This window comes from Neovison vison, chromosome X, assembly GCF_020171115.1.
Source record: "Neovison vison isolate M4711 chromosome X, ASM_NN_V1, whole genome shotgun sequence".
Taxonomy (NCBI): domain Eukaryota; kingdom Metazoa; phylum Chordata; class Mammalia; order Carnivora; family Mustelidae; genus Neogale; species Neogale vison.
This window is the reverse complement of record NC_058105.1, coordinates 82,458,323-82,602,501: the sequence shown is the minus strand read 5'-3', so window position 1 is coordinate 82,602,501 and position 144,179 is coordinate 82,458,323. Positions and strand designations below refer to the sequence as shown.

Below are 144,179 nucleotides of genomic sequence, written 5' to 3'. Positions count from 1 at the left end.
CCTATACTTTATGTTAGTGGGATTGTTTGTTATGTTATTTCTTTAAGGGTGGGGACTCAGTTTCTTATTCTCCTCATATTCTCCCAGAGCTGACCCTACTGATTTTTAAAGTTTCTGTAAAATTCCTGGTGTTAAGCTTCATTGACTATAAAAACTCTCAAAGTTAAGCCCCTCTGGTTTATTTTTTTAAAGATTTTATTTATTTATTTGACAGATCACAAGTAGGCAGAGAGGCAGGCAGAGAGAGAGAGGGGGAAGCAGGCTCCCCACTGAGCAGAGAGCCCCGATGCAGGGCTCGATCCCAGGACCTTGGGATCATGACCTGAGCTGAAGGCAGAGGCCCCAACCCACTGAGCCACCCAGGCGCCCCAAGCCCCTCTGTTTTTCAAAGCCAAATGTTATACTGATTTGTCTTCCCAGCTGGGGGTGCCTGGTGTGGGGTCTTCTCCTTTCCCTTCTCTGTACTTGCACTGCTCCTCTTTCCCCTGGTCAGTCTCATAGGTCACTTTGTTTCATGACCAGTTCTGTGCCCTTCCTACTATTTTTGATGTTCTTCCAGTCTTCAGGTTGTGTTCTGAGTTACTTAAACTGATGTGGGTGTTACATAGGTGGATCTGTGGGGTGAGTTAGGTTTAGGATCCTCCTACTCTGCCATCCTCCCCAGAAGTCCTTCCTATACTACTTTAGATTGATCATTTTTAAAAGGAACACATGATATACTCAAGTTCTTGGTAATCTTCCTTCCTGATGTGTTATCACTTAATTTCAGTGTTTTGTTTTTCTTGGAAGTGCACCAACTTTTCTTGCATTGATTTCATGTAAGTTTTCTACTATTGCCTTAACAAATTTATCACAAGTGTAGGGGCTTAAAACAATACCTGCACTGTTTTACCATTGCGTATGTCAGAAATCTGGTTACAGGTCTCACTGGATGAAAATCAGGGTATTGGCAAGCTGCATTCCTTTCTAGAGGGTCTGGGGAAAATTCATGACTTACTCATTTGGTTATTGGCAGAACTCAATTTCTTATTACTGTAAGTCTAGAATTTCTGTTTCCTTGCTAGCCATAAACTGAGGACTGTTCTCGGTTTCAAGAGTTCACCTTCATTCTTTGGTCCATTGCATCTTTTTTCCATCATCAGAGCGAACAACAGATCTCCTTTTACCATAGAATTTCTCTACTTTATTTTTTCTTATTTCTGAGAGATATTTTGGAAATTTATATCACCTAGGATGTATGTATATGTTTGAAAAACATTGCACAAATATATATATATATAATATATATATTTACACTATATGTATACACACACACACTATATATATATATATATATATATATACTAAAAGAATGTGAAGTTATTTTTCTTTTAAAAATAATGGTTATATGACTCAGTTTTGAGGGAAAAAATAGGGAACAAAGGCATTTTTATATTGTTAAAAGACAATTTTTTCTGAAATCACAGAATCTGTGTTCAAATATGATTTCTTCATTTTCTGATTATAAGACCTGAGGCGTTGAACTTTTGAGTCCAATTTTCACTTCTATAAATGAGGATAATGAATACCTGTCACAGTTGATTTATAGGTTATGACTATTAAGTGACATAAATAATTTTTTTAAAAAGCTATGTGCATGTAATGATATATTAAAATGAACCCATTATAATTTTAATTTTGGCAGAGGTCCCAAATTGATGCATCATCTCCTCTAAGCTACCAAAGTCAGCCATGACACCATCACACTTGACCTGCAAAAAAGTGAAAGAAAAAATTTTTCTATTATCCTCAACTGCAAAGATATATAAAATTATTCTCATGGAAATAAGTAAATGAAATAAATAATAAATGAAATAAATAAATAAATAAATAATGAATCCATAGTGTCCTCATGGATAAGAGATGCAAAGATTTTTCTACATATGGAATGTATGTACCCCACACCCTCTAATAAGGATGGGTATTGATGGGGTTTTTAATCCTCATCTCACAATTTTTTTCATCTTTATTGGTGTTTGATTGACAAATAAAATTATAAGATATTTAAATTGTACCTTATGGTGATTTGGTATACATATACATTTTGAAAAGATTTCCACCATCTTGTTAATTAAGACACCCATCACCTCCCATATATTTATTGGGTCGTTTTGGTGAGAACATTTAAGTTCTACTCTCTTAGCAAATTTCAATTATACAGTACATTGTTATCAACTATAATCATCATGTTTTACATTTAATCTTCAGACCTTGTTCATCTTATAGTTCAAAGGTTGTACCCTTTGACCCACCTCTTCCTATTTCCCCCAGTTCCCAATCCCTGGCAACTAATTTTATAATTTTTGTTTCTAGGAGTTTGACTTTTTTTTTTTTTTTTTTTTAGATTCCACATATAAATGACAACAAGCAGTATTTGTCTTTGTCTGGCTTATTTCACTTAGCATAATGCCCTCAAGGTTCATCCACATTGTCAAAATGGCAAAGTTTCCTTCTTTCTCATGACCAAATATTTATATGTATGTGTATTTATGTATCTGTGTATGTATTATGTCTTCTTTAGCCTTTTGACTGATTGACACTTGTTATTTCTGTATCTTGGCTATGATGAATAAAGCTGCAGTGAACACTGGAGTGCAGCTGTCCCTTCAGTATTCTGTTTTCACTACCTTTGGATATGTACCTGTAAGTTTTCATTTTCTTTTCTCTTTTCTTTTTGTCTTTACATCTCTCTCTGACTCAGCTGGGGAAAAAAAATCCTCTGCTTTTAAGGAATTATGCTGTTACTCTGTGTGCAGCCAGGTAATCCAGAATAATCTCCCCCATCTCAAGTCCCTTTTCTTTTTTTTTTTTTTTCAATTTATTTATTTTCAGAAAAACATTATTCATTATTTTTTCACCACACCCAGTGCTCCATGCAAGCCGTGCCCTCTATAATACCCACCACCTGGTACCCCAACCTCCCACCCCCCCCGCCACTTCAAACCCCTCAGACTGTTTTTCAGAGTCCATAGTCTCTCATGGTTCACCTCCCCTTCCAATTTACCCAAATTCCCTACTCCTCTCTAACGCCCCTTGTCCTCCATGCTATTTGTTATGCTCCACAAATAAGTGAAACCATATGATAATTGACTCTCTCTGCTTGACTGATTTCACTCAGCATAATCTCTTCCAGTCCCGTCCATGTTGCTACAAAAGTTGGGTATTCATCCTTTCTGATGGAGGCATAATACTCCATAGTGTATATGGACCACATCTTCCTTATCCATTCATCCGTTGAAGGGCATCTTGGTTCTTTCCATAGTTTGGCGACTGTGGCCATTGCTGCTATAAACATTGGGGTACAGATGGCCCTTCTTTTCACGACATCTGTGTCTTTGGGGTAAATACCCAGGAGTGCAATTGCAGGGTCATAGGGAAGCTCTATTTTTAATTTCTTGAGGAATCTCCACACTGTTCTCCAAAGAGGCTGCACCAACTTGCATTCCCACCAACAGTGGAAGAGGGTTCCCCTTTCTCCACATCCTCTCCAACACATGTTGTTTCCTGTTTTGTTAATTTTGGCCATTCTAACTGGTGTAAGGTGATATCTCAATGTGGTTTTAATTTGAATCTCCCTGAGGGCTAATGATGATGAGCATTTTTTCATGTGTCTGATAGCCATTTGTATGTCTTGATTGGAGAAGTGTCTGTTCATATCTTCTGCCCATTTTTTGATGTGTTTGTCTGTTTCATGTGGGTTGAGTTTGAGGAGTTCATTATAGATCCTGGATATCAACCTTTTGTCTGTACTGTCATTTGCAAATATATTCTCCCATTCCGTGGGTTGCCTCTGTTTTTTTGCCAAGTCCCTTTTCTTAATCACATCATCAAAGTTCTTTTTTCCATGTAAGGAACATAGTAGTTGTAGGTTCTGGGAATTAGGGTGTGGCCATTTTTGGGTAGTCATCATTATGCTTACCTTTGGGTAGTCATCATTCAGCCTTTTCTTGTTGAAGGATGAAGATGGTTGGTGTGCAGATCTACACATCATATGATTTTCCTAGATCAGAGAGATGAAGCTAGATAAGCAAGTTGGAGCTTGAAACTTGTATTCCATGCTAGGTAGGTTTGAAATAAATCTAGGAAATGGAAAGTCATTGAAGATTTTTTTTAAGGAGGGTAGTATATTCACATTCATGTTTTATATAGATTATACTAGTGAGCCTATGGAAAATGGTGTAGAAGGTGTTTGGGGTAAGAAGATCATTTACGATGTTTTTGTAATAATCTTGACAAGTAATGATAAAAGCCTGAAGTCAGTCAGTCATAGTTGGGATGGATCACAGAGGAATGGATTTGAGAAAGTTTAAGGAAATATTACTGATTAGTTGATATAATCAACTAGGGATCAACTAGAAAAACAGAACTAGTAAGAGATATTAAAAATGTTTCGAGGAATTGGCTTATGTGATTGCAGGGACTGACTAGGCAAGTCTGAAATACATAGAACAGTCTCTCAGGAATGCAGACTGAAATTTTTCAGCATGGCCTGAAGCTAGTGTTCAGAGATAAAGTTTCTTCAGGGAAGCCCCATTTTGCTCTTAAGACCTATCAGCTGATTGAATTATTTCCGCCACAATATATGGGATAATTTCCTTTACTTAAGTGATATCACAGACATTAATTACATGTACCAAATGGCTTTACAGCAGCAGCTAGATGAGTGCTTGATTGAATAATTGGGGTATCTAGTCTAGCCAAGTTTACTTATAAAAGACCGTCACTGATCAATGGAGGCCAGTGGGGACGGAATAATAGGGAATGACTCAAGTATCTGGCATGAGTATTAAGTGAGATCACTAATATCGATAGAGAATACAAGAGAAGGAGCAGGTTTTCAACACTTTTAGTAAACTTTTAGTAAAGTTAAATAAAAAAAAAACTTTTAGTAAAGTTTTGATATTGCAAGAAAGGTTTCAACCAGATAAATACATTTAGAAGCCATCAGGTAAAAGTGATAGTTGAACCAGGGGACTAAATTAAATAATCTACAAGAGGACATATATAGGGAAAAGTTATGAGGAGGAAATTCTGAGGACCACCAACATTTAAGAATTATCTAGAAAAAAAATTTAGAAAAATAGGATGAAGAGAGAACCCAGAAGTGTTTGATGCCCAGTTCTAAGAAAAATGTAGTGAACAGCAGCATTATAGATACTAGAAGGTTCAATAAGTTTAGCTCAATGAGAAAAAAAATCCATTAATTTGTGAATTAAGTTCATTAGTGAATTTAGCATGAACAGTTTCAGTGTTGTTAGAACAGAAGCAATACTGCAGTGGGTTGAAGAATGACTAGAAGGGGAGTGTCTGGGTGGCTCAGTCATTAAGTATCTGCCTTTGGCTCGGGTCATGATCCCAGGGTCTTAGGATCAAGGGAGCCTGCTTCTCTGTCTCCCACTCCCCCTGCTTGTGTCCCCTCTTTCGCTGTGTCTTTCTCTGTCAAACAAATAAATTTTAAAAATCTTAAAAAAAAAGAATGACTAGAAGGTGTCAAATTGAAGCCAATATAGATCACCCAGAGATGTGTAGATAAGGAGGAAAGATACAAAGTGAATGATATAAGAAAATGGATAATAATTATAAGAGGATTAAGTGCCAAGGAAGGATGTTAAAAATGGCAGAAACTTGAGAAAGTTTATTGGCAAACAGTAACAAGAAAGGAGGGAGAGGTTGGTGTTCTAGAAGAGAAGAAAATTCCTAATAACTGAGAAAGAAAATAAATAACCCAGTTATTAAACAGGGATGCAATACTAAGGAAAGTCTTGTCTTCTTCTTTGCATGAGAATAAAGTAGTGGCTGTCAATTATGGTAGTATAAACCCAAGGAGATGGTTTGAAAGTTTGTGAGAGGTTTTGTAGACTATCGTAATGATTGGAGAACTTCCTTGCCTATTATGAACAGGGTTTTGTGTCAGGATAGGCTTCACAGAAAAAAAAATAATTTTTCTATATCTCCTGTAACTTTTGATTATCCCATTGGTTGTCTATATAGATAAAAAAAGCCTGTTTGTATTGATCTAAGCCTTGAATCAAACTTCCATTTTATATACAAAGAAGAAAGTTTTTAGTATACAGACTTCTCCAGGAATGTATCTACCATGTAAATCAACATACAACCTTACTTTGTTTTGTTCAGAATGTTACAAAGAATGTTCATCATTTTGGAAAATCATTTTACCTACAAAAATACTGCTCTTGGTTATTTGAAATAATAGTAATAACAGACCTGTACCAGTCAGCATTCATAGCTATTACATTTATAAGCATTCTCTGTATACTTGCCTACATATCTTTTAGTTTTGTCATGCCCCAGCATTTCCATGTTGAAATGCATTTTGATTCATCATAAACTACTTACTTTGTATTTCTCTTTCATGTTATATGTGTCATATATTTGGCATTATGTGTATTTTATTTCAGCATAGTAAAATAGGTATTAAAATGTTTAAGAAATAGGGTCAGATAGACTTGAGAACCACTAGCTTAGAGGAAAGAAGATAGGAATGGGCAAAAATGCTGAAAATTTTCATGTAGACATGCAGGAACTTGTTAGAATAGCTATGCATTATGCTTTATGGTAGAGGTTACCATAGCTCTGGTTGCCAGATTTTTAGCTTTTATCATGACTCTGTAGTATTTAAAATTCTCTCCTCTTTTTCTTTCTATGACGTCCTTCTTCTTCAGTTCTTCTCTTACATATCTGGGCTTCATTTCTGACTCCTTTTCTGAGTACTCCTCTGCCTGGATCTTTAGATTTGGTGATTTCTAAAGCTCCCTGTTTGAATTCTCAGTTCTGCTTGGCAGTCTCACTCATACCTTGATCTAATTAAACATACATATGCAGATGATTCCCAAATCTGTACTGCCAGCACAAGTCTTTATGCCAGGCTTCAGACTCATGAAGCCAACTGCCTGCTGATTTTTTTCTTTGTGGATGCCTTATCAGCACCTCAAACTGAATATAGCCAAAACTGAACTCTTCATTACTCCACCAGCAACACCATAAACCTCTTATTATTTTTGGTACTAATATTCCCAAGGTAAATGACTAGGGCATAATGTTGTATTTCTCCTTTTTTACCTCCACTTTTTAGTCTGATGCAAAATCATAATGATCCTTCCTTCAGAATATCTCATGAATTTGTCTTCTTTTCCATTTCCTAAACTCCATTCCAATATAGTTTAGACTCTTACCATTTCTCCTGATAACGATAGTAATCTAACTAAATCTGCTACCTCCACTACTGCCTGATGACTTTTGGTACAGTTTCTAGAATAAATATCTAACCATATTTTTTTCTACTTAAAACCCTTTAATGACTTTCTATTTCCAATGATAAAGTCTTACTGTGACCTAAAACATTCTCTGTGGTATGTCTCTTACTCAAACTTGTCTGTTACTGCTAATCCCTATACCCTACCCCAAATTTATATAATCCTTTTCTTGTATTTTCTGTTTCACCAGGGTTTTCTTGAACCTACTATGTTTGTCTCCCGTTTGTTTGCACATTTGTTTTCCTCTAATATCTTTATACGCTTTACCTCATGAACTTCATTTTTCAAGTCCTGCTCAGTTGTCTTAACCTTAACAAAATTTTCTTTTATTTCCTGTTATTTGTTCCTAGAGGCAATTACTTCCTCTCTGCTATTTCTCTGCCTGGTATTTATATATTATTGTACATATCATATACAGGCTGGGTAGATGCACATTGATACATATTGAAATCTCAGTATAGCATCTTTCTATCTTGTTGATTAGGAATGTAAAAAATAAAATATGCAACAGAAGTTCATAGGTTTGTTTCTTTTGTATTGCTTATTAATTGATATATAACAAATAGTAAAGCATATAAATCTTAAGTATATAGCTTTGGTAATTTTATACCCGTACTTATATGTTCATGTAACCACCACCTAGATCAAAACATAGAACATTTTAGTAACCCAGAAGATTCACTTGTACCATTTCCAAGTCAGTACCCTTAAGAAGTAACCATTATGGGGCACCTGGGTGGCTCAGTGTGTTAACGCCTCTGCCTTCAGTTCAGGTCATGATCCCAGGGTCCTGGGATGGAGCCCCGCATCGGGCTCTCTGCTCAGCAGGGAGCCTGCTTCCCTCTCACTCTCTGCCTGCCTCTCTGCCTACTTGTGATCTCTGTCAAATAAATACATAAAATCTTTAAAAAAGAAAAAAAGAAGTAACCATTATTCTGACTTCTGTCGCCATCTGTTAGTTTTCCCTGTGCTTCAACTTTATATACATGGAATCACAGAGTATGTGTTCTTTGGTCAGGCAGGTTTGTATAAAAACCTTGGAACGTTGGTGCATTCTAATGTTGTCAATGAGGAAAGAGATTCTGAAAGCCTGTGAGAGGATGTTCCAAGAATGAGGCAAGGCGTCAACCACTCCTGAGTCACAAAAATTAGAAAAGTCTATGAATATTTGGATGGGTGCCCTCATTGCAAAATAAAATGTCGTTACACATATATATTAACAAGAACAAGAAAAAATGAAATCTCAAGAATTTTGAAGAAACTGTAGAGGGAAGAGACCCTTAAAATTTTCTAGGAAAGAAAAGATGTTAATTTGAAACTAAGTCAGTTCTATTCAACCAGCACTTACTGAGAACGTCTGTGTATCAGGCACACAGAGTACTAAACTATGCACCTGCCATTGAAGACTACAGACTCTAGTGCTAGAGACAGAATCATCTTCTAAGGAAGAATTGAATTAAACATACGTTATAAGTGGGAGACACTCAAGAAAGTTGAAGAAGTACATTTCATTTTCAGCCATGATTAATCTGAGATTCCTGTGGAACATTTAAGTGTAGATGTTCTTTAGAATGTCAAAATTATAGATCAGGGATGCAGATTTGGATATTACCAGCATATAGATAGGAATTCAGATTACATAAATAGGAACTGAAGTCATGAGGAGTGTATTCTGTGAGACAAGACAGTGAAAATGGAATTCTGAAGGCTTCAACAACTCCTGAGTCACAAAGGATAGAAAGGAAAGTCTATGACTTTCCTCACTGCAAAATAAAATGTAGCACATATATATTAACAAGACCTGGGGAAAATGAAATCTCAAGAATTTTGAAGAAACTGTAGAGGGTCCTGAAAATGAAACTGCATAACCAAAGATGTAAGGAATGAGTATAGGACATGAAGTGTCCTTAAAAAAAAAAAAAAAAAAGTGCCCTAGGTTACTAAGGGGAAAGAGTATCTCAAGAGGAGGTAATGAACAGTGTCAACAGGTTTTTGTTTTTGTAAAAGACTTTAAACTGTCCATTGGTGTTGGGAATGGAAGGGAGAGAACAATCATTGAATCTGTCAAAGAAGGTCCTTGATTTGGCATGTAAGAAATAAAAAAAAAAATGTAGTGGTTTGAGTGCATGGAAGGAGAGTGGGGAAGTGGTCAAAGAGAGTACAGACTGTTTTCAAGAAACTGAGCTATGATACATAGGAAGAAGGAGAGAGATTTATAATGAAGGAAATATAAGGTTAAATCAAACTTTATTTTGAAGGAAAAGACTTGAGAATATTAAAATATTTATGGGAATGTCAAATAGGAAGCTGAAGGGACAGGAAAAAGTGGTTATAATTAATGGTTTGAGGGAGGTGAGATCAAGTGCAGAGATGGAAGGATATGCCTTAGGAAAGGAGAAAACTAAAGGGAGAAATACTCCACTCTCAGTTATGGGTAGAATATGTAGACATATCAGTAAAGAAATAGCAGATTTACTCACAGATTGAAAGTGAGATAGAGAAGCATTTATCATAGACCTCAAAAGAAAGTGGGGTTAAGGGGCACCTGGGTGGCTCAGTTGGTTAAGCGGCTGCCTTCAGCTCAGCTCATGATTCCAGGGTCCTGGGATCAAGCCCCACAGCAGGCACCCTGCTCAGCAGAGCCTGATTCTCTCTCTCCGTCTGCCTCTCTGCTTAATTGTGTTCTCTCTCTCTGTCAAACAAATAAATAAAATCTTAAAAAAAAAAAGGAGGTGGGGTTAACAGTACTTATATTTTAAACCAAAAGCTGTAATACATGAAGAAGACTACTATATCATAATAAAGGAAATTATCTAACAAGATATAACAATTGTAAATATTTATGTACCCAACATAGGAACATCCAAATATATAATATAGTTAATAATAAACATGATGGAACTCATTAATAATAATGCACTAATATTAAACAACAATAACAGTCCACATTAATCAGTGAATGGATCATCTAAACAGAAAATCAACAAGGAAACAGTGGCTTTGAATGATGCACTGGAACAGAGGGACTTAACAGTTATATTCAGATCATTCTATCCCCAAACTGCAAAATATGCATTCTTGTCAAGTTCACATGGGATATGCTCCACACTCAATCTCATATTAGGTCACAGATCACACCTCAAAAGGTACAAAAAGATTGAGATCAAACCATGTGTATTTTCTGACCATAATGCTATGAAACTTGAAGTCAACCACAAGAAAAAAAAATTAGAAATACCAAAAATACATGGGGTTAAACAGCATTCTGTGAAACAGTGAATGGGTCAATCAGTAAATAAATACAAGGAAATAAATGAAAATGAAACACAATGGTCCAAAATAATTGGAATGTAGCTAAAGCAGTCATAAGAGGAAAGTATATTGTAATGCAGGCCTACTTCAAGAAGCAAGAAAAATCTCAAATAAACTACCTAACTTTATACCTAAAGGAGTTAGAAAAAGAACAAATGAAGCCTAAAGCCAGCAGAAGAATAGAAATAATAAAGATTGAGGGGAAAAAAAATGACATAGAAACTAAACAAACAAACAAAAAACCCCTCAGAACAGATCAATAGATTCAGAATGTGATCCTTTGAAAAAATAAAAAAAATTGATAACCCTCCAGCCAGACTTACCAAAAAGAAAAGACAAAGGACCCAAAATAAAATCATAAATGAGAGACAGAAATAACAAGCAACATTACAGAAATATATACGGTTATAAGATAATATGATGAAAAACTATATGCCAACAAATTGGGCAACATGGAAGAAATGGATAAATTCTTAGAAACATGTAAGCTACTAAAACTGAAACAGGAGGAAATAGAAAACTTGAACAGACTGATAACCAGCAAAGAAATTGAATCGACAATCAAAATTCTCCCGAGAAACAAAGTCAAGGACCAGATGGCTTAACAGGTGAATTCAAGAAAACATTAAAAGAGGAGTTAATATCTATATTTCTAAAACTATTGCAAAAAAAATAGAAATGGAAGTATAACCTAATTTAATTCTGTGAGGCCAGCATTACCCTTATAATAAAACCAGACAGACTCAACTAAAAAAGAGAACTGTATAGGCCAGTACCCTTGATGAACATAGATGCAAAAATTCTCAATAAATTACTAGTTGATCGAATCCAACAATACATTAACAGAATCATCATCATGATCTAGTGGCATTTATTCCTAGGCTGCAAGAGTGGTTCAGCGTTCAAAAATCAATCATGGTGATACATCAAATGAACAAAAGAAAGGACAAAAACCATATGATCCTTCCAACAGATGCAGAAAACTCATTCACAAAGTACAACATCCATTCATGATAAAAACTGTCCACAAAGTAGGGACAGAGGGAATATAGTTCAACATCATAAAAGCCATTTACAAGAGACCCATAGCTAATATCCCCTACAGGGAAAAACTGAGAGTTTTTCCTCTTTGTGCAGAAACAAGACAGGGATGTTCAGCCTCACCATTGTTATTTAACATAGCATTGGAAGTCCTTGCCACAGTAATCAGACAAATAAAAATACAAATTGATAAGGAAGAAGTAAAACTTTCACTATTTGTAGATGATATGATATGCTATATAGAAGACCCAGTGCTCTACCAAAAAACTGGTAGAAGTGATAAATGAATTTATTGAAGTTGCAGGACATAAAATCAACATACAAAAATCTTTTGCATTTTTATACACCACTTATGAAGCAGCAGAAAAAGAAATCAAAGATCAATCCCACTTATAAATCACCAAAAACAATGAGACATGTAGGCATATACATAACCAAATAGGTGAAAGGCCTTTATTCTGAAAACTAAAACTGATTTAAAAAAAAAAAAATTGTAGATGACACGAAGAAGAGGAAAGTCATTCATGCTCATGGATTAGAAGAACAAATATTTTTATAACGTCTACACAAAGCAATCTACATATTTAATGCAAGCTTTATCAAAATACCAACAGAATTTTTCACAGAGCTAGAAAAAAATCATAAAAATTGTATGGAACCACAAAAAATCCCTCAATAGCCAAAGCAACCTTGAAAAAGAAAAAAAAAAAACAGAAACAACAACAACAAAAAAGGCAAACATGGACGCATCACAGTTCTAGACTACAAGTTCTCTTACGAAGGTATAGTGATCAAAACAGTATGGCACTTGCACAAATATAGACACGTAGATCAGTGGAACAGTATAGAAGTCCAAGAAATGAACCTATAAGTATATGGTCAGTTAATCTTTGACAAAGCAGAAAAGACTATCCAATGGGCAAAAGACAGTCTCCTCAAAAATTTGTTTTGGGGAAACAGGACCACAACTTGCAAAATAATGAAAGTAGACCACTTTGTTACACTATACACAAACATAAATTCAAACTGAATGATATATCTACGTGTGAGACAAAAAAAATCCTTAAAATCCTAGAGATGACAGGCAGTAACCTCTTTGTCATTGGCAATAGCAACTTCTTAAATTGTGTCCTGAGGTAAGGGAAACAAAACCAAAAATAAACTATTGGGATTTCACTAAAATAGGAAGCTTCTGTATAGTGAAGTAGGCAATCAATAAAAGTAAAAGGCAACATTCAGAATGGGAGAAGATATTTGCAAATGACATATCTGATAAAACATTAGTATCCAAAATATGTAAAGGAATTATACAAGTCAACAACTAAAAAAAAAAAGTATAATCCATATTAAAATATTGGCAGAAGACAGCAGTACTTTTTTCCAAAGAAGACATAGAGATAACCAACAGACACATGAAAACATGCTTAACATTACTCATTATCAGAGAAATACAAATCAAAACTACAATGAGATATCACCTCACACCAGTCAGAATGGCTAAAATTAGCAACACAAGAAACAACAGGATTTGGAAAGGATGTGGAGAAAGGGCAACCTTCTTGCACTCTTGGTAGGAATGCAAGCTGGTGCAGCCACTGTGGAAAATAGTATGGCATTTCCTCAGAGAGTTACAAATACCAATGCCCTATGTTCCAGCAATGGCATTACTTGGTATTTATCCCAAGAAAAAAAAAACACACACAAAAATACTAATTCAAATGGATACATGTACCATGATATTTACAGAAGCATTATCTACAATAGCCAAATTATGGAAATCTCTCGTGTCCATTGACTTATGGATAGATAATGATGTGTATACAGTAGAATGAAACTTGACCCATCTCTTAAACCACACACAAAGATAAACTCAAAATTGAGGAAAGACCTTAGTGTGAGACAGGAATGCATTAAATTCCTAGAGAACATAGGCAGTAATCTTTTTGACATCAGCCACAGCAACTTCTTTCAAAACACATTTCCAAAGGCAAGAGAAACAAAACAAAAATGAACTTTTGGGACATCATCAAGATCAAACGCTTCTGCACAGCAAAGGAAGCAGTCAACAAAACAACGAGGCAACCCACAGAATGGGAGCAAATATTCGCAAATGACACTACAAAGGGCTGATATCCAAGATCTATAAAGAACTCCTCGGGCGCCTGGGTGGCTCAGTGGGTTAAGCCGCTGCCTTCGGCTCAGGTCATGATCTCAGAGCCCTGGGATCGAGTCCCGCATCGGGCTCTCTGCTCAGCAGGGAGCCTGCTTCCCTCTCTCTCTCTCTGCCTGCCTCTCTGTCTACTTGTGATTTCTCTCTGTCAAATAAATAAATAAAATCTTAAAAAAAAAAAGAACTCCTCAAACTCAGCACCCCAAAAAAACAAATAATCAAGTCAAAAATTGGCCAGAAGACGTGAACAGACACTTCTCCAATGAAGACATACAAATGGCTAACAGACACATGAAAAAATGTTCATCATCATTAGCCATCAGGGAAATTCAAATCAAAACCACATTGAGATACCTCCTTACACCAGTTAGAATGGCAAAAATTGACAAGCAAGAGACAACAAATGTTGGAGAGGTTGTGGAGAAAGGGGAACACCCTTACACTGTTGGTGGGAATGCAAGTTGGTGCAACTATTTTGGAAAACAGTGTGGAGATTCCTCAAAAAGTTAAAAATAGAGCTACCCTATGACCCAGCAAATGCACTACTAGTTATTTACCCCAAAGATACAGATATAGTGAAAAGAAGGGCCACATGCACCCCAGTGTTCATAGTAGCAATGGCCACAATAAACAAACATCTTCAATGGGAGGAATGGATAAATATATGGCATATATATATATATATATATATATATATGAATATTACTCAGCTATCAGAAAGGATGAATACCCAACTTTTGTATTAACATGGATGGAACTGGAGGAGATTATTCTTAGGGAAATAAATCAAGCAGAGAGAGTCAGTTACATGGTTTCATTTATTTGTGGAACATGCACAGAATGCTGGGGCAACCTGGGTGGGATAACTGGAGATTGGGTAGGTTGTGGGAGCTGTCTTGGAGGGATGACTGTGGCTACTATGAGCTAAGGGTTCAGGCCTCACCAAGGCAGGCAGCTGGTTAGATTGCCTGTTCCTGTCTCCATTATCAAGGTGGAAGGGGTACAGTACTTTTTGGAGCTTAAGGAACTGAAGTGGAACATAAAGAATAGCATGGAGGACATTAGGGGAAGGAAGGGAAAAATTAAGGAGTGAGGAATCAGAGGAGGAGACAAACCATGAGAGATTGTGGACTCCAGGAAACAAACTGAGGATTTTAGAAGGGGTGAGGGTGAGGATCAATTAGCCCAGTGATGGGTACCAAGGAGGGCACAGGGTGTTATATGCAAACAATGAATCATGAAACATTACATCAAAAACTAATGATGTATTTTATGGTGACTAACATAACATCATCATCATCATTTTCATCATCATCATAAAAGAAATGGTATATATGTATATAAAGTAGAATATTATTCAGCCATAAAAATGAATGGAATCTTGCTATTTTCAATGCTATGGAGACCTAGAGTATTATGGCAAGTAACATAAGTGAGTCAGATAAAGACATATACCATATGATTCCACTCATATGTGTAATTCAAGAAACAAAGGGGAAAAAAAGGAGATGGGCAAATGAAGAAATAGACCCTTGACTATAGATTACAAACTGATGGTTTTAAGTCGGCATGGGTTAGATAGATAGGTGCTGAGGATTAAGGATTGTACTTGTGCTGAACACCAGGTGTTGTATGGAAGTATTGAATCACTGTATTGTATATCTGAAACTAATACTACACTGTTAGTTAACTAACTCAAATTTAAATAAGAACTTTAAAAGAAGTGTTAAAATATGTTAGTCTTTATAAGAAGATAAAATTTAGGGCAGGATCCAGAATACAACATAGGAAGACCCTGAACTCATTGCCACAGATAGACCAAATCACCTATATATAGATCAATTCCTCCAGAAGAATTGCAGGCTAACTGAACATCTTCTCCACAACAAAGGATAGAGGGACTACATAGATGATGACAGGAGAGAAAGACACAAGGAAACTATGAGAACCCTGTCCTCAATTCTGTGAACAGCAGTTATACCTTGGAGGTATAACACTGACAAGCTTGGAGCAGATTCTCTACCCTAGGTCACAGGGGAAGAACAAACAATCAAACAAACTGGTTTAAAAGAGCAACTAGAATTTAAAAGTTGAAGCCCTTAAGTACCTGCAAAATGCTGGAGGACCTGTAGAATGCTCTCTGGAATGAGAGTGGCTGATGAATACTACTGTTTATGCTCCCTCTCCACCTTGATAGCAAAGATAAAAACAGAATCTGGGCACTCTCACTGGCATGATGTTTTAATTATTCCCCAGATTCCTTGGCCAAACTATCTTTCACCAAAAAACTGTGATTTGAAAGAACAAGTGGGGCACCTGGGTGGGTCAGTCATTAAGCATCTGCCTTCGGCTCAGGTCATGATCCCAGTGTCTCAGGCTCCCTGCTTGGTGGGAAGCCCGATTCTCCCTCTCCCACTTGCCCTGCTTATGTTACCCTCTCTTGCTATGTCTCTGTCAAATAAATACAATCTTTAAAAATAGATAGATAAAAGAACAACTAACATATAAAGAAAACAACCCTAGAAGCACTGTGGGAACAGTGCTGTATTGGAGGGGCTGGTGAGTGCCATTGTTTATGCATCCCCTCCATCTTGATAATGGAGACAGGAACTGGCAATCCAACCAGCTGCCTGCCTTGGTGAGGCCTGAACCCTTAGCTCATAGTAGCTACAGTCATCTCTTCAAGACAGCTCCCACCACCTACCCAATCTCCAGTTATCCCACCCAGGTTGCCCCAGCATTCTGTGCATGAGGACCTTCCTGGCCACTGCTCACTACAGCTCCAGCCATCTCATCAAGGCAACACAGGAGCAAATCACCCCAGGACACCCCAAGTCTACATCCACTTTGGATCCAGGTGCCCTGCCAAAGTACTCTCTCTACTGAATGCACTAAGAACCCCCAGCCTGTACCTGCTGCAGCTCCAGCTGCTCTGCTAAAGCAAATCTGCACAGAATGCCAAGAATCTCCCTGAGAACAGTCCTTTTAGTTTCACCTGTCCTATCAAGAAGCCCTATTTATGTAGTGCCCTGGGACCTTCCAGTCTGCACCCAGTTCGCCTCAAGCCATCCTACCAGGCAGCCCCTAAATGGACTTTCCTGGGTCATCTCACTTGTGCCTTCTACAGTGCCAGCCAGGCAACAAAAGGTGTTAAACTGGCTGAGCCACCCAGGTGCCTGGGTGGCTTAGTCATTAAGTGTCTGCCTTTGGCTCAGGTCATGATCCCTGGGTCCTAGGATTGAGTGCATCATCAGGCTCCCTGCTTAGTGGGAAGCCTGCTTCTCCCTCTCCCACTCCCCCTGCTTGTGTTCCCTCTCTCACTGTGTCTCTGTCAAATTAATAAATAAAATCTTTAAAAGCAAAACAAAACAAAAGCTACTAAACCAAAACTGTCAGCACAAGGGCAGTCCTTCAAGACTAGGAGAAATAGCTGATGCATTTAATTAATGGAAACAAAGTCAAATAAAATGAGGTAATAAAGGAATGAGGAAAGACTGAGGCAAAAGTTTAGAAAATAACTAAATGAAATGGAATTAAATGATCTTTCTAAAAAAAACAATTTAAAGTAATGTCATAAAAATGGTCACTGGACTGGAGAGGAGTGGATGAACTCAGAGTGAACTTCAAAAAAGCAATAGATGCCCTTCAACGGATGAATGGATAAGGAAGATGTGGTCCATATACACTATGGAGTATTATGCCTCCATCAGAAAGGACGAATATCCAACTTTTGTAGCAACATGGACGGGACTGGAAGAGATTATGCTGAGTGAAATCAGTCAAGCAGAGAGAGTCAATTATCATATGGTTTCACTCATTTGTGGAGCATAACCAATAGCATGGAGGACAAGGGGCGTTAGAGAGTAGTAGGGAATTTGGGTAAATTGGAAGGGGAGGTGAACCATGAGAGACTATGGACTCTGAAAAACAGTCTGAGGGGTTTGAAGTGGCGGGGGGGTGGGAGGTTGGGGTACCAGGTGGTGGGTATTATAGAGGGCACAGCTTGCATGGGGCACTGGGTGTGGTGAAAAAATAATGAATACTGTTTTTCTGAAAATAAATAAATTGGGAAAAAAAAATAAAATAAAATCTCTTATTCAAAAAAAAAAAATAAAAAAATAAAACCACATTGAGATATCACCTTACACCAGTTAGAATGGCCAAAATTAACAAAACAGGAAACAACATGTGTTGGAGAGGATGTGGAGAAAGGGGAACCCTCTTACACTGTTGGTGGGAATGCAAGTTGGTGCAGCCTCTTTGGAGAACAGTGTGGAGATTCCTCAAGAAATTAAAAATAGAGCTTCCCTACGACCCTGCAATTGCACTCCTGGGTATTTACCCCAAAGATACAGATGTCGTGAAAAGAAGGGCCATCTGTACCCCAATGTTTATAGCAGCAATGGCCACAGTCGCCAAACTATGGAAAGAACCAAGATGCCCTTCAACGGATGAATGGATAAGGAAGATGTGGTCCATATACACTATGGAGTATTATGCCTCCATCAGAAAGGACGAATATCCAACTTTTGTAGCAACATGGACGGGACTGGAAGAGATTATGCTGAGTGAAATCAGTCAAGCAGAGAGAGTCAATTATCATATGGTTTCACTCATTTGTGGAGCATAACCAATAGCATGGAGGACAAGGGGCGTTAGAGAGTAGTAGGGAATTTGGGTAAATTGGAAGGGGAGGTGAACCATGAGAGACTATGGACTCTGAAAAACAGTCTGAGGGGTTTGAAGTGGCGGGGGGGTGGGAGGTTGGGGTACCAGGTGGTGGGTATTATAGAGGGCACAGCTTGCATGGAGCACTGGGTGTGGTGAAAAAATAATGAATACTGTTTTTCTGAAAATAAATAAATTGGGAAAAAAAAAAAAAAAGAAACACCAGCTATAACCATGCTACCACTTACAGAAACAAGATGGCTCTTATGAACATTTTTCCTTGGTAACCTACAGTTTAGTTTCACTATTGGGCTTCTCATTATCATCTCTATCTGCTATAAGAGGAGGTGTTTATGTTTTTAAAGGAGGTTCCAAAGGATTAATATTGGGTGACAATTTTCCTCAAATATTTCCCAAGTCTTTACTGATGATGGTTTTGGTGGGTATGGAAAATTTTGTAACAGCTATAAACAAGTAGTTATCAATTTGGGTAAAAAAATACTCACATTCAAGGAGAGGTTAGACTTCTCTATGACATCAAATATATTTTTAAAATTTTTTGAAGTATGTCTAAGTTAGAATTTACTAGAATTCTACTTTTGGGGTTGGAAAAGAGACAAATTCTCTCTCATGTATTTAAAATACATATTTTACCCTATTTTGTTCTCAGAGGAGAATATGATGATGTCTGACATTTTCTCATACTACAGTGGCAATATGAAATATTTTAAAATGTTAGCTCATTGAAAATCTTTTTTATTTATTTTTTTTAGATTTAATTTTATTTTTTTCAGTGTTCCAAGATTCATGATTTATGCACCACACCTACTGCTCCATGCAATGAGTGCCCTCCTTGATACCCACCACCAGGCTCACCCAACTTCCCACCCTCCTCCCCTCTAAAACCTTCAGTTTGTTTCTCAGAGTTCACAGTCTCTCATGGTTCATCTCCCCCTCGGATTTCCCCAATTCACTTGCTTGTAGAGCATAAGGAATAACGTGGAGGACATTGGGAGTTGGAGAGGACAATTTTTTTTAATAAAAATTGATTTCACATTCAAAAAAAAAAAAAAAAAAAAAAAAGCAATAGAAAGTATTTAAAAGAACCAATAGGGTGCCTGGGGCAGAGGCCTTTGGCTCAGGTCATGAACTTTAATTTTAAAAAATTAAAATGAGGAAAGATTAAGGGTCCTTCTGAGACAGCATCAAGTCTATTAATATTCTAATTATACAAGTTCCAGAAAGAGAAGTGAGAGAGAAAGGGGCAGAAAACTTATCTGAAGAAATAATGGCTAAAATTTTCCATAATCTGGGGAAAGAAACTGTGATCCAGGTCCGGGAAGCATGTATATCTCTAAATAAGGTGAATGGAAGGATGTCCACACTGAGACACATAATAATTAAAATGTCAATGATTAAAGATAAAGAGAGCAAGGGGAAAAGTAGCAAGGGAAAAATCAACTAGTTACATAAAAGAGAAACACCAGAAGGCTATCAGGCGATTATACAGCAGCAGCTTTGCTCAAGAGAAGGCAGTGACATGATATATTCATAATGCAAGAAGAAAAACCTACAACGAATAATCCCCTACCCAGCAAAGTTACATTCAGAGTGGAAGGAGAGTTTCCCAAACAAAAGCTAATGAAGTTTATCCCCACTGAATCTGTTTTAGAAAAAAATATATATGTGTGTGTGTGTGTATATATATGTGTGTGTGTGTGTGTGTATACACACATGTATATATTTTTTCTAAAGTGCCTTTTTTCTATATATATATATATGTATATAAAGGCACTTCATTATTTATTTTTAAAGTCACTTCATTAACTGGGAAAAGGGAAACATCATAATTAAAAGAAAACAAAGTTATGAGTAAAGGGAAACATACAATGAAAATTAGATTACTCACTTATAAACTAGTGTGAAAGTTAAAAAAACAAAAGCATTGAAATTAATTATATCAAAAAATACTTCAGAGAGTCACCAAATTTAAATACACACACACGTAAAAACTAGAGAGAGGAGAAGTAATGCAGTACTTTTGGAATGTGTCTGAACTTAAGTGACCATTAACATAACATAGATAAGACTACTACAGATTACTACAGATGTGGATCCTGAGAAGATATTAGAGTAGTGGAACCCTAAGCTTACCTTGTTCCATGGATACAACTAGTTAACACTCAAGTGTAAAGTAGAAAACAACCAGTAGACTAAATAAACACTACAGTGAAAGGTAAAGAGGCAACATCAAGCAAAGTAGGAAAGTTGGACACATAGTTTTGGTGCTAAATGGCCCTTAGCCATCTACAGAGGGAGGGAGCCTTGAGCCTTGAAAGGGGAGTGATCCAGACTATCACATCATGGACTCCACACTGGAAAGAATAATTCCTATAACATTTGGCTTTGAAAGCGAGAATGACCAAATTTCATGAGTTCTTAAAACCAGCGGGACTTAAAAGCTTAGAATTTTAAAGATTAGTGGGATTGGATCTGTAAAAACAGGCAGGACAAGAGGAAGTTGTGTCTCTACCCTTAGAGAGCACAACAAACAGACCCTAGAGGACCATCCCAGAAGCAGCTCTTTGAAAAAGAGCTGGGGAATACAGGAGAGAGAGTTATTTACTGAACTTACACCCTGTCATGGAGAGACAGAGATTACTGATGGACTTCTGCAGGAAACAAAGGAGCTAGCAGGTGTCTTCTACTCCCCCATTCCCCAGGATAAATATACTACCACCAGCAGGAATCAATCTGGCACCTACCTAACTTACTTACATCTAGTCCTGTATCTTGCACTGTAATGGACCTGCTCTTCACAGTCACCTTTCCTTCTATCATGTTGCTACAGTTCCTTTAACCAGAAGACCAGTACAGACCTTGTCAACACCATGTCTCCCAAACCACATTTTATATGGGGCTTTTGTCCTTGTGGCAGTGGCAACAGCAGCAGTGGCAGGCCATGTAGAAGCTTGAGGTGCACCTAGACAAAATTGTGTGCTGTGGCAGATTTGCATAGTTTCTGGATGAACCTAGGGTGACCCAAGTTCTGGGAGTGACAGCAGATCTCATTTTGTAAGCATCAGAGTGCACCTTGTTAAAACCGTGTGCCCCACCATGCCCTGGGACCAATTCACAACAGGCAAAGAGAGACTCTGTATATGATTGGACTAAAGGAGAAAGTGGACAGGACACAACTGCAGGGCACATGTAACACACATGAGACAGCCCATGAAGTACCATGTTCTGTGGAATAGGGCCTATGCACTGCAGGGCATTATAACACCTCTTCTTCATAAGGCCATTACCCTCAAAAAGAGAAGACATCTGACTTCCTAACACACACAAACACACAGAGTAAGACAAAATGAGACAGAGGAATATGTCCCAAATTAAAGAACAGGGCAGCACCACAGCAAGAGACCTATGTGAAACAGCTAAAAATAATATGCCTGATAGAGGACTTAAAGTAATGATCATAAAGTTACTCACTGGACTTCAGGAAAGGGTGGAGGACATCAGTGAGACCCTTGATAAAGAGATTAAAAAATAACATCAGAGGTTAAGAGCTCTATAATTTATATATAAAATACAATAAATGGAATTAATAGTGGACTATAGGAAGGAGAGGAACTTATAAGTGACCTAAAGGATAAAGTAATGGAAAGTAATCAAGGTGAAGAGGTTAAAGACAAATACTGCATAATGAGAATAGACATAGGGAACTCAATAACTGCATCAAAAGCAATAGCATTCTCATTATAGGGTTCCCAGAAGAGAAGAGAGAGAAGTGGAGGGTCAAAAACTACTTAAATAATAGTTGAAAACAACCTGAATATGGGGGAAAAACAGAGATCCAGATTTAGAAGGCACAGAAATCCCCCAAGAAACTGAACCCAAGAAGATATATGTCAAGACACATAGTAATAAAAATGGCAAAAAGTAGTGAAAATGAGAGAATTTCAAAAACAACAAAAGAAAGGTAGTTACATACAGGGAAAACCACATAAGGATATCATTGGATTTTACAGCAGAAACTTTGAAGGCCAGAAAGAAGCAGTGTGATATATTCAAAGTGCTGTAAAGTGAAAATCTGCACACATGAATATTCTGTACACCAAAGCTATCATTCAGAATAGAAGGAGTGATAGTTTCTCAGGCAGACAAAGGTAAAGAAGTTTATGACCACTAAATGAGTCCCACAAGAAATATTAAAGGGGACTCTGGAAAGACCATAAGTAAGAGTATGAAAAGTAGTAAACACAAAACCAGTAGTAAGTATATCTGTAAAAATCAAAGGAATCACAGAATACAAGGATGTAAAATGTGACACCATATACCAAAAACATGGAGGGAAGAGGAATAAAGAGTGGGTTCAAACTTAAGCAACCATTGCTTTAATATAGGCTACTATATTCAGAAGATGTCATATACAAACCTATTGGTAACCAGAAATTAAAAAAAAAAAAAAAACAGTAACAGATATAAAGTAATAAAGAGAATGTACTCCAAGTAATATTACTAAAGAAAGGCAATAAACCATGAAAGCTATTAAAGGATCAGAGAACTATAAAAACAATAACAAAAGTGCCACAATGGTAATAAATAATTATCAGTAATTACTTTGAATGTAAATTAGGACTAAATACACCAATCAAAACACTTATGGTGACACAATGGATAAAAAACCTGATACCCATCTATATGCTGCTTAGAAGGGACTCATTTTAGATGAAGAATCCTGCAGATTGAAAGTGAGAGGATGGACAAAGATTTGTCATGATAATGGATGTCAAAAGAAAGCCAAAGTAGGCAGCATATATATTATTAAATATTCACTATATCAGCATATAGATGGGTATTGAGTTTTTTATCCATTTTGTCACCATAAGTGTTTCAATTGGTGTATTTAGTCCTAATTTACATTTGAAGTAATTATTGATAGATAATTATTTATTGCTATGGGGTATTCTCCAGGATAGATCACATACTTATATCAGACAGACTAAATTCGAACCAAAGACTGTAATGAGAGATGAAGAAGGACACTTTATTACAATAAAGTTGTCTACCCAACAAGAAGATCAATCAATTGTAAATATTTATGCCACCAACTTGGGACCATCCAAATATATAAATGAATTAACAACATACATAAAAGACATAATTATTAATAATCCAAAAATAGTAGGGGACTTTAACACCTCACTTATAGCAATGAACAAATGATTGAAACAGGAAATCAAGAAGGAAACATTGGCTTTGAATGACACATTGGATCACTTAACAGATCTATTCAGAACATCTCATCCTAAAGCAGCAGAATACACATTCTTTTTGAGTGCACATGGGCTATTCTCCAGGATAGATCACATACTAGGTCACATATCAGGCCACAAAAGATATAAATAGATGGAAATCATACCATGTGTATTTTCTCACCATAATGTTATGAAACTTGAAGTCAACCACAAGCAAAAATTTGAAAAAATCACAAATACATGGATGTTAAAGAACTAAACAGTGAAACAAATCAACCAGGAAGTAAAAAAAATAAAAACAACATTGGACAATGGTCCAAAGTCATTTGGATGCAGGAGAAGCGGTCTTAACAGGGAAGTATATAGCAATACACCTTATCTTAAGAAGCAAGAAAAATCTCAAACAGTCTAAATTTACACATAAAGGAGCCAGAAAAATAACAAATGAAGCCCAAAGCCAGAAGAGAGGGAATAATAAAGATGAGAGCAGACATAAGTGATAACGAACAAACAAAAAAAAAACCCCAGTAGAATAGAACAAATAAACCAGGAGATGGTTCTTTGAAAATCTCAGTAAAATTGATAACCTCTAACCAGATGCATCAGAGGGAAGAACAAGCATCCAAAGAAATAAAATCACAAATGGAGAGGAGAAATAGTAACCAACACCACAGAAATACAAACAGTTATAAGAGATTATTATGAAAAACTATGCACAAGAAATTGGGCAACACGGAAGAAGTGGATAAAATCCTAGACACATATAAACTGCTGAATCTAGGTTAAGATGGTGGAATAGTAGGAGGATGTTATGCTTCCCTCAACCCTTGAACACAGCAGGCAAATATCAAATCATTCTTAACACCTAGGAAATCAATCTGAGGACTGAGAGAATAAACACAGACAAGAAAAGATTCTTGAAAGCCAAAAGATGAAAAAAATTGTTAGCCTACCAAGGAAGACAGGTAAAGTTTGCAGCAGATCTGTCCACAGAAACATAGCAGGCCAGAAGAGAGTGGCAGGATATGTTCAACATGCTAAATGTGAAAAGTATTCAGCCAAGAATACTTTATACAGCAAAGCTGTCATTCATCATAGAAGGAGAATTAAAGAGTTTCTCAAACAAAAACCAAAGGAATTTGTGATCACTTAACCAGCCCTGCAGGAAATATTAAAGGGGACTCTTTGAGTACGGGATGAAAAAAAGACCAAAAGCAACAAATTAGAAAGGAACAGAGAAAATCTCCAGAAACACCAACTTTACAGGTAACACAATGGCACTAAATTAATATATTTGAATGATCACTCCAAAAGTAAGTGGACTAAATGCTCCAGTCAAAAGGCATAGGGTATTGGAATGGATAAAAAACACGACCCACCTCGATGCTGCCTACAAGAGAGTTGTTTTAGTCATAAATGCACCTACAGATTGAAAGTGAGGAGATAATTATTTATCATGCAAATGGATGTGAAAAGAAAGCCAGAGTTTCAATACTTATATTGGACAAAATAGACTTTAAAACAAAGATTTTAAGAATAGACAAAGAAGGAACCTATGTAGTAATAAAGGGGACATTCCAAAAAGAAAATATAACATGTAAAGATTTGTGCAGCAAACATGGGAGAAGCAAAATACATAAAATGGTTAACAAGAATCTTAAAGGCACTAGTTCATAGTAACACAGTGATAGTTGGGCACTTTAACACTCCATTTACATGAACTGATCATCCCCACAGAAAATCAACAAGGAAACAGTTGTGTTGAATGATACATTGGACCAAGTGGACTTAAATGTACTCAGAACATCTATCCTAAAAGAGTGGAATACACATTCTTTTCAAGTGCACGTGGAACATTCTTCAGACTAGATCACATATTAGACCACAAAGAAAGTTTCAACAAGTTTAACAAGATTGAAGTCATACCGTGCATCTTTTCAGACCACAATGCTATGAAGCTAGGAATCAATGACAAGAAAAACACTGGAAAGAGGGGCACCTGGGTGGCTCAGTGGGTTAAAGCCTCTGCTTTCGGCTCAGGTCATGGTCCCAGGGTTCTGGGATTGAGCCCTGCATCGGGTTCTCTGCTCAGCAGGGAGCCTGCTTCCCTTCCTCTCTCTGCCTGCCTCTCTGCCTACTTGTGATCTATCCGTCAAATAAATAAGTAAAATATTTTAAAAAAAAACACTGGAAAGAATGCAAATACATGGAGGTTAAATAACAGGCTACTAAACAATGAAACCAAGAAATCAAAGATGAAAGAAATACTACATGGAGAGAATTTAAAATGAAAGTACAGTGATCCAATGCTTTTTTGAAGCAGGAAAAGCAGCTCTAAGGGGTAGATTTATAGCAAATAAAGGTTAACCTCAGGAAGCAGGATAAGTATTTATTTAAACAACATAACCTTAACCTAAATGAGCTACAAAAGGAACAACAAACATAACCCCAAACTAGGAGAAGGATGAAAATAATAAGATTGGAGCAGAAATAAATGATATAGAGTAAAAATAATAATAATTTTAAAAGATCAATGAAACCAGGAGCTGGTTCTTTAAAGGAGCAACAAAATTGATAAACCTTTAACCAGACTCATAAAAAAATGAGAGAGATGATTCCAGTAAAATCATGTGTTAAAGAGGAGAAAAACAACTGACTTCACAGAAATACTAAAGACTGTAAGAGACTATTATGTGAAAAGTATATACCAACAAATTGGACAGCCTGGAAGAAATGCATAAATCCTAGAAAGATATAACCAACCAAAACTGACCCGGAAACAAACAGTCCAATTACCAGTAAAGAAATTGAAAACAGTAAACAACAAATCTACAACAGATATCTTCACAGTGAAATTCAAACATTTAAGCAAGAGTTGATACCTATTCCTACAAAACTTTTCGAAAACTTGGAAGTGGAATGAAGACTTCCAAATTCATTCCATGAGACCAGAATTACCCGGATAACAAACCAGGTGAAGACACCACAAAAAAAGAGAACTACTGGCCAAGATCCCTGAAGAACATAAATATAAATCTCTCAATAAAGTCGCAGTAAAATGCTAGCAAACCAAATCCAAGAATTCATTTTAAGAAAAAAATTCAAAAGGATCAAGTAGGATGTATTTCTGGTAGGGGGGGTTCAGTAAACAATGTTATGCATCCTGTCAGTAAGAGCAAGGGTAAAACTGATACAGTAATCTCAAATTTTTATTTATTTATGTATTTGTTTGTTTGTTTGTTTGTTTTGACAGAGAGAGAGAAAAGGAGATCATAAATAGGCCAGCAGAGAGAGGAGGAAGCAAGCTCCCTGCTGAGCAGAGAGCCCAATGTGGGGCTTAATCCCAGGACCCTGATATCATGACCTGAGCCGAAGGCAGAGGTTTAACCCACTGAGCCACACAGGTGCACCAGTACAGTCATTTCAAGAGATGCAGAAAAAGCAATAGAGAAAGTACAACATCCATTCATGACAAATACCTCAACAAAGTAGGTTTAGAGGGAACATACCTGAACATAATCAAGGGTGTATATGAAAAACACAGTTAACATCATATTCAATGAGGAAAAACTGAGAGCTTTTCCTTTATGGTCAGGAACAAGACAAGGATGTCCAGTCTTACCACAGCAATCAGAAAGCAAAAAGAAATAAAAGGCATCAAAATCAATAAGGAAATAGCAACACTTCACTATTTGCAGATGATGTGATACTCTAAATAAAAATAAATAAATAAAAAACATAAAAAACTCCAAGACTCCACCACAAAACTACTAGAATTGATAAATTAATTCAGTGATGTTGCAAGATGTAAAATCATTGTGCAGAAACCTATTACACTATTAGACACTTACTAATAAAGCAGCAGATAGAGAAATTAAGAAAATAATCTTGTTTACAATTGCACCAAAAATAATAAAATACCTAAGAATATAATTAACCAAAGAGGTGAAAGACCTGTATACTGATAACTATAAAACGCTAATGAAAGAAATTGAATGAGAAAGAGAAATGGAAAGACATTCCATGCTATGGATTGGAATAACAAATACTGGTAAATGTCCGTATTATGCAAAGGAGTCTACACATTTAATGTATACCTTATCAAAATACCAGAGCGTTTTTCACAGAAGTATAACAGACAATCCTAAAATTTCTATGGAACCGCAAAAGAACTGGAATGGCCAAGGCAATCTTGGGCGGGGGGTGGGGGTGGGGGTGGGGGCAAACTATGGGTATATAGGTATCCCATTTCGAGATTCCAAGTTATACTACAAAGCTGTAAAATTAAAGCAGTATGGTAGTGCCACAAAAATAGAAACATAGATCAATAGAACAGAATACAAAACCCAGAAATAAACCCACAATTACATGCTCAATTAACTTTCATATTTATTTTTTAATTTTTTAATTTTTTATAAACATATCATGTATTTTTATCCCCAGGGGTACAGGTCTGTGAGTCACCAGGTTTACACACTTCACAGCACTCACCATAGCACATACCCTCCCCAATGTCCATAACCCCATCCCCTTCTCCTGACCCCCCTTCTCCCTGCAACCCTCAGTTTGTTTTGTGAGATTAAGAGTCATTTATGATTTGTCTCCCTCCCGATCCCATCTTGTTTCATTTATTCTTCTCCTACCCCCCTAACCCCCCATGTTGCATCTCCACTTCCTCATATTAGGGAGGTTATATGATAGTTGTCTTTCTCCGATTGACTTATTTCACTAAGCATGATACCGTCTAGTTCCATCCACGTCGTCGCAAATGGCAAGATTTCATTTCTTTTGATGGCTGCATAGTATTCCATTGTGTATATATACCACATCTTCTTGATCCATTCATCTGTTGATGGACATCTAGGTTCTTTCCATAGTTTGGCTATTGTGGACATTGCTACTATAAACATTCAGGTGCACATGCCCCTTTGGATCACTACGTTTGTATCTTTAGGGTAAATACCCAGTAGTGCAATTGCTGGGTTATAGGGTAGTTCTATTTTCAACTTTTTGAGGAACCTCCATGCTGTTTTTCAGAGTGGTTGCACCAGCTTGCATTCCCACCAACAGTGTCGGAGGGTTCCCCTTTCTCCACATCCTCACCAGCATCTGTCATTTCCTGACTTGTTAATTTAACCATTCTGATAGGTGTGAGGTGATACCTCATTGTGGTATTGATTTGTATTTCCCTGATGCTGAGTGATGTGGAGCACATTTTCATGTGTCTGTTGGCCATCTGGATGTCTTCTTTGCAGAAATGTCTGTTCATGTTCTCTGCCCATTTCTTGATTGGATTATTTGTTCCTTGGGTGTTGAGTTTGCTAAGTTCTTTACGAATTTTGGACACTAGCCCTTTATCTGCTATGTTGTTTACAAATATCTTCTTCCATTCTGTCAGTTGTCTTTTGGTTTTGTTAACTGTTTCCTTTGCTGTGCAGAAGCTTTTGAACTTGATGAAATCCCAGTAGTTCATTTTTGACCTTGCTTCCCTTGCCTTTCACGATGTTCCTAGGAAGATGTTGCTGCAGCTGAGGTCGAAGAGGTTGCTGCCTGTGTTCTCCTCAAGGATTTGGATGGATTCCCTTCTCACATTGAGGTCCTTCATCCATTTTTAGTGTATTTTCATGTGTGGTGTTAGGAAATGGTCCAATTTTATTTTTCTGCATATGGCCATCCAATTTTCCCAACACGTTTATTGAAGAGGCTGTCTTTTTTCCATTGGACATTCTTTCCTGCTTTGTTGAAGATTAGTTGACCATAGAGTTGAGGGTCTATTTCTGGGCTCTCTATTCTGTTCCATTGATCTATGTGTCTGTTTTTGTGCCAATACCATGCTGTCTTGATGATGACAGCTTTGTAATAGAGCTTGAAGTCCGGAATTGTGATGCCACCAACTTTGGCTTTCTTTTTCAATATCCCGTTAGCTATTCGAGGTCTTTTCTGGTTCCACATAAATTTTAGGATTATTTGTTCCATTTCTTTGAAAAAATGGATGGGATTTCGATAGGGATTGCATTAAATGTGTAGATTGCTTTAGGTAGCATAGACATTTTCACAATATTTGTTTTTCCAATCCAGGAGCATGGAATATTTTCCCATTTCTTTGTGTCTTACTCAATTTCTTCCATGAGTAGTTTATAGTTTTCTGAGTATAGATTCTTAGCCTCTTTGGTTAGGTTTATTCCTAGGTATCTTGTGCTTTTGGGTGCAATTGTAAATGGGATTGACTCCCTAATTTCTCTTTCTTCTGTCTTGTTGTTGGTGTAGAGAAATGCATCTGATTTCTGTGCATTGATTTTATATCCGGACACTTTACTAAATTCCTGTACAAGCTCTAGCAGATTTGGAATGGAGTCTTTTGGGTTTTCCACATATGGTATCATATCATCTGCAAAGAGTGATAGTTTGACTTATTCTTTGCTGATTTGGATGCCTTTAATTTCTTTTTGTTGTCTGATTGCTGAGGCTAGGACTTTTAGTACTACGTTGAATAGCAGTGGTGATAATGGACATCCCTGCCATGTTCCCAACCTTAGCAGAAAAGCTTTCAGTTTTTCTCCATTGAGAATGATATTTGCAGTGTGTTTTTCATGGATGGCTTTGATAATAGTGAGGTTTTTGCCCTCTATCCCCTACCCTTTGAAGAGTTTTGATCAGGAAGGGATGCTGTACTTTGTCAAATGCTTTTTCAGCATCTGTTGAGAGTATCATATGGTTCTTGTTCTTTCTTTGATTAATGGGTCGTATCACATTGATTGATTTGCGGATGTTGACCCAAACTTGCAGCCCTGGAATAAATCCCACTTGGTCGTGGTGAATAATCCTTTTAATGTACTGTTGAATCCTATTGGCTAGTATTTTGGTGAGAATTTTCGGATTTGTGTTCATTAAGTATATTGGTCTGTATTTCTCTTTTTTGATGGAATCCTTGTCTGGTTTTGGGATCAAGGTGATTCTGGCCTCATAAAATGAGTTTGGAAGTTTTCCTTCCATTTCTATTTTTTGGAACAGTTTCAGGAGAATAGGAATTAGTTCTTCTTTAAATGTTTGGTAGAATTCCCCTGGGAAGCAGTCTGGCCCTGGGCTTTTGTTTGTTTGGAGATTTTTGATGACTGTTTCAATCTCCTTACTGATTATAGGTCTGCTCAGGTTTTGTATTTCTTCCTGGTTCAGTTGTGGTAGTTTATATGTCTCTAGGAATGCATCCATTTCTTCCAGATTGTCAAATTTGTTTGCATAGAGTTGCTCATAGTATGTTCTTATGATTGTGTGTATTTCTTTGGTGTTAGTTGTGCTCTCTCTTCTTTCATTCATGATTTTATGTATTTGGGTCCTTTCTCTTTTCTTTTTGATAAGTCTGGCCAGGGATTTATCAATCTTGTTAATTATTTCAAAGAACCAGCTCCTAGTTTCATTGATTTGTTCTATTCTTTTTTTTTTTTTGGTTTCTATTTCATTGATTTCTGCTCTGATCTTTATGATTTCTCTTCTCCTCCTGGGTTTAGGCTTTCTTTCTTGTTCTTTCTCCAGCTCCTTTAGGTGTAGGGTTAGGTTGTGTATTTGAGACCTTTCTTGTTTCTTGAGAAAGGCTTGTACTGCTTTATATTTTCCTCTCAGGAGGGCCTTTGCTGTGTCCCACAGATTTTGAACTGTTTTGTTTTCATTAACATTTGTTTCCATGACTTTTTTTCAATTCTTCTTTAATTTCCTGGTTGACCCATTCATTCTTTAGAAGAATGCTGTTTAGTCTTTATGTATTTGTGTTCTTTCCAAATGTCCTCTTGTGATTGAGTTCTAGCTTCAGAGCATTGTGGTCTGAAAATATGCAGGGAATGTTCCCAATCTTTTGATACTGGTTGAGATCTGATTTATGACCCAGCATGTGATCTATTCTGGAGAATGTTCCATGTGCACTAGAGAGGAAATGTGTATTCTCTTGCTTTGGGATGGAATGTTCTGAATATATCTGTGATGTCCATCTGGTCAAGTGTGTCATTTAAGGCCTTTATTTCCCTGTTGATCTTTTGCTTGGATGATCTGTCCATTTCAATGAGGGGAGTGTTAATGTCCCCTACTGTTAATGTATTATTGCCAATGTGTTTCTTTGATTTTGTTATTAATTGGTTTATATAGTTGGCTGCTCCCACTTTAGTAGCATAGATATTTAAAATTGTTAGATCTTCTTGTTGGACAGACCCGTTGAGTATGATATAGTGTCCTTCCTCATCTCTTATTATAGTCTTTTGCTTAAAATCTAATTGATCTGATATAAGGATTGCCACCCCAGCTTTCTTCTGATGTCCATTAGCATGGTAAATTGTTTTCCACCCCCTCACTTTAAATCTGGATGTGTCTTCAGGTTTAAAATGAGTTTCTTATAGACAACATATAGATGGGTTTTGTTTTTTTATCCATTCTGATAGCCTGTGTCTTTTGATTGGGGCATTTAGCCCATTAACGTTCAGGGTAACTATTGAGAGATGTGAATTTAGTGCCATTGTATGGCCTTAAGGTGACTATTACTGTATATTTTCTCTGTTCTTTTCTGACCTACTACTTCTGTGCTCTTTGCTTAGAGGACCCCTTTCTATATTTCCTGTAGAGATGGTTTGGTGTTTTCAAATTCTCTCAGTTTTTGTTTGTCCTGGAAATTTTTTTTATCTCTCCTTCTATTTTCAATGAAGCCTAGCTGGATATAGTAATCTTGGCTTCATGTTTTTCTCATTTAGTGCTCTGAATATATCATGCCAGTTCTTTCTGGCCTGCCAGGTCTCTGTGGATAAGTCTGCTGCCAGTCTAATATTTTTACTATTGTATGTTACAGACCTCTTTTCCCGGGCTGCTTTCAGGATTTTCTCTTTGTTGCTAAGACTTTTAAATTCTACTATTAGGTGATGGGGTGTAGACCTATTCTCTTTCATTTTGAGGGGAGTTCTCTGCACCTCCTGGATTTTGATGCTTATTCCCTTTGCATATTAGGGAAATTCTCTACAATAATTCTCTCCAATATACCTTCTGCTCCCCTCTCTCTTTCTTCTTCTAGAATCCCAATTATTCTAATGTTATTTCGTCTTATGGTGTCACTTATCTAATTCTCCCCTCGTGGTCCAGTAGCTGTTTGTCCCTCTTTTGCTCAGCTTCTTTATTCTCTGTCATTTGGTCTTTTATATCACTAATTCTTTCTTCTGCCTCATTTTTCCTAGCAGTGAGAGCCTCTGTTTTTTTATTGCACCTCATTAATAGCTTTTTTTATTTCAACTTGGTTAGGTTTTAGTTCTTTTATTTATCCAGAAAGGGCTTTTATATCTCTGGAGAGGGTTTCTCTAATATCTTCCATGCCTTTTCCGAGCCCAGCTAGAACCTTGAGAATCATCATTCTGAACTCTATATCTGATATATTACCAATGTCTGTATTGATTAGGTCCCTAGCCTTCGGTACTGCCTCTTGTTCTTTTTTTTTGTGGTGAGTTTTTCTGCCTTGTCATTTTGTCCAGATAAGAGTATATCAAGGAGCAAATAAAATACTGAAAGGGTGGCAAAGACCCTAGGAAAATGCACTGTAACCAAATCAGAAGAGACCCCAAATAATTGGAGGGAGAAAGGGGATAAAAAGATGTTCAGAAAAAATAAATTAAAAAAGAAAACAAATTAAAAAAAATACAAAAAAGAAAATACTTATATAGATAAACTAGTTAAGAAACGTTAAAAAAGAAAAGGGTAAAATTTAAAAAAAATTGGGAGAAGAAAAAAATTAAATTAAAAATAAATTAAATTAACCACAAGACTAAAGAATCATGGGGAGAAAGCCATGAGTTCCGTGCTTTGCTTTTACCTCCTCTGGAATTCTGCTGCTCTCCTTGGTAGGTGAACTTTGTCTTGGCTGGATTTCTTGTTGATCTTCTGGGGGAGGGGCCTGTTAGAGTGATTCTCAAGTGTCTTTGCCTGAGGCGTAATTGCACTGCCCTTACCAGGGGCCAGGCTAAGTAATCTCAGGTTTGCTTTCGGGAGCTTTTGTTCCCTGAACACTTACCCTAGAGTTCTGGAGGACGGGAATGAAAATGGTCGCCTCCCAGTCTCTGGCCCGGAGGAGCCGAGAGCTTGGGGCCCCACTCCTCTATGCGCCCTCAGAGAAAAGAGTCCAATCACTCCCGTCTCCCTGGCCTCTGGCCGCCCTCCAAGCTCACCCAGCCTGGAACTCGTTCAAGGTAACCCCGAGCTGAGAGCTCACTCCTCGGCTCTGTCTCTGTAGCCGGCTTCCCTGGTCTAATACCTGCGAGCTCTGCAACTCTCAGACACCCCCAATCCTTCTATGACCCCGCAGGACCTAGGGCCACGCTGGCCCCACGTGGGCTTCACCTCGGTTTAGCCTCTGGAGCTGTGTCCCTCAGTGGAGCAGACTTTTAAGAGTCCTAATTTTGTGCTCTGTTGCTCTGCCGTTTGCTGGGAACCCCCCCCCCCCCCACGGTCTATCTTCCCATTGCTTTGGATTCACTTCTCCGCCGGGCCTACCTTTCAGAAAGTGGTCAATTTTCTGTTTCTAGAATTGCTGTTCTTCTCTTCTATCTCCTGTTGGATTTGTAGATGTTTGCAATGGTTTGATAAGCTATCTAGGTAATCTCCTGCTACCTGATGTAGTCTCAGCCTGCTACTTCTCTGCCATCTTGACTCCTCCTCTCATATTTATTTTTTGATTAAAAATATTTATTTATTTGAAAGAGAGAGTGTAGGAGTGGAGGGAAGGAGCAGAGAAGAGGAAGAAGCAGGTTCCATGCTGAGCAGGGAGCCCAACATGGAGCTTAATCCCAGAATCCCAAGATCGTGACTTGAGCCAAAGGCAGACACTTAGCTGACTCAGCCACCCAGGCACCCCAGTCGATTAAATTTCAATAAAGGAGGCAATAATATGCAATGGGGAGAAGATAGTCTCTTTAACAAATGGTGTTGGGAATACTGGCTAGGTGCCTGCAAAATAATGAAACTGAGCCATTCTCATGCACCATAAACCAAAATGAGCTCATAATGTATTGAGGGCCTAAATAAGAGACCTGAAACCATAACAGTCCTAAAAGAGGACATAGTAGTTTCTTTAACATTGGTCATAGCAGCATCCTTCTGTATATGTTTTTTGAGAGCAAGGGGAAATAAAGGAAATAATCTATTGGGAATATATCAAAATAAAAAGCACAACAAAGGAATAAACCAAAAATACTAAAATTCAGCCTATCGATTGAAGGAGATACTTGCAAATGACATATCTGATAAAGGGGCAATATCCAAAATATACAAAGAGATACTCTTAAGCACCAAAAACCCCCTAAATAATCCAATTAAAAATTGGCAGAAGACATCAACAGACATTTCTCCACAAAGAAGACATCCAGATGGCCAACAGACACATAAAAAGATGCTTATCATCAGTTATCATCAGGGAAATACAAATTAAAAGCACAATGAGATATCACCTCACATCTGTCAGAATGGCTAAAAACAAGAAAAGAAAGAACCTTTTATCAAGTATGTGGAGGAAAGGGAACACTTGTGAACAGTTGGTGGTACAAACAGTTTGGAAAACAGTGTTGTGGTTTCTCAAAAAGTTAAATATAGAACTACTATGAGCCAGCACTCTAACGACTGGGATTTTATACAATTAATGCACATCTATTAATTCAAAGGGATACAGACCCACCCTGTGTTTATAGTAGCATTATTTCCAATAACCAAGATATGGAAGCTGCTCAGGTGTACATCAATTAATGATGGATAAAAAAGAAATGGTGTATGTATATATGATGTAATATTATTCAGTCATAAAAATGAAATTTTCCATTTGTAGCGACATGACTTGAGCTAGACAGTATAATGTTACGCCAAACGAGTCAATCAGAGAAAGACAAATACCATATGATTTCATTCATCTGTCAAATTTAAGGAACAATCAACATAGAGGGAAAAAAGGAGAGAGACAAACCATAAAATAGGCACTTAAGACAACAAAGCCAGGGTTGCTAGAGGGCCAAATGGATGATGGGCATTAATACCCATCCTTAAGGAGGACATGTGTGCTGAACACTGGATGTTGTAAGTGATGAATCACCAAATTCTACACCTGAAACTAATACTAAACTCTATGTTAAATAACTGGAATTTAAATAAAAATTTGAAACAGAACAAAAAGTGTGATATGTTTGTGTGGGAGGATGGGTGAAATAGGTTATGGATATTAAAGAGTATGCTTACCATGATGAAAAAAATAATAAAAAAATAATGTGGCAAAAATAAGAAATAAAAGGCATCCAGTTTGGTAAGTAAGAAGTCACACTCAATATTTGCAGAAGTCTTGATACTATATAATGAAAACTCTAAAGACTTCACCAACAAAGGATTAAAACCAATAAAGTTCAGTGAATTTATAAAATATAAAATTAATATACTGTAGTTCATTGTATTTTTAATGTTTTACCTTGTGGGGGTGTGGATGGGGGAGAGGGAGAGAATCCTCAAGCAGACTCCCTCTTGAGGGTGGAGACCAATATGGGGCTCAATCCATGACCCCGAGACCCTGACCTGAGCTGAAATCAAGAGTCAGATGCTTAACTGACTGAGCTACCCAGGTGCCCCTGTTGTGTTTTTAGACATTATTAAGGCAGAAATACCAGAAAGACAAATTAAGAAAATAATCCCATTTACAATTGCACCAAGAAGAATAATATTCCTAGGAATAAATTTAACCACAGAAGTAAAAAGGATATACTCTGAAAACTAAGATACTGATGAAAAAAATTGAAGACAACACAAATAAATGGAAACCTAGCCAATGTTCATGAATTGGAAGAATTCAGATTGTTAAAATGTTTATACTACTCAAAGCAGTCTAGAGTTTCAGTGAAATATAACAATGGCATTTTTCACAGAACTAGAACAAATAATAGTAAAATTTACATGGAACCACAATAAACCTTGAATAGCGGAAGCAATCTTGAAGAAGAAAAAAGCTGAAGGCATGACACTCCCAGATTTCAAGATAACTAAAATGCTATTGTAATCAAAATACTATGGTACTGGCATAAGAGTAGACCTATAGATCAATTGAAAGGGATAGGGAGGGGCACCTGGGAGACTTAGTCATTTAAGCATCTGCTTTCACCTCAGGTCATGATTTCAGGGCCTTGGGATGGAGCCCTGTATGCTCCCTACTCAGGGGAGTCTGCTTCTCTCTCTTCCTCTGCCCGTCCCTCCTAGTCGTGCTCTTTCTTGACCTCTCTCTCTCTATCTCTCTCTCAAATAAATAAAATCCTTAAAAAAATAAAAGGATAGGGAATCCAGAAATAAAATCACTTATATACATTAAATAATCTATGTTAATAGAGACATAAATATACAATGGGAAATGACAGTCTTCAACAAATGCTATTGGGAAAACTGGACAGCTACATGCATAGTAATGAAACTGTATTACCTTATTATACCATATACAAAATTAAATATAAAATGGTTTAAAGACCCAACATCTGAAAGCTGAAAGCATAAATATCTTCAAAGAAAAGGGGCGGTAATCTGTTTGACATCAGCCTTGACAAAATATTTATTGATGTGTCTCCTCTGACAAAGGAAAGAACAGCCAATATAAACTATGGGGACTCCACCATGATAAGAAGCTTTTGCACAGCAAAGAAAGTTATGAACAAAACAAAAAGTGAACCTATTGAATGGGAGAAGGTATTTGCAAATAATATTATCTGATAAGGGACTAATATCCAAAATCCCTTATAAAAACAGATTTTTAAAAACATGGGCAAAGGATGAAATAGACATTTTTCTAAAGAAGATGTACAGATGGCCAACAGTCACATGAAAAGTTGCTCAACATCACAAATCATCAGGAACTTGCAAATCAAAGCCAAGATGAGAGATCAGCTCACACCCAGCAGAAAAACTAGAATCAAAAAGAAATCACTAATGTTGATGAGATTGTGGAGAAAGGGGAACATTCCCTCATGCACTGTTGGAATGTAAATTGCTCTAACCACTGTGGAAAACAGTATGGAAGATACTTAAAAAATTAAAAATCAAAATACCGTGTGATCCAGTAATTTCAGTACTGGTTGTTGGTTCAAATAAAACAATAACACTGATTTGAAAAGATATATGCATTCCTTTGTTCATCACAGTGTCATATATGATAGTCAAAGCAACCTGGGCTATACCACCAATAGATGAATTATGAAGAGGGGCTGTACATATATACAATGGAATATTCCTTAGTCATAAAAAGAATGGCATCTGACATTTGCAAAGACGCGGATGGACCTATAGGGTATTATGCATAGTAGAGTAATTAAGACAGAAAAACACTATATGATTTCACCTATATGTGGAATGTAAAAAACAAAAACAAATTTGCAAACAAAAGCAGACACAGAAATACATAGAACAAACTGATGGTTTTCAAAGAGGATTTGAGGATAAACACAACAGTTGTAGGGGATTAAAAGGTACAGATTTGCAGTTATAATATAAAAAAGTTACAGGTATAAAAAAAAAGTACATCATACTAACTATAGCCATTGATTTTGTAATAACATTGTTTGTTGACAGATGGTAACTACACTTACCATGGTTAACATTATGTAATGTATACAATTGTTGAATAACTATGTTGTGCACCTGAAACTAATATAATGTATGTTAGCTATATTTTAATAAAGGAAAATAGGGGTGCCTATGTATCGCAGTCAGTTAAGTTTCTGTCTTCAGGTCAGATCATGATCCCAGGGTCCTGGGATCGAGCCCCACATACAGCTCTCTGCTTAGTGGTGAGGTTGCTTCTTCCTCTCCCTCTGCCTACTGCTCTGAGTATTTGTGCTTGCTCTCTTTCAATTAAATAAATAAAATATTTCAATTTTTATTTTTTAAAAGATTTTGTTTATTTGTCAGAGAGAGAGAGAACACAAACAGGGGGAGGGGGAGCAGCAGACAGAGGGATAGGGAGCCTGATGTGGGACTCCATCCTAGGACCCTGGGATCATGACCTGAGCCACAAGCAGATGCTTAAATGACGGCGCCACCAAGGTGCTCCTAAATAAAAGCTTAAAAGAAAAATAAATTTTAAAAAAATGAAAATTTTTCAAAAGTGAAATTTGTAAGCACAAAGAGACAACACCGGTGCGTATACACAGAGAAAAGGCCGTCATCTGGGGACATAGGAAATGACCCATCACCCATCTGCAAACCAAGGATCAAGGCCTCAGAAGAACTCAGACCTGCCCACACCCCCATGTTTGACTTCTGGCTAGAAGTTTCTCTAACTGAGAAACAAATTTCTGCTGTATTTTTTTAAGTGTTAAAGTATATAAAAAATAACCTCTTCGTGAGATGGAAGTCAACAACACATAAACAGGCTATATGAGGAAAACAACAGATAAATAGAAAATGGAAAATATTTATATTCAGTTTGAAAAATGAAAGGATCTAGACTGCCTTGAAACAACAAGTGCTAGAGAAGTAAAAATGACATAATTGGAATTTTCTCAGTGACTCTTATTAAATTGACTGTTATGTTAAATGTAAATGATACCGTTTATTATTAGGAATGGTTTTCTCACACATGGGTAGTATAAGAAAATAATGATGATGAAATATTAGATGTAATTTGCTACAAATTTTTTTCAATAAACAAAGATGTTTATTTAGTAAACCTCTTTTTTTTTGTTTTTTTTTTCCAATTTCCAATTTATTTATTTTCAGAAAAACAGTATTCATTATTTTTTCACCACACCCAGTGCTCCATGCAAGCTGTGCCTTCTATAATACCCACCACCTGGTACCCCAATCTCCCACTCCCCCGCCACTTCAAACCCCTCAGATTGTTTTTCAGAGTCCATAGTCTCTCATGGTTCACCTCCCCTTCCAATTTACCCAAAAGCACATACCCTCCCCAATGTCCATAACCCTACCCACCTTCTCCCAACACCCCTCCCCCCTGCTACAAATTTTTGACATTTGTCTTGGCTCTCCACATAAGATACATTATATTTCATGTTGCATTCATTTTTATTTTTCCAAATTTTTTCATTATTTGGACAAAAATTATATATATTTAAAGTGTGCAAGTGATCTTTGTATACATTATGAAATGATTATTAAAAACATGCTAATTAACAAAATCATTACTTAACATAGTAACATTTTTGTTCATTTACAGATAATGATATAAAGTGTTTTAGAATATTCTAAAAGTTTACTTATTTAAGTTTTCAAGTTATTTTTTACTATTAGTAACTAGAGTCAAGAGTACACCCTATCATTGCACCTCTAGACCTTACAAAACTTATTAAAAAAAACTTGGAGGTAGTGAACATCTTGACATTGCTGATACTACAAGCATTTAATAAACACCATTCCATGCTCTGCTGTAAGACTTGTTGAAATTACTTATAACTGAAATTCTGCAGTATTTCCCATTTATTGTATATCATATGTCAATAAAATTTTATACTCCAAATCATCATTTTATTGAAACTAACATTTTTTTCAGTAAGATATATATTATTCTCTTACATACATATAACATAATTTTTGATTCTATGACTCCATTCACTGTGGGTTATGAACACAACGGGGCTAATATGAAAAATACTACAGAAATTGTGAAAAAATATGTATCTTTGAGAAACAGAAATCATTTGAGTTTTATATGTACTCAGATTTCTAAAAAAAGAGGTATTGATATCTGATATACTAGGTGGAAAATTTATGATAATTTTTCAATAGTTAACTGACTCTTTCTATAGAAACAAAAGATAACATGGGATTAAAAAAAAAAAAAGTTGCCTGGAAAAAAAATCTAAATCAAATTGTTACTAGAGAAAAAAAAATGTTACTAGAGAAAAAAAAATGTTTCCAATAGAAATAATGGTTAACCACATATAAATCCTTACTGAGTTTATAAACATATCTACATAACCATTAACAACACAAAAACATACTTCAATTATATTATATCCAGTTCATACAGAAAAATTCCACAGAAGAAAGTAATGAAAACAAAAACAGCCATAAATACTATGTATACTATAATTGATTCTACAACAGAAAGTAAGCTAAAATGTGTAAGACAATATATACTGAGTAATTAATTTAAAACAATGATCATTACTATGGAATATAAAACAAATCTGTGAACAGGCCTACTAAAACAAAGGCTGTGAATTCGGAGCCTGGCCTGTTTACCCAGATAGATGGGGACTCCCCCCCCTGGAGGAGAGTCAGGGGCCATCCATCCTCCACGGGAGGTGGCCCTGTGTGGGGCCTGCCCCCTGACTTCCTGACTGGGCAATGTCTGGTGGCTTTGCCAAGGGCCCTGGGTGAGAGCAAGGGCCGCCTGCCTGCCCAGAGTCGGGGCTTGTGTGAGTGCTGGGTTCCCCTTTCCAGGGAGTCTCCTGGATGTGGCCCTGTGGGCTGCAGGTGGGGCCAGCCATTTCTTTTGGTGGGGCTTGTCGGGTCAGCCCAAGGTGGGGGTGACCTCAGCCTGTAGCCCCAGGCCTTGGGACGAAGCACAAAAGTGACTTGCGAGCCAGCAAGGTGGGTGGCCGCCAGCTTGTCCAGGAGAGGTCCTGTCCACGTAAAGCCTCAGGCAGAGTCACAGAGGCCGGTTCCTGTGTCCTTTGCCCTTCATTTCTCCCAGGAGCAGGAGCCAAGAAAAATGGGGCAGCACAAAAGGAAGGAAGAAGGCCTGCAGGGTGTGTGTCCTCCTGGGAGGTGGTCATTCGGCCCTGTGTATTTCTTTGGTGGTCCCCTTGGGTCCCCTTGGCTGGTTTGTTTCTCTTTGTCTGGTTCTTCATGCCCAGTTATGGTGTCTAGTGGTGGTGGTAGTGGTAGAGGTGGTCCTGGTGGTGGTGGGTTTTCGCGAGGGTGTTTTTGCCTTGTGGTGGGGGTGGGGGGGGCGGGCCGGTGGGAGGATGGTAGTGGTGAAAAGTCAGGTGGGAGGTGGCCGGGGTTTGTTTAGGTTGTCCTTTTTCTTTGTGCTTTCCCTTTCTTGGTTGGTGTGTGGGTGGGGTGGGGGCTGTGTGTAGGGGTTGAGATGTGTGTGTTGTAGTTGTTGCCGGTTTTGTCCGTTTTGACTTCAGAAGGTGCTGAGGCCCAAGGTCCGGAGGGGGCGGGCTACGGGTTCAGTTGGCATTCCTGGAGCCATACTGCCATCAAGCGGAAATCGTTTCTGTCCCGGGGAAGTGCCTGGGCTCTCCTGCTGAGGAGAGCCCAGGAGCAGGAAGGAGAAGGCTCCAGTGTGTCCCTGTGTGTACGGTGGTGGGGAGGAGGGGGGTTGGCGCTGGGGCCGACCGGAAGCGGTGGGTCCTGTGCATGCACCTGGACACCTGGCTCCTGGTCCTGTCTTCCCCGCTCTGCTGGATCTGAGACTGGAGCTGAGGAAGTCATTCAGAAACCCCGTGGGCAGCCCGAGATGGCTGCCTGGGAACCCCCTACATCTCCCCCCCACAGTCCCCACCCCCCCACCTCCACCCCCCCCCCCACCCTCCCGCTGCTCTGCCCCGGAGCTGCCTGGGACTGCCAAGCACCAGTGGCCCCGAACCCAGGGCCTCTAAACGCCTCCGCTCCCGGGCAGGCCAGGGATGGCCCCAGGCAGGGCACCCTGCTACTCCCCAGAAAGGACAGCAGAGGAAATGTCCGCCTGGTCCCTGTGGACAGTGGTGAGTTGCTTCCCCTGGGCCCACCCCAAAATGGCTGACGGGGAAGCTCCGCCTCCCTGGGCTGTTTGGTCTTGGGGCTGCCTGCTGTGTCCCCAGGGCCCCTAGAGCTCCTGTTTCCTCACTGGGTCCCAGCATCAGGCACACTTCCCTCTAGGCCTCAGAGCCCAGGTCGGGGAAACCCTGGCTTGAGCCGAGCACAGCCCACCCAGCGCATCCCTTCTGACCCCTGTGCCTGGCAGAAGGCGCGGTGCTGCTGCTGGGCTTTTCAGAGACCGTTTCCGCTGGATGGCACTGTGGCTCCAGAAATGACAGTCACCCCTCTCCCTGCCCCCCACTGGGCTTTCTGCCCTCCACTCCGCTGCTCCCCACCTTTGCCGCCTGGCACAGAGAGGGGAACAGCAAGGAGCACCACACAAATCATCCATCCTCCTCCTGCAGCCTCCTCCAGCCTCTGCCTCTCCCCGCCCTCCCCCTCCCTAGGCTGGGCTCCTGGCCAACTTGACCACTTTGTGGCAAACCTGCAAGAGTATGCAGGCTTTGCTTTTTCTTTTTCTTCACGGGTTTAGTGTAATTGCGGTAACTGAACATGCGGTGTTCTATTGGTTTCAGGTGTCCAGTACAGGGATTCATCAGCTGCTTAGGTCACCTGCTGCTCAGCAGGACAAGTGCACTCCCTAATCCCCATCACCCCATTCAGGCAACACTCCCTCCCCGCTGGTAACCATCAGTTTTCTCTAAGACTTTAATTCTTGATCTCTCTCTCTCTCTCTGTCTCTCTCTCTTTCTGTGTGTGTGTGTGTGTGTGTGTGTGTGCGCGCGCGCGCGCGCGCTCAGGCGCTCATTTGTTTTCTTTTTTTGAAATCTGCATAGGAGTGAAATCATATGGTATTGTCTTTCTTTGACTGATTCATCTCACCTAGCATTATACTCTCTGTACCTCCCCTCCGCCACCACCGCCCCATCCCTGAGAATGGCAAGAAGATTATTTAACTTTCATTTCAAGGGTGAATAGTATTCCCCTGACTCTCTCTCTCTCTCTCTCTCTCTCTCTCTCTCTGTGTGTGTGTGTGTGTGTGTATCTTTGCTTGCATATGTACCACTTTGTCCATATGTCTTCTTTGTCCATTCGTCAATGCGAATGGCACTTGGGCTGCTCCTGTCTCTTGGCTTTTGTAATTAATACTGCTGTAACATGGGGGTGCACGTATCCCTTTGAATTCGTGTTCTTGTAGTCTTTGGGCAATTATCCAGTAGTGCGATTGCTGGGAGCATCGGGTGCTTGTAGTTTCACCTTTCCGAGGAACCTCCATAGTGTTTTGCACTGTGGCGGCCTTCTCAGTTTGTGTTGCCAGCAACAGTTTAGGAGTGTTCCTTTTCCACCACATCCTCGCCAACACCTGTTGTTTCTTGTGTTATTGCATTTTGGCTGGGCTTTTCTTGACCCTGTCCATCCTCTTAGGCTCCCTGTGAAGACAGACGGCCCTCAAGAGATCCCACCAGTGGGCTTGCAGATTTCTCTTTGACTTTGAATCTTCAGACTCCCCCGGCCGCTTGCTTGTCTCCACCGCACCTGTCCCTTGGCAGCAGACTCCCGTCTCTCCAAGCCTCATGGTTCAGGGCACCACGGATTGGACCAGCGGGCAGCCAGGTGCCACAGGGGTCCAGAACCTGGTGACCAGTCCTGCAGCACGGGGTCCTGCCAAGTGTCACCCGGCTGTGAGGGCCCCAGCTACCTCCCTCCATGGAGGCCCCAGGCACTGGTTTGTGCCCTGGGGTGGGCCCTTTCAGAGATGGGATGGGTTGCAGAGGTGGGTGTCCCGGAAGGCCACTTGGCATCTCTTAGGGAGCTCTGTGCTCGCCTTGCCTAGAATGCCTCTGTTCACAAGTTCCTGGCGTTGGGGTGGGGTGGGGGGGCCCGTTCTGCCCCCTGGCGTTGGTGGCCAGGCTTCCCTGGCTTCAGGTCTGCCCAGGGATCTTTTCCATAGGACTTGCTCAGCTTTCTTCCAGGGCCCCTGCAAATTTTGACCCTTGGGCATGGGTGATGGAGGTCAGGAGGCCAGTGGAGTTGGAGGTGGGGGCGGGGGCGTTGCGGTTTGGAGAGGGGTGTGTGGCGGAAGAGGGTTTGGGGACTTGGTCTGGTATGTAGCTCTCTCTGATTCTCAGCCTCACCTGTGGCTGATGCTCTAGTACCCAGGCCCGGTATTTTCCCGGGAAAACGAATGAGCTGGGGGACCGGCGAGCAGGGGAGGAGGAAGGAGGGGTGTGTGTGTGTGTGTGTGTGTGTGTGTGTGTGTGTGGCAGGAGGGTCCGGGATCCCCCTACCTCCAAACACCACCCCCTTCTGAGGAACCACGGAACACCTTAATGCTGCCCCGCGTTTCCTGCCTGCAGGCAGGCAGGCAACACCAGGGATAAGGGCCTTGCCTTGAATCCAGGAGCAGGCTGGGATGCAAAGTAAAGCAGTGGTCACCTCGGTGTGATGGTTTAAGGTCGTACCCTCCTAGCCATGCCACCCCGTGCCTGGACAACGTGATCCTGAGGCTTTCTACGGGTTTTCAGGTGGCTCCCTTCCTGGCCCTTTTGGGAAGGCTTCCTTGACGCCTGGGCCCATGAGAGCCCCGGTGGAGGGAAAATCCACACCCGCAGGGCAGGGAATTCCAACACGCCAACACTGGGTAGTATCTTAAGGACTCTTAGAATGGAGGACTCCTGTTTCGGACACTCTTCCACGCCAGGCTCTCCCAGGAATCGGGCAGACGTTTTGAAACTGGTGAGAGGAAAGAACACGCCGAAGACAACCCACAAACACTTTTGAAAGTCCCCACCGTCCTGCCAAGTAGGGCCTAAGGTGGATCTTCCGCACATATGCCAGGGCAGGGAGCGACCACAGCACAACTTCTTGGGAGCAATGCAGGGAGAAAGAAGGGCCGGGATTGGGTCCCCCAAGTGGTGGAATCCCCACTCTGCAGCATCTGGGGTCATCCTTGTTTTCTCACATCTGGATGCAGCCCCTCCACACCTTTCCCCGTAGTCCTGCCCATGCTTACCTTTGAAAACTCGGGCACATACCTACACGCCCGCACGCACCCGCACACTCGCACAGACATGCACATCCAGCCACACGGGGGCCAGGCACACAGGCCTGCGGGCGCCTGTACACACACACACACACACACAGAAACAGAGACACACAGGCCTACGTGCCTACGGGTAGACCCGTCTGGGCTGGCACCCACACTCGCACACCGAGAATCTCTGTGCAAGGAGGCTCAGTGGACCCCACGGACGCCCTTCCTTGTTTCCTTTCCTTCCTCCTTGCCCCTTTCTGTTTGGCATGCCCTTTGGACGCCCTTCCTTGTTTCCTTTCCTTCCTCCTTGCCCCTTTCGTAGAGCATGGCAAAACAGGCCTCTCTCTGGACAGGGTTCGTTCAAGTGGCTCGCCTAAGTGGCTGAGATTTTGTCTTGGCAGATGGCTCTTGCCCTAGGAGGCCACTGCTGGTTTCCCCCGGTCCCCCCGGGGCCGCGATGCCTTCCGAGGTCGCATTCGCTCTCCTCCTCCAGCAGGATTCCTTCTTTGCCTGCGCTTTGCTCTCCCCACTTTTGGCTCCTTACCTGGACGTCTTCATTGACCCTGCTTCCCCTGTGGCTGTCCCCAGATTCACCTTCACGTGTCCCATGGAAGGGAAAATGGCCCGCGTGGATTGGGGGAGCAAGGGGGCATCCCCTCACAACCATCCCTTTCTTACCCTGGGAGAGTAACTCACCCCTCTCCTCTCCTGTCACCACGCACGCCACCGCCCACCCGCCGCTCCCCGCCAGCCCCTGCGTTTTCAACCCACGCTGGTTTCCGGGGTTTCCTCCTACCCACTCTTGGCCCTGCGTGCGTAGCCGGGACTCTTTGGCTCTTTGGGCCCTGTGGAGTGTGCCCATGACATATTTAAGGTGCGGCTCAGCCTGCCCTTTTGCCCTCCTTATGCCCTACAGGCCGACCTCTGGGTCAGGACCCTTGATGGCCCTCAGGAGGGATCCTGAGGCAAGAGGCGGGCTGGCCAGGCCGTTGCGCCCTTCCCCGGCAAGGCCGCCTGTAGCTTGTGTCTCCTTGCTGTAGCTTGGGTCTCCTTGCCATTCCATGTGCCTGTTACCCCCCACAGTGAGGCGCGCCTGGACTGCGCCCACGTCCTCGAGGGCCCTGGCCCTGGCGCGGTGGCTGGTGGTGACATTGTGCTTCTCTCTTTTCCTTTTGCTTTGCATGCTAAGGCTAGTGGCCGGGATGGGTGGGCGAGAGGGGCGTGGTGGGAGGGGGAATGGGTGGGGATGGGTATGCTAGGGGCAGAGGGGAGGTGTGCGGGGAGGTGGGGGTGGGCTTGCGGGGCAGGGGCTGGGGGCGGTGCAGGGGCTGGGGCAGCAGGGCCCAGTGTGATTCCGAGGGCTTGCATCCAAGGGAGGGGCGGCTGGAGGCAGCCGGGGACCCAGGGATCCTCCTTCTACCCCTGATCTCGGGGCATGAGGGAGACACAGGTGCAGCAGAAGGCAGGAGTGAGGAGGTGCCGCCGTTGGCGAACTTTGTGACCCCGCGACGGTGGCAGTCAGGCTCATCCTTGAAAAACACGATCCAGAAGTTCCTTTGCAAGGGAACCGCATCAGGAAGTCAGGACTCGGCAAAAGATGCTGTGGCTTTCCAGTCCTTGCAGTTCTTGTCCTTATCAAAGCTCTTAAAGTCAGTGCTTGGACCCGTTGGAACCTCTCCAAGTTGTGCCCTCCTTCCCCTGGTTCCCAGTCCGGTCGTGTGACCGGGACCGATGCAGATTTCAGGGAGGGCCTGCGAGCTGGGGTCCTCCAGTTCCGCAGGCCAAGGCGGGCCGAGCAAGCACAGCCCACAGGCGAGCGCCCGCACCCGCCGCACACGCACGGGTACACAGGCCCACAGGCACCCTCCCACAGGCACGCACCGTGCACACACTGAGCATACTCCCAACACGCCACACGCTCACTCACACCGGGACGCGGACACACACACACTCTCAGGCGTGTCCCTCAAAGAGGGACACGCAGCCGGCCCTTCTGGGTTGCCTGAGCTGGTCATGTGTGAACAGGCCTGCTCAAGCAAGGGCTGTGAACCCGGAGCCTGGCCATGTTTACCCAGATAGATGGGGACCCCCCCCCCGGAGGAGAGTCGGGGGCCATCCATCCTCCACGGGAGGTGGCCCTGTGTGGGGCCTGCCCCCTGACTTCCTGACTGGGCAATGTCTGGTGGCTTTGCCAAGGGCCCTGGGTGAGAGCAAGGGCCGCCTGCCTGCCCAGAGTCGGGGCTTGTGTGAGTGCTGGGTTCCCCTTTCCAGGGAGTCTCCTGGATGTGGCCCTGTGGGCTGCAGGTGGGGCCAGCCATTTCTGGCGGTGGGGCCAGCCATTTCTTTCGGTGGGGCTTGTCGGGTCAGCCCAAGGTGGGGGTGACCTCAGCCTGTAGCCCCAGGCCTTGGGACGAAGCACAAAAGTGACTTGCGAGCCAGCAAGGTGGGTGGCCGCCAGCTTGTCCAGGAGAGGTCCTGTCCACGTAAAGCCTCAGGCAGAGTCACAGAGGCCGGTTCCTGTGTCCTTTGCCCTTCATTTCTCCCAGGAGCAGGAGCCAAGAAAAATGGGGCAGCACAAAAGGAAGGAAGAAGGCCTGCAGGGTGTGTGTCCTCCTGGGAGGTGGTCATTCGGCCCTGTGTATTTCTTTGGTGGTCCCCTTGGGTCCCCTTGGCTGGTTTGTTTCTCTTTGTCTGGTTCTTCATGCCCAGTTATGGTGTCTAGTGGTGGTGGTAGTGGTAGAGGTGGTCCTGGTGGTGGTGGGTTTTCGCGAGGGTGTTTTTGCCTTGTGGTGGGGGTGGGGGGGGGGGGGCCGGTGGGAGGATGGTAGTGGTGAAAAGTCAGGTGGGAGGTGGCCGGGGTTTGTTTAGGTTGTCCTTTTTCTTTGTGCTTTCCCTTTCTTGGTTGGTGTGTGGGTGGGGTGGGGGCTGTGTGTAGGGGTTGAGATGTGTGTGTTGTAGTTGTTGCCGGTTTTGTCCGTTTTGACTTCAGAAGGTGCTGAGGCCCAAGGTCCGGAGGGGGCGGGCTACGGGTTCAGTTGGCATTCCTGGAGCCATACTGCCATCAAGCGGAAATCGTTTCTGTCCCGGGGAAGTGCCTGGGCTCTCCTGCTGAGGAGAGCCCAGGAGCAGGAAGGAGAAGGCTCCAGTGTGTCCCTGTGTGTACGGTGGTGGGGAGGAGGGGGGTTGGCGCTGGGGCCGACCGGAAGCGGTGGGTCCTGTGCATGCACCTGGACACCTGGCTCCTGGTCCTGTCTTCCCCGCTCTGCTGGATCTGAGACTGGAGCTGAGGAAGTCATTCAGAAACCCCGTGGGCAGCCCGAGATGGCTGCCTGGGAACCCCCTACATCTCCCCCCCACAGTCCCCACCCCCCCACCTCCACCCCCACCCCCCCCACCCTCCCGCTGCTCTGCCCCGGAGCTGCCTGGGACTGCCAAGCACCAGTGGCCCCGAACCCAGGGCCTCTAAACGCCTCCGCTCCCGGGCAGGCCAGGGATGGCCCCAGGCAGGGCACCCTGCTACTCCCCAGAAAGGACAGCAGAGGAAATGTCCGCCTGGTCCCTGTGGACAGTGGTGAGTTGCTTCCCCTGGGCCCACCCCAAAATGGCTGACGGGGAAGCTCCGCCTCCCTGGGCTGTTTGGTCTTGGGGCTGCCTGCTGTGTCCCCAGGGCCCCTAGAGCTCCTGTTTCCTCACTGGGTCCCAGCATCAGGCACACTTCCCTCTAGGCCTCAGAGCCCAGGTCGGGGAAACCCTGGCTTGAGCCGAGCACAGCCCACCCAGCGCATCCCTTCTGACCCCTGTGCCTGGCAGAAGGCGCGGTGCTGCTGCTGGGCTTTTCAGAGACCGTTTCCGCTGGATGGCACTGTGGCTCCAGAAATGACAGTCACCCCTCTCCCTGCCCCCCACTGGGCTTTCTGCCCTCCACTCCGCTGCTCCCCACCTTTGCCGCCTGGCACAGAGAGGGGAACAGCAAGGAGCACCACACAAATCATCCATCCTCCTCCTGCAGCCTCCTCCAGCCTCTGCCTCTCCCCGCCCTCCCCCTCCCTAGGCTGGGCTCCTGGCCAACTTGACCACTTTGTGGCAAACCTGCAAGAGTATGCAGGCTTTGCTTTTTCTTTTTCTTCACGGGTTTAGTGTAATTGCGGTAACTGAACATGCGGTGTTCTATTGGTTTCAGGTGTCCAGTACAGGGATTCATCAGCTGCTTAGGTCACCTGCTGCTCAGCAGGACAAGTGCACTCCCTAATCCCCATCACCCCATTCAGGCAACACTCCCTCCCCGCTGGTAACCATCAGTTTTCTCTAAGACTTTAATTCTTGATCTCTCTCTCTCTCTGTCTCTCTCTCTTTCTGTGTGTGTGTGTGTGTGTGTGTGTGCGCGCGCGCGCGCTCAGGCGCTCATTTGTTTTCTTTTTTTGAAATCTGCATAGGAGTGAAATCATATGGTATTGTCTTTCTTTGACTGATTCATCTCACCTAGCATTATACTCTCTGTACCTCCCCTCCGCCACCACCGCCCCATCCCTGAGAATGGCAAGAAGATTATTTAACTTTCATTTCAAGGGTGAATAGTATTCCCCTGACTCTCTCTCTCTCTCTCTCTCTCTCTCTGTGTGTGTGTGTGTGTGTGTGTGTATCTTTGCTTGCATATGTACCACTTTGTCCATATGTCTTCTTTGTCCATTCGTCAATGCGAATGGCACTTGGGCTGCTCCTGTCTCTTGGCTTTTGTAATTAATACTGCTGTAACATGGGGGTGCACGTATCCCTTTGAATTTGTGTTCTTGTAGTCTTTGGGCAATTATCCAGTAGTGCGATTGCTGGAGCATCGGGTGCTTGTAGTTTCACCTTTCCGAGGAACCTCCATAGTGTTTTGCACTGTGGCGGCCTTCTCAGTTTGTGTTGCCAGCAACAGTTTAGGAGTGTTCCTTTTCCACCACATCCTCGCCAACACCTGTTGTTTCTTGTGTTATTGCATTTGGCTGGGCTTTTCTTGACCCTGTCCATCCTCTTAGGCTCCCTGTGAAGACAGACGGCCCTCAAGAGATCCCACCAGTGGGCTTGCAGATTTCTCTTTGACTTTGAATCTTCAGACTCCCCCGGCCGCTTGCTTGTCTCCACCGCACCTGTCCCTTGGCAGCAGACTCCCGTCTCTCCAAGCCTCATGGTTCAGGGCACCACGGATTGGACCAGCGGGCAGCCAGGTGCCACAGGGGTCCAGAACCTGGTGACCAGTCCTGCAGCACGGGGTCCTGCCAAGTGTCACCCGGCTGTGAGGGCCCCAGCTACCTCCCTCCATGGAGGCCCCAGGCACTGGTTTGTGCCCTGGGGTGGGCCCTTTCAGAGATGGGATGGGTTGCAGAGGTGGGTGTCCCGGAAGGCCACTTGGCATCTCTTAGGGAGCTCTGTGCTCGCCTTGCCTAGAATGCCTCTGTTCACAAGTTCCTGGCGTTGGGGTGGGGTGGGGGGGCCCGTTCTGCCCCCTGGCGTTGGTGGCCAGGCTTCCCTGGCTTCAGGTCTGCCCAGGGATCTTTTCCATAGGACTTGCTCAGCTTTCTTCCAGGGCCCCTGCAAATTTTGACCCTTGGGCATGGGTGATGGAGGTCAGGAGGCCAGTGGAGTTGGAGGTGGGGGCGGGGGCGTTGCGGTTTGGAGAGGGGTGTGTGGCGGAAGAGGGTTTGGGGACTTGGTCTGGTATGTAGCTCTCTCTGATTCTCAGCCTCACCTGTGGCTGATGCTCTAGTACCCAGGCCCGGTATTTTCCCGGGAAAACGAATGAGCTGGGGGACCGGCGAGCAGGGGAGGAGGAAGGAGGGGTGTGTGTGTGTGTGTGTGTGTGTGTGTGTGTGTGGCAGGAGGGTCCGGGATCCCCCTACCTCCAAACACCACCCCCTTCTGAGGAACCACGGAACACCTTAATGCTGCCCCGCGTTTCCTGCCTGCAGGCAGGCAGGCAACACCAGGGATAAGGGCCTTGCCTTGAATCCAGGAGCAGGCTGGGATGCAAAGTAAAGCAGTGGTCACCTCGGTGTGATGGTTTAAGGTCGTACCCTCCTAGCCATGCCACCCCCGTGCCTGGACAACGTGATCCTGAGGCTTTCTACGGGTTTTCAGGTGGCTCCCTTCCTGGCCCTTTTGGGAAGGCTTCCTTGACGCCTGGGCCCATGAGAGCCCCGGTGGAGGGAAAATCCACACCCGCAGGGCAGGGAATTCCAACACGCCAACACTGGGTAGTATCTTAAGGACTCTTAGAATGGAGGACTCCTGTTTCGGACACTCTTCCACGCCAGGCTCTCCCAGGAATCGGGCAGACGTTTTGAAACTGGTGAGAGGAAAGAACACGCCGAAGACAACCCACAAACACTTTTGAAAGTCCCCACCGTCCTGCCAAGTAGGGCCTAAGGTGGATCTTCCGCACATATGCCAGGGCAGGGAGCGACCACAGCACAACTTCTTGGGAGCAATGCAGGGAGAAAGAAGGGCCGGGATTGGGTCCCCCAAGTGGTGGAATCCCCACTCTGCAGCATCTGGGGTCATCCTTGTTTTCTCACATCTGGATGCAGCCCCTCCACACCTTTCCCCGTAGTCCTGCCCATGCTTACCTTTGAAAACTCGGGCACATACCTACACGCCCGCACGCACCCGCACACTCCGCACAGACATGCACATCCAGCCACACGGGGGCCAGGCACACAGGCCTGCGGGCGCCTGTACACACACACACACACACACAGAAACAGAGACACACAGGCCTACGTGCCTACGGGTAGACCCGTCTGGGCTGGCACCCACACTCGCACACCGAGAATCTCTGTGCAAGGAGGCTCAGTGGACCCCACGGACCGCCCTTCCTTGTTTCCTTTCCTTCCTCCTTGCCCCTTTCTGTTTGGCATGCCCTTTGGACGCCCTTCCTTGTTTCCTTTCCTTCCTCCTTGCCCCTTTCGTAGAGCATGGCAAAACAGGCCTCTCTCTGGACAGGGTTCGTTCAAGTGGCTCGCCTAAGTGGCTGAGATTTTGTCTTGGCAGATGGCTCTTGCCCTAGGAGGCCACTGCTGGTTTCCCCCGGTCCCCCCGGGGCCGCGATGCCTTCCGAGGTCGCATTCGCTCTCCTCCTCCAGCAGGATTCCTTCTTTGCCTGCGCTTTGCTCTCCCCACTTTTGGCTCCTTACCTGGACGTCTTCATTGACCCTGCTTCCCCTGTGGCTGTCCCCAGATTCACCTTCACGTGTCCCATGGAAGGGAAAATGGCCCGCGTGGATTGGGGGAGCAAGGGGGCATCCCCTCACAACCATCCCTTTCTTACCCTGGGAGAGTAACTCACCCCTCTCCTCTCCTGTCACCACGCACCGCCACCGCCCACACCGCCGCTCCCCGCCAGCCCCTGCGTTTTCAACCCACGCTGGTTTCCGGGGTTTCCTCCTACCCACTCTTGGCCCTGCGTGCGTAGCCGGGACTCTTTGGCTCTTTGGGCCCTGTGGAGTGTGCCCATGACATATTTAAGGTGCGGCTCAGCCTGCCCTTTTGCCCTCCTTATGCCCTACAGGCCGACCTCTGGGTCAGGACCCTTGATGGCCCTCAGGAGGGATCCTGAGGCAAGAGGCGGGCTGGCCAGGCCGTTGCGCCCTTCCCCGGCAAGGCCGCCTGTAGCTTGTGTCTCCTTGCTGTAGCTTGGGTCTCCTTGCCATTCCATGTGCCTGTTACCCCCCCACAGTGAGGCGCGCCTGGACTGCGCCCACGTCCTCGAGGGCCCTGGCCCTGGCGCGGTGGCTGGTGGTGACATTGTGCTTCTCTCTTTTCCTTTTGCTTTGCATGCTAAGGCTAGTGGCCGGGATGGGTGGGCGAGAGGGGCGTGGTGGGAGGGGAATGGGTGGGGATGGGTATGCTAGGGGCAGAGGGGAGGTGTGCGGGGAGGTGGGGGTGGGCTTGCGGGGCAGGGGCTGGGGGCGGTGCAGGGGCTGGGGCAGCAGGGCCCAGTGTGATTCCGAGGGCTTGCATCCAAGGGAGGGGCGGCTGGAGGCAGCCGGGGACCCAGGGATCCTCCTTCTACCCCTGATCTCGGGGCATGAGGGAGACACAGGTGCAGCAGAAGGCAGGAGTGAGGAGGTGCCGCCGTTGGCGAACTTTGTGACCCCGCGACGGTGGCAGTCAGGCTCATCCTTGAAAAACACGATCCAGAAGTTCCTTTGCAAGGGAACCGCATCAGGAAGTCAGGACTCGGCAAAAGATGCTGTGGCTTTCCAGTCCTTGCAGTTCTTGTCCTTATCAAAGCTCTTAAAGTCAGTGCTTGGACCCGTTGGAACCTCTCCAAGTTGTGCCCTCCTTCCCCTGGTTCCCAGTCCGGTCGTGTGACCGGGACCGATGCAGATTTCAGGGAGGGCCTGCTAGCTGGGGTCCTCCAGTTCCGCAGGCCAAGGCGGGCCGAGCAAGCACAGCCCACAGGCGAGCGCCCGCACCCGCCGCACACGCACGGGTACACAGGCCCACAGGCACCCTCCCACAGGCACGCACCGTGCACACACTGAGCATACTCCCAACACGCCACACGCTCACTCACACCGGGACGCGGACACACACACACTCTCAGGCGTGTCCCTCAAAGAGGGACACGCAGCCGGCCCTTCTGGGTTGCCTGAGCTGGTCATGTGTGAACAGGCCTGCTCAAGCAAGGGCTGTGAACCCGGAGCCTGGCCTGTTTACCCAGATAGATGGGGACCCCCCCCCCGGAGGAGAGTCGGGGGCCATCCATCCTCCACGGGAGGTGGCCCTGTGTGGGGCCTGCCCCCTGACTTCCTGACTGGGCAATGTCTGGTGGCTTTGCCAAGGGCCCTGGGTGAGAGCAAGGGCCGCCTGCCTGCCCAGAGTCGGGGCTTGTGTGAGTGCTGGGTTCCCCTTTCCAGGGAGTCTCCTGGATGTGGCCCTGTGGGCTGCAGGTGGGGCCAGCCATTTCTGGCGGTGGGGCCAGCCATTTCTTTCGGTGGGGCTTGTCGGGTCAGCCCAAGGTGGGGGTGACCTCAGCCTGTAGCCCCAGGCCTTGGGACGAAGCACAAAAGTGACTTGCGAGCCAGCAAGGTGGGTGGCCGCCAGCTTGTCCAGGAGAGGTCCTGTCCACGTAAAGCCTCAGGCAGAGTCACAGAGGCCGGTTCCTGTGTCCTTTGCCCTTCATTTCTCCCAGGAGCAGGAGCCAAGAAAAATGGGGCAGCACAAAAGGAAGGAAGAAGGCCTGCAGGGTGTGTGTCCTCCTGGGAGGTGGTCATTCGGCCCTGTGTATTTCTTTGGTGGTCCCCTTGGGTCCCCTTGGCTGGTTTGTTTCTCTTTGTCTGGTTCTTCATGCCCAGTTATGGTGTCTAGTGGTGGTGGTAGTGGTAGAGGTGGTCCTGGTGGTGGTGGGTTTTCGCGGGGGTGTTTTTGCCTTGTGGTGGGGGGGGGGGGGGGGGGGCCGGTGGGAGGATGGTAGTGGTGAAAAGTCAGGTGGGAGGTGGCCGGGGTTTGTTTAGGTTGTCCTTTTTCTTTGTGCTTTCCCTTTCTTGGTTGGTGTGTGGGTGGGGTGGGGGCTGTGTGTAGGGGTTGAGATGTGTGTGTTGTAGTTGTTGCCGGTTTTGTCCGTTTTGACTTCAGAAGGTGCTGAGGCCCAAGGTCCGGAGGGGGCGGGCTACGGGTTCAGTTGGCATTCCTGGAGCCATACTGCCATCAAGCGGAAATCGTTTCTGTCCCGGGGAAGTGCCTGGGCTCTCCTGCTGAGGAGAGCCCAGGAGCAGGAAGGAGAAGGCTCCAGTGTGTCCCTGTGTGTTCGGTGGTGGGGAGGAGGGGGGTTGGCGCTGGGGCCGACCGGAAGCGGTGGGTCCTGTGCATGCACCTGGACACCTGGCTCCTGGTCCTGTCTTCCCCGCTCTGCTGGATCTGAGACTGGAGCTGAGGAAGTCATTCAGAAACCCCGTGGGCAGCCCGAGATGGCTGCCTGGGAACCCCCTACATCTCCCCCCCACAGTCCCCACCCCCCCACCTCCACCCCCACCCCCCCACCCTCCCGCTGCTCTGCCCCGGAGCTGCCTGGGACTGCCAAGCACCAGTGGCCCCGAACCCAGGGCCTCTAAACGCCTCCGCTCCCGGGCAGGCCAGGGATGGCCCCAGGCAGGGCACCCTGCTACTCCCCAGAAAGGACAGCAGAGGAAATGTCCGCCTGGTCCCTGTGGACAGTGGTGAGTTGCTTCCCCTGGGCCCACCCCAAAATGGCTGACGGGGAAGCTCCGCCTCCCTGGGCTGTTTGGTCTTGGGGCTGCCTGCTGTGTCCCCAGGGCCCCTAGAGCTCCTGTTTCCTCACTGGGTCCCAGCATCAGGCACACTTCCCTCTAGGCCTCAGAGCCCAGGTCGGGGAAACCCTGGCTTGAGCCGAGCACAGCCCACCCAGCGCATCCCTTCTGACCCCTGTGCCTGCAGAAGGCGCGGTGCTGCTGCTGGGCTTTTCAGAGACCGTTTCCGCTGGATGGCACTGTGGCTCCAGAAATGACAGTCACCCCTCTCCCTGCCCCCCACTGGGCTTTCTGCCCTCCACTCCGCTGCTCCCCACCTTTGCCGCCTGGCACAGAGAGGGGAACAGCAAGGAGCACCACACAAATCATCCATCCTCCTCCTGCAGCCTCCTCCAGCCTCTGCCTCTCCCCGCCCTCCCCCTCCCTAGGCTGGGCTCCTGGCCAACTTGACCACTTTGTGGCAAACCTGCAAGAGTATGCAGGCTTTGCTTTTTCTTTTTCTTCACGGGTTTAGTGTAATTGCGGTAACTGAACATGCGGTGTTCTATTGGTTTCAGGTGTCCAGTACAGGGATTCATCAGCTGCTTAGGTCACCTGCTGCTCAGCAGGACAAGTGCACTCCCTAATCCCATCACCCCATTCAGGCAACACTCCCTCCCCGCTGGTAACCATCAGTTTTCTCTAAGACTTTAATTCTTGATCTCTCTCTCTCTCTGTCTCTCTCTCTTTCTGTGTGTGTGTGTGTGTGTGTGTGTGTGTGCGCGCGCCCGCTCAGGGGCTCATTTGTTTTCTTTTTTTGAAATCTGCATAGGAGTGAAATCATATGGTATTGTCTTTCTTTGACTGATTCATCTCACCTAGCATTATACTCTCTGTACCTCCCCTCCGCCACCACCGCCCCATCCCTGAGAATGGCAAGAAGATTATTTAACTTTCATTTCAAGGGTGAATAGTATTCCCCTGACTCACTCTCTCTCTCTCTCTCTCTCTCTCTCTGTGTGTGTGTGTGTGTGTGTGTGTGTATCTTTGCTTGCATATGTACCACTTTGTCCATATGTCTTCTTTGTCCATTCGTCAATGCGAATGGCACTTGGGCTGCTCCTGTCTCTTGGCTTTTGTAATTAATACTGCTGTAACATGGGGGTGCACGTATCCCTTTGAATTCGTGTTCTTGTAGTCTTTGGGCAATTATCCAGTAGTGCGATTGCTGGGAGCATCGGGTGCTTGTAGTTTCACCTTTCCGAGGAACCTCCATAGTGTTTTGCACTGTGGCGGCCTTCTCAGTTTGTGTTGCCAGCAACAGTTTAGGAGTGTTCCTTTTCCACCACATCCTCGCCAACACCTGTTGTTTCTTGTGTTATTGCATTTTGGCTGGGCTTTTCTTGACCCTGTCCATCCTCTTAGGCTCCCTGTGAAGACAGACGGCCCTCAAGAGATCCCACCAGTGGGCTTGCAGATTTCTCTTTGACTTTGAATCTTCAGACTCCCCCGGCCGCTTGCTTGTCTCCACCGCACCTGTCCCTTGGCAGCAGACTCCCGTCTCTCCAAGCCTCATGGTTCAGGGCACCACGGATTGGACCAGCGGCAGCCAGGTGCCACAGGGGTCCAGAACCTGGTGACCAGTCCTGCAGCACGGGGTCCTGCCAAGTGTCACCCGGCTGTGAGGGCCCCAGCTACCTCCCTCCATGGAGGCCCCAGGCACTGGTTTGTGCCTGGGGTGGGCCCTTTCAGAGATGGGATGGGTTGCAGAGGTGGGTGTCCCGGAAGGCCACTTGGCATCTCTTAGGGAGCTCTGTGCTCGCCTTGCCTAGAATGCCTCTGTTCACAAGTTCCTGGCGTTGGGGTGGGGTGGGGGGGCCCGTTCTGCCCCCTGGCGTTGGTGGCCAGGCTTCCCTGGCTTCAGGTCTGCCCAGGGATCTTTTCCATAGGACTTGCTCAGCTTTCTTCCAGGGCCCCTGCAAATTTTGACCCTTGGGCATGGGTGATGGAGGTCAGGAGGCCAGTGGAGTTGGAGGTGGGGGCGGGGGCGTTGCGGTTTGGAGAGGGGTGTGTGGCGGAAGAGGGTTTGGGGACTTGGTCTGGTATGTAGCTCTCTCTGATTCTCAGCCTCACCTGTGGCTGATGCTCTAGTACCCAGGCCCGGTATTTTCCCGGGAAAACGAATGAGCTGGGGGACCGGCGAGCAGGGGAGGAGGAAGGAGGGGTGTGTGTGTGTGTGTGTGTGTGTGTGTGTGTGTGTGGCAGGAGGGTCCGGGATCCCCCTACCTCCAAACACCACCCCCTTCTGAGGAACCACGGAACACCTTAATGCTGCCCCGCGTTTCCTGCCTGCAGGCAGGCAGGCAACACCAGGGATAAGGGCCTTGCCTTGAATCCAGGAGCAGGCTGGGATGCAAAGTAAAGCAGTGGTCACCTCGGTGTGATGGTTTAAGGTCGTACCCTCCTAGCCATGCCACCCCGTGCCTGGACAACGTGATCCTGAGGCTTTCTACGGGTTTTCAGGTGGCTCCCTTCCTGGCCCTTTTGGGAAGGCTTCCTTGACGCCTGGGCCCATGAGAGCCCCGGTGGAGGGAAAATCCACACCCGCAGGGCAGGGAATTCCAACACGCCAACACTGGGTAGTATCTTAAGGACTCTTAGAATGGAGGACTCCTGTTTCGGACACTCTTCCACGCCAGGCTCTCCCAGGAATCGGGCAGACGTTTTGAAACTGGTGAGAGGAAAGAACACGCCGAAGACAACCCACAAACACTTTTGAAAGTCCCCACCGTCCTGCCAAGTAGGGCCTAAGGTGGATCTTCCGCACATATGCCAGGGCAGGGAGCGACCACAGCACAACTTCTTGGGAGCAATGCAGGGAGAAAGAAGGGCCGGGATTGGGTCCCCCAAGTGGTGGAATCCCCACTCTGCAGCATCTGGGGTCATCCTTGTTTTCTCACATCTGGATGCAGCCCTCCACACCTTTCCCCGTAGTCCTGCCATGCTTACCTTTGAAAACTCGGGCACATACCTACACGCCCGCACGCACACCGCACACCCCGCACAGACATGCACATCCAGCCACACGGGGGCCAGGCACACAGGCCTGCGGGCGCCTGTACACCACACACACACACACACAGAAACAGAGACACACAGGCCTACGTGCCTACGGGTAGACCCGTCTGGGCTGGCACCCACACTCGCACACCGAGAATCTCTGTGCAAGGAGGCTCAGTGGACCCCACGGACGCCCTTCCTTGTTTCCTTTCCTTCCTCCTTGCCCCTTTCTGTTTGGCATGCCCTTTGGACGCCCTTCCTTGTTTCCTTTCCTTCCTCCTTGCCCCTTTCGTAGAGCATGGCAAAACAGGCCTCTCTCTGGACAGGGTTCGTTCAAGTGGCTCGCCTAAGTGGCTGAGATTTTGTCTTGGCAGATGGCTCTTGCCCTAGGAGGCCACTGCTGGTTTCCCCCGGTCCCCCGGTCCCCCCGGAGCCGCGATGCCTTCCGAGGTCGCATTCGCTCTCCTCCTCCAGCAGGATTCCTTCTTTGCCTGCGCTTTGCTCTCCCCACTTTTGGCTCCTTACCTGGACGTCTTCATTGACCCTGCTTCCCCTGTGGCTGTCCCCAGATTCACCTTCACGTGTCCCATGGAAGGGAAAATGGCCCGCGTGGATTGGGGGAGCAAGGGGGCATCCCCTCACAACCATCCCTTTCTTACCCTGGGAGAGTAACTCACCCCTCTCCTCTCCTGTCACCACGCACGCCACCGCCCACCCGCCGCTCCCCGCCAGCCCCTGCGTTTTCAACCCACGCTGGTTTCCGGGGTTTCCTCCTACCCACTCTTGGCCCTGCGTGCGTAGACGGGACTCTTGGCTCTTGGGCCCTGTGGAGTGTGCCCATGACATATTTAAGGTGCGGCTCAGCCTGCCCTTTTGCCCTCCTTATGCCCTACAGGCCGACCTCTGGGTCAGGACCCTTGATGGCCCTCAGGAGGGATCCTGAGGCAAGAGGCGGGCTGGCCAGGCCGTTGCGCCCTTCCCCGGCAAGGCCGCCTGTAGCTTGTGTCTCCTTGCTGTAGCTTGGGTCTCCTTGCCATTCCATGTGCCTGTTACCCCCCACAGTGAGGCGCGCCTGGACTGCGCCCACGTCCTCGAGGGCCCTGGCCCTGGCGCGGTGGCTGGTGGTGACATTGTGCTTCTCTCTTTTCCTTTTGCTTGGCATGCTAAGGCTAGTGGCCGGGATGGGTGGGCGAGAGGGGCGTGGTGGGAGGGGGAATGGGTGGGGATGGGTATGCTAGGGGCAGAGGGGAGGTGTGCGGGGAGGTGGGGGTGGGCTTGCGGGGCAGGGGCTGGGGGCGGTGCAGGGGCTGGGGCAGCAGGGCCCAGTGTGATTCCGAGGGCTTGCATCCAAGGGAGGGGCGGCTGGAGGCAGCCGGGGACCCAGGGATCCTCCTTCTACCCCTGATCTCGGGGCATGAGGGAGACACAGGTGCAGCAGAAGGCAGGAGTGAGGAGGTGCCGCCGTTGGCGAACTTTGTGACCCCGCGACGGTGGCAGTCAGGCTCATCCTTGAAAAACACGATCCAGAAGTTCCTTTGCAAGGGAACCGCATCAGGAAGTCAGGACTCGGCAAAAGATGCTGTGGCTTTCCAGTCCTTGCAGTTCTTGTCCTTATCAAAGCTCTTAAAGTCAGTGCTTGGACCCGTTGGAACCTCTCCAAGTTGTGCCCTCCTTCCCCTGGTTCCCAGTCCGGTCGTGTGACCGGGACCGATGCAGATTTCAGGGAGGGCCTGCGAGCTGGGGTCCTCCAGTTCCGCAGGCCAAGGCGGGCCGAGCAAGCACAGCCCACAGGCGAGCGCCCGCACCCGCCGCACACGCACGGGTACACAGGCCCACAGGCACCCTCCCACAGGCACGCACCGTGCACACACTGAGCATACTCCCAACACGCCACACGCTCACTCACACCGGGACGCGGACACACACACACTCTCAGGCGTGTCCCTCAAAGAGGGACACGCAGCCGGCCCTTCTGGGTTGCCTGAGCTGGTCATGTGTGAACAGGCCTGCTCAAGCAAGGGCTGTGAACCCGGAGCCTGGCCATGTTTACCCAGATAGATGGGGACCCCCCCCCCGGAGGAGAGTCGGGGGCCATCCATCCTCCACGGGAGGTGGCCCTGTGTGGGGCCTGCCCCCTGACTTCCTGACTGGGCAATGTCTGGTGGCTTTGCCAAGGGCCCTGGGTGAGAGCAAGGGCCGCCTGCCTGCCCAGAGTCGGGGCTTGTGTGAGTGCTGGGTTCCCCTTTCCAGGGAGTCTCCTGGATGTGGCCCTGTGGGCTGCAGGTGGGGCCAGCCATTTCTGGCGGTGGGGCCAGCCATTTCTTTCGGTGGGGCTTGTCGGGTCAGCCCAAGGTGGGGGTGACCTCAGCCTGTAGCCCCAGGCCTTGGGACGAAGCACAAAAGTGACTTGCGAGCCAGCAAGGTGGGTGGCCGCCAGCTTGTCCAGGAGAGGTCCTGTCCACGTAAAGCCTCAGGCAGAGTCACAGAGGCCGGTTCCTGTGTCCTTTGCCCTTCATTTCTCCCAGGAGCAGGAGCCAAGAAAAATGGGGCAGCACAAAAGGAAGGAAGAAGGCCTGCAGGGTGTGTGTCCTCCTGGGAGGTGGTCATTCGGCCCTGTGTATTTCTTTGGTGGTCCCCTTGGGTCCCCTTGGCTGGTTTGTTTCTCTTTGTCTGGTTCTTCATGCCCAGTTATGGTGTCTAGTGGTGGTGGTAGTGGTAGAGGTGGTCCTGGTGGTGGTGGGTTTTCGCGAGGGTGTTTTTGCCTTGTGGTGGGGGTGGGGGGGGGCGGGCCGGTGGGAGGATGGTAGTGGTGAAAAGTCAGGTGGGAGGTGGCCGGGGTTTGTTTAGGTTGTCCTTTTTCTTTGTGCTTTCCCTTTCTTGGTTGGTGTGTGGGTGGGGTGGGGGCTGTGTGTAGGGGTTGAGATGTGTGTGTTGTAGTTGTTGCCGGTTTTGTCCGTTTTGACTTCAGAAGGTGCTGAGGCCCAAGGTCCGGAGGGGGCGGGCTACGGGTTCAGTTGGCATTCCTGGAGCCATACTGCCATCAAGCGGAAATCGTTTCTGTCCCGGGAAGTGCCTGGGCTCTCCTGCTGAGGAGAGCCCAGGAGCAGGAAGGAGAAGGCTCCAGTGTGTCCCTGTGTGTTCGGTGGTGGGGAGGAGGGGGGTTGGCGCTGGGGCCGACCGGAAGCGGTGGGTCCTGTGCATGCACCTGGACACCTGGCTCCTGGTCCTGTCTTCCCCGCTCTGCTGGATCTGAGACTGGAGCTGAGGAAGTCATTCAGAAACCCCGTGGGCAGCCCGAGATGGCTGCCTGGGAACCCCCTACATCTCCCCCCCACAGTCCCCACCACCCCCCACCTCCACCCCCACCCCCCCCACCCTCCCGCTGCTCTGCCCCGGAGCTGCCTGGGACTGCCAAGCACCAGTGGCCCCGAACCCAGGGCCTCTAAACGCCTCCGCTCCCGGGCAGGCCAGGGATGGCCCCAGGCAGGGCACCCTGCTACTCCCCAGAAAGGACAGCAGAGGAAATGTCCGCCTGGTCCCTGTGGACAGTGGTGAGTTGCTTCCCCTGGGCCCACCCCAAAATGGCTGACGGGGAAGCTCCGCCTCCCTGGGCTGTTTGGTCTTGGGGCTGCCTGCTGTGTCCCCAGGGCCCCTAGAGCTCCTGTTTCCTCACTGGGTCCCAGCATCAGGCACACTTCCCTCTAGGCCTCAGAGCCCAGGTCGGGGAAACCCTGGCTTGAGCCGAGCACCAGCCCACCCAGCGCATCCCTTCTGACCCCTGTGCCTGGCAGAAGGCGCGGTGCTGCTGCTGGGCTTTTCAGAGACCGTTTCCGCTGGATGGCACTGTGGCTCCAGAAATGACAGTCACCCCTCTCCTGGGGAGACTCGTCGGCGATGCGCCCCGATTGGTGCGTTCTGGGGATGCGCGACGGTGTGGAATGACGTTGACGCCGGGTTCTGCCCCTGGTTCCTGCGGGGAGCCCCGGACGGTGATATTCGGGTATCGGTCGCCAGAGTCCCTAGAGCTCCGGTGCCCTCGTGCGGCAGTTGTACGGGTCCCCTGTTTATTGTCCTCCTCCCAACCCCTGCCTGTGAACACGCCAATCCCGTGACACATTCACTGTCCCCCCCCCCCCCCCCCCCCCCCGGCAACCCTCACTCCTTTGATGCCTCCAGGGCGCCCTGAAGGCTCAGGTAGAGGACGCGGCCGTCCCGGCCCTCTCCGCCCCAGGGATGTTCTCCTTCTCCCCTGGGGACGTATCGCCCCGCCCAAGGACGCGTCCTGGGGCTCAGGAAACGCCGCGCCCCTCCCTGGTGTTCCCTGCAGCTTTCCTCTCATCACCCTGAACCGAAAGCCCTGGTTCTCCAGCTCCCTCCGTCGAATGCTCCTACAGCCCCAGTATTCAGCCTTAGGTGGGTGGGGTCGGCGGGGGCGGGGTACAGCCCGGATCACAGGGCCACCTCAAGGTTCACCCTGGGTAACAAACACTCCCTGTTTGTATGTGAGCAGCAGAGCATTGATGAAGCGATTTAAAACTCTCACTGAATTCCTTTATGTTAATCCCATGGCCAGAAGAGAACTGCCTTTCATTTCCACTCATCCTTCCCCCTCTACTACCTCATTCCTTCGCAGCTCTGTTCCAGTCTGTTGCAACTGCCTACGAATTCATGGAGGACAGTAGCAATCAGGGGGGACTTCCCAAGCTTTCCCAAACCCCGTCCTGGCATTCTCTGCTGCCCCTTTAGCATGCATACATACGTGCTCTGCACTGCAACCAGCCCCTCACCTCTGCTCAGGATCCCTTGCCTTACACCTTCTCAGCGAATTTGCTCTTGCGATGATGTCTCTTCTCTCCTGCTCTCTCTACATTGGAGCATTCCACAATAAAGGGGGGTAAACCCTCACTGCCTTCCCCCAAGTCATCCTGCAGCTACTGGAACCGGATCTGTATGTACCTTTCGAAGCAAAACTGCTTCAACTTCTCCTGCACCCCCCCCCCAAGTAGAGCTTTTGTCCCTATCTCTCTCCACTGCGACCATGCTCCTCAAGGCCTCCATTAATATCCACATTGCCTCACACCACTCACACCCTGTGCACACCCTAGGGAACCTCTGAGGCGCCTTTGGCGGTGTGACCATTCATTTCGCCACCTTTTTTTTTTTTAATATATAGATTTGGGTTGGGAGGTGTATAGAAACTCAGTTTCTATTGTATCTGACAACATGCCAATTTCACGTTATGCTCCTTTTGACCTGGATCTATGGGAATTCAGGTCAATAGGAAAGAGGAACCAAAGAATGAGTATCCTTCTCAGTCACAGAGGAGGTAAAGGCCCCCAGACAAAGTGGGGGCAGAGGCAAAACAGCTCGGACAAGGGACAGGGTGGTCAAGAAGGGAGGAGGAGCTCCAGGTACAGGAGAGTTTCACCTCATTCACCCGTGGGACTCACAGAATACACTCTGCACCTCACGACCGAAGCGCTCTCCTCTCTGTGAGTAGAGGGATAGCTGGAGCTGAGATATGTAGCTTTCTGGAGCTGCTCTTAGCTCCTGCTGTGCAGTAGATGAGGGGGGGGTGGTTGGAATCCCCCATGGGGGATGTAGAATGTGGCTGGGTCCATAAGCAGAGGTTCGTGAAGGATGCTTTAACCTGGTGGAGGCTTCGAGGACTCTGCACTTGCACCCGTGGAGCGGACAGTCCTGCCCAGGCGTGGCCTGGAGGATGAGACCCAGAGGCAGAGGTATTTGCAGATGCCAGCTGGGTGAGGTAAGGCTGAGGCAGCCAGGGAGCACCAGGTCCAGTCCGCGAGGAGGGAGACAGAAGTACAAATTACACCCGCCTCCGTGACCGGCATTGGCAGCTGGACCTGGGGGACAAGAGTCATCCCTCCCTCAGAGACCACCAAAGGCACTGTGAGCCACACAGGTGAGTCACAGGACCCCCTTTCCACATCATCAAACAGACCTGTAAGCCACAAAGACCCCTTCCTCATACTGGGGAGGAGGGAGGGATCAGGGGTGGTGGAAACGTGGGACTGAGCATTTGTAGACGTGGCCCCTCAGGGACTGTATAGGACCACTCTTACTTACCATATTCGATGTAAATGGATGGCTTCCTTTCCCCCCTTGCCTTCCAGTCTGAGGGGGGGGGTGCGGGCTGGGGGCACTCAGGCAGTCAGGTCAGGAGACTAATGGAACCAAAGCGACCGGGTGGTCTGAGGAGCACCTGGGAGTCTGGGATCTGAGCTCACCACCCCCACTGGCTTTTCTTCTGCCCACAGTCTGTCCAGGCAGTCATGTTAAAGGAGATTGGGGTCCCTGTCTCTTCCTCTCCTTGAACTCAGGAAGCTTTTCCCTCCATAGACGGACCCCCAGAACAGATGACAGAGAGAAGGGAGGCCCACACAGACACACACACAGTGGAGTAGTTGACACAGGTTGTCAGAGAGGTGAGCTGGGCCTCCTTGTGGCCACCCTGCCTCCACAGGCCATCTCTCCTTGAACAACACAGACACTCACTTCAGGGCCTGAGTTCTGGAGCTGAGCTTCCGAAAATGTGTCCAGAGCCAGAGCAGGATGCCCGGAGGAGCGTGCCTAAAGCCGGTGGTTTTCATTAGAAGAAGGAGAGGTTTTCCCTTCTTAATTCTTTTGAAGGTAAATCATGTGAGTGTCCTCCAGAGAGTTGAGAGGCCTAGGTGAGGATCTCAGTAGTTGGCTGGCAGAGCCAGAACTAACCCCGAAGATCTCCCCCCTCCACCCCACCACCTCTGCTGGGTGCTCTTAATATCCATTCTTTTTTTTTTAATGATTTGATTTATTTATTTGTCAGAGAGAGAACACAAGGACAGGGAATGGCAGAGGGATAGGGAGAAGCAGGTTCCCCGCTGAGTAGGGAGCCCGATGTGGGGCTGGATCCTAGGACCCTGGGATCATGCCCTGAGCCAAAGGCAGTTGTTTAACCAACTGAGCCACTCAAACGTCCCCGAAGGAGATCCACCCCAGGTCGCCTCAACGCGGCATAGCCGCAAGCAGGGATGCGGGCTTTTGTCTGCGGGGACCAGCAATCAGGCTCCCAGTCAAGGCCACATTTCAGGTCTTCAGCTGCTGTCATTGGTCCCTTAGTGTGTTCTCCGTGGTGAGAGCCCATCAGGTGCTGGCGGCAACACGGTCAGGCAGCAGGAACAGTGTTGGACAGGCTTTCTTTATAGGAAGCTAGAGGACTTAGAGGGGACTAGCTTATGAACTTTGCCCCCCATGGTTCCTGTAGCTCGAAGGTCATGCTTTCTAGCCCCCTCCATCTTTTTTTTTTTTTTAAAGATTTTTATTTATTTGACACAGAGAGACAGACAGCAAGAGAGGGAACACAAGCAGAGGGAGTAGGAGAGGGAGAAGCAGGCCTCCCGCAGAACAGGGGGCCCGATGCAGGGCTCGACCCCAGGACCCGGAGATCATGACCTGCGCCAAAGGCAGAGGCCTAACAACTGAGCCACCCAGGTGCCCCTACCCCCCCCCCAATCTTAATGAGACAGTGGTGCCCTGAGGCCCTGGAGCCTCTCAGATGGAAACCAGGGTCTAGTCCTGAAGAAGACACCGTGCTCTCGTGTCACTCTGGGGAAGGAAGGGGTCAGCCAGGAGCAAGGGTTTGGGGTCTTTAGAGTCGGGTTTTGCCGGGCCTCCCTTCCTCATCTGGCCTCCTCTCAGATCATGCCCAATCCCTCACTCCCTCATCCAGCACGGAGAAGGAGCTTTAGAAAGATGGGGTTTCCTTCACAAAACCCTGAACTCCATGGCCACAAAGCAGTGGCCCAAGTGGCTTTCGGTTTGGAGCTTGTCCTTCGCCTGAGAGCATTCGCCTGAGTTCCTGCACGGTGGCCTGGCCAGGGGCCCTCATTTAAGATCTTGGAACACCCCGGACCTGGGCCACCCCCTGTACTTGCAACAACCCATGGGAAACCTGGGCCCTGCATCCCCTTCAAGGTGATCTGAGGGCTGCACTCTTGGGCCCAGCTTTGCAGGGGACAATCACATGGCGCTTCTGTTCTGGGGCTTGACGGACCCGCCTCTCTGTTCCTCACTGGGAGGACCCGAAAGCCCAGCCTCCTCACCACCAGACAGGACACGCTGAGGCCAACCTCGTGATCAGGCCTTAATTTTACAGAGCGTTCTGGTCTAGCCAGGCCCCGGCCGCCGCCGAGGTTGCCCCGAGCCGAGAAACATCTTTGGCGCACACCCTCGGTCCGAGTGTCCTGGCCAAATGCCCATGCCCTAGACCTGCCATTGCCCCAACCCCAAGCCCCTGCCATCCAGTGCCCTCAATGGCAGCACTGCTCTGAGTGTCCCTCCTGTCCTCGGATGTCACCTGTGCCACAACTCCCCAGTCTGTCCCCCTCCGTTTCCCTCTAGTCTGACAGCTCAGTGTGGGACTCTCCCCAGACACCATCCATTGTGGCGTTTACCCGGACAACGATCAATCTTGAAGCTGCTTCTCCGTGGGTCACAGAGGCAGGAATGGGGCGGGAGAGACGTGACAGAGGATGGCTCGACCCCACTGCTGTGATGATCCCACCGCTCTGCCCTCAACTTAAAGAAACACTCAAGAGGGGCGCCTGGGTGGCTCAGTGGGTTAAAGCCTCTGCCTTCGGCTTGGGTCATGACCTCAGGGTCCTGGGATCGAGCCCCGCATTGGGCTCTCTGCTCGGCAGGGAGCCTGCTTCCTCCTCTCTCTCTGCCTGCCTCTCTGCCTACTTGTGATCTCTCTCTGTCAAATAAATAAATAAAATCTTAAAAAAAGAGAAAAAAAGAAACACTCACGAGGCTCGTCCCAGCTCTCTGCTCCTGTCATCGAGTCAACAGTCCCCACCATCCACAGGGGCTTCTGGAACCTGCATCCAGCTGTGTTTCTGACTTGCTTTGGGACAGAAAATAACAGCCTCTGAAAGCACACAGCCACCCGCTTCTACTACCCTGTGTCTTTGATTCCTGTCAAGACAGGTTTCTTGATAGCATAGACCAAAGACTAGACTTACTTGGCTCCTTCTGGATTCTTCCACGATGTCCCCCACCCGTGGGTCATCCCTTTGCTAAATTCTCCAAAGAGCTCCATGTTGCCAAACCATGGTACCCAACGCCGTCTTGGCCGCAGCAACATTCCTTGTTTGCAAAGTGCTGTGGTTCCTCGGCTGCCAGGACAGCAGCCCACCCTGGCTTTCCTCCTGCCTCGCAGATCATTACTTCCAAGTCTCTGTTGGGCCCATTCCACTTGATCCCCTCCAAAATCTCATTTTGTATTTTCTTCCAGGGTTCCGACCTCTGCCCTGTGCTCGTCTCATTCCTTACATGATCCGTGGGTGACGACACCGCCACCTGACTTGTTCCCATCTGGATCCCCTCGTATGGCCTATGGCTTTTCCCGTCAACAAGTCTACCTGAGAAATGTCTGCTGGCTCCCAGAATCCCCATGGGTTGAACCTATAGGGCATCTCCACTCAGAGGTCCCACAAACCTTACCAATCTGCAGACGACACCAGAACCCTAGTCCCGTCTCATGGGTGGGCACTGCCATCCACCCACTGCCTTAAGGGAAAATCCTGGGGAGGCTGCTAGGTGTGCTTTCCATTGCCTCACGACTCTCTGGGACCTGCTCAGGAAAAGGGCTACACCATGATCCTCATGCTGCCACAGGGGTCCCCAAAGTCTCTTGTGAGGGCTGCTTCTCCACAGATACACTCTAAGCATGTCCTCAGAATGCTCCTGGTTTGGGTGGGTTCCCCACAGGAATTCCCAAGGAGAAGACCCGGGCCCTGTAACACACCCGGGAGATAGAAATCCTCATAGGAAGGAGGCATAGCAGGAAGCCCGGGATTTGCAATGCGGAGTTGAGTATCCGGAAGCAATCTCTCAAAGAGAATGTCTGGGGAGACTCGTGTCCTTGGGTGAGCAAGAAACAAGGGATTGCTCAAATTTACTTTTCATCCTAAATACCTCAACCTGTTAGGGCTCTTATCTGACTGAGCATGGGAATGAGTTTGAGAACATAAAGTATAAAAGGAAGTTAAAAACGCAACTCAGGAAACTTGGCAGCTAAGCCTGACAGCTGAGCCATCTCCATCAACAGATACAAATCTCAGCCAACACTTTTTCAAAGAATTACTGAGATCTGTCTGATGGAGTTATCTATACAATGTCTTCTCCCATTTTAAAGTAGCTAAGCACAAGGGATCCTGACAGGAAATGAAAAGTCTTGTATGTTTCATGAGCAAATTCAGGGTTTTAACTTCAAACTTTGGTTTTCCGGAACTTGGAGAGCAGCAAATACAATGACAGTTTTAAAGCCCACCTTTACTTTGACGTGTTTTGCCTCTCCTCACAGCCTGTGAGTTCTGCCAACCCCAGCCGGTGAAGATGAAAACCTGCTTGCCTTGTAAGGGGAGTCTCCAATTTCTGACTTGAGGTTTTCACCTTAAGGATGGTTCTGTTCCCACAGCTGCAAACTAGGTTTTCATAGGACTTTCCAAATCATGCTCTTGCTGAGGCCACATTCCAGACTCCCTACTTCAGACTCCCCGGGGATGGAGCGCCAGCGTCTGTCCCTCTTTTTTTGTGTTTTTTTTTTGTTGTTGTTTTTTTAATTATCAGTAATTTTTACAATTTTACTTCCGGCATCGCTAACATAGTGCCATATCAGTTTCAGGTGCAGAGTACAGTGATTCAGCAATTCCGCACGTCACCTGGTCCTCATCAGGGCAAGTGTACTCCTTAATCCCCGTCAGCTAGTTCACTGCTCCCCTCACCCACCTCCTCTGCAGTTACCATCAGTTTGTTCTCTATAGCTATGAGTTTGTCTCTCTCTTTTTTGCTTGTTGTTGTTGTTAAATTCCACGAGTGAAATCATACGGAACTTGTCTTTCTTCTGACATACTTGTCTTAGCATCATACTCTCTAGCTCTGTGTTTTTGTGAGTGGGAAGATTTCATCTGTTCTATGGCTGAATAATACTCCATTGTATATATGCACACATCTTCTTTATCCATTCCCCTATCCATGGACGCTTGGGCTGCATCCATGCTTTGGTCATCGTAAACAATGCTGCTATAAACACAGGGGTGCCTGTACCCCTCGAACTTGTGTTTTTCTATTTTTGGTCAAATGCCTGTAGTACGACTGCTGGATTGGAGGGCAGTTCTATTTTTAACTCTGGGAGGAAACCCCATACTGTTCTCCAGATTTGGCTGCACCTGCTAAATAAAGGCTAAGATTTACATACCACAAAGTTCCCCCAGTTAAAGGTTCCCATGCAGGGACTCGTAGTAGATTTGCGGAGTTGTGCAGCCTTCACCACGATTCAGTTGTACAACATCTCTGTCCCTCCAGAAGGACCCTGTGTCCCCTCAGGGGACAGCACTCAGGTCCTACTCCTGCCTCCAGGCTGAGGCAACATCTAAGGTAATTTCTATCTCTTGTAGGTTTGCCCTTTCTGGGCACTTCTTGTAAACGACTCAAGCTTCAAGAGTGGGCTTGTGTGTCCGTGTTCTTTCACTTGGACAGACACTATGGAGGCTCATCCACGTTGCTGCAGACATCGGGTCATCCGTCCCCACAGACCCGTGGCATCTACTGCCAGGGTAGGCCACAGTATGATTATCCTTTTACCATTGACAGACTTTTAGACTGTCTCCCCTTGGTTGCCGGGAACGTCTGAGTACAAGCCCGTGCTTGGACATACGTTCCGTTTCCAGTTTCTCCACGTCCTCATTCTTTGTCTCGCATGACTGCGCCGGCCGGAAACTTCAGTCAGTGTTGGAAGGAAACGACGGGACCCAGCCTCCTCATCCTCGTCCGGATCTCAGAAGGAATGCATTCGTTCTGTCAGTCCTCAATACGGTATGTGACAGGAGACTCATTTTTCCTCTACATACCCTTTACCAGAGGGAGGACGCGCCTTTCTAGCCCTAGTCGGCTGAGCGTTTTTATCACGAATGGATCTTGAATTTTGTCAGATGTCTGTTCTTTGTCTATCGAGATGACCAACTACATGGCTTCTGTCTTCATTATACCATGATGGTGTTGACCTCAATCATATTTTGAATGCTAAAGCAATGTTGCTACCCTGGGATAAGTCTCACTTGGGTAGCTGCACGCTCCCTTGTAAATGCTGGTGGATCTGGTGCGCCATTTTGGTGAGGAATGACATGTGGATAGTCATGACAGATACCGGTCTATACATTTCTTGTGTTGTCCTGCGCGGCTTCAGTAGCAGGGTAGTATTGTCCTCATAGGCTGAGTTAGGAAGACTTCCGTCCTCCTGTCTGTTCTGGGAGAGTCTATGAAGGATGGCTATGATCTCTTCCTACAGTGGAACAGAATTCACCAAGGAGGCTATTGACAAAGAGCTGGTCCAGGACTTTTGTCTGTAGGAAGGCTTTTTTTTCCTTTTTCTTTCTTTAAAGATTTATTTATTTGACAGAGAGACAGAGAGATCGAGATTGAGATCTCAAGTAGGCAGAGAGGCAGGCAGAGACAGAGGGGGAAGCAGGCTCCCCGCCGAGCACAGAAGCCGATGCGGGGTCCAATCCCAGGACCCTGAGACCACGACCCGAACCGAAGGCAGAGGCTCGACCCACTGAGCCACCCAGGTGGCCTGGGAAGGCTTTTAATTCCCAAATTCCATTTCTTTACTTGCAGTAGGTCCATTCAGATTTTGTCTTTGAGCCTTCTGTTTCACCCCCATTCTCTCCCTGTATTTTCTTGCCTCCCCATGGCTCTGCCTCTGTCTCTGGTCTGGAACCTGGCACGCTGAACATTTCTAGACGTCGCTGGATCCTGGCTCCCAGTCAGGATCTTGGGGACCGTATGCCGTGTCAGATGGGACCCTCAGATGATGCTCGTACACGCAGGCAAGGGGACCATGGCTTTGAGGTGGAGATGGGGTGGCACCAGTGAGTCCCTCAGGTACACCCACCGACCCATTCTCCAGGTGCCCCCAGGTCTGTGGTTAGGAGCCCCTTCAGCAAGCCCCAGGTCCACAGGGCCCCAGCCCGATCCTCCCCACTCCTCTCGACTTACGGCAAGACAGCGGCACAGGGGATCCAGGACGGCTTGTGCCACATGTCTGGGTGTCACAGCTCTCCCCGATTAAAGGCTCAAGTTCCCGAGGGCCGGGACCATCTCGCTATGACTCTCGACTCCCCCGCCCAGCAGGTAGCCTAGCACAGAGTCGGGGAGGCAAGGGAGGTAAGGAAACCTTCACGAGTGGCTCTGCATCTGATGGTGGCTGGCACAGCTGCTGGGGTGAGGCCACCTCGTTCCTGTCTCTGCGAACTCTGCCAGGTGGGGGAAGACCGGCCCTGCCCCCGAGCATCCTGCAGAGGACTCAAAGATGCACCTTGTAAGACTTGGTGCTTGCAGCTGGGAAACGTCCAGCCAAGTCACTGGTTCTCTGCACTTCACCCGCAGCCTTTATGGAGGTTACAGGTGGTGAGCGGGTGGAGAGTGCCCACTCTGAATGCAGTTCACCTTGGTTTGTGTGCCACTCCCCCTCTCGGTGCCTGCATGACACTGAGCGAGTCACCTCACCTGTCTGTGCTCTGCTTCCCCGCCCACCCACCGAGACTGAGGTCTTGCTCCACGAAGGGTCTTTGGCAGCGGATTACATAAGCTGAGGCACGGAAATATGTAGCATATTGTCTGATAGCTAGGACACCATCAATAAAGGGAAATGCCATGTTACTCCTGCTCACCACACCACAAATGACCAGTCTGCACTCAGGCCTCAGAGATTCAGGAAAGAAAAGTCCTGCTTGAGGGCACCTGGGTGGCTCAGTCGGTTAAGCGTCTGCCTTTGCCTCAGGTCACGATCTCAGGGCCCCGTGGTAGGTTCCCTGTTCAGCAGGGAGTGGACTTCTCTCTCTCCTCAGCCCCTACTCCCTCCCCACTCATGTTCTTTCTCTCTCAAATAAATAAATCAATAATCATCCAAGAAAAAAAAAGAAAAAAGAAAAGTCTTGCTTTATTTACCTTCTCCCTGCAAGTGGGAGACAACCCTGGTGGGGTCAGGTGAGCTCCTAAGCTCGGGGACAAGATCCCAAGTTCAGAACAAAAGAAACGTACCTGTGCTCAAGTCACCTCCCTCTGCAGGAGACTCACAGCAACAACCCAGCTCCGGGCACTACCTAAACACAGAGCCTGAAAGAAAGCAATTTACCATCCATTCAGAGGAACTGCACGGGCACTTCTTGGGTACACAGCACCGGACCGTGTGTGTGTGGTGTGGTGTGGTGTGTGCTGGGGAAGGAAGGTAGATGGATTCCTTCATACCTCCTGAACTGCAAAGGCACATTGTCTAAATCCCAAAATGACTCTTCAGTAACTGAGCGATGCTCTGGTTGTCCTGCAGCAGGCCTGGAACTGGTATTCCCACGCACCAACCCAGCGCCACCAGGCAGCGGAGGAGGAGTGGCACCTGAAGATCCCAAGGCCAGGGGAACCGGCACCATCCTGCGGGACCTCCTACCGTGGGCAGCGGACGCTGCCTCCTGCTCTCTGTGGGCAGGAAGGCTCTCTTCCCCTTGCTCCTGGTTGATGTGAAGGCTGGTCCCACCGCAGGGCCGCAAGCGGTGACGTGATGCTGTCCCCGGGTGCCCTCCCCAGCCCCTGCTGGGAAGCCACACAGTTCAGAGTTCTCCTTCTGAGAAAGCGTGATCTGCTGCTCTAGGATTTAGATGTCGTGATCTCAGATCTAACAAAGCAGAAAGCAACAGGGATCGAGAAACCAGAACTCCAGAGCTATTTTCCTTTCATACATGTATTTATTTGGTGTGTGTGATGAGGGAACCCGTCAGAAATTCCGCCCAGGGGAATACTATCAATGTCACGAAGCAGGGAAATGTGGACCTACAGTTAGCTCAGCACATTCACAACGGCTTACACAGAGAACACAATGGTGAACCACCACATTCCAGTTCTACGTCCCTTTCCGCGCCTGGCTTAGCGTCAGATTCTTGGAAGTGGAGCCTAGCTGAGCACCCAGGCATCCCAGCAGACCTAGTGCTGCTTCTGGGAGGCAGTCAGTGACATGGCACAAAAGCACATGGCCGTCACCAGGGCATTCATGCTACAGAGAAAGCCTACATCTTACTGACAACGAGGCAGGGAGGAGAGACAGAGATCCGGGGTGGGAAAGGGACAACATGCATCATGGGAGCCGTGATACCGAAGTTAAGGACCCCTGGTATGCAGCATCCCCTAGAAAGCCCCATGGTGATCCAGAAATTCCAGGAAGGAAAGAGCAGGACCTTCCCAGGATCGGATCCATGCTCACACGGACAGAGTGTCCAGTCCTCACGCTGCTCTTGTTCCTTCTCTGACTTCTCTAAGTGCTTACTCTTTGGTCCCCAAAAGGATTCCACGCTCAGGATCTGGCCACGCCAGCCTCCACCTCTGAATCCGTTGCGATCTCTGTCATGCGAGGACGAGAGCCTCAGTTTTCTTTCAACCACTGCTTTAGGAGCCTCTGGAACATTCTTTTGCTTTCCTGCTGTATCTCCCGTTGGAGTTTCTCCTCTCTTTCCTGCTGTTGGAGCACCCCATCGGGCAGAAGGCCGGGCCGGCTGGTCCCCAGGCTGAGGGTCAAGCCACTGAGGCCCTGCACCAGTGTGTCCCAGGAGGAAGGATGCGGGGCCCCTTTCCTCTCTGCAGGCATCCCAGAGACACTGGGCCTGTGGCTCTGGCAGTATCGACATTCACATCTGAATCTGTTCTGATCTCTGTCCCCCAAGGAAGAGATCCTGGCCTTCCTCTCGACCCGGTAAGGTGCCACGTGATCGAGGTGTCGCCGTCTCATGTGCCCCAGAAGGGTTCTCTTCCTCTGAGGGGACGCTGACCTTTCCCACCGCCTCTCTTGGAGGGTTTTCTCATCCCTGTACCGCTGCTGGAGCAGCCCCTCTGGCAGAGGGGCAGGGTGTTTTGTGCCCACACCGGTTTTGAGGTCACCGAGGCCCATCATCAGCAGTTCTGAGAAGGAAGGAGGGGAGGCTACTGTGACTTCTCGGGAAGTCTCTTCAGAGATCATTGGGGAAGATTCAGGGGTCAACGTGGAGTTACATTTCTGGACTGGATCCATGGAGAGGTGTAGTCGGTGATCACACAGCGCCACCTGGTCCTTGGGTCTAGACAGGAAGGAAGGAAGGAAGAAGATGAAGGTAGCGAGGGATGTGCACGGCCAGAAGAACCCAGACTGCAGCACATGGTGATAAAAGAAGAGAGAAAACCCGTTATAATTCCCTTAAACTTTGTGTGCCTCTGTCTCCTATCTGTGAAATGGGGACAGTAATGAGCCCTGGTCGCTAGGACTGTTCTGCGCTTTCAGTGTGATAATGCGGTTCCGAGAGCTCAGAATACTGACGGCACAGGATCAGAGTCTCAGAAGTGGGATCCGCTATCTCGTCCACGTGACCTGTCATGGCAAATGATGTCCTGCAGTCAACCATGCTAATTCCCTGCTGACGTTTTATGACCGTTCTCAAGCATCATTTTAACAACAATCCATGGGTGACTGGCATGTGCTCTCCTTCTAGGTGTTCGTGTATCTTTGAAAAGCAGACTTTTACTAAAATCAAAGCATTTCCACCACAGGGAAGGACACATTCTTTTCCATTTTCACTGGCATTCATCTACCTAAAAAGGACACTCAAGCCTGTGGAAACCATTTCAAAATCCCCTGTAAGAATAAATAAGAATTTACCAAAGCCTAAGAACAGAAATCAATGAAATTTCTGACAAGGCACATTAGAGGGACTCACATCAAAAGTTGCCTCTTTGAAATAATAAAACTGATACACTTCTCACAGGACTGATGAAGGAAAAGAAGAAAAGCAGAGAGGAGAACAAAGCAAGATACATCCCACTTCCTGCTTTCTAGCCATATGGCAAAGCCAGAGAAATCAGAACAGTGTGGTCCTGGCATAAAAAGCGACACACAGACCAACGGAACAGAAGTGAGAGCCCAGAAATGACCCCAGGCGTATATGGTCAACCAGCATTTGACACAGGAGTCCAGAATACTCAATGGAGAAAAGACAGTCTCTTCAATAAAGGGTGCTGTGAGAATGGAATATTCACATGTCAAAGAAGAAAGCAGGATTCCTGACTTGGACACACAACAGTTTACCTGAAGTAGATTAAAGACTTCAACGGAAGACCGGAAACTACAAAACTCCTAGGAGGATACAGAACAAAAAAACTCCTTGACACGGGTCTTGGCCATGAATTCTTGGCTCTGACCCCCAAAGCACAGAAAATAAAATCAAAAAGAAAGCATCAGGGTTACATGTAACTAAAAAGCTGCACACCAAAGAAACCACCAACGAGGTGAAAAGAAAACTTATGGAACAGGAAAAGGTATTTGCAAACCATGTATCTGTCAAAGGGGCCAGATGCAAAATATACAAAGAACACATACAACTCCATGGCAAAAAGGCTAGTAATCCAATTTAAAAATGGGTAAAGAATGTGAACGGACATTTTTCTAAAGCAGACGTACGGATGGCCAATAGGGACATGAAGAGCTGTTCCAAACCACTAATCGTCAGGGAAATGCGATTCAAAACCACAATGAGCTATCACCTCACACCTGTTAGAATGGCTAGCATCAAAAAGACAAGAGATGAAAACGCTGGCTCGGATGTGGAAAATAAATCATGGGGCGCCTGGATGGTGCAGCTGGTTGAGCGTCTGACTCTTGGTTTTGGCTCAGGCTGTGATCTCGGGGTTGTGCAATCAAGCCCGGCATTGGGCTCCACGCTCAGCGGGGAGTCTGCTTAAGTCTCCCTCCCCCTCTGTCCCCCCACCCCAGTGCACTCTCCTCAAGTAAGTAAGTCTTAAAAATAAAAGAAATCTTTTGCATTGTTGGCAGGACTGTAAACTGGCGCAGTCGGTATGGAAAACGGTATGGAGACTCCTCTAAAAATTAAAAACAGAACTACCATATGATGCAGACAGTCCATTCCTGAGAATGTACCTGAAATAAATGAAACTACTATGTCAAAGACATATGGGCATCCCATGTTCACAGCAGCATTATTTACAATAAGCAAGACTTCGGACACAATCGAGACTTTGGTCTTGACGGATAAACGGATCAAGAAAACACACACACACACACACACACACAATTCAGCCATAAAAGAGGAGGAAATCCTGTCATTTGTGACAACAGAGATGGACCTTGAGGGCATTATGCTAAGTGAGTACGTGAGAGAAAGACAAATACGGTATGACCTCACTCATACAGAGGACTGGAAAAACCCTCCCACATTTATAGGAACAGGTATCAGATTTGTGGTTATCACAGGTGGCGATCTAGGGAGGGAGGAAAAATTGGAGGATGGCGGCCAAAAGGAACAAACTTCCAGTTGTAAGATAAATAAGTACTGGGGACATAATGTACAACATGATGACTCTAGTTAACACCACCATGTGGTATAGATGAAAGTTGTGAGACAGTAAATCCCAAGAGTTCTCTTCACAAGGAAAACCCTGTTTTCTTTTTCTTCTTCTTCTATGTATAGAAGATGGTGGATGTCAACTAGGCTTACTGAGGTAATCCTTTCATGGTATGTGTAAGTCACAATATTATGTTGTATCCCTTCTGCGTTGCTGTGTCGATTCTGTCTCAAGGAAACTGGAGAAAAAGAGAGAAAAGAGGGAGAGAAGAAATAGGTTACCAATAGCAGGAATGAAAGTGGACATTTCGCTAGAGACCCAGCAAATATGAAAGAAGTAAGAAGGCAGTATTACATTCAAATCTATGCATGTAAATGCGACAACTAGCAAACCGATAAACTATTAAACTTATCTAAGGCAAAATAACATGCATGATTCCGTATCATTCACAGAAATTGAATCGGTTGTTTAAAACCTCTGACGACAATCCCAGACGGTATCAGCAGTGAACTCTACCAAGTATCTGACAGGAAAAACAGACACACGCAGAAATTCTACACAATTTCCTCCAGAAAACTAAGCGAAGGAGGCATGTGCAAGGGATTTCTGTGGCTACAATTTCACTGATGCCAAGAAAAGAAAAACTACCAACCAATATTCTTTCTGAGCACAAGCACAAAATTCCTCAACGAAATGCCAGCAGTGGTATCCAGCAATCTGTTCAGAGAAAATACACCATGATCAAATGGGTTAGCTCGGGAAAGCAAGGATGGTTCAGTAAGTGAAAACCAACTAAGGCAATCCTCAGATCTGGCATATAACTGATTAATCCATGTCATCCACAGTTTAAGATGAAAGATTAGAAAGAAAAATGACAGACTCCATGCTATGCCTGTCAAAACCCCAGTGGCATTTCTCAGTAATAGAAAAACAATCCCAAACTGCATCTGGAACAACACAAGACCCAGGACGGCCAAGGCCACCTTGAGGAAGAACACAGCTGGAGGTACCAAAGTTCTTCATTTCCAAACACAGTCCCAGGCAACAGTAAGTAAATCAGTACGGTACTGGCGAAAAGACAGACACAGACCAATGGAACAGAACAGAACCCAGAAATAAACCCGAGGCACAGTCAGTCAACAGACCTTGTTGAGGACGCCGGTAACACGCAACAGGGAAAAGGACACTCTGTCAAATGGCGCTGGGAAAACTGGAGGCCCACATGCAAAAGGATGACAGTGGACCCTCTGTTACTCCACACATGAAAATCAACCCAAAGGGGACTTAAGATTAAATATAAGACCCCACACTGTAAACTCCTGAAAGAAAACACAGAGGAAAAAGCTGCAGGACATGGGTCTTGGTGATGATCTTGTGGAATCAACACCCACGGCACAGGCAAGAAAAGCAAAAACAGACAAGTGGGACTATATGCAACAACAAAGCTTCAGCACAGCGAAGGAAACCACCAACAAGGCGAAAAGGCAATCTGCAAAATGGGCACAACATTTCCAAACCGCGTTATCTGACAAGGAGCTGATTTTCCCCACGTATAACGAACTTTTCTAACTCAACAGCAAGAAAACAAGCAAACCAATGTAAAAACGGGCGAAATATCTGAATAGACATTTCCCCAAAGAAGACACACAAGTGGCCAAAAGGCATGTGGAACCTGGCTCCACATCCCCAGCCATCAGCGAAAGGCACGTGAACACCACAATGAGATGTCAGGCTGCACACGTGACGACAGGTCTCGTCAAACCAACTACCAAACACAGCAGATCACAAGTGTCACTAGGCAAGCAAGAACACAGGAACCATTGTGCCCCGTCGGTGGGATGCAAACTGGCACAGCCACAACAGAAAGTGGTATGGAGGTTCCTCAAAAAGTTAAAAGTGAAACCCGTCACAGGTTCTTGTTCACAGCAGGGTGCCCCCCTCCAAAGCACCAAGAACTACAAAACCAAAAAACCTACCATGTGATGCAGCAATCCCACCCCTGGGTATACGTCCGAGATCGGCATCTCCAAGAGATGCCCGCACTCCCCTGTGCACTGTGGCTTTCTCCCCAGGAGCCAGGAGACTGGAAAGCACCCAGCTGTCAGTCAGCAGAGGAGCAGATACAGGAGGGGTGGCACACATACACGATGGGACGTGAGCAGCCGCCCCAGAGAGGAGGAGATCGGACCATTTGCAGGCCAGCTGCTAGGGATTACAGAAGCGGGACGGGTGATGGTGCCGCTTACTGAGTGCCTTCTGCGTGCCAGGTAATGTCAGCTACGTGGTTCCCATCTATTGTCTCCCGCGGGTCTCCCAACAAACCTCACGGAGGCAGAGTGACGCCCTTCTACCCGGAGCAATTTGAGGCTGAAGGAGAGAGAATGATGTGGCGGGGTCTGCCCCGGAGTCGGGTGAGAGTGTCAACCGAATGCTGGGGTGCAGGGAGGGGAGTTTGGAGATCAAGGCAGGCACCGGGACACAAAGCACTGCCGATGCCACGTGGCACTCCCAGAGCATCCCGTGCTCTGTTACCTGCCCTGCCCTCCCCTGCCCCTTACCCACCCCCCACGGCACCAGAAGCAGCCCCTAGCTATCTGAGGACCGGACGGGAGTGACCTGAATTCATGCGCACGATGGAACATGATGTATATTTGTGTTCCCCCAAATGGGAGACCCACAGTGGGAAAGCCAGCCTTCTGGTGAGGGGTCATCCGTGCGTGACGCCAACCAAGCATGAGAAGACAGTGGCATAGAAAGAGAGTCTCTGGGGCTGAGGAGACACGTCTGATGCCATCTGCATGTTCTTGGCCGTGGCTCATTCAGTGTGAAGCGTGACCTGCAACCTATCCCGTGGCAGCCTCAGTGGTTGTAATGACAGGGAACGGGCCAGGCCCAATTCTGTGAACCACCTCTGCATGACCTCATCACGTACTCAGAAATGCACCCTTCTCTGTCTGGTGTTGTTATTACAAAGAATAACAAACCCATTTCACAGGTGAGGAGAGTAAGGCACAGAGGGCCAAGTAAATTTCTCCAGAGGACGTGACTGCAAGTGACAGAACTGGGTTGGAAGGAAGGGTGTCTAGGGTCAGAGCTTGTGTCCTTACCCATTATATGGTATGGGTTCCACAAAACAACAGAGAACCAGACCCCATGATGCTCACCATATCAGGAAGTCAGCTTCGTGCTGTGAGTAAGGAGGAGACCCCTCTGCAAACAGGCCTGAGCACAAAGGCAAGTCACAGTCACACTGACAAAATCAGAAGGAAGGGTGGGTGCGGGTGGGCACACTCCAGGGTCCAGTGATGCCATCAAGGACGTAGGTTCTTTCCAGCTCTGATGTGGCCATTTCTGGAACAGATGCTCCAAGACCAACATCCAGATACAACAAGGTCCAGTGCCAAAAAGAGACTTTCCAGTCCTGTATCTTTTGTATGAACAAGGGAGTTTCCAAGCAAACAGTCTCTTCCTTTTCCACTGGACAGTACTGGCTCACACCCTCATTCCTCTCATTCGGCCAGGGGGACTGGAGGGTGATGCCACACCTGTCCTGAATGAAACGATTGGGAAGGTAATGGCAGTGAGGAAGCCCTTCGCCTCTTACCCCCGTCTGGAGATTCAGGCAGCGTTTCTATCAGCAAGCCTTCTTCTCCTTTCCCTGAACTCCCCCCCTGCCCCCCGCGAACTTCCACAACACCCTGTGTTTCCCCTTTCCCGGCCCCAAACCCCACCCAGCCATCAGAGGCAAATTGTTTGGCTCGCTCACTAGCCCAGGCCCTGGCAGAGTCCAGGGACTTTGTCCTGTTCACCCATCAGAGCCTCAACCTCAGGGGGCATTCACGAATACCTACCAAATGGAATAAAGGAGAATGTGAGGCCCTTTCTGAACATCTCATTTGATGTATCAACCCCACAGAATCCGTGTATCTTCCATGGTCCCAAAGGAGAAAAGGCCTGTGTGGGGAGGGTAAGTGACATCTCAAGAGCTCACCTGCAGCCGAGAGACGGAACTGCAGCCCAGGGGCATCCTGACTCCAGATGTAAGCACCCCTGGTGGCACTGCCTCTCTGGGTGATCTTTAAGCTCCAACGCCTAACCTAGAAAGTAACCCCAGGGGAGTGAGACCAGTCAGGCTTCTCGAGGAGGCGACCTTCCGCCAACAGTGTGAACAGGGAGAGGAGTCCGAGAGGCAGGTATCTGGGTCAGGACTTTCCAGACAAGAGGGAACACTGAGGAAGAAGTGTCTGGAGCAGAGGCTGCCGGGCCACAGCACAGATACTGTCAGGGCTGGAGAGAGCCTCACATAAAGCGGGGACAGCAGAGGGTGACAGGCCCCAGATCCTGCTGGGTGAGGAAGCTTCAACTCAGTTGGCTGGACCACGAAGGACACCGAGAGATCACAGATGCTGAGTGACAGCCTGTATCAGGCTGGAAGGTAGGCAGAGGAGGAGAAGACCATTCAGAGAAGAGGCATGTTTGGCAAAGAGCTGGAAGGATAGTGAGGAAGAGCACCTCCCTGAGAGGCTGACAGCACTCCCCCAGACCAACACACCCTTCACCTGGGAGCCCGTGTCCCTGTCCCCAAGGGCATTTGTGCTCTAGCCATAGCATCACACCCTTAATTAGCAGCCTGAATTCACTCAACAGTCCACCTGTTGGACACATCACTGTGGGCACCTGCTGTGTGCACCGGTCCCTTGGAAGACACTCTCTGAGCTCACTGGTGTTCCGAGGATCACGATCCAAGTTCCACTGTGAGATCAGAACTGTGGCTGATGGGGCGACAGAGTGTCCCACACAATTAAAAGATCTTTATAGCCTCGTCGTTTTTCTTTTAAGCATCTGCAGTTAGAGGTGGTACAAAAGATGCAACCTTCCTCCTCCTCCCAAAGAGAATCTGAGTACAGAGATGTCCTGTTTCCTCCATTTGTAATCCAGAAACAGCTGGTAGGATAGCTACCCTTTATGGTGAAGTCATAGCTTATGGTCACCTTGGGTCAGGGTCTCTCATTCGCTGACAAAACGTGCTCTAAGCGCCAGCTGAATACCACGCGTGAGCTTCCTGGACACGGTTTGGGGATGCAGGGACGAGGTAGGCTGAATCTGCCAGCAGATGACCACCACTCGTTCTGTGGGAACACTGATGGTGGAATTTAAGTCGCAGTACCTTAGGAACACAGAGGAGGGCGTCTTCCCCCTCTTTAAGTGTACGTGTGTGTCTGGTCAGGACCCACTTCTCACGGGTGAAGGCTGATGAGGCAAGCACTCGGATCACCCACATTTTCCAGACCTGCCAGCTGAAAAACCCAGAGATCCCCACAGGCAGAGCCAGATTTCTGGCCTCAGTCTACCAAGCTCAAACCACCACTGCCCTTTGGCCAGCTCCGCGGTGGTGACACAGCCACCAAAAGCAGTTCCTCTGGCTCCGCTTGCCTCTCCATTCATAGTCTCTGGGGAACAGAGTGGGACTGGTGGAGACCGAGTTTGGGGAGTGGGGTGGATCACAGAAGTCCCTCTAACGTGGCAAAAGGCCTCTCCACAGGGGAAGGCTGGTAGCTGAAGCCCTGCTCAGCCGTGGGCTCTGAGGCAAGCCTCCCACGCCAAGGGACTCCAGGGCTGTTGCTTCGGGGCCGCTCCTCAGAGGGCAGACAGTGTCTTAGAACCTTTCGGGGTTGCTCTACCCTGCCGGGGACCCGCGTTTCAAGGTGGACACGGTGTTGGGACCACGATGACTACGCAATCGTGGAACAGTATCTGCATTTCAGCAACTGAAACACAATCCAGGTGTGTCGTCACGTGAGCGCCAAGACTGGCTTTCGAGTCAGGCAAAACGGAGGTGGGATTTCCAGATCCACCCTCTCCTGCATCAGCTACTGACTCCTTTCGGCTTGCTTCCCCAAAGCAAGCACACTGGGCTTTCAGACTTACCCTAGTCCCTGGGTAATCACACTGTATCTATCACGCACACGTTGGCTCCTCAAGACCTAGGCTGCGGGAAGAGGCAATCACACCATCCCTGTGTTAGAGACACGTCAGCAATGGAGGAAAGTAGGCCAGGCCCCTGGGAGTCTAGTCCCACCCTCTGGCCGGGGCTGAGAGTTGGGGCAGTACTGGTTGCACTGGTGGTTCCACCTTTTGTCTTGTCCAAGGCACACACTTCTTTTCACGCTCAGGTGTGCTGTGCTTACAGGGGTTGTAGTGAATGCGGCTAATCCTTGTAGCTGAGTTGAGCCTATGGCAGGGAGAAACCAGTGGGGGGTTCACACTCTCCACTGGATGCTCGAGGGACCGACATAGTTTCCTCTAGGGCTTGCGGGTACCTGGTGGGGGCCCCTAGGGACTCATACAAAGGCACTGTCAGACTCCCTTGGAGAGTTCCCATAGGAGCAGGCAGCTAATCCTTGCTTCCTCCACCGCCACAGGAACAAATTAATCAAACCCCTTGTAAAGGAAAGACCAGTTCGTATACTTTCTCTTGTTCCAACAGAAAACTCAGACCGCAACTTCCACTGAAAAACTAGCACATCAAAACAAAGTCCACGGGAGGTGGCTGCAGGCCTGCTTAACGTCCTGGGTCACAGGTGCCCTAATGACATACTCTTTCCATGTTTCTGCTTATCTCTCCTCACCGGAAGGAAGGACCCCTTCACACTGGAAAATGTGGGCCACATTCCAAAGTCTGAGTCACGTGGATCCAAGGCTCCATGTAAAATGAGGTGAGATCTTTGCCGAGTGTAATCCTACTCTAAGCAAGGAGGCCTTTTCCAGAAAGGCCAAATTGCCGTCAGACTGCATTTCCAAATAGCTCACTGTGGTCCAGAGTAAAACCTCTGTCCATTTGGGGGAATTTATAATGGAATCTCCATCACTTCTTTTCAGCACAAAGTTCTGTGAACAGTGCCTTTTCATCCAGGTACTCCTCGCGTTAAGTGGAGATTGCCCTCTACTGAACCTGCCAGCTGAACATAGGTAGGAATCAGGCAAGTGAAGTGAATCCTCGATCCACAGGGGATGGCATGCGTGGGGCTGGGGAAATGAGAGGTAGAGAGAAGAGAGAGCGTCTGGGTTCACTGGCCACCTGCTAAACAGAAAGAAGCGGAAGGGGGCTGGAAATGTGGCATGGGGTGGAGCAGGAGGCGGTGTGCTGAAGACGAGGCATTTGAGGGTAGGCAAGGCCTGCTGTGCCAAGTCCAAGAGGCAGATGTGATCTTAAAAACAGCAGGATGTGGGGCGCCCGGGTGGCTCAGTGGGTTAAGCCGCTGCCTTCAGCTCAGGTCATGATCCCAGGGTCCTGGGATCGAGCCCTGCATCAGGCTCTCTGCTCAGCCGGGAGCCTGCTTCCTTCTCTCTCTCTCTCTGCCTGCCTCTCTGCCTGCTTGTGATCTCTCTCTGTCAAATAAATAAATAAAATCTTTAAAAAAAAAAAAACAGCAGGATGCCCCCGCAGAGTTTTGAGCAGGGTAGACAAGACCAGATTAGGATTTAAGAAGGGTCCCTCAGGCAGTGGGATGAAAACACTTGTGGCCAAGGGTCAAGATTGGTGGTGATTATCAAGCACAGAAGAGGGTCATCTGGACTAGGGATCGAACCGTAGTGATGGAAGAAGTGTCAAGATCTTATTTAGAAGGATGGAGAAAGTTGAATTGACAGGCCTTAGTAACGGAGGGGTGGTGAGAGAGGCAGCAAGGAAGGAGGGCTTTTTAAAAAAGAAAAAAAAAAGATTTTATTTGAGAGAGACAGCGTGAGAGAGAGAACGTGAGCAGGGGGGAAGGGTAGAGGGAGAAGTAGACACCCCGCTGAGCAAGGAGCCCGATGCGGGGCAGGACTCCCAGGACCTGGAGATCATGACCTGAGCCGAAGGCAGTGCTTAGCTGACTGAGCCACCCAGCTGCCCAAGGAAGGATGGGTTTAAGGATCGCCGGCCCAAGCAGCTGGGTAGAAGGTTGCTTTTCACTGAGTTTGGCAACACAGGAGGAGATGCAGATGTATGGGGAGTGGGGGTGGACGCAGTCAGTTCTGGACACGTTGTGTATTCTCTGCCTCTGCACTCAACCACTTAGTACCTCAAATACTTGGGGGAGCTGACCCACCTTCTCTGTGCCTGAGTTGTTTCATCTGGAAGGGAAGGATACTAAAAACTAGGAAAAAGAGCTAATTTGTTTCATTCAGTCTAAGAAAATGCTCTTCCTTTGCACAGCACAGAGCTGTCTGACAGGTCAGGTACTCCTTGGGTCAAACGGGATTCTCTCTACCTATCCATATATTGGTTGGTTTTACTTAACTGCCTTGTGTATTTTCAACACGCAGCATGGATTGTCAGTGCTAAAAGAAAAAAAAATAATTCAAAGCGATGTCCTGAATACACGAGCCATAGGTTAGCCCATCAGCCCGTCTCAGAAACACAGGCCCCTTTCAGGCCCTTCGGTCTTCCTCTGGTAGGCTCTCCCTTAGGGATCGTGGTGAGCCTTTGGGACCTACTTCCTCCAACACTTCTCTTCCCCGTCAGGTCATCCCCAGTGTCCCAGAGATTGGCTAGCATTTTTTGAGTGCAATCTGTCTGTAGGCCTGTCAGTTGTCTCAGGAGGTGTGTAGTTTCAGAGAGGACAGAACCAAACGTGTGGATCTGGAAACCAACACTATGTTCCTGCATGGCCGACAGGTGATGAAGCCATCCATACCAAGATTTGAAATCAGGGCCCCGCCACTTACTCCCTGTGTGACTTTGGGCAGATAACTGAACCTCTCTGTGGTCAGTTTCCTCACTTGTAAGATGAGGACAATGATCTTATTCTGGGATAATGACTCATTCTGCTTCCTTCACTTAGATCAGGAAAACAGTACTTTTCAAAAACCATGAAGTGCTCGTCAGGTATCGATTACTTCCAGAGTTAAAAAGAGAATCTCTGCTTATCTGGATATCTGCTTGGACAGGCACAAAAGAGGGCAAGCGCATTTTTACCCCAAAGACAACGCTGAACTTCACCTGAGCCATGACAAAAGCCACAGGAAAGAAATCTCCACAGGCTTTCGCCGTGCAGAAATGGCTGACCCGGAAGGACCACTCTTGCCCCTTCTATCTTTGAGAAGGCTTGCTGTTCACTCTTTGTCATACCCACCATCAGTCTCTTGGGCGACTCTGGGGTTTAGATGTGAGAAGGCCACCTTCCTCTTCTGGCTGAAGGGCCAGACAGTCTCCCCCAGCTTCCTGCTGTCTCAGGAACAGCCACTGAGACTCAGAAAGGTCAATCCTCCCGAAACTAGCTAGATACAGAGAGAAACATTTCCTGGTCCACAGACGGAGACTAGTCCTGAATGCAGAAACACCCCTACCTTAAATCTCTCCACTGTAACGTGTCTACTTATCCCTATGAAGACAAAACCACCCCGCCGACACACACTGATCTTCAGATGGGGTGCTCTCCAGATTGCAAGAGCTTGAATAGACAAGCTCTCTCCTAGTTTTGCTTTTGTCTTTGCCCGCGTGCATGCCCAACCTACGCAAAACCCCTAGTAAGAAAACAAAAGTTTGTAACACAGGTCTCACGCGTGGCCCCTGCAAGGGACCTAAACAGGCTGTCATAGAGAAGCCCCCTCCCTGGTCAGCCCATCCAGCTGAGAACCACGTGCATCGTCTGCGACGTGACCTGCAGCCCCTGGAAACGCTGGGGATCTCAGGAAGTACTCGTCCTGTGCAGTCACTCCGATGCGCCGCCATGGGGGCGGGCTCAACCCTCCCACTTCCCGGGCGCTCTCATCAGGGTTTCCATGCACCCAAGCCGTGGTCCACGGAGATGTGCCCACTGTGCCCCCAGACACTCCCGGCTCCCTCCCCGCCCCGCCCGAGAAAGGATAAAAAGCACCGGGCCTCGGGCCCCTGGGCCCATTCCTATGACGTCACACAGCCTCTCCTCTCCTGGGGTGTGCGCGCGCAGACGCGCGCGGCTGGTCAGCCTAGGAAGCCGGGAGGACTTTTCCTCTCGGTGGTCTTAGTCTTAACCCTTCCACTTTGGAAGGTGCGCTTCACGGCCTGGGCTGAGGAACCGAGGGGGTGTACTAGCCACGGGGTGGTGGGAACCTGATCCTGGGAAGGAACGAACAAAAGCGAGGGCCTAAGAGCCTGAGAGCGAGAGAGGGAGAATCTCCCAAACAGGTCGTGCGCACATTAGTGTCTCAGGACTAGCGTTTTCCCTGAGCCATGCGCGACCGGTGCTGTCTGAAAGAATAGCTGTTTTTCTCTTTTCTCTAATTAGGTTGCCATTTTTAGCGGAGATGAGACTGAGACTTCTAATGGGCACTGCTAGAGCCCGGGACATCACTGGGCTCCAGTCTGTGTTCCACGGGTCAGAGTCTGTTTCCTTGGTAGTGCCTCCTGTATTTCCTGAGAAAGTCTGTCTAGGTGGAGGGGCGTGGGGGCGACACACACACACACAGGCAGAGGGGTCATGATGTGACACAGGAAAAGACGTGCTTTTAATAGGCTCTGTGATTCCTACACTGGTGTCAATTACTTAGACCGCAGTAATCAGATTATAAGCTGCAGCCTATGAGATCTGGAGAAAGAAGGCATCTTTGATTGTCCCGTCAGCTGGAATACAGCCAATCCTGACAGACATCTAATGTGATCAGAAATTTAGTTTTATAATTAATCACAGGATTCCATTTACATTTCCAATACAATTTCCTTATATTTACTACTGGGTGTACTGGGTGGTGTGTGTGTGTGTGTTTTACGGTTGTTTTGCTTGTTTGTTAAAAAACGTAAAATTGAATGCCTTTCTTGCCTGAGCCTCTCAAGGTACCAGCAAGAGAAAGGATTAAAAAAAAAAAAAAAAAGATCCTGTATTTTAAGGAAATTTCCCACAACTCCCTATCAAAAGGGCAGCAGGGTCCCTACCTGGAACCTCTTGGGATTCAGTAAAATGTCTTGTGAAGAGTATCTTTAGGGAAGCACTGGTTCTGGTGTTTTTAGTTGGATACTGACTACCATTTCAAACTGTACTTGAGATTTGCATGAAATAGGTAAGTTACAGCTCTGGATTGGGAGAACCCAACCCTAGGGAAGGGTCTGAGGGAAGCACACCACAGGGAGTCAATGGTCGAGAAGCCAGGTTATTGGGAGCTGGAATGGATGAGTACCGGCGGTTCATTCAGATTGAGCTCCGTCTTTCTGGACAGCTGTCAGAATGAAACATTGGGCAGAGGTCACAAACACCTCATGTCTGAACTCGGTACGTGACAAAGTCTCTGTCAGAATATAAACAGCCACGTGGTCAGAAGTTTCAATGCCTGCAACACAGCACCACAGACATAGGAGACCTCACCCTGGGACCGGAATATCCCCCCACCCCCGCCCCCAGCTCGGAAGCATCACAACCTGGACACAGACTCCCAAATACCTCATGGACCTCACACTACAGCTAGCAAAACCCAAACGATCCCAATAACACATCGAGGGAAACCAACCACACAGACTCACTGGCCTAGACAAGAAAGCCAGGTTGTTGGGAGCTGGAGAGAATGAGCTCCAGACCCAGGAAAGGGCAGCGAGGAGACTGCAATGCAGTGGACACACAAGATTAAACAAGGCACAGAACTCAAATTCCTGGAAACTCAAGAAACGAGGAGAGAGACAAGAAACAGCTCAAAGACAAATCAATTCTAAAATACAGACCCACATACATTTTAGGAACCTAACAACCTGCGACATAGAAAGTTAAATAGCTCACAGACCACACACCCTGCATGTCACACAACCACAGAGCTCACAACCCTGCATGCAGACGCACAAACAGCACAGAGCACCTGTACTGTGAACACAGAGCTTACTCGGACACCCCCTGTCCTGTAACAAATAACCTTTTTGATCTCACAACCTAGAGTACTGGACCCCCAGGCGCTCAAATATGCCAACCTCGACACACACTGTCAGGAGAGCTCAAACCCTAATTCCTAAAGTACTTCATGGCAACAGCCCCAAACACCTTCCATGCTGCACCCTGCACCCAAAACAGGTCAAATACCTCACACGCTGGGAGGAAGCCCTAAATAGCCCAGAGAACTCTCACTTGGGACACACAGCACTCCACATCTCAGTGATCTCACATGCCGGCACACCCTCACACAGCTCAAGACATCTCAAATCCTGGACAGATCCCAAACCAGCTCAGAGAAATGACATCCTGCTCCTCAATACAAAAATTCACCCCATACAAGACAGATGTCAACGAGAGCCACAGTGAGGTCTCACCCAGCCCCACGAGTGAGACACGGAGACCAAAAGGCAGAACTACAGAGAGCCTTTCAGGAGCACAGCTGTCTCCAGGGTATTAGCCCCTATCCTAGTGGGCCCGTCCAGGCACCCCAGGAACCTCCTTTTCCAGAGGATGGGTGACTCACAGGTTTTGCCATTGTTGGCTGTTTCTGGACAAAGACAAGGCTGCACTAGGCCCAGGCCACGCCCAGGAGGGCAGCAGCCCCCTCCCCCCCCAGGCTTGACACACAGTGGAGCCCTCCGCCCATCAAAATAGGGATATCGTCTAGGTTGGCAGTGTTCATACCATCCTCAGGAGACTCACACTGTCCTTAAGGTCCCAGAGCCCACCTGCTGAGGAGCGAAAGCTGTGGAAGGTGGAGCAGGACAGTCCCATGCTGCTCGGGGTAGGTCCGGTCTCTGCCACCTTGCCTGCAGGAAGGTCTGGCCGGCAGCTCATTCACCCTGAACACAGTGCTCCCCTCAGCCTTCTCAGCTCCTAACCCTTGCAGGCATTGCAGCCACCTGGTTTTCCCCGTGTCCACCGGAGCCCCGAACAGAAAGGACACCTTCAGTCAGCAGATCCTTTGCAAGCCAGTGAACACGAGTGGGGGAAGGAGATGGTGAAGGGGTTCACATTGCCCTGCCAGGTACACGTGCCACAGACCACGCACCTGACCACTGAGGGGTGCCCCTGCTCCACCAACCCCTCCACCTTATCATCTCCCCAAAGAGGAAAGCTGTCCCCTCCTCTCAATCCCTAATTCTGCTTTAAAGGGAAAGGTGGCATGAGGGTCTCCAGTTCCTGCCAGGCTTTGTGCAAACTGTGAGGCGCATGCATTTCCCCCTCTTCTCGCCCCACGAGGCCAACAATGGAGCAGGGCTATTTGCTCACGGGCATGTATCTACTGTGAGGCTGTGGAATTTGGGGACAGAGCCAAATGTGGGCCCAACTGGTGCACCCTGTCCTCCTCAGGGGACACACACACTGGCCCAGCTCTGAGGCCACTTCCCCCGGGAACCGGGGAACATAGGAACCCAGTCTTACATCTGCAGCCTTTCAGACTCAGGTGTGAATCCAGTCAGGACTGGTGAGAAGTTCACTGACTTGAGAACCCGCCTATGTCTTACTTACCTACTCTCACCCAGACATCTCCTGCTTAAAATCCCATCATTTAAGTGTTCACTTCTTTGGGCTGAGTGGGTCACTGTCGGATTCCCTGGAGAAACCTGGTCTGGAGAATGTCATGAATATGTCTCTGAAAGATCTCTGCCCATCCAGGACCCGCATGTAGTCTGCTGGGCACATAACGGGACACCGGAGAAAGATTTCATGACTGCTTATTGGGCGCTGGTATCCATATTGTGGGATCCAGTATCCACTGTTTAAAAACCGAACTGGAAGACAGACTAGAGGACAGAATAAAAGCCAGTGATCCCACCGACCTGGCCAGCATCTTCAGCCTTTTTTGGTGAATGAGCAGCCTGAGGTTCCACAGCAGGTTTCCAAACACTCCACTTCCACCTCCACTCTTCGAAGCCCCACCTATGCACCGTTAACCTCTCTAGGACACCCCAACCTGCAGCCATTGGGAGTTCTCTCCCCTGGAAGATCCTGGTAGACAATCCCACCTAGACCAATCAGATCCACTGGTGTCCTTCATCTCTGCCCTGCTCACCCATCAGGGAAGCGTTCACGTGCCCCACTGTCACCTTCTCTGGTCCCCACTTGATTAGAATCTGTAGAGCTGACAGGTTGGGGTCAGAAGGGGGGTGATGGCAACCTTGGGGGAGGCACAGGTCCTTGCATGGTAGTGAGCTCCCCTGCACCCTGCACACAATGGTTTGGGAACACAAGGCTCCCTCACTCCCACTTGTCCCTCCCAAAGCGGACTGCTTCTTCTGGCTCTCTCAGTGGTACATCCCAGTACAGGCAGGTACTACCCACTACTCCTCTACCAACCTCTCACCCTCTCCTGTCCCCACACACTCTGGTAATTTGCCCAGAGAGGGTCACATCACCCCCAGCTCCCCTCCTACCTGGGAATACACCTAAATGGGTAGTGGATTGTTCTCTCTCGGTCTCGCTATTTATTTATTCATTCATTCATTCATTCATTCATTCATTCATTTATAAATCTGACAGACACAGAGAGAGCACAAGTAGGCAGAGTGGCAGGCAGAAGGAGAGGCAGAAGGAGGCTCTCTGCTGAGCAGGGAGCCTGATGCAGGGCTTGATTCCAGGACCCTGGGATCATGACCTGAGCCGAAGACAGGCTCTTAACCGACTGAGCCATCCATGTGCCCCAATCGGTCTCACTACTCTTAAAATCCTCACGGCGGTGGCGGGGTGGGGCGGGGGAGGGGGGCGGGTGAGGGTGGCGGCTGGGTGGCTCAGTGGGGTAAAGCCTCTGCCTTCGGCTCAGGTCCTGATCTCAGGGTCCTGGGATCAAGCCTCACATCAGGCCCTCTGCTTGGCAGGGAGCCTGCTTCCCCCCCCCCCTCTGCCTGCCTCTCTGCTTACTTGTGATCTCAGTCTGTCAAATAAATAAATAAATAAATAAATAATCTTAAAAAAAAAAAATCCCCACAGGCATCATTCGAGCTGCAGACTCCACGATCTTGTAGGCAGCCTGGGAGAAAGCGCTCAGCCTCCTGTCAACAGCCCCTGCTCCATGAATGGGGTGCTGAGGTGGCCAGCAAAGGGGCATCTGTTACCTCAGCTACCCCGAGGGAAGCATGAATTGGTAAAAGAACTTCGCAGGGCTCTGTGGCAGCATCTATCAAAATCTGATTCCACCCTGTCCCCACCCTCAGTACAATTTCAGTTCATGAAACGAAGCGCACGTGTGCGTCTTCTGGGATGTCTCCCCAGCATTTAGAACAGTATCAGGTCCACAAGTAAGTACTTCAGAGATGTTTCTGTACTGAAGGAACCTCTGATCCAGCAATCTCCATTGCTACCAACTGGTCTTAAATACTCACACAGGCACAGAGCTGTGTGTATAATGACAAGAAGAAATTTCTGGGGGAAAGAAACTCTAAATGGCCCTTAGTAGTCAACACCCTTTGGAAGGGGAAATGAGAGAGGACGTGTTCGTATCATACCGTGGAGCACCCACTGGCCTTGAAACGGAATGAGAGGAGCAAATCTGTCCTGGCCAGAGAGCTTTATTTTGCTTTTATTTTACTTTTATATATATTTTTAAATGGGGAGTAGCATGTAAGAAGTACTCCCACGTCAACCAGGGTCTGTACGTGTATATGTGTGCGCACGTGCAGTCTGTAAATACGGGTAACAGGGACAAGAAGGACACAACACCTCATCCGGCTATAAGATTTGAACAGCTTACTATGTCTTTTGGGTATAGCCAACCGCATTTCTAAAAATGGCCAAAAACCTATTCAAAGGTACGTACTGCTTTCATTTTTTTTTTCATTTTATTGAACTGCAAGTCGTGTACCGTCAAATTCACCCTTTTTAGTTGTACAGGCACAAGGTTGTGCAAACTGTCACCAGTATCTAATTCCAAAACAAACCCTATACCATTAGCAGTCCCTCCCCAATCCCCTCTCCCAGGAACTCTGGATATTCACTACTCGGCTTCAGGTCTTCACAGATTTGTCCACTCTGGGTATTTCCACTAAATAGGATCACACATCAAACAGCCTTTGAGCATGGCTTCTTTCACTCAGCTTAATGTGTTCAGGATTCATCCATGTTGTGGCAAGTATCACGGCTCCATTCTTTTTTGCCTGAACGTTATTCTACGATATGGTATCACCACACGTGTGATAGACTCATGACATGGCTGGCATTTGGGTTGTTTGCACTCTTCGACGGTTGTGATTAAGGTTGCCAGAACATTCCTATACAAGTTTTTGCGAGAGCTTATGTCCTCACTTGTCTTCAATACACACCTAGGAGTGGGATAACTGGGTCAGACAGCAATTCTGCTTAACTTTTTGAGGAGCTGCCAAACTATTTTCCACAGCAGATGTTCCATTTTGCATTCCCACCAGCAATGTATGAGGATTTCAGTTTCTGCACATCCTCCCCAACACTTCTTATTTTCATTTTTGAAACTCTATCCATACTAGTGGGTGGTAAGTTGTAATTCATTGTGCTTTCAGGTTTTGTTTCCCTAACGACTAATATTTTTGAACATCTTTCCATGCCCTTCTTGGATATTTGTATATCTTTTTTACAGAAATGTCTATTCAAATGCTTAGCCCATTTTTAATTGGGTTGTCCTTTTACTGTTAATTTGTAAGAATTCTTTCTACATTCGGAACACTGGACCCTTATCGATACACAAATATTTCCTCCCATTCTTTGTATTTGCTTTTCCACATTCTTGTGGTGTCCTTTAAAGCAAAAATTTTTTCCCTAATTTTGATGAAGTTCATTTATATCCATTTGGCATTTACTATCTGTGCTCTGGTGTCATAGCTAAGAATCTGTCACCCAACCCAAAGTCACAAAGATATACTCCTATGCTCTCTTACGGAAGCCTGATCGTTTTAGCTCTTACATTTTTTGATCCCTTTTGACTTAATTTTTGCCTGTGGTGTGACCTCTGGATTCAAATTCATTTCCTTAAATGTGAGCACCTAGTTGTCCCAGCACCATTTGCGAACAAGGCTGTTCTTTTCCCACCTAACTGTCTTGGCACTGCTGCCAACAAGTAACTCACCATAGTAGTATGGGTTATTTCCGGACCCTCAATTCTATTCCGTTGATCTCTATGTCCATCCTTACATCAGTACGACATCATGTTGATTACTGGAGCTTTGAAATAATGTTTGAAATCGGAATGCGTGAGTCCTCCAACTTTGGTTGTCTCCTGTGAGATGGTTTAAGCTATTCTGGGACCCCGCAACTTCCACATGAATTTCAGGATCAGCCTCTCAATTTCTAAAACACCGCAGTTAGACTATCAATAGGGATTACACTGAATGCTTCTTGGATCAACCTGTGGAATGTCGCGAACTCAACAACATCAAGTGCCCAATCCATGAACACAGGAGGTCTTTCCATTTATTTCAGTATGCTTTCCTCTCTTTCAGCTGTGTTTTGTGATTTTCAGTGTGTACCTCTCACACCTGTTTGGTTAAATTAGCTCCTAAATATGTCATTCTTTTGCCTCGATTGTAAATGAAATTGTTTTCTTACTTATTTGGATTATTCACTGCTCATGTATAGAAATAGAATTGATTTTTGTCTATCAATCTAGTTTATGGTAGGGTTAAACCAACTATTGCAACAACAGAACTGAAGTCCAACTTGACTAGCAGAAAGACTGACTCAGACACCAACACTGACACCCTCTGATGGGAAAAGCAAAGAAGAGAGACACGTTACATACACGGGAACAAACAGGATGGCGGCTACTTACTCATCAGAATCGCTGTGACCCAGAATTTTCAGATTCATGCAAATGCTTTTGAGAAATGAAGGTGAAACAGAAATTTCAAAGCAAACAAAAAAGCTGAGGAGATGCACAGCCAACAGATGTGCCCTATAAAACATGTGAAAGGAAGTTCTCCGGGAAGAAGGTAAATGATAACCAAAGAAAATCAGGATCTATACAGACAACTGAACAGGGCTGGGCATGGTAAAGTCATGGGTGAATACGAATTTTTTTTCTAGTAATTCATCTCTTTAGAAGAGAACTATCGAAAGTAACAATAGGAACAATGTATTGCGGGGTTTAAGACACTGAAGGCAACCACAGTACCAAGGATGGGAGAAAGAAGGAGAGGTATACAGTCGTATGATTCTTACAGTGTACATGAAGTGGCAGAATATCATTTGAAGGTATGGTGCGAGAAGCACCAATATACACTGTAAACCCTAGAGCAACCATCTGAAAAGACTGTTTAAAGGTGTTTAACTAGTAAGCCAACAGTGGAGATAAAATGGAATAACAGCAAATGCTCAACTGATCCAAAATTATGGCGGGAATAGGAAAATCTAAATAAAAAACACATATGATAGAAATATACAGCCAGCCAGATGGCAGATGTACACGTAAACTGTTAACACACTCAATGTACACTGCCTGCATGTCAATTAAAAGTCCTAATTTGTTCCTTCAGATAAAAATAGCAAGACACAACTACATACTATCAAAAGAATCGCACTTAAGCATAAATACATACATAAGTTAAAAGTAAGTGAATGGAAAATGTTACTGCTATGGTCTGAAGGTGTCTCCTCCAATACTCTTACGTTAAAGCCGGACCCCCAAAGATGATAGTGTTAGAGGAGGCCGGCCTTCGGGAGGGGTAAGTCCTAGGGCAGAGCCCGCATGAAGGGGATCAGGGCCTTAAGTAAAAGAAGCTCTGGAGAGATCCACTCACATTGTCACATTGTCTTTCCACTATGTGAGGGCACGACCACAAATCTGTGACCAGGAAGAGGGCCTTCACTAGACCCCAACCAGGTGGGCCCCTGATCCCGCATGTCCAACCTCCGTAACAGTGAGAAATAAGTTTGTGTATAAGACACCCAGTCTGTGGTATTTTGTGCCTGCACCCCAAACACAAAGAGACATATATACCCAGCAAACGTGAATCAGATGAGCAGCTAGAGGGGTTAAATTACTATCACACCAGGTAAACTTCAGAATGAGGATCATCACAAGGGAAGAGACAGAGTGACGTAATAAAATAGAGGTCTCGTCATCGAGAAGATGAAAAAATCATGAACGTGCATGCGTTTTTAAAGCACAAGAGGTAAAAACTGATAAAACCAAGAACAAAGACAAACTGGTTATAATGAGAGCCTTCAGCATTCGCCTGCCCACAACTGAAAGTACAAGTGGACAATACAATCAGACTCTCTATGGAAACACCTGAGCATGACTCCCCACAGACATGACCTAACTGATACTTACAGAAAGACAGTGGAATTGACATTCTTTTGAAGTCACAGGCAGTGCTCACCAAGACAGGCCATACGCTGTGCCATAATGTAGATCTCGGCGTCTAAAGGACTGAAACACACACTAGGTTCTCGGACCACAAAGAATTAAAATAGAAATGGGTTGCAGCCAGCTATACAGAAAACCACAAAATGTTCTGAAATTAAATGACATTTCTAAGTCACGTGGGGATCAAGGAAGAAACTGCAAGAAGCTGAAAAGGAAAACACGGTGTATCAAAATTTGTGAGGTGAATCTAAAACAATGCACTGAGGGAAATTTCTATCATTAAATACTTATATTAGAAAAGAAGAATCATCTCCGATCAATGATCTAAGCTGTCACCTTAAGAAATTTCAAAAGCAAAATCAATTTAAACCTAAGGCAAGGAGAAAAGAAATTAATGGAGATCTGAAAAGAAATCAACTTAGTAGAAATCACAGAATCGCTACAATACAAAGGAACTAAGAACTGGTTCCTTCACAAGATCAGTAAATCTAATAGGTTTAGCCAGACTGGTAAAAATGAACGGGTGGCTCAGCAGGTTAAGTGTCTGCCTTCAGCTCAGGTCATGATCCTGGGGTCTGGATGGAGCCCTGGGTCGGGCTCCCAGCTTAGCGGGGAGTCGGCTTCTCCCTCTTCCCCTGCTTGTGGCTCACGCTCGCTCTCTCAGGCACTGGCTCGCACTCTGTCTCAAAGGAATAAAATCTTAAAAAGAAAAAAAGTCGTTAACCCAGATGGCCCTACATCTGTCAAAGAGAATGAATTCAATAAATCAAACACAAAATAAAAACCGTCCCCTCACAAAAAAATTAAGGCTTAAGCGGCTTCGTTGTTTACATTCTAGCTTCTAGGTAACTGAAGAAGAGTTTAGTTAAACTTCCCAAAGCATGTTACAGAGCCAGCCACATCCTGACACCAAAGCAGGATACCATCTCTTAAGAATACAGATTACAGAGTGTGGAAAAAAAAAAAAAGGGAAATATCAGTATAAAGTAGCGTCCAGAGCCTAGAAGGGAGAGCCATACTGCTCAACATCAATTACAGGAAGGGCTGTCCATTATAGAGCCAACAGAAGAATAATCAACATGAAAGAACCTCAATTATAGGCCCCAACAGGCAAAGATGTACATGGCATCACCTATGAGATAGGGACTACTCCTGCAAGTCAGCCAGCCAGCAACTGTCATCACTCTGAACTCTTGCTGTTTCTCCAATGGACTTTTGTTCCAAACAACCCCTCCCGACTTCCTCCTTCTCCACAAAATAACGTTCCTCTCCGTTGTTTGTTGGACTTTCCTAGGATTTTGCCTTAGGTTGCTTGCTCCAATTTTCTAATTCTCTGCTATTCCTGAATAAACCCATTTTTGCTGGTAACATAACTGGCTGTTTTACTTTTCAGGCTAACAAGAGCAATGTAACTCATGAACACAGATGCAGTAATCCAAAATAAAATATTAGCTGTTTGAAACCAGCAATACGTACAAAAGATAAAATACCATGGTGAAATGGCATTTGCTCTACAGCTTCAAGATGGGTTGAGTGCTTGATAATCAATCCCTCTAACTGACCATAAAAACGGACTAAAAATACATGAGCATCTCAACAGATGCATAAAAAGCACTTGATTAAAATGTACTTGATAAAAACGCCTAGCACATCAGCTAGCTATAGAGAGGGATTTCTACCTTAGTCTCTTAGGGCGGATGTAACAAAACTACCACAGACTGGATGACTTACAAAAGCAAGAGAAATGTATTTCTTAGACTTATGGATGCCGGGAAGCCCAAGATCAAGGTGCCAGCCAGATTCAGGATCTGGTGAGGCCCTGCCTCCTGCCACACAGACTGCTGACTTCTTGTCCTCACATGGCAGGAGGGCTGTGGGAGCGCTCAGGGGTCCCTTTTATAAGGGTGCAAATACCACACATGTGGGCTCCACACTCATGACCTGATCGCCTCCCAAAGGCCCCACCTCCAATTACCATCATACTGGAGAAAGGCTTCACCATGAATGTTGGGGAGATGGCAATATTCATTCAGTCTATGGCAACATCCTTAAACGGATAATTGGCAGCTACAGAAAGAGCTAAAGCTAATATAACCACGAATCCTGAAGGTGTGAATGCTGCCCTTCTGAGACAGGGAACACGGCAAGTGTGTGTACTTTTGCCACTTCTAGTCAATAGTTTACTGCCTGTTCCAGCCGATAAAAAAGTCCAGAGGAAAGAAAGATGTAACAGTCATTAGTCACAGGCAAACCTGAATCCCTAAAGAGAATCCACAGAAAAGTTACCTGAAATAAGAGGCCAGTTCAGCAAAGTAACAAAATACAACATCAGTACAGTGTCAGTACAATAGAGTCCATTGTTTCTATATACCAGCCATAAACAATCAAAAACAGACATTGTAAAAAGCCACACTACAAAGCAGCACACTAAAAAACAGGAAGGAGAAGTGTGCCACCATGTGCCACCATCGTCCCCACTTCCCAACTACAGAGTTGTGGCTCAGAGGTTTGGAAGCAGATAGCTCCTCCCGGAGGAATGAATTTTTCATTTTCAAATCAGTGTTTTGAAGGTTAGGCCCAGGGGCACTCTCAAAACAGTGGAGCCCGTGGAAAAGGCAACCCATACCATATTGGTGGAATTCTTGAACGTAGAGGATCAACTGTAGGCTGGCTGGATTACCTGAGACAATCAGGGAGAAGAGACAGCGGGAAGGAGCCCGCTTGGGGTCAGAAAAAAAGATCTCTAACACTAACGTGGACAGCTAGCCCTTCAAAGGAGCAGGGATTTCACAGGTTTCTATTACGAAGCAACATAGCCAGGTACTGCTGAAAACAGCAGAAGCGGCCCCCACTTAGTAGACCTGAACAGCTGGGTTTGGTCAGAGAAAGAGACAATCCAAGAGAGCCCTGCCCGAACCAGTTACCGCAGGGTGACAGTGGGCATCCCCGAGTCGTCTCTCCCTGAGGAGTAAAATCTGAAGCATAACACAGCTAGCATGGGGGGGGGGGAGGCTAGGGGGAGAGTAAGGAGTGAAAACAGACTCTAAATGAACCAGCCAGACACTAAACAGCTAAACAAGCAAACAGCAGTAACAAACGTGGGAAGGGGTGGGATGGTCCAGTACCCAGAACTGCTCCAGTATTTTAGACAGTGTAGCACCTGGACTAGTTTAGATTGTCAGGTTTCCAGACAAGGATAAAAAACCTGGGATACATGCAAAGAAACAGGAAAGTATGAAGAAGTGAGCCACAGAAACTGCCTATGGTTGTGACCAGATGACAGATTTGACAAGGTATTCCAAGTTGCTGTTATACATAGGTCCGAAGAACAAAAGGAGACCACAATCAAAGTAGTGGAAGGTATGATGAAAATGTCACATCAAACAGAGAATAACAATAAAGAGAGAACAATTACCAAAAAGAACCGAATCGAAGTTCTGGAGTTGACAAGCGCAATAACTGAAGTAAAACAATTCACTCAAGGAGATCGACGGTAGTTGAACTGCCAAAGATTCAGACATCTTGAAGAAAGACAGATAGAGGCTGCAGAATCTGAAGAAAGAGAGGAAAACAAGTGCGCAAAATAAACGGAGCTGCAGAGAAATATGGGACACTCTTAAGAACACCCACCGAGATGCAGGAGAGTGCCAGAACGCAGACGAAAAGGGGCAGAAGAAAACATTCAAAAGGATACTGCCTGAAAGAAGCTAAGGGAACCCCAGGCAGGATAAACAAGAAGCGATTCAGACACATCACAGTAAAAAATGCTGAAAGCCACAGGCAAGGAGAAACTCTTGAAAGCAAGAGAAAAGGACCCTTCCTTTTTTTCCCCCTTTTGGGGGAAAGCCAATCAGATAAAGAGCAGATTTCTCAGCAGAAAAAAACGGAGGACAGAAGGAGGGGGATAATCATTCAAAATGCTCAGCAACCAACAATCTCACATCCAGTAAACTCTTTTTAAAAATGAAAGCAACATTACCGAATCTGCTCATTAGTTCTAACCACTGTTTTGGTCTGGTGTGGTCTTTGTCAGAGTCTTCAGGGTTTTCTATGGATAAGAGCATGCCGTGCAAACCTGGGGTGCATGATGGCTAAGTACAATAAAGCAGACACAGAAAGACAAACACTGCATTGTCTCACTTGTATATGCAATCTAAAACAGACTCTTAGAAGCAGAGCACAGAACAATGGTTGCCAGGGATCGGGGCAGGGGTGAACCGTGAGGTGATAGTCAAAGGTCCAAACTTATAATTATGCAAGATAAATACATTCTGGCATTCTACTGCACACACCATGCCATTTGCTGATGATAACCGTGTTGTATACTTAAAAGCACTACCAGATGATCTTATGTTAAGTGTTCTTACCACTAATGATAAGAATATAATCACCACACCCACAAGACAAAGGGGGCAGGAGAAAACCCTGGAAGGTGATGGTTCCATCTATGTCCGAGATGGCAGAGATGGCGTATAAGTTGTACACATGAAATACATACAGCTCTACCTATCAGTCATACCTCCATAAAGTGCACCTCTTTGTACCACTAATCACAGGTGTAATTTTTATGTTTCTTTGTATGATGGTTAGATTAACTACTCTCTGATGATTTGGCATAAACTGCACAAAAGCAGGGAAGTGTCTTTACTAACTACATCTCCCAGGCACCCAACACAGTGTCCAGATAGTGGCTGGGAACTCGGTGAATCACAGTTAAATGAACAGTCTCTGTCCCTATGCCTGTTACGCACTTGTGCACAAACACACACGGTCACCATTACGCTCCTGCAGATCAGTGAGCAGTGCCTGGGCGGACACCCCGAGCTGGATTAGGATGTGGAGAAGCACCAGCAGTTTTGCTAGATGGTGGCTCTGAGCTTCTGTAAGGTGAAGCAGCATGACTCTCAGCAGGGCTAAAGAGCTTTGAGTCTATGGTAAAGGCAGAGGCCTCTGCGCCTTCACACACTCAGTGTCCCCTTGTTACCGCTGATGGTGGGTCCTCAGAATACTCATCACCACTTGCAGTGATTCCTTCCCAGACCTCGGGCCAGGATGCCCTCTCCCCATAGTAACGGAGCACACGATTTTCTTAGCAGAAAAGCAAGGCCAGAAAACAGGATGGCCGTGGTTTGCCCCCTCTTGAGGTGTTCTCTCACCGTTTATTCACTTCCATGTTTCTTCTTCGAGTCTCCCAACCCAACCTGCTAATTCCCAACCAATGACTACAACACCTGTGCCTGTGGCTCACTTGCGATGTAGGGATCTGTTGGAGGAGAGCTGGATCTAACTGCTGTGCTGTGTATTTCCTGTTTTCTCTTCTGAATCCGTCGGCTTCCAGACATCAAGGAAAGTACTCCAACTGGCCCACAAAAGGAGAATGCTTCAGGTGAGGCTGCTGCTCTCACCCACAGCCCAGCGCAGAGCAGTACTGCCTCCTAAGAACCACATGTCGCCCTGCTGCACCACAGGGGCCAACGGAGAATAAAAATCTAAGAAATCTTCGTGCAGATACTCATCTCAATGGTGCAACTGTCTCCTCTTTGGGATAAGCAAGCTGCTATCTGGTTTGATTTGGTTTTGGCTGGTATCCTCTGGGGTGATTTCACAGCAACTGCAGACTTAGCTAACCTTCCGCCCAAAGCTCTCTGCTTCCCCCACTGCTCCTCTCTACTGAACCATAGATCTCCTCTCTCCACTAAATGCCCTGACTGGTGTTTCTCCTGGCAAGGATATCAAAGCTGGAGTCTTCATCAAAATGACTTAAAACGTATAACAGAAACACTGGTTGTGCAATAACAGAGAAGATACAGCACATCCAACAGCGAACAAGACGTTATCTGCCAATTATCTAAGAGTTTCACACTTAGGGAAAATGACTTCACTGTTATCCAGGCTTCATTCTATACATTTTTTAAAATGACGATTTAAAATGAGATTGGAGCGGGGAGGTCATCTACACTCTTTTCTCTGTTGTTTTACTTCCCAACATTATACCATAAACTACTGTCCATCATCATAATGATGGTGACGTCCACATGTACAGGCCTTGATATGAACCAGGTACCCACTTACTGATGTGCCTAGAGTGACTTGCCACCCCCCAGTGTTTCACGCACTGAGGAGACATCAGGATCAATCCATACCCAGATGCAGCGTAATCAGATTAAGCTGCTGCACACGTTCACCTGCCTTTTGAGCCAGAGGACACTGGACACTGAGGTGCACTGCAGTTTAGGGGCAAATCCCAAGTCTCTTTATGTTTCTCTCTGACCTGGGTACAACCCTGACTCTGCCCTTGCTGGCTAGGTGGCTTCAGGGAAGTTATTTCCCCTCCTCTTAACCTCTACGTGTCTCGGTTTTCTGGTTTGTAAAAAGGGGATGTTAACATTAAAAATATTTACCTCCCAGTGTTGAAGAGACTTTTAAATGACTTTTAAAATTCTATCTGTAGAGAAAGAGCTAAAAACAATGCCAAGCCTATAGGAAGCCTCCTGACGTGTGAGCCTCTACTCCTATGTCTCTTTACTTCTTTCTGCTTGTGCCCCTCATCCTTCCCCTTCTCTTTGCCGTGACGTCTCTCCTTCTGCCCCCACCCCCGCCCCGCACACCTTCACCTCACCCTCCGCCTTTCCCTCCCCACTGCCCCTTTCCTCAGACTCTCCAAAAACACTGTTTACCATCTCCTCAGGACAGAGCTCCGAAAATATTAATACATCAGCCTTTGTTAAATCAATAATGAGTATTAGTGGAAGAGAAAAATCCATACAATAAAACTGGACAGGTGAAAACTCCATGAGAAATAAAGTCTTGCCGATGACAATTTGACTAGTAATGGTTTCCTATCTTTCCCAGGTTCACCTGTGACCATCTGATGCAGAAGTGGATTCAATAGAACTAACAGCAAGAAAAGAAGCCACATAATGAGGGTCCCTGGCCTTGAAATTTCACTCTGACATGATTATGCAAATTCAGAGACGTGTGTTCTGTCCTTATCCCGTGACCATTTACTTTTCCAACCATCGTGTAAGACGTACGAACAGGTCATTTGTCCTAACTTCCTAGAGAAGTTTCCATTCATAATAACCCATAAGGTTGGCCGAACACTCACTATGGTAAGGAAAAACACGCCCTCCCCTGGGCACCCACCCCCAACCCCCGACTTGACTCTGGAGTCTCTGAGTTGCTAATGTGAGAGTGCCAAGTCCCTCCGGTGAGTCAGAGGTAGTCTTGACACCACGCGTCTGGAAAACGCTTCAGGGAAATGTGAAAATGACAACAGGAACAGCAGCTAGAACTCACTGACAGCTCTCCACATGCCAGGCACTGTCCTGACAACTTTCCTTGTCTTAACACAGTCAGTGCTCTAAACTGCCCCAAGAAGCAGCTCCGCTTAGCATTTACTAGTATTTCCATGTTGCAACATGAAACGAGGCTCTCAGATGTTAAGCAGCTTGCTCAGTGTCGCCCCGCTGTGAGGGCTGGAGGCACGGGTCTGAAGGCATTGTGGAAAACTCACCCCGCTGTGTGTTTGTTCAGTCAGTGGCAAGCTCCAATGGCCACTGCAAAGTATGTAGAATAACGGCTAACACAGACCACTAACTGGTTGCAGGGCATGGAAGCACACAGTAAACAGAAATGTGAGTGCAACCGCAATCACGCAGACGGAAGCTCGAATGGATTGGATTCTGGAGACTTTCTGGAAACAGTTCTCTCAGAGCCTCCTTAGAGAAGGCACCAAAAACCGGTGTCACTTCTGCACCCTCACAAAGGAGAGAGAAGCCTGGCGGCAAGAAAAACAGCACCATTCCCCTGCTCCAGTAGTTCCCAGACAAGCTGTCCACATGAGTCAGAACCCAGGAACTCTTTAAAAAATGCACATGCTGTGATCCGCACCCAGTGAATCTCACTTAGTGTCGCCACAACGGTGCCCTAGAATCTGCAATTTTTTTTTTAACTCTGCCTAGGAAACACTCAAGAACTGAATGAAGCCCCTTTTGGAGCAAGCCTGTCTCAAACGTACTGACTTTCTGGACAGATACACACATGAGAAGACCAGCCTGAAAGCAGGCGAGACGACAGGGCATAAAGAACACACGGAGTGAGAGTCAAAACAGGGGTAGGACAGTGGATTTTCTGGGAAGACACCATGACCCCACTGGCCTTTCTCCCTGAAGGGTACTGTCTATCTCAAAACCATTCTCTTCCAGGCCAGTGGGTGGCGGGGGTGACAGGAGATGACATCTGGCTCCCACGACAGCATGGGCTTTTCTCAGGGACCACGTAATCCATAGGATGTGAGGTTATGCGTCTATTATCCTCACCTCCTCTCAGCCTTCGGTTCATTCTTGCACCCACACTCCATTCCACATCAGCCTGGAGCAACCAGAACTTGGGGCCAATGTCTTCCCTTCACCTGCCAGAAACCTGCCCCTGACCTTAGAAGATCGTCTCCCTCTTCTCCTTGCTGCTGTCCTTCTGTGATCTCATCTGCTGTCCCAAACAGGACAGTAGTTTTCAAGCCCTAGCCCAGCCCCTCACCCTGCTGTCTGCACCTGGAAAGGCTTCTCATCAATGAGGAGAACCCCAGGTCCAGAGCTAAGGGCCGTGACTACCACAAAACCATCCTGGACACTGACATCCCATGACAGTGGTGACCTCTGAAACAAAGCTTTACCTCACACCCCCGCTGTCCCTGAAACGTTTTCTCATCACAGGAAGCACACAGAAGAGGAAGGTGCCCAGAATCCTTCCTGGAAGGTACTGTGCCCTACTCCACGCTGCCACGCTATTTCCTCTGACCAAATGCAGACAAGGACCACAACCTTCCTATCTTTCGTCTGTGAATACCAGGCTTTGGGTGGGATGGGGGTACCTGCATAAGATCGTCTTCTTGTGGTTTCAAACCACATCATACTTAGTATTTAAACCAAAATACTGGCACATTTTGGAAAGTTCAGAGGGCCATTTTGATTGCTGAAATGATGAAAGGGTGGTACTGGCATTCAGGAAGGCAAAGTTGCAGGGATGCAAATCTGTTTTGCAGAGACTTCAATACACTGGGTTTTCCATAAATGTAACTTCCCCGTAAACTGAGGGAAACTGGCACGAGGTTTTACCTGGAAAGGTACCAATAACCCTTGACCGTTTTGGAAAACACATCAGCGAAAGCCATTCCCTTCTTGGCTTGGAGTCTGCGACCACATGCCAGTATCACTCGAGAGCTGCAGCGGGACATGGAGGAAACAGGATGAGGGGAACCCAAGTGTACGGACCAGACGGATCTTCTGTAGGATATGCTGGGAAAGGACGGGAAGAATTCAGTGGGAGATGCTCATCCTGTGATCTGCCAGGAGTGGATGAACAAAACCAGCTTAAAGGCTGCCACTTTGTTTCCATGTCTGTCTCCCTCACCAGAGTCTTACCTCCTCGGAAGGCTGGAAACAACACCCCGCTGATCCTGGTGCCCTCGAGCCAGAGGACCTGACACTCAGCAGAAGGCCAGTCCACACCTGTGGAACTGAGGGACTGGGAATGGCTAGATCCCGCGTCGTAATGACGAGCCCGCGACAGAACCATGTCCAGACTGAAGCACGTCAGGCTGTGGAGGGTGGGATGCAAGTGCGACAGGTCTCCGTCTTAAGACCCCTGCAGCAGGGGTCACAGGAGCCTGCGGTACCCACCTCCATTACATCCCTCAGGGGTCCCCGATTTGACCGGTTGAAACAATTCTCAACCAACCATAAAAGTCTAACATAGAAAAAGAGATAACTTACTGCCGAAGTGTCTGTATGAACCTGGTTCTTAGCCGGCCTGAGGCACAAATTCGGGCACAGCGCACTCTGGTCGGGAAGCAGAGGCTGACCCGAAAGTCTTCCAGGCTGAGGCAGTGTCCGGCTAGTCAGAGAGCACACACAGGATGTGTAATCGCAGAGGGCACACGGGACACTCCTGAAACAGAGTTTACAGCTGTTAGGGAGCCCAGAGCTAGACACACACGAATCAGGCGATGCACCTCGCCAGGGCCCTGATGTGGCTTCCCACCATGGGACCTTCCCCTCCAAGACTCCCTGTCCATTTCCTATATTCATCTGAGCCCTTGGTTTCAGAGGGCTGCCTGGAGGCAGTCGGTTCCAAAAGTACGGTCTGTCCACAACACCAGTTCACCCTCCTTCTGAGGGAGGAGGTCACAGGGAAGTGCTGTGCGTGCGAAGCCCGAGAGCTGGGGGAATGCCTGCTGTCCCACACTCAGAGCTCTGGCAGGTGTGGTGGGGAGCTGTGGGGGGATCAGCAGCCAGTTTGCATCAAAGTGCTCACAGACACTTGGAAAGATGGCACCGCGAGTATTTTCTTTCTTTCTTTCCTTTTTTTTTCTTTTTTTTTTTTTAAAAGATTTTATTAATTTGACAGACAGAGATCAGTAGGCAGAGAGGCAGGGAGAGAGAGAGGGGGAAGCAGGATCCCTGTTGAGCAGACAGCCCCATGCGGGGCTTGATCCCAGGCCCCTGGGATCCTGACCTGAGGGAAAGGCAGAGGCTTTAACCCACTGAGCCACCGAGGTGCCCCGCCGTGAGTATTTCTTTAAAAAGGTTTCCAGGAACAGTTTGGGCAAACAGAGGTCATTAATGTCTTTGCTTCCTCCCTCTGCCTCTCCCCAGGTGCTAGGTTTGGGTTTCCTCCACTGCTACAAATCAGTGTACCTTTCTGAAATCGAACCTTTACGTTTCTTTACTTATCCCCTACTCTCCTCCAAACCCTTTGTATGGAGGGGCTGCTCTCAAAAGGGAAAAAAGCATTTTCATAGAAAAACCTATTGCATAACCACAAAGACTTGCATTCACACAGTGACTAGGTTGTTCCCTTCCTTGCTGGGCACAGCTGCATTGAATAGCGGCCCCGCCTCATATCTTGAATCAATTTTCTCAATACATCCAGACGATACAACGATTGGAACCATTCTGAAATCCTCCCTTTTCCCCTCTCATTGAAAGCTTATGCAAAGGGCTAGCAGTAAACTGACACTTACCGGGTGGCCACACAGGGGCCAGAGGCCTTTCTAGTTGGAATGCTGGGAGAGGCAGCCACAGCAGCAGGAAGCAAGGTGAAGAAAAGGCTGGAGTGCCTTCCCAAGGCTCTGCCTCTAGTTTATGGAAAGCTTTTTCTGGCTCACGGAACTAATTCGTTTCCTCCCACTTGGGAGGAGAGAGCAAGTTAAACCTGCAACATTTTTGGCTGACCCAAAGCTCACCTTTGGGAAGGCTTGTATCCTTTCCCCTGGTCCTGAGAAAATAAAGCGCTAAGTCACAAGGTGGCTACAGGAGTTCAGCCGCGGTTCCGTACCATGGGTACATCCACAGTCACTGGGGCACAAAAGGTTCATCATCTCTACCACATCACCCTTCCCTTACTCAAAGAAGTCTTTCACCATGTCTTAGTTGAGTCAGGGTCTTCTCGCTAGTGAGTCCCACAGCTACCACCGCTCTTCCCGATGTCCCAAGACCACCCTTCCTTTTGGGGAATCCCCAGGAGGACCCAAAGGTCTCAGCACACACAGTCATTCATCCTCAGGGCTAAGATTTATTACAGCAGAGGGATACGAAGCAAAATTACCCAAGTAACATCTGGAGGAAACCAGTGCAAGCTTCCAAGTGTCCTTTCCCAGTAGAGTCATGCTGTTTGTGCTTCCAGCCACAAATCATGATATCGCACACGAAATCTTGTCTACAGGGAAGCTCATACATGACTAACACCGTGTCCGGAGGTCTGTTTTGGGGGCTGGTCACGTAAGTACTCTCCGCATAAGCACGTACCAAGATTTCAGATTTCCAGAGGGAAAGCAGGTGTTCAGCATGAAATGTATTGCTTGGACAGTTTAGGAAGAGTAAAGCATCTTGCTTGGGTAGGGAATGGTGGGAAGCCTTCCGACATTCAAGTTCCCAGATGCAAGTAAGGGCCAACATGCTGATCTCTGCAAGGATAGTGGTCTCAGGCCTGCTCTGTTAACTCTTCTCTGCATAACACCCAACAACAAAGCTTCAAGATACATAACCAGGTCAGAGAGAACGGGAGGATAAATGAACCTACAAATGATAGCTGTAGAGTTCAACACTCACTCAGTAGTATCAGAAGGAACAGAAGAAAATCAGCACTATGTAGATGAACCAAACAACACTGTGAACTACCTGGATGTAAGTGACAAGTACGGAACCTTTCCCATAGCAGCGGCAGAACACACATTTTTTTCAAGGGCATAGGGAGTTTCACCAAGGTACTCTGCATCCTGGGTCGTAAAAGAAATATTACAAATTATAAAACAGTTGAAATTATACAGAGAATGTAGTCTGAGCAGAAGAGAGAAACTTCCAATATGTAAGAAAGAGTGAAGAGGAAAATCTCCCAATACAAGGAAATTACACCATATGCTTCGAAATAATCCATGGTCCAACGGGCAAGTCTCCAGGGAAATCAGGAAATATTCTGGATACTGACCCTTCATTAGATGAACTGAACGGAAAGGAAAATACAACATACCCAAATTTGCAGGATGCAGCCACCCCAGAGCTTAGCAGAAAAGGTACAGCATCAAATGTTTGTATTAGAAAGAATCAAGGATCCAAATCAATAATGAAAGCTTCCCCCTTAAGAACTAGAGAAAGAAAATAAAAATAAACTCAAAGCAAGTAAATAAGGGAAACAGACATTACAGCAGATATCAGGAAAAGAACAGTGGGTGAAACCAAAAGCTGGTTCTTTGAAAAGGTCAATGAAATTCCCAAGTTTCTATCCACACCGAGGCAGAAAGAAAGGTAAGGAAAGATACAACTTAAGACTATGAGGGAAGAAATGGGTTAGAGACTCCACAGAAACTGAAAGGATTCTAGGAAATAACTCTGTGCACCTATATTTGGTAACTTAGATCAAACAAACAATTGCTTGAAAGGCACAAACTATTAAAACTCAACCAAAAACAAGCAAACCAACCAACCAGCAAACAACGACAACAACAACAAAAACCCCACCCACCCAGATAATCTGAAAAACAAACATAAATTTAAAATTTTTATCTTTTAAAAACTGTCAGAAAAGAAATCTCCAGGCCCTGCCGGTTTCTCTGGAAAATCCCACCACACATTTAAGAAGAAATAACAGTAATTCTACACAACCCCTTCAAACAGAGGGGAGGGAACATTTCTTCAATCATTTGATCAGATCAGCATTACCCCGATGCCAAAATCAGACAAACAGTACTAGCAAAACAAAATTCAATAATATACAAAAACAGTAATACAACATGATCCAGTTGGGTTTATCCTGGAAATGCAAAGGAGGTGCAGTATTCAAAAACTCAACGAATAGGGGCGCCTGGGTGGTTCAGTTGGTTAAGCGTCCCAAGGCTTTAGCTTTAACTCCTGGTTTTGGCTCAGGTCGGGATCTCAGGGTACTGAGATGGGTGGAGCCTTGCCTTGGCTCTATGCTCAGCAGGGAGTCTGCTTGTCCCTATCCCTCTGCTCCTCCCCGCCACTCCCTCTCACTCTCACTCTTTATAAATAAGTAAATAAATCTTCTCAAAAGTCAAATAATAAATTCATTAGTGTATCAAAAAAGAAAAGAAAAGAAAAGAAAAAGAACCACAGGATCCTATCAATTCATTCAGAGAAAGCATTTGACAAAACTCAATAGCCATTCATGATAAAAGCATTCAGCAAACCAGGAACAGAAGTGAGTTTTCTTAAACTGGATATAAAGTATCTTGGAAAAATACCTACACCGTCCATTCTACTTAATGGAGAAAATCTACATACTTTCTCCCAAAGACCAGGAATGAGGCTAGGGTAGCCACCCTCCTCTCTGTTATTCAATATTTGCTGGAAGTCCTAGCCATTCCACAAGGGAAAGAAAAAAGAAAGATCAGAAAGGAGGAAATAAAACTATTTCAATTCACAGATGACATGATAGTGTACACAGATAATCCCATGAAATAAAACAACAACAACCTCCTAGAACTAATAAGTGCAGTCAACGTTGCTGCAGCATACAAGCTCAACACAAAAAGTCAAGCAAATTTCTACATGCTAGCAACGAAAAATTACCTAACAAAACAAAAAGCAGACATCCCTCGCACATACCATTTACAATAGCTTCCCTCCTCACACCTAGCGAAACGTACACAGGATCCGTGTGCCCTAAACCACAAAAAGCTGAGGAAAGAAGCATAGGAAGACCTGAATAAAGGGAGACACATACTGTGTTCAGGGCCTGATAAAGTCAGTATAATTTAGATGTCAATAGGTCCCAAAGGGATCCCTCATTTATTTACTTTTTTAAAGATTATTTATTTATTTATTTGACAGAGAGAGAGAGAGAGATATCACAAGTAGGCAAAGAGGCAGGCAGAGCGGGAGGGGGAAGCAGGCTCCCTGCCGAGCAGAGAGCCTGATGTAGGGCTCGATCCCAGAACCCTGAGACCATGACCTGAGTTGAAGGCAGAGGCTTAACCCGCTGAACCACCCAGATGCCCCGGGATCCCTCACTTAAATACAATTCCAACCAAAACTCCCAGTAGGACTTTTAGGAAATATAGACTGATCATGCAGTTTAGGTGGAAAGGCAAAGGAGCTAGAACAGTCAAATAATTTTGAAGAAGAAAAAGAAAACTGGAGGAGTAACACCAATTTTATGATTTTCTATGCAGCAACAGCCAAGATATGGAAACATCTGTGTCCACAGAGGGATCCATGGATCCTGAAAATGTGCTACAGATACATGACAGAATATTATTTGGATATACAAAAGAAGAAAATCCTGCCTTTTGCAACTACATGGATGGACCCTGAAGACTTTATACTGAGGTAAGTCAGACAGAGAAAGACAAACACTGCATGTTCTCACGTATGCGGACATTTAAAAAGCAAACTCATATAAATAGAGATGAGAATGGTGTGTGCCAGAGGCTGGGGGGAAACGGTGGTTCTGGGTACCAAATTCCAGCCATAAGATGAATAAGTTATAGGGATCTAATGTAATATAGATAGCATGGTGACCATCATTCACAATACTGTATTAGATATGGCAAGTTAGGAGACTAGATCCTACATGTTACCACCACACCAAAATGGTCATTACGTGAAAGAACAAGAGTGTTAACTAACTTTTCATAGTAAATATTTTACAGCATATACATGTATCACATCATCACCCTGTATACCTTCAGTTTACTTAAGTTATATATCAACAGTACCTCGATAAAGCTGAAAAAAACAAAATTATCCCAATATGTTCCAGTGGGAGCCCCTTCAAGAGATTTTCTGTGTCCTTCTGACATCAGCCAATCCTTCCCTGACCTGGCCCTTATTACTGGTACCACAAGTTGAGCCAGGCTCGTTTCTTCTTTCCCTCTGCCATCCCAACACACACGCATATCTATCAGTCACACAACTGTATCTATCAATCTATGCGTATACGCACACGTACACACTGAAAAGCACGAGTTCACATGCTTAAGAACTCCAATCCCAACGCAACACCTCACAAATTGTTTTCTTCAGTGAGAGTCATGTCTCCCAATATCCTTCCTCATTTACTGGGCTGACGAATCCCACTGGATATAAGCCATACCACCTGCACAACAGAGGCCCCCCCTCCCATGCTCTGCTGAACCACTCCCCGACCTTGACCACCGTACACCACTCCAGTTGGAATCCTTGAGCCAGTAAGCCTTCTCCCCATCCAACTCCCAAGGACATCGTCCTCACCACCGTGGGCTCTGTGCCCCATAGAGCCTGCTCCTATGTATGGATGCCCTTCTCCCCATGCCTGGGCTCTGACTCCTCAAGCGTCGGATGCCCCTACGCACATAACTTGCCATGCTCTGTAGCCGCAAAGGGCTTTAGGGCTGAACTGCTCAGGTACAGAAGAGAAGAGAAGGGAAAGAAAGGGGAGGGGAAGAGGTGAATACATCTCAATACAATCAGTTAATTAAGGTGAACTGGGCCAAATCTGGGCAGTATCACGAAGCCAGTGCTTTTTGCTTCTTTTCTTCCTCACTGCTCGCCACCTTTCTCTTTCTGCCTCTCTTCTCTACCCCTGTGCTTTCTCAGTCCTGTCCTCCATCAAGTGTAGAAAGGTAATGAGGGTAGTGTTTCCCGTATGATCATTTCTGTGAGCTGGCTGGCTGACATCCAGTGTGAATGGCGTCTACCCTGCGGCTCCGACACTCAAGCCCTCTGTCTCTCGTGACCGAGCACAAGGTTTCCCCCTCCTTTAGCAATTTTGGGTGTAAGCAGGAAAGCAGATTCTGTGTACTTCTTGGAGCCTTGCGTCCTTTGTCTGTGAAAAGGGGATGAAGACCACCTCTCTCACACAGGTTGTGGGAGAAACAGAGACAACACCACCAGACACCTTTCGATGAACTCTGTGTGTCAAACCCCGCGATGAAGACTTTGAGCATCATCACAGGAATCCCTGATATCCAGGAACACACCCAGTGGATGTCCCCTCAGCACTACTGCACCTGCTGTACCTTCTTCCTGTGATGTTCTAACAAGGCAGGTGGTTCCATGGCCTGCTCCTTCATCTCCTCAGTCCTCTGCTCAGTCATTACGGTGTAAGGGAGTCCTTCCCTCATCACCCTGAATAAGCAACAACATGCTCCCCACAAACTCTTTCCTCTAACTGGCCTTATCTTTCTATGTAGCACTTGCCCCTCTCTGATAATCAATATATATTTACTGGCTAACTATGAAATGCGGGACTTCGTCAGTTTTGTTCTGTATTCTATGTGCTCCCAGAAAAGTACCCAGGCTCACAGCAGTGATCAGAAAATTCTTGGGGAAGGATGGCTGGGAGTCAGGACATCTACACTTCTAAGTTGCACAGGTACCCTCCAGGGCAGGCACTGGCCCCACTTTGTTTTGACTGCGGTCCATATTTAGGCTTCAGGAGACAGGTGACTTGCCCAACGACACAAACAGGACTTGGTGCTCTGGACTTTGGAATCACCTCTGCCAGGTTCCAAGACCCTCAGTTCCCGGACAGAGACCTCAAAATTACAAAGGTAAAAGATTTCACTTCTAAGACACAGACCCCCAAACAGCTCAGATAGAAACAACAAAAACAGATCACTGAACACAACCTAAAAAGCCTTCCAAAAATCTCTGCACAAAGAGCTCACAACTGGAGTCACAGATTCCCCAAAGCAACAGAGATCACACACACTGAGACAACTCCCACACCTCAACAGGCCAACGTCTGCACTCTAGGACACAAATTAAATCTGCTCAGATATGTCACATCTTAGAGAGACTCCCAAACCATGCAGGCCCCTCCCAGGCTAATACAAAGACCTCCACAAAAAGAGAAAGACAGAAGTTCAAATAACTCGGAAACATCACAAAACCTTCCGATAAAGCCCCCAGACAAATCAGAGAACCTACACCTTGGACACAGACTCCCAACAGCTCAGATCCTTAAGACAGTGCCCCACCCCCAACCCCAGGTAGCTCACGGACATCACAACTTAAAACCCAGAATCACAAACAGCTTAGAGACCTCACACACTAGCGTGCAGATGCCAACATACAGACCTCAAACCCAAGGACACCAAAGCACAAAGCGCTCAGAAAGCGCACCCCCCGATATACAGGCACACACAGCCTACGACACTTCATCCCATGACGAACACAATCCACTCCGATATCCAAAAGGCTCAGAAAGATCAAATGTACCCAAACTGCATCTGTACTGACCTACCTAGAGCGATGCACATCCCCTAACGCCTGACACACTTCACTTCCTAGGTAGGGACGCCAACCAAGCGCACAGACCTCACCCTGACCATCGATTGATTGCATCTGTACGACTGAGGCGCCGTGCCAGACGGGCCCCATTAGGCTTGTGACCGAGTTTAGTTCTGAACAAGACTGAAAGAGCTCACGTGAAGACGGTACAGTCACCGCGCGCGTCCAGCGCCAAGACACTGGCTACCAGCCAGCTGTTGCGCCGAACGTCGCCACCGACTAAGGCAGCATCTTGATTCCCTCTCAGCAGCCGGTCCCAGAAGAGTTCAACTCGGAGAGAAATTCAGCACTTCGAAAGGCCTGCGCACGCCCCTCCCGCTGTGCTCCAGCTCAGCTGTCGTACTGCCTGTCCCAGCCCGATGACCAATGGGAACTGGGTACTCGAAGACAGAGGCGGGGACTAGGGGGTTCATCCGGAGGCACTGCGCGCCCGGGAAGGGTTTACTCAGATTAACTCTCCGGAGCCAATCACCACCTAGGAAGTCGCAGTCTCCGCCCCTACAATGGAGAGCCAATCTCTCGCCCCGTTGTTGCCCAGCTGGACGTGACCATGTAGAGACGGCCAAGTGAAATGACGGCTGCGGGCTCGGACCGGCTGTCCACTGTGGCTCAAATGCGCCGGGAGAATGGAGTGGAGCGGGTGGGGAAGGGCTCGGAGGCGTATTAGCGCCTCCGCTGGGGGCCGTGGCTGATGCAGACCTTTGGTGTAGTGTCCTACACCGTGGGTTATTGCAAAATCGGACCCCGCGTCTCTAGTGGTACCTTCCTGCTCAAATGGTCCTACCTCTGTGCCCCTGGGAGGTACGTCCGGAGAGTCTTCCTGGTCCACCTGGAGCGCCCCTTAGTGGTGCGAACCTGGAATGGCTGGTCGATGCGGAGGCCCATGGGCTCTTCCAGGCTGGCCCCGAAGGGAGGGAGGGCAAAGCCAGGATGCAAACCCCACAGCTCACTGCAGTCTTGGACTCGGGGGAAAAGTCTTGCTAAGCTGAAGTTTACATCCCCGCAATGGCCACCATTGTACCAGGGAGCGTTACAAGCGTTTTCAATGTGCTGGGCGTTATGCTGGCTTGTGTCTCCCTGAGCAATGCAGAATGGGTCTAGTGGGGGTGTTAGAGGCCTGGTGTGGGGCAGGCCTCTGTGGTTGACTGTCAGGAATAGATCAGAGAGATAGCAGGATCTTGGGTTTTGTTAGGGAAGGAGCCATCTTCCAGGAGCCCTGAGGACACCGAGAAAGTGAGATAAAGGCCGCCGACTCCGTCACCATCCTGTCACCCCTGAACATGTTCCCTAGGAGAATCCATTACCCCTTTGTGGCTTTAGGTCTCATCGCCCGCCATGCATTTATTTATTCATTCTCTCATTCATTCATTCATTCATTCCCTCCAAATTAGGTGTCAGACCATATAATGGATGTTAGGAATACAATTGTATGGATACGGGGGGTGGGAAGAAAACCTTGCTTTCATGGAGCTTACATCCTACTGGGATCATACAGCACAAAAATGTAAGGAAGTTGTCTAGGTTTTGGCAATTGCGATGGAAATTAAATCAGCAAAATGAAATAGAGGGGTGAATTTCTAGAAGCATGTCAAGGAAATTCTTTCAAAGCATGTGATCCTTGAGCAGACCCCTAAAGGAGATGAATATCTGCAAGAAAAGTACCCCAGACAGAGGTGGGAGCCAGTGGAAAAGGGCAGGAGTGGAAATTGGCCCAGGGTGTGTGAGGCACCCTGAGGTCTGTGGCTGCCTCAGCGTGGCTGAGGGAGAGAGGTAGGAGATGAGGTGGGAGGGGCCAGATCTCATCGTGCCTTCAGAGCCAAGGGGAGGACTTTGATTTACTCTGTGAGCCTTGGAGGTTTGGTTTTGGGGTTTTTTGTTGGTTGGTTTGGGTTGGGTTTGTTGTTGTTGTTGTTGTTGTTGTTGTTGTGTTTTGTTTGTAGTAGAAAAGCCCCTAGGGTTCTTTCAGAGGCCAGAAGCCCAGGGCACCCAGTTCATGGGAAACAGCTCCTTGCTTGCCCCCAAAGGAGAACCTTCTCTCTACCCTCCCTGCAGCTGAACATGCCTTCCTTGGACAGTTCCATAGACTCACGAGCAAACACCCCCCCAACCCCCTGCACGGTTCCCCATGAACAGCCATGTGAAAGGATGATAGCCTCAGGAGAGGCCAAGCAAGGGCCTCTGGCATGACTGAGGTCCCACATAGGTGGGTGGGCAACAGAGACAAAGTTACAGATACAGAGAAGCCAGAGAAAGAAGAGCATTAGAGACATCAGGACAGAGACTCTGGCCGCACACTCCCCCCACTGAATTAGTACCCACCTAGGGGCCCCCAGCTCTGCTACTGGAGGATGTGTCTGTCTCTCCAGAGCAAAAGATGCCCCTGACGTAATAATTCAGCTGTCTGTGATCTGGGCTGCAGTCACACTGCCTTGACCCACATTGGGACGCTCTGCTCCTCAGGACAAGGACACACTTCAGTTACGGGGAGGCTTATGCGGTACACATGGTTCCTCATACTCCCTCATGCCCTTGACGACCCTCCTGCTGATCTCAGTGCCCAAAAATGCTGCAAGGAGGGAAGCGAAGGCAGGAATTTCCAGGTTTGCTTGAGGCTTTGTGCAACGTGATGCACCGAGGTACTTCCCTCACCTCTGTACCTTCCATCCCCACCTCCACATTTCATACACCAAGCACTAAGCCGGGGAACAGGGTGTGTGCATGAGAGATGGGGAGACAGACATCCTGAAAGTGAGTCGGTTACATGGTCTTTGTGGCCTTGGGCAACCCTCGCCCTGCCCCCATCCTGGTCACCCCTACCAGGCGTTGCTGTGCAGAGCTGTGCCTGCCTCCTTCAAAGAGCTTAAGTCACATCCAGTTTCTCTTTCCTCAGGAGCGGAGATTGCCTTTCCTCCCTCGTCTTCAGCCCCCTCATGTGCAAATGATGACCTTCTCCTTAGGTGTTGGGCAAATTAACTGAGTTGGTACATGTACATCGGTTTGTGACAGGGGTTGGCCCCTGGCAGGGACGGGGATAATGTTAGCTGATATGCGTCTTACCTGTACTGTTACCGTGGGTTCCCAGGAGCTGCATGTGACTGAGGAAAGGCCCTCCCTGAGGATGGGGAGCCGAAGCTTTCGTCCCTGTGGTAGCAGGCCAGGCATGGGGACAGCACAGCAAATGTGAAGTCCCAAGTCTAACGCTAAGCCCTCTGTGACTGAAGTCCATCCTGCCTTCCTCTCTGCCACATTCTCAGATGCAGATACTTGAAGAGCTCAGAGACCCAACTCTCTGGACAAAGACCACCCCCCTTCCCCACCCCCAAATAGTTAGGAGACCTCGTACCCTGGGATAGAGATTCACAAGTCGTTCGGAGATCTCTCATCCTAGACATCAACCAAAAAACAGCTTGAAGCCTGTCACACCCGACAACATAGTGCCAACTCGCTGAGAGGTTTCCTAGTCCTAGGAACAGCTGCCCTTCTGTTCACAGGCCTCCCGCACCCACTCCCAGAGCCTACAGGCTGCACCCGGTGACACAGAGCCGCAAATCTGCAGCTCAGGGCTGCTGTATGGGCAGTGACAGTGACTCTCTGTTCTGTCCACCCTGTGGGGGACAGGCCTGGTGTCTCGCCAAGCTCACTGTCTGCTGTCACCACGGTGTCACCCGGAAGTTGGGTTCATCTCAGGGCTGGGTGGTTCTCTGGGGCTGAAGGGTTCTGAGAGTGACCTCTCAGGTCTGGATCCTGGAGATGACCGTGATCTGACCCACTCTGGTCACCTCTGGTCACAGTGACTTCTGCGTCCTGCCCCTCGGGGTGTTAGGGTGAGAGTCCTGGGTGCAAAAGGAGACCCATGGATCCTGTCATCTCTGCCGTCTCTCAGCACCCACTGTAGGATACTGTATCGTGGAGAGTGGAGAGGCCTTTCCTTCTCACCGCCTCTGCCCTCTCCCCTTAAATCCCTCTGAACAGTCCTTTCCTTTCCCCAAACCTCCTCTTCTGGTGGCAGCTGCTACACCCCTTCTCTCTGCAGACAGCTCTCTTTTCCCCTTGCCAGCCACCAGGTATCCCCTTCCACCCCGGGAGCCTCTTTAACTCCATTCCCAAGCTCTAGTCACGGGGCCTCAGGTACACCCCACATCTGCCATTTTCATCCTGTCAACCAGCACCGCAGCTGTGCCTCAGAGCACCCACTCAGGACCTGTCCTGCTCCCTGCTAGTGCACAGCATTGTCCAGGACAGAGCTCTTTTCCTCATCACACAGGGCTCTGTCATAACATCCCTGTTTGGGAGGAACTGAAATTCTCCAGTATTCAGGTGAAATTCCAGACCTCGACTGAGAGTCCTGGGCAATGAATTCCCCAGGGCTGAGGGTAAAGGGAAGGTTTTCTGAGAGGAGGAGCTGCAGGGAGTGTCCCATCAGGAGGCAGGATGACACTGTGCAGGGCTGGGGCAGTGAGCACAGAGAAGGGTCCCTGGGAGGGACTGGGGCCTCATGATCACATTATCACATTCCTGTGGCTGTCCTTAGGGGCTTTTTAGCCTCTGGCCAGCCGTGCCTCAGGGAAGCTGGACAACCCAAGTCTGTTACCTGCTTTGTCTGGGCCCGAGTGGCCTCATCGGTGACTGGGTTTTCTTGTAAGGGGGCTTAGTGAGGTTTAAGTGAGCTGGGAGCTAGGAAGTTCTTAGGACACTGCAAAACAGATCAGTGATCACCTAACACTCAGCGCCAGGTGCACAGGGTGCTATCTGACTCCTGGAGTGATCTCACTTAACCTTGCCCTGATGGTCAAGTGCCTTCAGCCCTATTGACTGGACAGAGGACCGCTCCTGGAGTTGGGCTTAGAAGGGTCCTTCAAAGCTGCACTTTGAATGCCCACCCATGGGCCACAACACCTGACCACGTAAGCACAGGCACCGGGCTTAGGGCTCCTTCCCTCTGTCCTGCAAGAGCCAGAGCTGGCAGTCTTCTGGTGGACCACCCAGAGCCGCCCTGGATTCCTGCCTGCTTCATCCCACCACCCGTCCCCTTCCCCTTGGCCGCCTCCTGTGTCATTCAAATGTGTAAGTGGTGGCGTGGCCAAAGTCTGACTGGAGTGGCCCCGTGGGGATATCCTAGAATTGGTGTATGCCCTGTGCTGGGCTTGGCGTCTGGAGTGCAAGACAGCATCATCGTCACTTCTGTCAGAGGCTGGGACTGATCACCATAGGGTGGGATGGACTTTATGGCCCTGCCATACACAGCATTTGCAGTGGTTGTGGTCCCTCCCTGGATCTACAGTGCGGAGTCTCACAGGGGACAGTTTCATCCTCACACCTCATCCGCGGTATACCACCAGGAGGCGAGACCTCAGAGGGGCCGTTTCTCACTTAAGTCCTGTGGATCATTCTGGTGGTTCTAATGCTAAGGTGAAACTTTAAGAGCACCTGTTGGCCTTGTTCAACAAGGCCCTGCTGGGCCCTACCCCCAGAATTTCTGATTCAGTATGTCAGGGGTGGAGTCCAGGAATTTTAATTTCTAACCAGGCTGAGCTTCCCTCTCACACCTCCTTCCCACCTCATCAGTAGTGGACCAGTCCTTTCCTGTTTCCCACCTCCTTCCACCTCATCAGTAGTGGACCAGTCCTTTCCTGTTTCTCTCCCTCTTCACCCCATAACACATCCAGATGACGAGTCTTATCCCTAGACCCTGAAGATCTTGATGAGGTTAAATTTGTAAGTGTCTCGTACCCTGCATCAGGGCTCCTGCCCCATGAATGATGTGACGGTGTAAGTGAATATGCTTTCCCCCACCCTGGACCAGTGATGAACAGCATTGTGGCCTCATCTACCAACCTGGAAAAAAAACCTTGCAAGTCTTGGCTCCTGAGGATAAGGACCTTTTTTGTTCAATATCCTTAGTCTCTGTAGTGTCCAGCACAAAATGAACGCTGACTGGATGCTCACCGAATGACTGATCTTTGACCTAGTAATTCCCCTTAAAAGGATGTATGATCAACACCCACATGAACAGAGCTGTGTGTATAAGAGGGTAGTAGATTTCAATCAGGAGCAACCTCTAAATGTCCATTAATAGTGATCATTGGATGGTAACTAAAAGATGAGGGGTTCACTTTTACCATGGAGGGCCCACTGACTATGGAACTGAATGAAGAAACTTGTCTATACAGATTAGAGGGATATTTTCAGGATATGCCAACAATGGGTGGAGCAGAGAACAAATGGGAGATGCTCATAGTGGGACCTGGATTTGTGTGTGTGTGTGTGTGTGTGTGTGTGTGTGTGTGCGCACGCACACACACGTGCAGTTTAAATACAGAGAAATATATTTGAAAGAAACACCCAGAACTAACCCCAGGAGTAGGACCAGGAAGGCAATGTTGTACTAATGGAATCTTTCACATTTGACCCACATTCATATATTCTTTGAGTAATTTTATAATGCAAAGTTATGTGATGAAAACAATACCTGTTCCACAGAGTATTTGTTTGTGAGGGTATCTGGAGGGTGTCAAGGAACAGGGTTCTCAAACTTAATATGCCCCAGGGCCAGGCAGTTAACGTGCATAAGAGAACCCGGCTCATCTGAAGGTGTGGAAAAGCAGCCCTTGGGTAGGTTTTATGTTCCCTGCCAATCAGCTTCTGGGATGGGTAGCGCCCCCATCTGAGGATACATCCACAGTGCAGCTACCGCCTACTCTCCTTGCGCAGAAATGAGATCCCTGCATGGCCAAGGGCTGTGATTTTCCCAGTGAAGCTGGTAGTTGGGGTTCTTGTCATTTCCTGTTGTTGTAAATTATAGAAACAAATTAAATTGACAGAAACTGTGGATCAGTCTAGCTCTGGATATGTCATATAGAACAATGTGTCTGGGAGTGAGAACGGGTCTAAGAGCTCTCTTCCAAGACCTTTCTGAAACCCTTCTGTATCCCTTTCAGAACACAGCAAGAAGTGAGGAAATGCTATTGAAATGACAAATGTGTGAATGAATACACCCTGCGTCTTTTTCTCCTCTGTTCTTTGGTCCTGGATCACTACTCTGATTCCCACTATCTGGAGGGCATCATCATTTGCCTTCTGACCCCTTCATCCTCTTGGTGTATCTTCCCAGTAATCACTCCGCACATAGCCCACTCTGATTCCTTCTCTGAGTTTTCAGCCCCAGTAGAGCCCCTTCTGGAATGGACCACTCCATGCCATACCCCTATCCCTGGCAGTGGTCTGGAACTTGCATTCTGATGTTTTCCTGAGTGCCAGTCTCAGCTTGTTCTCTTCATATCAGCTATGTGACTGGAGATCTGCCCTCACTCTCTCTGTGCCTTAGTCTTCTTCACCGTGAAACAGTGTCAATCCTCACAGGTTATAGTGAAAAGCAAATGAGATGATCCCAGCAAGAGTTTTCACAGGACCTGACACAGAATAAATATGAGGAAAATACTAGCCAGTATTATTATTGTTTTTGTCATTATTACTGTTTCCAGGGATGCCCTATTTTGACCATCAGTTAACTCTGGTAGTAGTCGTAACATCCTTCGGAGGTGGTTATTATTAATCACCGTTTTACAGGTAAGTAACTGATGTACTATATATTAGCCAACTATCTTACTCAAGTTTACCAGAGGCAGGAGAGGAGATGTCAACACTCACTCCCAGAAATGTCTGACCCCAGAGTTCCTGCCTGTAACCCCTGGCTGTGCCTCTTCCCACAGCAGTGTCAGGGACAGCAGTAGCTGTTGACATTATAGAGGTAGCCAAAGCCGAGCAAAGACCCTGAAACAAATATGGTCCCCATAACCTCAAGTCCCCATAACCTGAACTAGATAAGCAGAGTACTCTCAGTCTCAGTCCATCACTCCTCCCTGTACATGTCCCATGGGCTGGAGAATTCATCTTGTGGGTCTTGTTTTCCAGGGACCTCTTAGCCACTTGCAGGATTATGTCCAAGGCTGATCCAAGGAACACCCGCCACTCCCTCCTATGCTGGGTGGGACATGCTGATGTCCCATGTTCTAGAGAACCTCTGCTCCTGGACCCAGAAGAACCTTCACAATCTACTTCCTGGCACTCTCCCCTCTAAGTGGGTGCAACAGCCACATTCACCCCTGATTCTGTTAATAGACCAGTGGATGAGGAGACTGATGTACCAAGGCATTAGACACGTTGACCAGGGTCCCCCTGCTAGTCCACAGCAAAGCCTGGATTCACACACTGCACATTGTGACGCTAGGTTTACTGACCTAAAACATATTCCCTTCTGCCCTTAGTAATAGCAGATGCTCTTTAATGATGCCCACATGCCATGTTCTTTACACACAATTTTATGACATCCTCATTATCCTAAATAGTGGTCATTGTTAGGAAAGCAACAACTGTTATGCCCTTATACTGACAAAAGTTCAGGAGTTTCCTTGAACTTCTTCATCACAGGTCATGCATGTGCCATATGAAAAAGATAGCCGATCATCTTAACACGGCATCCGAGGATTAAGTCAAGACTGACAGGATTTGGATCTGGCCATGATGGAAAAACAGGTCTGTTTTTATCCTCCCACTTTAAATAATTTTAAAAATTGGAACAGATGGTTCCTAGAGATGGTACAACAGGCAGTTTAGGACCCTGATGCCTGAGAGAAAGGGAGAAATGAGGTAAGTAGTATAATTTCCCACATCTTACTGCCCAGAGAACGTTTTCAGGCATCAGTGCAGGGAGAGGAAACCCAGAGGTCCATGGTCTCCAAGAGTTGAGGAAACAGTTGAAATTTCAGGGAGGCCAAGACAAGCAAAAGTCCTAGAGTCGGGGCACCTGGGTGGCTCAGTGGGTTAAGCCTCTGCCTTCACTCCGGTCATGCTCTCAGGGTCCTGAGATGGAGCCTCGCAGCAGGCTCTCTGCTCGGCAGGGAGCCTGCTTCCCCCTCTTTCTGCTTGCCTCTCTGCCTACTTGTGATCTCTCTCTGTGTGTGTGTCAAATAAATAAATAAAAATCTTTAAAATAAAAGCAAAGTCCTAGAGTAGAAGACCAGAGAAAAGAGCTGCTTAGAGGGCAGAGAAATGCAAAGAGAGAGAGAGCACACGTGCTCTGGAGATCTGCATAGCGTTCCCCTGAAGTCTCCAGCTGAATTCTGATTAGTGCACCTGTGTGAAGAAATTACCCAAGTCAGGGAGAAGTACCACCTAAAAAGAATGGGTGGGACAACTCCAGAGTTCAGAGAGGGATGGAATTCATTCATCTTCTCACCTACTAGAGGTGAGAAAACCTCAAAATATGCAGGGAACTGGGTAGAGCTAATTACCTCAGTCATCAAGAAATTTTACCCTGGACTATAGACTGTTCTGGTTATATCTAACAATGCTAGAAAGCAAGCCTCAAAAGGATAAAACTGTTTCCAAGTAACTTAGCTGCATCCCAGCACATAGCTCAAAATTGCTTAAAGAAATTATTACTATTATAAAAACCAGAACCCAACAGGTAAAATTCAAAATGTCTGGCATCTAATAAAAAACTAAATTATGCAGGGGTTCCTGAGTAACTCAGTCATTTAAATATCCAACTCTTGATTTCTGCACAAGTCATGATGTCATGACGAGCCCCACGTCGGGCTCCATAATCAGCAAGGTGTCTGCGTGAGATTCTCTCTCTCCCTCTGTCCCTCCCCCTCGTAAAATAAACAAATAAATCTTAATAAAAACATTAGTCATTCACAGAAGCAGAAAATGCAACCAACAATGAGTGTAAAAAAAAAAAAAACAATCAATAGAAACGCATCCAGAAATAACACAGGTGATACAGTGAACAGATTAAATCAGCTATTACAAATGTATTCTGTATGTTGAAAAAAATAGAGGAAAGAGTGAGTATGTTAATAGGATACATAAAGTTATTTTTTAAGACTGTATTTGAGAGAGAGAGCTAGGGAGAGCAGGAGTGGGGAGGAGAGGGAGAAGCAGACTCCCCATCTAGCAGGGAGCCTGATGCAGGACTCAGTCCCAGGACCTTGGGATCATGACCTGAACTGAAGACCACGCAGGTGCCCCTAAAGTTATTTTTTTATAAGACTTTATTTATTTATTTGACACAGAGAGAGATCACAAGTAGGCAGAGAGGCAGGCAGAGAGAGAGGAAGCAGGCTCCCCACGGAGCAGAGAGCCCGATGCAGGGCTCGGTCCCAGGACCCTGGGATCATGACCTGAGCCGAAGGCAGAGGCCTTAACCCACTGAGCCACCCAGCACCCCCTAAAGTTATTTTTTTAAAAGGCTCCCATTGAACTGCTAGAAATTAAAAATACATGGACTGAGGTGAAAATTACATTGTATGAGATTAACAGACTAGATATTTCTGATTAGCATTTCAGAAGAAAAAAATTGGTGAACTTGAAGACATAATAAGATAAAAAAAAACTTCCTATGAAGTTTTGTTAAAAATGAATGGAGCAGGGCGCCTGGGTGGCTCAGTGGGTTAAGCCGCTGCCTTCGGCTCAGGTCATGATCTCAGGGTCCTGGGATTGAGTCCTGCATCGGGCTCTCTGCTCAGCAGGGAGCCTGCTTCCCTCTCTCTCTCTCTACCTGCCTCTCTGTCTACTGTGGTCTCTCTCTGTCAAATAAATAAATAAAATCTTTAAAAAAAATGAATGGAGCAATAATGAGCTGTAGAACAACTTCTAGCTGCTTAATATACATATTATTGTAGCTGCCAAAGGGAAGTGGACAGAAAAAATATTTTTAGAAGTAATAGCTGAAAAATTTCCAAATTTAATGCAAACCATAAACCCACACCCAAGATGCTCAAGGAATCCCAAGCACAAGAAACATAAAGAAAACTACACTGAGCTACATTATAATCAAAATGTTTAAAAGCTGTAAGAAAGAGAAAATATTAAAAGATGACAAAGGGGAAAAAAGAGACTCATTATGTAACATGGAACAAAGATGAAATGTAACAGCACATTTCTCTTCAGAAACAATGGGAACCAGAAAAAAGTGGAGCAACATCATTAATGTAGTGAAAGAAAAGAATTGTCAAACTAAAATTGAAAACACACAAAATGATTTTCAATAATGAAGATGAAATAATGCCCTTTTTTAGAGATAAAAATTCTCAAAGAATTCATCAGCAAATATGCAAGATTATAAAAAAAGATTTTAGGGGCACCAGGATGGCTTAGATAGTTAAACATTTGACTCTTGATTTTGGCTCAGGTCATGATCTCAGGGTTGTGAGATCAAACCCGACATCAGGCTCTACCCCAGGCATAGGGTCTGCTTAAGATTATCTCTCTCCCTCTCCCTCTGCCCTCCTCCCCACTCACCCTCTCTCTCTGGGAAAAAAAGGGTTTTAAAGGTCCTTCAGAAATAGCATCAGAAATGAAATATGTGTATAAATATAAGCCACCCATTTAAAAAATTCTATTTTTTTAAAGATTTTATTTATTTGTTTGACAGAGGGAGAGAGATCACAAGTAGGCAGAGAGGCAGGCAGAGAGAGAGGAGGAAGCAGGCTCCCTGCCGAGCAGAGAGCCTGACGTGGGGCTCCATCCCAGGACCCTGGAATCATGACCTGAGCTGAAGGCAGAGGCTTAACCCACTGAGCCACCCAGGTGCCCCCATTTTTTAAATTTTAAAAATAACTTTAAAAATGGACAGTTTATGGCAAGAATAATATTATTTTGGGGGGTTATAACATAAATAAAACCAAAATATATGCCAACAAATGCAAAAAAAAAAAAGGCTGGAAGAAATAAAACAGGATTATACTGTTATAAAATTCCTATACTCTATTCAAAGTGGGATAATATTACTTGAATACATTGTGGTAAATTGTAGATATATACTATAAACCCTGAACTGACTACCAAAATAAAAGTCTGGCAAATAAGCCAAGAAATTAGCAAAGGAGATAAAATGGAATAAAAAAAAAGCTACTGTGTTTGTCTAAAACAAAGCATAAAAAGGGAATACTGGGAATGAAGAACAGATTGGACAAATAGTAACCAAATAATAATATGCACTATGTAAACCCAAACCAATAATCATTTTAAATGTAAAGAATCTAAATGACTCCATTAAAAGACAATGATTATGGGGTTAAATAAAAGCAGGACTCAGTTATATACTGCTTGAAAGAAACCCAATTTGAATGTAAAGGTACAAATAGGTTAAAAGTGAAAGGACAGGCCATTCAAAGGATTCCACTTCCAGAATAGCAATACAAGGAGTTCTGTGGACTAATAAAACATTTATTAGTCAAAACATTTAAAGTCTCCAGAAATTGTCCTAAGGGAATACAACAAATAAGGACACATTTATTCAAGAAAAGCTATTAAATCTTACAATGATAGTCTGTGGCACTTGAGCCATTCCATCCTCCACCCCCCAACTCAGCTAGATGGAAGGTCCACTTTGGGAGGATGTGGCCACAAAAATGGAGCTCCCTCTCCATTCAGCTCCCAATCAAGGGACACAGTATCACTAGAAGGGGCAGGATACCAACATTTCTCATTCACTCCCACTCCATTGCAGAGGCCAAATTCCTAGTGAGTGTCTAAAAGGTCTGGTATTCCCTTCCTCTATCCATCCCCCCACTCATAGGGTGGAAACCTTGCCCCAGGCACAACAGGCCAAAAATACTAGAGTCTCTGTAGCCTTTGCCCCAGCTCACTCATGAGAAGACGTTTCAGTTGGGAAAGGCAGAAGCTACCACCCCTCACCCAGTGCCTGGAGCAGTGGATCAGAGATTTTGCCCAAGGAGAGAGGCAGTTCACAAGGGAGAACTCCATGTTGTCTTCAAAGGAACTGATTTTAATTGAAACAGAATGTGTAGAAGTTCAAACTTAAGTATTCTCTCAAAAACAATGGAGATCCTGCTGGTGAGCAATTAAGAGAAGGCTGGTAGTTCTCTGAGAGCAACAAGCTAAACTGTCTAGAGGCTCTAGCCAGGGCAGTTAGGGTGGGCCCTAAATTCAGTGACAGGTGTTCTTATAAAAGTAAGGTGGAGAGAGTTTGAGACAAGGAGGGGAAGGCAATGTGAAGACAGAGGCAGAGATTGGAGTAATGGATCTATAAGCCAAGGAATGCCAAGGATTGCTGGCAGCCACCAGAAGCCAATGAAGAGAGGCATGGAATAGATTATTCCTCAGAGTCTCTACAAGGAAACAACCCTGCCTATACCTTGATTTCAGACTTCTGCCCTCCGGAATGTGAGAGAATAAATTTCTATTGTTTTAAGCTATTAAGTTTGTGGTAATTTATTAGGGCAGCCTTAGGAATCTAATACAACCATATTGTGGACCATAAAACAAATCTCCATAAACTTAAAAGATTGAAATCATACAAAGTATTTTCTCTCAGCACAATGGAATTTAATTGGGGGCACCTGGTAGTTCAGTGGGTTAAGCCTCTGCCTTTGGCTTGGATCATGATCCCAGGGTCCTGGGATCGAGCCCCACGTCGGGCTCTCTGCTTAGCGGGGAGCCTGCTTCCCCATCTTTCTCTCTGCCTGCCTCTCTGCCTACCTGTGATATCTCTTTCTCTCAAATAAATAAATAAAATCTTTAAACAAAACAATGGAATTTAATTAGAGATACCTTTTTAAAAGGTGTTTGGGAAATATGCAAATATTTTGAAGCAAAATAACACTTCTAAATATTGTGTCAAGGAAGAAATAAAAAGGGGCAACAGAAAAAAATTCTTCAGCTTTATTGAGGTATGATTGATTGACAAATGGAATTGGGGGAAGATGGGTGGGAGGATGGGTGAAATAGGTGAAAGGAATTAAGCGCAGACTTACTGTGATGAGCACTGAGTAACGTATAGAATTGTTGAATCATTACATTATACACCTGAAACTATGTATGTTAATTATACTTGAATTTAAAAATACGTAAAATTTAAAAAATAAAAATAAAAGAAAAAGTGTACAACATGATAGTTTGATATAAGTTTGCATTGTGGAGGTATTCCGACCATCATGTCCACTGCCTCACATATTAACTTGTGTTTTTTGTGTGTGTGTTTTTTTGTGAGAACATTTAAGTTTCACTCTCTTAGCAGATTTCAATTATATAAAATAGTATTATCAAGTAGAGTAATCACCATGTTTATATATATATATCCTCAGACATTATTTATCTTATAAGTGAACGTTTGTATCCTTTTACCTGCCTCTCCCTATTTTCCCCTGTCACCATTCTACTTTCTATTTCTGTAACTTCAACTTTTTTTTACTAGATTCCACATTTAAGTGATATCCTGCATAATGCCCTTCAAGGTCATCCATGCTGTTGCAAATGGCAAGATTTCCATCTTTTTATAAAGTAGTTTTCTAGAGCATCTAGGGATGAACCTTGGAAGAGGAGGATGGCAGAGCCAGAGCCAGGGGCTGAGGCTGTGACCATTTTGGTGGGAGACAGAAGGCTCCAGGCCCAACATGGAACCCAATGTGGAACTTGAACTCATGATTGTGAAATCAAGACCTGAGCTGAGATCAAGGCTCAGACACTTGACTGACTGAGCCACTCATGCACCCAAAGGGACCACGTTTCAAACTCCTTTACCAATTTGGGACAACCGAAGATTAAGTCTGTAAGATCATTCCCCGACTGGTTAAGCCCTGTCACTAGAAGTAACAGTTGTTCTCATGTGCTACGAAATCCAGACAGGTGAAGTCCTGTTTGTAGTTTTGATTGCTGAAGGACAACAACAAGAGCAACAAAAGTGAGGCGAATAGTACTTGCTGGTATATGCTAAATGAGCCTACTGGAAAGACGAAACTACTTTAAATCAAGTTGGTTTCTGTGTCCGGCTGTGACTACATTCTAACCATAAAAGCTTCTTACTTTGGAAGCTGAAGTTTCAGCAGGCTGCCCTGCTACCATCCTAGTGGCTTGAACTTCTACCCTTTCATAAAGTCCACTTCTTGTTTATCCCTTAACTGAAAGAACTTCAGTTTAAAGTATGTATATGCATCTTCACAGCTACTGAAACTCCCTTTCACCTGAACACCTTGTTGAGAACTATTTAGGAGCCTGGCTTCATACTTCCTTTACAATAAAGAACAAAATGCTCCCGGCATAGTTTTCTTTCTTTCTTTCTTTCTTTTTTAAAGATTAATTCACCCATTTTTTAGAGAGAGGAGGAGGGGCAGAGAGAGAGGGAGAGAAAATCTCAAGCAGACTCTGTGCTGAGCATGGAGCCCAGTGTGGGGCTTGATCCCACAGCCTGAGATCACGACCTGATCTGGAACCAAGGGTGGGACACTCAACCGCCTGCACCACCCAAGTGCCCCAAGATTTCCTTCTTCTTTAAGGCTGAATAATGTTCTTTTTTGTGTGTATGTATATATGTTATATATGCATAAATATGCACATATAAAAATATAGATAACCTTTGTATATATGTATGTGTATATATGTATACGTATGATATATGTACATATAACACGCACACACACACACAAACCACATTTCCTTTACTCATTCATCTGTTGATGGACACAGGTTTTTTCTGTGCATTGTCTATTGTGAATAATGCTGTAGTGAACATGGAAGTACAGATATCTTTCTGAGATAGTGGTTTCATTTCCTTTTGATATATACCCAGAAGTGGATTGCTGGATCATATGGTATTTCTATTTTTCATTTCTTGAGAAACCTCCATACTGTTTTCCATAATGGTTGCACCAGTTTACATTCCCACCAACAGTGCACAAGGGTTCCTCTTTCTACACATCCTCACCAGCATGTTACCCCTTGTCTTTTTAAATAACAGACATCAAAACAGGTGTGTGATGATATCTTATTGTGATTTTGATTTGCATTTCCCTGATGATAAATGATGTTGAGCAGCTTTAAAAATCCTACAGCTAAGATCATACTCTATGGAGGAAAGACTGAATGCTTTCTCTTTAAGATCAGCAATAAGGCAAGAATGTCTGACCCTGCTTCTATTCAACATTGTACTGGAGGTTCAAGCCCTTGCAGTATGGTAAGAAAAAGAAGTAAAAAGTATCCAAATGCAAAGAAAGAAGTAAAACAGTCCTTTTCTCATATAACAACACTGTCTATAGAAAATCCTAAAAAGCAGGGGAGGTGAACCATGAGAGACTATGGACTCTGAAAAACAATCTGAGGGGTTTGAAGTGGCGGGGGGGCGGGAGGTTGGGGTACCAGGTGGTGGGTATTATAGAGGGCACAACTTGCATGGAGCACTGGGTGTGGTGAAAAAATAATGAATACTGTTTTTCTGAAAATAAATAAATTGGAAAAAAAATAATTAAAAAATTAAAAAAAAGAAAATCCTAAAAAGCTACAAACAAAAACTAAAAACCTCTACCAAATGAGTTTAGCAAGATTGTAGGATAAAAGCTCAATATTCAAAATAAACTACATGTCTATATACTAGCAATTAACAATTGGAATTTGAAATAAAAATACCATTTATGATAGCATTATAATATACAAAATACTTAGAGATAAATTTGACAAAAATGTGCAAGGCCTATAAGCCAAAAATTACAAAACATTACTAGGAGCAATTAAAGAAGATCTAAATAAATAGAAAGGTATCTTGTGTTCACAGACTGGAAGACCCAATATTACAAAGATGCATAAGTTGACAACCCAATTATAAAATTCATATGAAAATGCAAAGGATCTAGAATAGCCAAAAAAAAATTTTTTAAGGAACAAAGTTAGAGCACTTACACTACCTGATTTCAAGCTGTAGTGATTAAGACAATGTGGTACTGGTGTAAAGATCAGTGAAAAGGAAGAGAGTCAAGAAGTAAATCCATTTCTTATAAATATATATACATATATAAAAATATATACTATATATATGTGTGTGTATATATATATATATATATGGTTAATTAATTTTCCACTAGAGTATGTGATTCAATGAGGATAAGAATATTTTCAGTAAGTGGTGCTGGAACGATTGGACAGAAATATGCAAAAAAAAATGAACTTTGACAGTTATCTCACAACATATAGAAAAATTAATGCAACATAGATCATATAACTTAATGTCAAACCAAAAACTACAAGAAATTATTAAAGAAAACATAGAAGGAAATCTTAGTCACCTTTGGTTTGGCAAATATTTCCTAATTAGGACTCAAAAAGCATAGGTGTAAAATAAACACTGATAACTTGAGTTCATCAAAACTAGAAATTTTTCTTCAAAAAGAGATTGTTAAGAAATTCAAAAGCAGAAAATAAAAAAAAGAGAGAAAGAGAGAAGAAAAGAATTCAAAAGCAAGCCACAGACTGGGAAAATTTTTTTTTTTGCAAAGTATGTATGTAATAAAGAACTTGTATCCAGGATATGTAAAGAACTCTGAAAACTCAGTAATAAGAAATCGAACAACCCAATTTTTTAAGTGGACAAAAGATCTGAATAGATACTTATCTAAAGAAAATATACAGATGACAAACATGCATGTGAAAAAATGCTCCTCATCATCAGTCATGAGTCAAATGCAAGTCAAAACCATGATTAAGTAAAACTACACACTTATTAAGATGACTAAAATTTGAAAGACTGATGATAGCAAGTTTTGGCAAAGAACGAAGGAACTGGAAATCTCATACACTGATGATGGGAATGAAATGGTACAGCTGCTTTGGAAAATGGTTTAACTGTTTCTTACAAAATTAAACATACATGTACTATACAATCCAGTCTACTCATTCTTATGTATTTACCCAGGAGAAATGAAATCATATGTCCATACAAAGGTGTGTGCACTAATCTTCATAGCAGCTTTATTTGTAGTAGAGAGAAACTAGAAACAACCCAGATGTCCATCAACAGGTGAATGGATAAAGAAATTGTAGTATATACGTATAATGATATACTACTCAGCACGAAAAGGAATGAACTATTGACACATGCAACCTCAAGTTTGAATGGCAAACTAATTATGCTGAGTGAAAGAAGGAAGGCAGAAAAGAAGAAAATAGATTGTATGATTTCATTTATATGGAATCTAGGAAATGCAAATGAATATGTTAGTAGACTTCAGGATGGACTGGATGTGAGGCGTGAAGGAGAGAGGAGTGAAAAAGAACTCTTAAGAATGTGGCCTGAGCACTGGAAGGGCTGGAATTGCCAACACAGTAAGAAAGGCTGTGAGAGGAACCGGTTTTTAGGGTAAGGTCAGGAGTTCATTGTTGGTTGTGTTGAGTTTGAGAATGCCTATTAAATATTCAAGTGGAGATGTTGAGTGGAAAGTTGGATATGAGAGTCTAGAGATCAAGAGAGAACTGGGCTGAACAAACTCTGGAAGCCTGACTCCAGGACTTTCACTCTTAACAACCAATATGTCTCCTAGCCTCCTGCTCCTCCAATCCTTCATTCCTGCCACGGCCAGAGGGACCCTTCAAAACTGCAAAATAGTCCATATGATGACGCTGCATTAAAAATAATGGGAAAAACATGGGGGCACCTGGCTGGCTCGGTTGGTTAAGCATCTGTCTTCGGCCTGGGTATGATTTCAGGGTCTTGGGATCAAGCCCCATGTGGGGCTCCCTGCTCAGCTCAGAGTCTTCTTTTCCCTCTTCTTCTGTCCCTCCACCCTCTCGTGCTCTCTTTCTCAAATAAATGAATAGAATCTTTTTAAAAATAAAAATAAAAAAATAAATATAAGGAAAAAAATCAATGAGGAGGAGAGAAAACAATCTTTCGGTAGCGTTCAAATCCCCTAAGAGATAAAGTCTCATCTTTATCCTAACACCCTAGAACTTTCATGACACATCTTTTGCCTTACCAACCTTCCCTGCAACTTCAATTCTCCCCTCCACCTCTAAAAGCAGCTCCCTCTGACTCAGACTTCCCCAAAATGCTACCAGGTCCCAGATCTTCACCACGCTCTCCCTCTGTCTGGAAGCTCCCTGTCTCTTTCTGTCTCTTTCTTCCTGTATCTTCTTAGAGAGATCCTATCTTCTCATCCTTTAAAACTTACCTCTGACATCTCAAAGTCCATTTATCCATAACTCCACATGTATAACCCTCATGGAGAGCTTGTTCTGCAACTCTGCCTCACTTGCCTGTCTTACCTATGGGGCTATGATCTGCAGGTTATTTTTTCTTTCTTTTACAAGCCATGTACACACAACTCAAGTTCCCAACAATGCCAGTGAAGCAGATATTTTAAATTGTGATGTGTTTATACAATGGGGTGCTATTCAGCAATAAGAATGAACTATCTTCAGACAACAGAGTGGATAAATCTCACAAACATAATTAAGTAAAAGAAGCACATACTCTTTTAGCTTTCCACTTAAATAGAGAGAAAAGTAAACCATGGTCTTAGAAATCAGACTAGTGGCTGGGAGGGGACAAGGTTGGGGCTTCTGAGGTGCTGGTCATGATCTGTTTCTTGACTTGGGTATATTGGCTTTGTGAAAACTCATCAAGTTGTCAATAATTTTTTTGCACTTTTATGTGTGTGTTATCCTTGAGTAAAGGCAAAACTAAACTAAGGTGGCTAACCATAAAGAAAAGCCAAGAAATTACATGTCAGTTGTAGTTAAATAAAAAAAAAGAAAGAAAAAAGAAAAGCAAGGAAGTACATGCCATAACACTCAGGATGAGAGAGAGGGAGCTGTGATTGACAAAAGTTGCCCAGAGGACTTTTAGGGTGCTGACAATGTCTATTTCTTAACCTATGTGGTGGTTATATAATTATTACTTTAAAAGAATGTATGTTCACTCATATGTGAAATATAAGAAATAGTGCAAGTAAGGGAGGGAAAACTGACTGGAAGTCATCGGAGAGAGAGAAAAACCATGAGACATTCTTAACTATGGGAAACAAACTGAAGCTTACTGGAGGGGAGGTAGGTGGGGGTATGGGGTAATTGGGTAACGGGCATTAAGGAGGGCACGTGATGTGATGGACATTGGGCGTTATAAACAACTGATAAATTACTGAATTTACTACACCTGAAACATAGTATGTACTATATGTTGGCCAATTGAATTTACATAAAAAATAAATAAAATGAATGTATGTTTTATGTACCTTTCTGTATTATATTTTACCACTAAAGTGTTTTTGTAAGTATTTACATTTTTGGGATGTACTTGTAAAGCAAATAGTGCAAAAAAAAAAAGCAAAGTGCAAGACAGTATAGTATGCTAAATTTTGTGTAAGAAAGGAGAAGAAATGAAAAACACATATTGTTTATTTGTGCAAAAAGAAACACAGTAAGGGTAAACCAGAAAGTAGTGGGATTTATTACCCACAAGGGATGAGTGGGATTGGGTTGAAAAGAATTGGAGGATGGAAATGGGGTACAGAAGATGGGAATTATACCCACTTCTTTGGTTATATTTTTTGTATACTTTTGACTTTTAAAATCACGTTAATGTTTTACACAATCAACCAATCAACAATGATGGGGGGAAAACAAAATGGAATACGAACAGAAACAAATGAGCCCAATTCAAATGAATAACATAACTACACCAAAGGGGAAAAACAGAAAGAACTGTAAAGAAATATTAAGCCCTTATTAGTAGCTTTATTTTTCACAGTGGTGTGGGTTGACAGTTCTGAAACTACTGAATGTGTATACATTAGAATGTGTATACTCTAGAACTGAACAAGTAAGTATATTGTGGATAATGAGAACCAGGTTTCTCACTGTTAGAGAAGGGTGTTAGAAATATAGAAAGGGAGAAGACTAGAATGAACATTGTAGTTTAAGATTGGAACTGGAGTACCAGGATGAACTCATGATTTTTAAGATGATAACAGAGATTGCATAATAGATAGATTATATATATATTATATAGTATATATAGGAATATATATATATATAGAGAGAGAGAGAGGATAATCCTAGCATAGAAAAAGGAATATATATATGTAAGTATTATATATAAGTAAGAAAATATATATATATATATATATATATATATATATACTCCTATTCTAGCTCTGTCCACTGAAATGGCCCAGAAGCAAAGAGTACACCTAATACCAATATCTTGATATCGCTAACAAAAGGAACCAAGTCTGAATTCTTGGAGAAGTGGCTGATTCCAGAGCTGGGACATGAAAAGTACAAGATGAGCCTGGAACAACTTGCTGTTCCAGAAAATTAAGAAGTGTTCAGGGAATGATGGGCATATCAAAAGGACATGAAAGCAAGCTTGAAAAGACTCCCCTTGTCAAATTCTGGTACAATTTGGGCATCAAAATAAATAATGAATGTTGCAATCTATAACCCACTGGAAAAAAAAGAGAATCAACAAATCCATATGACAAAACTAAATAAGTGAACAAAGAAATAAATGGAGGAGAGGTTTTTCTCTTCCTTATTGTAGAATGTGAGCTAATAAATGTAGAAAGAATAATAGAATTAGAAAGCTACCATTTGGGGGCCCCTAGGTGGTTCTGTCGGTTAAAGGTCTGCCTCTCGTCTCAGGTCATGATCCTGAGGTCCTGGGTTGGAGCCTTGCATGACATCAGGTTCCCCAATCAGCTGGGAACCTGCTTCTCCCTTTCCTCCCTGCTCCTGCTCTCTCTCGCTATCTCTCTGCATGTGTTTCTTTCTCAAATAAATAAAATTGATTTTAAAAAAAGAAAAGAAAATCACCACTTGTCAAACACAATCAGAATAATTCTTTCAGTCAAGTGTAGTGGGATTAGGTGAGAGTGAGGGCAAACAATGGCTTGTTATTCCATACACTTTCTGTGTTGTTCAAGCATCTCACGATGTGCATGTTCTCATGCATAACTTGTGTAATTAAAAATATGTTTATTCTTTTGACATGCTGAGGGACAAGTGTTTGTCACCGTCCGTGCTTACTGCAAGATAGTAAGAGATAAACAAGTCACACTGAGGTGGCACCCAGGGCACTGTCTCCTGAGAGACAGAGATAACAGCAGCAGCCCTAATTAACTGTAATACTGAGAAATACACTAGAACATTGTGATAAGTGGGGTTGCTCTTGCCTGAGTTGCTCAGCCCAGTGCCAGAAATATAATAACCACTGAATAGATGCTTGCAAAAGGTGAAAACAGTATATCCAGTCTGCTACCTTTGCTCAAGAAAGGGAGGAATGCAAAGTGTCAGTATTATATATATTCCAGGTCTGGAACAGGAAATGCCCAGTATGAGTTCCAGACATCTTTTCATACAGAAACCAAGAAAACCATCAAAAACTACTAGTGTCACATCAAAAAAAGCACAGAAGCAAGCCTGAACGGCTTCCCATCGGCCAAATGAGGGATAATTTGAACATCAAGCAGAATAATGGTTACAATGGATTGAAACACACAAAATGCATATTTTTTTAAACCCATAAGTTCAGAGTGACCTTAAAAACAAGAAGAAGTAAAAAACAAACAGTCCAAACAAAAATCTCATTTGAACACTGGAATGATAAAGCCTCAATTAATCTAAAAATAGGCATTTGTAATGTCAGAATTACATCTTTATCTTGTCTTAACTGTATTTTGGATAACACAATAGCCCAAGTTGATGAAGGAAATTTTTTACTTACATAAGAATGTAGAAAATTGGTAGAATTTTAGAAAAGTTTTCCAAAAATTTCTGATTCAGGGGCGTCTGGGTGGCTCAGTCGGTTAAGCGTCTGCCTTTAGCTCAGGTCGTGACCCCAGGGTCCTGGGATCAAGCCCCACATTGGGTTCCCTGCTCTGTGGGGAGCCTGCTTCTTCCTCTCCCATTCCCCCTGCTTGTGTTCCCTTTCTCGCTGTATCTCTGTCAAATAAATAAATAAAATCTTTTAAAAATTTTCTGATTCAGGCAAAAATCATCAACAGCTGAGATCATTAGATAAATGGTTGATGGCGAAATTTTCCATGGAGGGATCAGGCTATTACCACCTTAACCTACTGATGACCCTTAACATCATTAAAAGTAGGACCACCAGGGGCGCATGGGTGGCTCAGTGGGTTAAGCCGCTGCCTTCAGTTCAGGTCATGATCCCAGGGTCCTCGGATCAAGCCCCACATCGGGCTGTCTGCTCTGCAGGGAGCCTGCTTCCTCCTCTCTCTCTCTCTGCCTGCCTCTCTGCCTACTTGTGATCTCTGTCAAATAAATAAATAAAATCTTAAAAAAAAAGATTTTAATAAAAAAAAAAGTAGGACCACCAGATATTGTATGCCTCCTGGTGTGATGAAATAGAAATCTCATAGTATCACCTATGAAGTGTTCATGCAATAATAATAATAATAATAATAAATAACCTGAGTGCAATAAAGCTTCAGAGCTAACTTCCATCTCCAGGAATAATGGAGAGTAAAGATCATTGTTAATGACACCATCAGGAAGCAAACAGACAAAATCAGAAGATGAGTCCATCTATAGCACAACTGCAACAAGTCAAGAGCATGACACAAAGAAAGCAAGAAGAGAGGACCTGCTCTAGATTAAGGGACTCTCAAGAGACACATCAGACATTGCAGTGCATTCTGATTAGAACAAGCCCACTGTAAAAAGACATTTCACTATGAAGACAATTGGGTGACCATGGATTTGCTTATTACTAGGCATTAACAAGGAATTGTTGCTATGCTTAAGTGTAATAATGGCATGGGATTTTAAAATTATGCCTCTTTTTATTATGCTAAATGAAATAAGTCAATCAGAAAAAGACAATGATCATGTGATTTCACTGATATGAGGAATTTGAGAAACAAGACAGAGGGTCATAGGGGAAGGAAGGGAAAAATGAAGCAAGATGAAACCAGAGAGAGAGACAAACCTTAAGAGACTCTTAATCTCAGGAAACAAACTGAGGATTGCTAGGGGTGCAGATAGGGTGGCTGGGTGATGAACATTGGCAAGGGTATGTGCTATTGTGAGTGCTGTGAATTGCATAAGACTGATGAATCACAGACTTACACCCCTGAAACAAATAGTACGTTATATGTTAATTAAAAAAACAATAAAATTATGTCCCTTTTTAGAAATGCATACTGAAGTATAGAGGAATGTGATGTGATGCTTGGGATTTGCTTTGAAATACTTCCAAAAAAGAAAAAAATGGAAAATATAGAACAAATATTGCAGAATCTTATTGTCCAATCTTTGTGGTGTGTGTGTGTGTTCACGCTATTCTCTTCTTTATATGTTCGAAATGCTCATAAAAAATTTAAGTTTGTTGAAAGAATGAATGAGAGCCCTGACTAAGAAAAATTGCAGAATAAATTGGAAAAGAAGCATTTTTATTCAAGCCTGGGGTAAAAGCCTCATCTAGATTCAGTAACTAGGACAGTTAAACATGGATGAGAAATGTACCAAACTATTCCCAGCTGTTTAGAGACCAAGTAAAACATTCCTTAATCCAGCGCCTTAGACCGCTCGGCTAAGTAAAACATTCCTTATGATAGGATTGTGTTCTTTCTTCTTTAAAATAAGAGAATCATTAATGCTAGGGGCTTCTGGACACCATTAATATTCTATTTCTTGAGTTGAGCCGTGGTTACATGGGTGTTCACTTTCTATTTGTTAATCTGCGTGCATAAATCTTATGTACATTTCTATCTGTATATTACATCTCACACTTTAAAATGTTAAACTTCTCAAAGCATAACTGAGTGGTAAAACATGGCCCTCTTTCTCCCAATTCAGTATAGAAGACCCATCAAGGAGAACACAGCAGCCCACCAAGGTGTTTTTACCCACCTGGTGGTGGGTCTCAGTCATCTCATCTCAGAGACGGAACTCTCAGAGAAAGGAACATATTAGAGAAAGGAACAAGAGGAAAAAGAACTTCGAAAATCCTCTAAAAAATATGCTTACGTCCCTACCTGCTCAGGGGGTATACATAGGGACAAAAGCAGAAGGAAAGCAGGGTTCTCCCATTCCTAGAATGTTGGAGTGGACCCAAGATGGGAGACTGTGGCTATAAGTTTATGACTCAGTTTCCCTTATCTTCCCCCCTGCACCCCCCATGGGCTTGCCTGTTGGCTCTTATTTTCTCATAGAGACGGGCCTTTTTTTTAAAGGTTTTATTTCTTTATTTGACACAGAGAGAGAGACAGTGGGAGAGGGAACACAAGCAGGGGGAGTGGAAGAGGGAGAACCAGGCTCCGCACAGAGCAGGGAGCCCGATGTGGGGCTTGATCCCTGGACCCTGGGATCACAACCCTAGCTGAAGGCAAATGCCCCAAAACTGAGCCAAACAGGCACCCCGAGATGCCTTTTTGGAGAACCCTTTTTTCCCCTTGCCAAGGGAAGAAGGCTGCTTCAGGCAGGAGGATAGGGTGGGGGGCTTGAATTCAGCTGGCCTCTCCTATGCTCCTTTGTGAGTCCTTTCTTCCTCGTTGTTGTTCCTCACTATCTCCAGTGGTCTCACCAGAACAACCCTTTCTCCTGAGGGCCTTAGAAAGACATGGGTTGGAGGCTAACTGAGGGAAAACCAAGCTAGCAGGAGTCAAGGTTAGGATCTCTGTCTTCAAGAAAAAGTCTAAAATCATCATCCTAGCATTCAGGGCCTGGCCTGTGCCAGAGTAACACCACTTATCCGGACCACAGCAAATTACTTTCACCATGCTCCAAGTGCATCTTGCCTCCTGGGACCCCCAAACTTTTGTACAGGATGTTCCACTTCCCTAAACCACGACTTTTTTTTTTAAGATTTTATTTATTTACTTGACAGACAGAGATCCCAAGTAGGCAGAGAGGCAGGCAGAAAGGCAGGCAGAGAGAGAGGAAGAAGCAGGCTCCCTGCTGAGCAGAGAGCCCGATGTGGGGCTTGATCCCAGGACCCCAGGACCATGACCTGAGCCGAAGGCAGAGGCTTTAACCCACTGAGCCACCCAGGTGCCCCCACTTTTTTTGTTAAACTTAATCATGATGTGCATAGTACTAATTATAGTCTTGGCATTATTTTTTTTAAGATTTTATTTATTTATTTGACAGACAGAGATCACAAGTAGGCAGAGGGGCAGGCAGAGAGAGAGGGGGAAGCAGGCTCCCCGCTGAGCAGAGAGCCTGATGCGGGGCTCCATCCCAGGACCCTGAGATCATGACCGGAGCCAAGGGCAGAGGCTTAACCCACTGAGCTACCCAGGGGCCCCATGTCTCGGCATTATTATAAACACTTTCCAAATATTACCTCATCTATCCTCACGACCCTATGCTGTAAGCACTATTATGACCCCATTTAACAGATAAGGAATTTGAGGTGCAAGCTGGGTGGGAGGAAGGGATTCAAACCCAAGCAGACTGGAGCCAGAGTAAATGCTCTTAACCATTACACTATATTGCCTCTTAAACTTCTTCCAACTCATTTGCATTTCTTCCACACTTATCTTGGGTATCAACACCTCTCCCCACACTGCCCTGACATCCTTGAGCACCCACAGCTCCCATTCCCCATCTTTACCTCCCATTAGGATAAAACAATCTGACTGCTTATTTTACTCTTTCTTGATTGAAGTATAACACACATAAAGAAAAGTACAAAGAGGCATAAAACCGCACAGCTCTCAGTGAATTGTTACTAAGTAACCACCCATGTAATCAGCATGGAAATCAAGAAACACAACGTTCCTAGCACTCCGGAAGTTTCCTTAAGCCTCCTACTCAGTCCTTCAAGGCAATCACGAATCTGACTTCTATCACCATAGATTAGTTTCTTCCCATCAATGTGTAGTATTCCATTGTGTAAATATACCACAATATATTTTTCATGTTTCTGTTGTTGGCACTTGAGTAGTTTCCAGTTTGGATTATTACAAATAGCATTTTTATGAGCATTATTGCATATGTCTTTTGGTAAACACGTATAAGCATTTCTGTTGGGAATCTACCTAGAAGGATTGCTGGGCTATGGGGTGTGCATATGGTCACTTTCAGTTGATATTGCTAAGCAGTTTCCAAAGTGATTATATCAATTTATACTCTCATCAGCATTTTATGAGAATTTCATCCAATTCCACATTCTCAGCAAAATTCAGTATTAATCTTACTCTTTTTAGTCTTTTTTGTGTGTTGATTTCTTTTGTATTTTCTTAACTAATGAAGTTGTATTTTCATATCTTACCTTCTAATCCTTATGTCCTTTATTTATTTTTCTTATTTTAGTGCACTAGCCAGGACTCCAGTACAATTTGAATAAAAGTTGTTATTGTGGGTATCCTTGCAGAAACCATTCAACATCTCTCATTAGGTATGATATTTGCTATAGGTATTTTTGTAGATAACATGTATTAAATTAAAGAATTTCCCTTATGTTCTTAGTAAACTTTGTCATGATGCTTTTTTTGCATATATAGATCATATGATTTTTCTTCAATTTTCTGGAAGAAGTTGTGTAAAATTAGAAAATTGGGGGCCCTGGGTGGCTCAGTGGGTTAAAGCCTCTGCCTTTGGCTCAGGTCATGATCCCAGGGTTCTGGGATCTAGCCTCGCATCGAGCTCTCTGCTCAGCACAGAGCCTGTTTCCTCCTCCTCTCTCTCTCTCTCTGCCTGCCTCTCTGCCTACTTGTGATCTCTGTCAAATTAATAAATAAATAAAATCTTTTTTTAAAAAAAGAAAATTGGTGAGTTTCTTTAAGTGTAGAATTCTGTAGAATTCACCATTGACAGTCACCGAATCTGGAGGGCTATGGAAAGCTATTTATTTATTTATGAAGATTTTATTTATTTATTTTACAGAGAGAGAAAAGGAATACAAGCAGGGGAATTGGGAGAGGGAGAAGCAGGGTTCCCGCTGAGCAGGGAGCCTGATGATGATGATGATGATGATGATGTAGGGCTTGATCCTAGGACCCTGGGATCATGACCAGAGCTGAAGCCAGATGCTTAACAACTGAGTTACACAGGCATCCCTATGGAAAGCTTTTAAATTATAAATTCAATTATTTAATAGCTATAGGATTATTTATCTTTAAATTGTTTTCTTGTGTGAGTTTTAGTGTATTGTATTTATTCAGGAATTTTCCCATTTATCAAAATTTTGAAATTTGTTAATATAAAGTTCTTCATAATACTGTCTTATATTTTAATGTATCCATGACCCATATTGTACTTCCTCTTTTGCTCCTGTTAATAGTTGTGTGCCTTCTATATGTATTTTTGGGGATCAGTTTTAATGATTTATCATTTTTCTAGTTTTTTAAAAGAACCCATGTTCAGCTTTGTTGATCTTCTCTGTAATAGTTCTGTTTTCTATTTTGTCAATTTCTACTCTTTTAAAAAGATTTTTTTTATTTGTTTGTCAGAGAGAGAGAGCATGCACAAGCAGGGAGAGCGGGAGGCAGAGGAAGAAACAGATTCCCTGCTGAGCAAGGAGCCTGACCACACGGGACTCCATCCCAGGACTCCAGGGACATTGACCAGAGCCCAAGGCAGACACATAACCGACTGAACCGCCCAGGCGTCCCTTGTTGATTTCTAATCTTATCTGTTATTTCTCTCTTTCTACTTTCATTAAGTTTAATTTGCTTTTTCTAACTTTTTGAGATGGATTTGCCACATTTTGAAAAATAATATATAATTTAAGCTATACATTTCGAAGCATCAGCTTAGCAGCACCCCACAAGATTTTAAATATTTTTAAACTGACTGATATTTTCATTATCAGTCAGTTCAAAATATTTGCTAATTTCCACTGTGAATTTATCTTTGGCTCATGGGTTTTTCTCTCTCTCCCCAAAGCATAGTGTCCAAACTTCGATAGGCATAAAAATAACCACCTGAGGACCTTGTCAAAATACAGGTTTTGGAGCCTCATATCGAACCTCCTAGATTGGTATTTCTGGGAAGTAGGTCTAGGGATCCACATTTCACAAGTTCCGTAGGGGATTCCGTTGGGTTGCAGGTGGGCTGGCTGCAGGACCACAGACCGGTAGCACAGCAAGGGTTTTCTAAGGCAGAGAGTAAGTCTGATTCACCTGTATCTCCAGCACCCACCACTGGGCTTGGCATAAAGCCATGTTTAAGAGTGAGCCAGTGGGTGTGAGAAGGAAACAAATAAAAGAAAAATGTTTCTATGGCGACACTGGGAGTTTTCAAGTGCTATGAATTAGCGAACCACTACTGCATCATTTGGTCCCAATTTAATCCATTCAGGACAGAAATATTTTTTTCCTTGTCTTCAAATCTGCCTACTAAGCTTTCTCCTCACCTGTCCCATTCTGCTGTCCTGAATCATGGACTTCGGTATTATGTGCTTGTCTACAGGCACAGAGAAAGTAGGGAAGGCCCTGGAGGTGTCCTGAGAGGGGCTGTTCGGGGCTGAGCAGCGCTCCCTGCCCCTCTCCCCCCACCAGCTCACAGGCCTTGGTGGGAAAATGCCCACAGAACCCATTCTAAATGAGGTTATCTATCCTACCTCGCGGAGCTCTAAGCATCCCTCCCATCCCAAAGCTTTTGAGAAACTTCCACAGGACCTTTCTGCCTCTACGCGACCCCTATCCTTGCCTCCTCTGCACTTGTAGCCCAGGTGAGTTGCTCTCAGCAGCCCCTTGGCCGCCTCTCCCCACCTCCAGCGTGCCTCCCTCAAGCATCTCAGCGAGGCCGGAGTCTCACTTCCCCAGCCCGCTATTGTCCAGGCAGCACAGCCGCCCAAGCCAGCATCCACACCCAGTCGGGAAGCCAGTGAGCCGGCTGCTCCCCAGCCTCGACAGTACCAACCGCGCCCCGCCCCGCCCCAGGGAGGACCAGGCTGGCGGCTGAGAGTCTCCCCGCCTGCTCAGCCTCCCTCCTTCCCTCCCTCTCCCTCCCGCCTGCCTCTCTCCCCCGCCCGCCCCTGAGGCAGGGACCGTGCAAATCGTGGAGAGGGGGGACAGACAGTCCGGATGGGGTCGGGCTTAAAGCCTTGGGCTCCCCACTGATACCCCGTTCAGGCTGTGGGTCCCCAACATCTTGGGACCTGGATTTGTGTGAGCTGGAGTGGTTCCCAGGCCAGGAGCGTGCCTCCGGCAGGCCCGCGGTGCCCCCGTTTTGCATC

General features: G+C 45.9%; 1 protein-coding gene across 19 annotated transcripts; it reads right to left on the bottom strand.

Annotated features, from left to right (window-relative positions):
* Positions 1 to 73,608: 73,608 nt before the first annotated feature.
* On the bottom strand, positions 73,609 to 114,578 carry FAM156A (family with sequence similarity 156 member A). Of its 19 annotated transcripts, XM_044235965.1 has the most exons (6): positions 114,198 to 114,367; positions 108,060 to 108,417; positions 107,476 to 107,729; positions 106,226 to 106,400; positions 77,417 to 77,502; positions 73,609 to 74,989 (listed from the first exon to the last, which is right to left on the bottom strand). In XM_044235965.1, exons 5-6 carry the CDS (start codon positions 77,431 to 77,433, stop codon positions 74,302 to 74,304), a joined length of 705 nt encoding a protein of 234 aa, XP_044091900.1. In that variant the 5' UTR covers positions 77,434 to 77,502; positions 106,226 to 106,400; positions 107,476 to 107,729; positions 108,060 to 108,417; positions 114,198 to 114,367; the 3' UTR covers positions 73,609 to 74,301. The 19 variants fall into 19 exon arrangements, 18 of the variants coding, with proteins under 18 accessions (XP_044091900.1, XP_044091899.1, XP_044091901.1 ...); XM_044235964.1 differs by lacking the exons at positions 108,060 to 108,417; positions 114,198 to 114,367 and adding an exon at positions 114,382 to 114,578; XM_044235966.1 differs by lacking the exon at positions 114,198 to 114,367 and having other exon boundaries at positions 107,698 to 107,729; positions 108,060 to 109,464.
* Positions 114,579 to 144,179: the final 29,601 nt, after the last annotated feature.